Source organism: Lagenorhynchus albirostris, chromosome 6, assembly GCF_949774975.1.
Source record: "Lagenorhynchus albirostris chromosome 6, mLagAlb1.1, whole genome shotgun sequence".
Lineage (NCBI taxonomy): Eukaryota > Metazoa > Chordata > Mammalia > Artiodactyla > Delphinidae > Lagenorhynchus > Lagenorhynchus albirostris.
The window spans coordinates 65,869,637-66,013,815 of NC_083100.1; the positions used below are offsets into that span (position 1 = coordinate 65,869,637).

Consider the following 144,179-nt stretch of genomic DNA (forward strand, 5'->3'; position numbering starts at 1 on the left):
TAAAGGCTTCATACACAATGAGATTTGAGATGAACTCTGAAAACAAGAGTAGGTTTCTTTTTTCAGATGGAGAAAGAGCTCAGAGCAATGTAAGGGAAGGCACCCAGAAGAAGGAATGGTTGTCCCATTTGCCTGGAATATAAGGTTCTATGAATGGAGAAGTAGGAGATAAGGCTTCAAAGATGATGAAAGGTCTTAGATGGCAGACTGAAACGTTAGTAGGTAAAAGTGAGCCAGTAGAAATGCTTGAGCTAAAGAACACCTCAGTTTTTCAGGGAAGACAGAGTTTTTCCTGCCCTGAGATCCAAAAGAAACTACTCACGTGAGGCCTTATGCAGGGAACAAGTTTACCAGGAGTGTCAAAGCAAATTCCCAAAGTAGTTTTAATCCAACAAACACTCATGGAGTGCCAGGCATGGGGTTTTGTGCTAAATACTTTAACCTTAGAACAAAATTCAACGAAGGAAATTTTATAAAGGGCTAAATTAATAAGGCCCAAGTGTACAGTCTTCCAGTAGTCTGACAGCCCAAGTTTAGACTTTAAAGATCTCAGAAAGGTAGCTTGATCATCTCTTCCTTTAACTATGATCCTCAGAAACTTTCTTCTGGATGAACTCTTCACTTGAAACCCAAAGCATACAGGTTAAGATTATATACTCAGGTGAGCATCTTAGTTTCTGATATTCTCTGCTGCATACCAAGTGCAGATTAATCCACAGGCTTTGAAAATCAGACCAACAGGTATTACCAGCTGTCCATTATCACAAACATTTAGCTTGACTATGAATGATGGAAACAAACAAAAGCAATCTCATGAAAATAATATGTGCCTCTCTGGGTAGAATGCACTTTTAAGGGAAACCAGAGAGAAATATTGCCTAGCACTGAAGTCTGTAGTCATACTCACCCTTTCCCTCAAGATTGTCATTACCTAACCTACTGGCATGGAGAAAAGGTTAATGTTCGTTGACTGCTTAACAAACTTAAAATCTGATTAAGGCAACTATGAATCACATCAACTAAAGTAAGATACTTAGAACTAGGATTGAAATTTGGGATCCATGTAAAAGATTCCACAAAGATTACTTAAACCTCAAATCTTATTTTAAAAATATCTTTAAGCAGAAATAGGAAATCTCTTTGTTCATTCTATTTCAATTCAATTCACTAAATAACTGAAGAAATCTACGAGCAACTAACAGTTGCCTGATCGGTGCAAACATAAACGTTTGCGTAGGGATTAATTTTATTCTCAGTTTAAAATCAGCAGTGTTATTATTTTTTTTAACTGAAAAAATAGGTTTACTTCATTGGTTCCTCCCATTATCAGGGCTGGTAAAAAGAAAAAAAAGACTAATTTAACGTGCTTTCTAACAAAACACACGGGATTGCAGCACTGCCTGCAAAGATGGGCGCAAGAAGCTCATCCCTTTCTGTTAAGAACTTGTGATTTTTCTGCTCCACCTTGTGGCCGTAATGCAACCACTACATGTGAAAGTTCAAGGCTTTTCTCTGAGCTGGTCAGGCCTTCTAAATAGCCGCATTGCGGGAAGCCGCCTCTACACAAACGTGTAGAAAATGGTGTCTTGCTTTGTAGCCGGAGATGGGAAACAAACTTGCCCTTTTCCTACGTCCTCCCCCATTTCCTTCATTCTTTAATTTCTAATCCTCAGGCCCGCCCATCCACGGTGCCCCTAGGGTCTTTTCGCTGTTTGACCTCTGCCTCACCCAGCATCCGGTTGGTCGCTCCCCCTTCCCCACCCGCCGCCCTCCCTCGGGGTCCCCGCCCGTGCCTCGACCCCCGCAATCCCTGCCGCGAGGGCCCGCCCCCTCCGCCGGCAGCCAATGGCGGCGCGGCCCCGCCCCGTCCCGCCCCTCCCTCCGCGGCCCAAGCTGGTGTGGGCCTGGGCTGCGAGACCCTGAGACCTTTTGCTCTTCTGCTGGGGTTCGGCAGGCGCGCGCTCGGGAGGCACGCGGCTCGGCCTCGGAAGCCATGGACTCGCAGGGGCTGAAGGTGAGCGGGCAGGAGCTGGCCGTGTGTTGCCGTGGGGGGGGCCGGGGTGGCAAGGGGCCGGGGGGCGTGGTGAGCTTGCGGGCCGACCTGGCTAGGCCGTTGTTACCCTGCGGTACCTGCCGCCCCGGCTGGCTAGGTGCCCCCGCCTGGGGTGCGGGCCTGTAACCTACATCACCTGCTCTCCCTCCGCGGGCCCTGCTTTGGAATCTTGAGGTCTGGGCAGCCTTCCCCGCGCGCTGCTTTCCGAATTGCTGTTAGTGTGCTTTTCCCACCCTGTTGGTCGTGTTTACTTTTACTTTTGTACCCTGTTTGCTTGGAAGGTTTGGTCAACATAGGACACCTAGTGCGTCTCCCGGGTGCAATTTTTAAGGACTTACAGCAAACTAGTGCCAGCTGCCCCCGTGAGACGGTAAAAGGAGCACGGAAAGATGATACGAAATCAGTTAAAGACATAGGCTTGAAAATGGAGGAGTATTTTAGGGTGATGGTCTTCTCTGCTTATCACTGATGCATACGTTCAGCAAATATTTAATGACGGTCCACGTAAGAAATGATATGAAAACAAAGACACGAGACTTGAAAGTAAAAGAAGTTACTTTTTAGGATGATTATCTTCTCCATTCATTTGTTCACTGATTCCCTTGTTCAACACACATTGATGGAGGGCTCACTGTCCGCTGGAGCTGGAGATAGTGATGAACAGAACGGAACAGTCCCCGCCTTCACAGGGACTGTGAATTTATAATCTAATGTTGGCGAAAACCTTAATTAAATTAATTCAACAGATGTTTACTGAGTGCCTCCCATGTGTCTGGCACTATTCTAAGCGTGAAGATGATAAGCCCTGCAGTAATAAAGCTAAGAAAAACCCTCCCAAATCTTTCTACATTTGAGGAGGGGGAGTCAGTCGGTAAACAGGTAAATGCAATGCGTACCATGTTAGCTGGTGATGAGTGGTTGGAGGACAGTTTGGCAGTGATGGGGGTGCTGGAGTGTCTTTTGCTTTTTTGCCTGAAGTTTTACATGATCTTCCTGTGAAGCCTTCCCTCATCCCCTTAAGTATTTTCATCCCCTTAAATTTATCCTTTGTACTGCCACCCAAATGAACTTTTTAATAAAAACGCTTTCGTGCTAAAAACTGTGATTTAACTCCTCATCTCTTAGAGGATCAACTCAATAGGAGGCCCTTCTTGACCCTAGCTTTCTTCTAACCTTGTTATCCAATAATCCCTGTTCTACTTAACGTTCTAGAACAGAAGCCTTAAGTAGAACAGCAAACTTTAAAGGGCCAGGTGGTACATATTCAAGCTTTATGGGCCATAGGGTCTCTGTGGCATCGAATCTGCCATCGTATCATGAAAGCAGCTGTAGACAATACTTAAGCATGGCTTTGTTCCAATAAAACTTTACTTACGGACACTGAAATTTGAATATTTTGAATATAGCTCGCTGTGCTATACAGTAGGAACTTGTTTATCCATTATCTATATAATAGTTTGCATCTGTTAACCCCAATATCCCAATCCCTCCCTCCCGCACCCCCCTCCCCCTTGGCAACCATCAGTCTCTTCTCTGTGTCTTAGTCTGTTTTTGTGTCATAGATAAGTTCATTTGTGTCATATTTTAGATTCCACGTATAAGTGATATCCTACGGTATTTCTCTTTCTTACTTCACTTAGTATGATAATTTCTAGTTGCATCCATGTTGATGCAAATGGCATTATTTCATTCGTTTTTATGGCCAAATAGTATTCCAGTGTGTGTGTGTGTGTGTGTGTGTGTGTACACACACACCACACATCTTCTTTATCCATTCACCTGTCAGTAGACATTTAGGTTGTTTACATGTCTTGGCTATTGTAAATAGTGCTGCTGTGAACATTGGGATGCGTGTATCTTTTTTAATTTTCTCCGGATATATGCCCAGGAGTGGGATTGCGGGATCATACGGCAACTCTATTTTTAGTTTTTTGAGGAACCTCCATATGGTTTTCCATAATGGCTGCACCAATTTTATTCCCACCGACAGTGTAGGAGGGTTCCCTTTTCTCCACACCCTCTCCAGCATTTGTTATTTGTAGATTTTTTAACGATGGCCATTCTGACCGGTGTGAGGTGATACCTCATTGTAGTTTTGATTTGCATTGCTCTAAAAATTAACGATGTTGAGCATCTTTTCATGTGCATGTTGGCCATCTGTATGTCTACTTTCGAAAAGTGTCTATTTAGGTCTTCTGCCCATTTTTTTTTTTTTTTTTTTTTTTTTTTTTTTTTTTTGTGATACACGGGCCTCTCACTGCTGTGGCCTCTCCCGCCGTGGAGCACAGGCTCCGGACACGCAGGCCCAATGGCCATGGCTCACGGGCCCAGCCGCTCCACGGCATGTGGGATTCTCCCGGATCGGGGCACGAACCTGCGTCCCCTGCATCGGCAGGCGGACTCTCAACCACTGCACCACCAGGGAAGCCCCTTCTGCCCATTTTTTGATTGGGTTGTTGGGCTTTTTTTTTTCTTTTCCTGAGTTGTTTGAGCTGTTTGTATATTTTGAAAATTAAGCCCTTGTCAGTTACATCATTTGCAGATATTTTCTCTCACTCCATAGGTTTTTTCATTTTGTTTGTGGTTTCCTTTGCTGTACATAAGCTTTTAAGTTTGATTAGTCCCATTTGTTTATTTTTGCTTTTAATTCTATTACCTTGGGAAACTGACGTAATAAAACATTGGTACATTTCTGTAAGAGAATGTTTTGCCTTATGCTCTCTTCTAGGAGTTTTATGGTGTCATGTCTTAATATTTAAGTCTTTAAGCCATTTTGAGTTTATTTTTGTGTATGGTGTGAGGATGTGTTCTAACTTCATTGATTTACATGCGGCTGTCCAGCTTTCCCAGCATCACTTGCTGAAGAGACTGTCTTTTCTCTATTGTATATTCTTATCTCCTTTGTGGAAGATTAATTGACCGTAGGTACGTGGGTTCAAATAGTCTTTAGATTCTAGTCTCAGTTGAAAATTTTAAGCTTTTCTGGGACAGGAATCATATCTTATTCATCTTCATGTTCACCGTACCTAGCCCAGTGCTTGGCACTCGTAGCAGTCAGTAAATGTTTGTTGGATTCAACAACCTAACCTGAACCAAGGCAGTGGAAATAGGTGCAGGGAGTGGAAAGCAGACTAGAACAACAGAAGAACCTACTGACTGGTTAGACTTATGGGGACTGTGCAAACAGGAAGAGAGGATTCCTGACCCGATGTCTGGCTTGGGTTTTGGGGAAATTGAAATAGGAATCGGGAGCTGCGATGAGAAGTCTTGGCTGGACACGTGTTTTTTTTTTTTTTTTTTTTTTTATATCATCAACATTTGGGGTTTGGAGGAACTTTTTTTTTTGGAATAGGAGTTTTACAGTATGGTATCTCAATTAATCCTTACAATGACCTATAAATGACTACCAGCATTTTACAAATGAGCAAAACTGAGCGGATGTAAGATGGACAGGAAATTTGAAAACAGGTCTTAAAATCCATGTCCTTTTTATGATACCATGCCACTGCCTTTTAGGAGAGTTATAGGTGCTTACGCTGTGATACTAAACGCTGGACAGAAGTCAAGTAAGATCATATTAAAAGTGTCCTTAGTTGTGGCAAACTAAGAAGTCATTTGCAACCCTAGGGAAAGGGCTCTGGAGGAAAACTGCACTTTCCTGAGGTGTGCTGCGGGGGTCTTGGAATTGGTGTCCAGATCACACTTTGAAGAAACAGTGGCTGAGAAGGGACTGGAGAACAGTAACCACAGGAGGGAAGCAGAGTAAAAGTCGGAGGATGTTTGCCAGACTGTTCTAGAGAAGCACATGGACTGTAGCCCTCCAGAAACAATGGACTGTAAAAAAAAAAAAAAAAAAAAAAGCTGTTCAGACACTCATTTTAATCCTGTCAATCAGTGCTTCATCTATATTTCTTGCTCCTGCTGAACCAGCTGAAGAGTCAGACTAGGGAGGTATGGGATGGCCCGAATTGGTTTGTGGGAGTGAATCAGGTATATCACGGTGATGGTGAATATGGCTTCCCTCTTTGATTAGGTTAGCAACTAAGCCTTAGACGTGATCCTGAGAAAAATGGTGAAAAGCGGAGATCCAATTAATCAGAACTTTGTATCTCCTGATACTAGTTTTCTGCTTCATGTATAAATAATATAATTTTGAAAAAAGCCTAATGATAGTGATTTCCATTAAAAAATAGATCCTTTGTTTTACTGACAGTTATTTGTTGTGGAACTCAGAAAACAAGATAACCTTTGACAGTCAATTGCTGAGTTTAATTGGTCATTACTTTGTGATGCTATAAAAACAAAATAGAAGGGTTTTTGTTTTTAAAATAGATCTGGTCTGGCAGTGGGAGCCTCTTGTCTTTTTTTTTTTTTAATTCCTGCTTTTTGTCTGCTTTCCCATTTTCTAAAACCTTAAGAAAATGTGAGGAAAGGAAAGAGGTGAAAATACCCTGACTTCAGTATTGTTAAGAAATAGTTTAGAAAAAAAGATTGAAATTATTAGACAACATTGAGTTATTTCAATAATTTTGTGTTCACTGTGTTCTACATTCCTTAAGTGCTAGCCTTTAACAGTATTTAAGGAAGTTGGAAGAAAAAAATACGTTATCGAAGTTTTAGATTACTCGAGATCTTAGGTTAATATCTGCTTAGAGTATTTCAGAACATCAGAATCTCTTTTAACATTTAGTCTTTATTTCCTCTTAGACTTTGATTAATTACTATTGTCAAGAGAGATATTTCCATCATGTGTTACTTGCTGCCAGTGAGGGAACTAAGAGGTATGGCAGTGATCCCGTCTTCAGGTTTTATTATGCCTATGGTACATTAATGGAAGGTATGTGCTAATTATTAAACATTTCCATAAGTTTTAAATTCTTGTTTTGCACAAAGAACAATTTTCACTTCGTAATTTTGATTTTCAGGTAAAACTCAAGAAGCTCTTCGAGAATTTGAGGCTATTAAAAATAAACAAGATGTATCACTTTGTTCTCTAATTGCACTGATATACACTCATAAAATGAGTCCCAATCCAGGTATAGTATTTAAGTACAATGCTTAGACAGTTTTTTCTACTCAATTCATTTTGATTTTTCTCAGTTACCTTAACATTCAGTCTAATCATACTGTATTATGTATTACCTGTAGACACTATTTGTCATAGTTGTTTTATCTTCCTGACAAGACTAAGTTTATCAAGCATGAGAAATATGGGTCTTCTGCTTTCATATTGCTTTCATATGATACTATTGCTTTCATATGATACATATTGCTTTCATATGATACAAATAGATACTATTTGTCATAGTTGTTTTATCTTCCTGACAAGACTAAGTTTATCAAGCAAGAGAAATATGGGTCTTCTGTTGCTTTCATATTCCTTATATCCTATGGCAGAAGTTTCATTAGTATGTAGGGATTGTTTGAATTAATGTAAAGGTGAATAAATATTAGCAATGGTTAAACCAAGAAAGGACAGCTCAAAACAGGTATATACATAAATTACTCTGTAGCAGCCAACTTTACAACTTGTTTTGTGCATATACAGCTACATGCAGTTTCTCTCTTCTACTATATCTTGAGCTTCTTAAAAACCTTTACATCCCCCAGGGGGGCTAGCTCTTTGGAAGACATTCAGTAAATTTTTATCCAGTAGTAGGTTGGGAAATATGATTGAGTTAAAGAAGGAACTTTATACATAAACCAGCAATTAAAATTGTGTGAACTGTCTTAATACATAGCATATCTTAATGGCTGAGGCAGAACAGTATTGGAATTCTAGGTAATAAAAAAGAAATTGTATTGTATTCATCCATATATATCCAGTAACAGCTAATAGCATTGTAAAAATAGATCTTATTTCAAATAATTAAACAATTACCAAATGTCATAAAGTTTTTTAAATATTAAGAAACAGTTTTTTCTTAAGCAAAGTATCACTTACATCCTTCACCCACATATACTTGTACAAATAAATAAAAAGTTACTTAAAACACTAATAGGTTTAGTTCATAAACAAATCTACGACTAAATGCTTTCTAAAACTTTTAAGAAAGTGCGGGGAAATGGCATGTACTGTTTATCCATAGGAGTAGGCTGGGAAGACTGTGGAAATGGGGACTTGATCTTCTCAGACAGGAGAACTCGATGGGCAAATATGTGGAAGTGGTTCAGGATTAGGTTCATCTCTGGATCCCCTTCCTTTATGTTCCAGCAGGGGTGTGTGTAGCTGGAGCAGAGAATTGGTGTAGGAGAGCTGTAGTCAGTAAGCCTTAAAAAAAAAAAAGAGAGAAATTAACAAACTGTTTTCTTCCTAGAATCAAGTTTTTATTTAATTGGTTACTCCCAAGAGTACTGGTTCTGTTAGAGAATGTGATTTCCGGGATTGTTTAGAGACACCTGAGTAGTCAGTCACTTGACTTTCCTCCATAATAATGCTGAGTGCGCTTGAGTTCAGGAGAGGCCCAGATGTCTGTCTGTCTCGCCTAGGAAGAGCCTACATTGTTCTCGTACATTCTTCCTGAATGCTAATGTAAGCCCTGTTTATTAAAGGGCTGTGATGCATTAAGAACTTGAGCTGATATCTGGAAAGAACTAGTTTTATGCAGACTGTCACAGCTAGCTGATGCCCCACTAGGGGACTTGACGGAAATCTGGGCAGGAAGGTACAATGCCTGCTCCTGCCTCATAAGTTCTGTTTCTGTATCATGCCTATTTAGTGAGAACTTCTGAAGGTGTTGCAGTGGGTGTGCTGTAGGCAGGGCAGAAGGGGTCCCTTGCCAAGCAATCTCTAGCCCTCCAGAGTACAATTTTGTTTCCTAAACTCGTAAAGTTGTACCTTGGTAATTCCACATTTAAATTTAAATTTGTATCCTTAGAGTTAAAAGGAGGAGTCACGTACCTTTTCTTGGTAGCCATTACCAGAAAGGTAGTCTGTTAGAATCTCAGTCCTCAACTTTGACATTTCTTCTTTCTATTGGCTAGCTGATCCACATTTTGATTCGACCTGGGATTTGGATCTAACTGACATTTGTGTCCCAAGCATTTACATAACAGATTAAATAGAAGTGATTAGAGTTCTAGGCGTAGACCATCTCTTTAAGGGAGCAGTCAGTATTAACTATATAAGTAGTAATTATACTACCTTTCATTAACCTGTGACAGCAGCCTGGCTTGGATATATATTGTAGAATTGGATTAGGAAGTAGGGTAATTTGACTCCTAGTTCTGAATTTGCCCCTAATAATTGTCTCATTTTAGAATCATTGCCAACTTTTTCATCTTAGTATTTAAAAAAATATTTGCATATATAGCCTTTATGTCTTGAGAATGACATGAACTATAGAACTGTAGTGTGGTCACAGTGGTCATTAGCCACAGGTGGCTGTAGAGCACATGAAATGTGTCTCGTTTGAGGACATGAGTTTTAAATTTTAATTCTAATTAATTTACTTTAAAATTTAAAACTGATGCTTGATTCAGTTAGAAAAATTATGTTTAGAACAAGTATATGATTCTGCTTTTTCCAAAATAAATTTTATGAAATCTCACTATAAAGATTTGCTGAAGGAAATTTCACATCTTAATTGAGATGTGCTTTGTGTAAAGTGCATACCAGATTTTAAAGATTTAGTAAGACGAAAAAAAAGAAAAGTATCTTCTTAATAATTTTCAAATCAATTATGTGTTGAAATGATAATTTGGATATATTGGGTTAAATAAAAATATATTATTAAAGTGAATTTTACTTGTTTCTACTTCTTTGATGTGGCTACTAGGAAATTTTAAATTACATATGTGGCTTGCATTTTATTTTTATTAGTGCTGCTGTAGAGAGAAGAACTGTATTCTCTGCTGTTAGTTATCTGACCTATTATAAACTAAATCTAGAATTTAATTTTCACTTAATGTCTTTTTTTCCTTCTCCCAGATAGAGAAGCTATTCAGGAATCAGATGCCAGAGTGAAGGAGCAGCGTAAAGGAGCTGGACCAAAAGCTTTGTACCATGCAGGCTTATTTTTGTGGCACATTGGTCGTCACGATAAGGCGAGAGAATATGTTGACCGAATGATCAAAATGTCAAATGGTAGTAAAGAGGTAGCTGGTTTTCTTATTTTGAAATACTAACATTAAAGGAAGCTTATGTTATTTATATAAAAGCTTTGTTATTGCCCACTCTATTCTCATTTTATAAATAACAGCCTTATTTTAATATTTTATTATTTTATAAAATTGGTTCTCTAAGCTTGTTTTTTTTTAATGTTATTTATTAACTCTTGACAAGAGCCCTCCCTGGTTCCTTCCCTCCCTTCCCTCCTTTTCTTTCTCCTTCCTTCCCTCCCACTCTGCTTATTGAACCGCTCTAGGTACAAGGCACCATTATTTGCACTGTTAATAATAGAAAGATAAAAAATACATAAACTTTACTTTCATGAATGGATCATCTAGCAGTGTTATAGAGCACACACCCAATTAACATTGTGAGAAAATTGACAAATGGAATGAGAGAAGTGTGATTAAAATGTGCAGGAAAATAATAGTTAACATTTATTGATCATTTACTTCGTGCTAGGCACTATTTTATGTACTCAAGGAGAGATCACATCGATAACTGTTAGGCAAATGAAGAAGAGTTTCTTGAAGGAAGTAGCATTTGAGCTAAAACCTGAAAGATGGATACAGTTTCCACAGGCAAAGATTATGGAAGAGGGAAGTAGGTACTCCAAGGTGGGAGATAATAGATAGAAAGGAGAAGAACAAGGAGACATGTAGGTCTGGGTACAGTGAGAACCTCACACCTGATGGGAATACAGGGTACAGAGAAGAAGAGGGTGGAAGAAAAGGTTGGAAAAGTGGGTTGGGACAAATTGAAGGATCTTGATGGCTAGGTACAAATACTTGTATCTAATTTGATATGCACTGAGGGTCATTGAAGAGTTTTAATCATGTCAGTGATGTAATTAAAGTGCAAATTCAGAAGGTGAATTTAGCAAAGGTTTATAGGATGAACTGACCTGGGAAGAAACCAGAATGCAGGCCCCCAAAGATAGTACTTTCTGGCAGAAGGCTTTAAGGGCCTACACTAAAATACTATTCAGTGTATCAAATTCAGGTAAGAATTTGAGAATTATCAAATACCCACAGGACTTTTCAACTTATTATAAATATTGGGGGGAAAGATATTGAGGTGTCAGATATCAAGGATGTCTCTGAGGTTTTAAGCCTGGACAATTCAGAGACCAGTTAATGTGACTAGAAAATACTTTGGGATGAGAAGGTAATCTTGGAGGGAGGTGATGTGTTTGGTTTTAGACATTCTATATTTCAAGCTCTGACAGAACAGTGAGATGGAGACAGTAGATGAACTTCTAGAAAAAGAAGAGAAAAAATTAGAAAAGGTATTGGACTAGAAATAAAGGTTGGGAATCATCCACACAGTTGAAATGATTCAAGAAAGTACAGTGATCTAATGAGTAGAAATAACATTGTTTAGGTATTCTTTTTTTTTTTTTTTTTTTTTTTTGCGGTACGCGGGCCTCTCACTGTTGTGGCCTCTTCCGTTGCGGAGCACAGGCTCCGGATGCGCAGGCTCAGCGGCCATGGCTCACGGGCCCAGCCGCTCCGTGGCATGTGGGATCTTCCCGGACCGGGGCACGAACCCACATCCCCCGCATCGGCAGGCAGACTCCCAACCACTGCGCCACCAGGGAAGCCCTGTTTAGGTATTCTTACCTGTCCTTTCAGGTGAAATATAGGGAAGTAAATATGATCTTAGTTAAAGATTTATAAAGTTTGTTAATTAACCTAGAAATTTTTTGACAGACGAGCAGATTTCATAATTTTTTATTTGGCATTAAAAAGAAAAATAATCGTGTATTCATCTTCTTTCTAATCCTATAAACCTTACAGTCCGTTGGCTCACTAACATTTCTGAAGGTAAACATTCATGGTTTCTTCATTTTTTAATTTCTGAGGCCATTTTATCCTTTCATTTGAAGCTCACTGGACTAGTCAAAGAGATTGAGATAGTTGCCAAATTATCTTAATTTTTAATAAATGTGAAGCAAAGCACTTCTTTTTTCCCATCTTAGTTCATTTGGTCTATTTCCCCCAAAAGAGGTAACAAATTCTTATTTATGTATTGAATTACATGTTTAGTAGTTATTAGTAATTTATTAGCAAAGGCCCATGTAAGAATATTGGTTATTTAGTACTAAGGGAATATTTTACAAGCTTCTTAATATTAACCACAGTAGTAATCTTAAAGGCTGAAATTCATAATAGTTCCAAGACTGTAGGCTAGCAAGGGTTTAAAAGTGATTTTATGGCAGTCTTATTTTTCATAACATTATTTGATAGACTGATTTTTGTTACTAATTACAAATAAGAATGATGCTTAGTTTAACTTCTTCATCAACATTTATTTCTTTCATTTCCGAAAAAATGAAAATATTAGAATTATTCATTTTACAGGGACAGGTTTTGAGAGCATGGCTTGATATTACAAGAGGAAAAGAACCTTACACTAAAAAAGCACTGAGGTATTTTGAAGAGGGATTACAAGATGGAAATGATATTTTTGCTCTGCTGGGTAAGGTGAGTTGGTGTCAGATTAATAAAATGATGTTTTAAAATTTATTTGTAATATATATGAAACCCAACAAAACCAAGTAGCTCAAAAAGATAGGTTTTATGTTACTTTTATCAACTCTCAACTGCAGGAGGGACTTGCATTTGTATGGGACGATGAACGTAAGCTAGAGAAAAGTACTCCCTGCCAAATTCCTGAATCCTGGATCAGTTTTAATTGTTTTTGTTGTTGCTATTGGCAGTTGTGGTGGTTCCTATATTATTTACTCACCAAATGTCTATGATGTATCTAATATGTGTGAGGCATCACTCTACATACTAGGGATACCCTAAGCAAAATAAAACCTCTTGCTTTTATGGAGCTTATGTTCTACTGGTGGAGACAGACAATAAAAGTAAGTGAATGGTATGGTATATTAGAAGGTGCTAAATATAATGGAAAAATAAAGCAAGGAAAGAAGGAGAAGTACAACTGGGGTATGAACTTGCAGTTTTAAATGGTCAGAGAAAGTGACATTTGAGCGAAGACATGTAGGAGGTGAGGGTTAAAGCCCTGTGGGCACCTGGGGAGAGCATGCATTACAAAGAGGGGAGTAGAGAGTTCGTATACATTAAGCATGTTGAAGGCATTGCTAGGAGGCCTGGAGACTAAAGCAGAATGAGTGAAGGGGAGAAAAGTGAAGGCTAGAGGGAGAGAAGGTGAGTGTCAGGGCAGGTGGGCATGGGGGGGTGGAATGAGGAGAGACTGGCTGATTCTGTAAAGCCTTTGGCTTTTGCTTTGAACCAGATAGATGGGCAGCCAATGAAAAGAGAAATAACATGATACTTAGATTGAGAGGGATGACCAAGTGGCAGTGTCATTAGAAATCATTGGTGGGTAGAAATGTTTAATTTGGACTTTTTCTTCAATTCCATGGATGCCATCTGAATGCCTTAAATTAAAAAAAGATCATTTTTTATTTCAGCAAAAAGAATTAAATTTATATTAGGAAAACAGTCTATTAAATTAGCAGTAATCTGGTGTGGGGGGATAAAAAGGAAAGAGAGGATTATTGGTGTCTTGGCTATTGCCAGTGTCCCCATATTGCTCTTGTCAATTACCCTGGCTAGTGAGCTTGTTCAGATGTTTGCCACCAGTACAACTAGTATTCGTGCTGCTTGGACTCAGGTTTTGCCTAATGGCACTGCTAGAGGTTATGGGAATTTAGCAAATTTTTTAAGAAGTTTTTCTTGATTATTTCTGCTCCCCTCTATGCCTTAAAGAAAAGCTAGTAGGTAATCTAAGGTAGGGCTATTTCAAGTGTCAATATAAGCAGCTTAGGAAGGATTTACCTTTTTCCTCTAATACTTTAGACTGGTTTAAATTCTTTTTCTGATATAACCCATTCCAATTATGTATTTATTTTTCAGTTCATTCAGCAAGAGGCTTGCATTAGTTGAATTCCAACTAGGAATGATATGAACCAATTATATAGCAAATTTAGTTTCATTTAATACAGTATGTTGCATTTATATGGGAGGTGATGGTCTAAGGAAGTATTAGATGTGGTCTATTTGCATGATTTTGTTACTTTACGTTACTAGCTATTTAGGCAGATTGCAAAGGCATATATATTTTTAAAAATTATCTGCATTAATCTTTTTTGCTATTGTCCACTATTGAGAAATTTAAATAATAATTTATTTTGACATAGTGGCATCTTTGGATGGTTCTCATACTTTCCTTTAATTATATGGGAACATAATCTCAAACTGATTTCAGGAATATATTGCAGTTTCACTGTACATCTGTTGAGGCTGGATGTTCATTTTGAACTGAGATATTCTAGGACTAAATTTATTCCTAAAGGATATTCAGAAACACATTTTTAAAAATCTGACATATGATAAATATGCCTCATCATCTGTTCTTAAAGCACTTACTATATTTATAGATTTATATTTTCTGACTATGAAAGTAATACATGTACATTGTAGAAAAATTTTAGAATACAGTAATATCTGAATTAAAAATAAATATCACCATTGGAGATAACCAGCTAAACTATTATATTGTAAATGACATCTCTTCGTGTCAGTAAATATCGATCTACAAATTAACATAATGAGTTTTAATGGCCACCTAAAATTTTATTAAGTAAATATGCTATCATTTAATCCTAGGTGGCCATTTCCGGTTATTTTAATTTTTTCTATTATAAATAGTTCTGCCATAAATATGCTTCTTTTGGTCTTATCCATTTATGTCCTTAAGATAATTCATAGGAGTGAAAATATTGAGGTAGTTTTGTACTTTATTTTGCTGATTCTTTAAAATCTTATCTTCTTTAGGCTGAAAGTAATTTTTAAAAAAAGATACAATATCAATAAAAAAAGATACAATATCTATTAGTTTTAAATGCTACTTGCAAATATCCTGGAAATATTTTATTAAAAGGTAATTTTTCTGTTATAAATAGAAGCATTCCTTATGATGTTTCTAAAAATATTTCAGAATTTTCATCCTGTAGTTATATTTCTCAGTTATTTAAAAGTGAATTTTTTTTTTTCTTTTTTTTGCGGCACGCTGGCCCCTCACTGCTGCGGCCTCTCCCGCCGTGGAGCTCAGGCCAAGCGGCCACGGTCCACGGGCCCAGCCGCTCCGCGGCACGTGGGATCCCCCCCCCCCGACCGCAGCATGAACCCGCGTCCCCTGCATCGGCAGGCGGACTCCCAACCACTGCGCCACCAGGGAAGCCCCAAAAGTGGATTTTAAAACAGTCACTTATAATGTAAAATATTTTTATTCTGTGATGTTTTAAAATTTTGTTTGATTAAAACTTATTTTGTTTTTCTGATTATAAAACTATTTCTTACAGAAAGGTCAGAAAATAAAAATATAAAAAATGTTAAACACTAGAATTCTACCTCTTCCAGGGTAACTGCTGTGAGAACCTTAGTATATATGATCACAGTTTTGATGTCACTTTTTTCTCTTTTCTCCCATTAGGCACAGTGCCTTGAGATGCGCCAGAATTATTCAGGTGCTCTGGAGACTGTGAACCAGATAATCATGAACTTTCCAAGTTTCCTTCCTGCTTTTGTAAAGAAAATGAAACTACAACTAGCCTTGCAGGATTGGGACCAGACGGTTGAGACAGCACAGAGGTTAAGTATAAAAAAAGATGTCACAAATATCTTTGGATCTGGTTGTAATTTTGAGAAAAACGAAAATCTATGTGCATTTTTTTCTTATAAGGTTTTTTTAATTTGAGTTTTTCAAACAATATAGAATTGAGGAAAACCTTAACTTTGCATTGTTTTTAAAGGCTGAATTTATAGATTTACATAAATATCTGGGTAGCTATTCTAAAACACTCTTATATGCAGAAAGACAAATGTCCCTGACCTCATGAAGCTTATATAATAAACAGAACAAGTAAGAAATTATGTAGTATATTAAAAAGTTATAAGTGCAATGGAGAAAAAATAAAGCCAGAAAGTGAACTAGGGACCAGGGGGAGGGGCTTCAATTTTATGGGTTGGCAGGGAAGGCCTGTGAGAAGATGGCATTTGACAGAGGGAGCCAGCTTGCAGACATCTTGGGGAAGACTGCAGTAAGAAGCAAATGCAAGTGCAGAGACCTTGAGGCAAGAGTACGTGTCATATGGTTAAGGATGGGAAGGAGCAAGATGACTAGGCGGTGACGTCAGAGCACAGGGTCTTGTTGGTCACGGTAAAGATTTTGGGTTTTCTTAAGTGTGAAGGCATTGGAGGGTTCCCTCTCTCCCTTCTTCCCTTCCTGCTTTGTTCCTCTTTCTCCCCAACAACACCCTCCTCTTTTTGTTCTTGCTAATAAATAAGTTAAAGAAACCAGTATTTTTATCCTGCAGGTTTTGAATGATATGAATTGTATTGATTGTATGCCATAACTGTGTAGCTTATTGCGTATCCTCAGTATTTCTAATAAACTGGTGATGGATCTAGAGTCTTGGTTAGATTCACATTCACTGTTTCTTTGTTTGGCAGTTAATTCATAAGTGCTGATGTGTTCTTCCATCAAAGAGACATAATCTAGGCTTGTCTCTCTTTTTTGTGGTATTAGCAGCAATTCGAGCTCAATACCTGGGTACTTGGTTTAGGATTACAGTATGGTTATGTCATTCTTTCTGCATTTCTTAGCTAGAATCCTCCTATAAAGAAAAACTTCCAGCCTGCTGATTGGTTATCTAGTGTTACAGTTTCATGTAAGAAAAGTTGGATAAATGCTTGAGTCTTTTCCCTTATTTCCAGGTTTCAGAAACAAAAAAGGCCTCTAGCATCCCTAGCATTCTCCATTGATGATTGATAGTGGTTTGGGTTTGTTTGTTTATATGACATGGATTAAACTTGAGTGTTTCTAACCATTTTGGTTATTATAATTGCTCAGATTGAGTTATCTTTGGCCATTAGTAGCTTCTTCAAGTTAGTTCTTGAGTCTTTTTTGACATGACCCTAGTAGTCTTTGATAGTTTCCTTACTATTTGGTATGACAAGATATACCAGGGTTATTTTGTGTATTTACTGCCCTGTTCAGGTATCAGCCATGGTCCAGGGCAATCTAATTCCTTTTACTGAGAAATGGTATTTGGAGACCACAATTTGGGTCTAAGTAACTTTCTGATGTTTATATTTTTCCAGATTTCCTCTCTAGGCACTGTGGGGGTGGGTGGGAGTGGGAGGTATCCACATAATGTATAAATATATGCATATATCTTGGGGGGCGTTTAAAAAATGAAAAATAGACTTGTTATATAGCTTTTAAACTCGATTTTTCTTTAACTTAGTATTTCATGGATACCCTTTTATGTTTATTAACAATGAATAGCATCTATAAAGTGAACATATAGTTTATTTTATCTTTCTCCATTGGTAGGCATGTTTCTAATTTTTTGCTGTTCTAAATATTGCAGTGAACACACACACACACACACACACACACACACACACACACACACACACACACACACACACACACACACACACGCACACCTTTATACACATATAGGAGTATTTCTGAAGGATGGTTTCCCAAATGAGGGATTTTGCATATTTCTTAACTAAGTTTTGTTTTTGTTCCTATTATTAAAAGGATTTTTTAATAACATTTTCTAATTTATTTTTACCACATTGGATCTATTTTAATGTTGTGAATTCCATTAATAGAGTTTTTGATATTCAGCCCATCTTTACATTCCTGGAATTCTTGTAATAAATCTGTGTGGTCAGGGTGAATTATTCTTTTAATACACTGTTGAGTATGGTAGAATGTATTCATATCTTTTGTAAACATATCAAAATTAAGATCCAGAGATTCTTTGGGGTTTAAATAATGAGATTGATAATTTTCATAAAGGAGATGTCACTTTACTAATTAAAATTACTTATTTAAGCAGTGGAATAATAAGCAAACCAAGTTTTCAAGGCATCAAATAAAAATACATGACATTAACTGAAATTTTTTTTGCAGGTTAATGCTGCAAGATAATCAAAATGTGGAAGCACTAAGAATGATGGCCCTTTACTATTTGTGTAGGGAGGGGGATATAGAGAAGGTAAGTTGTATTGTACTATTATATTTATGTTTTCTATACTAAATATGTATTTAGTTACATACACACATGCACATACAAAAGTGCCTTGAAGTGCTGTTTTAGAATGTATGACATGGTAGTTTTTAGTTGATTCCTAGAAATATACCTTAACAAAGAGGTGGGTTTGTTAAATCACCTAGTAAAGCAAAAATATCATATAGTTAAAATTACCTATGAAAACTTTTAAAATTATTAACTACAGCACGTGCTGTTTCTATGTAAAACTCATGTGCAGTAATATATATGATTAATGTAACAAGTGATGCTGGGTATGGAAGAGAACATACACAAAATATAATTCACAGTACTTTTACCATTTTATTGAGTTTGCATAAGTTAAATGGGCTTAGGATGAAATCCCATTGGACCTTATAAGGCACATGTTTTCTCTGCTAGTGAACACATTGACTGTATACTAGATTATGGAATGCCAAAATCCAGTCTGAAGTAAATAGTATTATAACAAGTGATAGATTTAGACTGGTATTTAGTCTGGTTAAATTGGATAATATGATAGTACCTAGTAAATACTTCAGTAAATACTAGAAGAATCTTAGAGGAGCAACTCTTCAGTAAATTTTTCAGGCATTGAAATTATTTATGTCAAGTATCTGATTTTTCTGTTCTAGAAAATATTTTAAATATAAACCAGGATATATAGGTAATCCAAGGACTGATCTCATATTATAGTAATGTTTGTAAATATGTTATCATTCATATCTCGTGTGTTATGAATTAATTATTGGAGAGGGAGCTTGGCATGCATAGTTAATTGAATATTATGGGTATCTTTACCCACCCTTAGGAAACCCAAAGGTTTCCATTCAATAGCAATTATTAAGGAAACACATTTTAAAATGCAGTTATTTATTTATAATTATTCAACTTTTTAGAAAAGGGCCTTTTATCCTCTTGCAACGTATAAGATTTCATTGGAAGAAGGGGACTTTATAAAAGCAAAGATCTTTTTAAATATTAATAATAATATTTATTAGTGTACATGTCATGTATTATGTTCTTTTATTCTTAGTTTATTTTTAAATAATACTGAATACTTTTTGTTTTAGGCTGCCACCAAGCTGGAAAACTTAGGAAATGCACTAGATGCCATGGAACCACAGAATGCTCAACTTTTTTATAATATCACAATAGCCTTCAGCAGAACTGTAAGAGTGCCAACAGAGCTCTGTTATTTGTAGCTGGAAATATAAAATTAGTCACAAATGTTGAGGCACCAAAAAGCACATGACCTAGAGTGAAAATGTGATGTGTCTATAAATATGTGATACATTCTTAAGGTAGTTCAGAAGAGATACAGTTTCCAGCTATCAGAAGCCATCATGGAGGTATCATGGAGGAAGTGGTACCCGTGAATCCTTTAAGGATAGGGAAGTGCCTTCCAGACAAAGGAAATGGAATCAGAGTGTAGGATTTACGGCTAGGGTTGTTCTTTGTTTTATGTTTTTAAAACTATTTTTTGAACGTTGTAAAGTGGGTAATAGGCTATTTGGGTGGGGGAAGTGGTTGCTATCTTATTTTTTTTATAATAATAAAGAAATGATTTTATTACAAGCACCCAGTAAAAAGGTAGTTGGGAATGGAATGGAAAAATACAGCAGAATTTTAAAATCACTACAAGAAATGAGAGGATTAAAAAGTTAACTAAACTAGAAAAATATAAATAAGGAAAGGAGACACAGTAAATAAAATAATTATTAAAATAAATTTGAAAGAAAATAATCAAGGATATTAATTGTTAAATGACATGAATAAACTGAATTCTCTTATTTAAAAACAAAGATTGTCAGATCACGTGAAATTTAGAGGAACTGTCCCTGCCCCGCCGCCCCATTATTATGGAAGTTTGAGTTAAGGGGGGGTATTTACCTTTTTTATTTACCTACTGCCAGACACGTGGTTTTTATTACTTTACAACAAATCAAACAATTTAGTAAGTAACAACTCTTCAAACTTGTTATGTTCAAAAAGTATATACTTATTCTGACAGCATTGCCATTTCTTGAAATATTTTTGAAGGCTTTTTTTCAAAAAGATTCTAAGGTGTGGTTCTCACTGGTGGTATACTTGTCTTTAGGGGTAAAGCAGATCCTTGTCCTAGCTTTTAATTCAATAAAAATATATATATTCAATAAAATATATATATATATGTTTCTCTATATTACTCTAGATATACACACACGTATATATACACACACATAAATATATATAAAACCTTAAAGTAATGATTTTCTTTTCTGATTATAGGACAATCATGAGACAGTTTGAAAAAAGAGCTCTGAAAATTTTGCTTGTGCAGCATCATTGGAAGCAGTAAACTTTTCAAGATAGCTGTTTTTTAAAAGCATTACTCATAAGGTTGTTTAAGTTCTGATAGGATATGAACTCTTGCTGCACTGTCTAGATAGTAAATGGAGTAGTTTTATTTTTCTTTATGAAATTATATTCTTCCTACATTCTGAATCTGTGAAATAAAAATTATTTATATGTACATTTAGAAAAAATGAATTCTTCCGAGTAGAAGTGTTTTAATCTAACTTAAATTTTTTTTTCTTCTTAGTGTGGACGTAGTCAACTGATTCTTCAAAAAATCCAAGCATTACTAGAGAGAGCTTTTAGTTTAACTCCTCAGCAATCAGAATTTGCTACAGAACTTGGATACCAAATGATTTTACAGGGGAAAGTTAAAGAGGCATTGAAGTGGTATAAGACTGCCATGACACTAGATGAAACCAGTGTCTCTGCACTAATTGGTATGACAACCATATCTATGAGTGATTCTCATACAGATGCAAGTAATGATTGCTTTTCATACCTGCCATTAAAGAAGAAAAGACATATTTTATGGTTTTCTAAAATTAAACTGTTCTCCACTGTCTACAACAGAAAAAAAATCATGTACCTTTAAGAATAAAATTTTTACTTCTTAAATACTATCTTAAGAGAATAGATTTTTATGAGATAATTCACATAAATTATGAATACCGTAGTAACTGATTTTCTGTGGGTACAAAGCTACCCATTTTCTTTTCTTTCACTCTTTTTCTTCTTTCTGTCTTTGTTTTTAAATCTAAAACTTAGATGTATTATGGCAAAAAAAATCTTGTTTAATTAATGTTGTTTGTGTTAGCTTGAAGTGTACGTGCGTGAAATGATGTGGATTTTTACCATTTCTGTCTTTTTTTTTTTAGGATTTATCCAATGTCAATTAATAGAAGGGCAACTACAGGAGGCAGATCAGCAGTTAGAATTCCTTAGTGAAATTCAGCAGTCTATTGGAAAATCGGCGGTATAGTATTTTATTTTATTTTATCAGATGGTAGATCCTAGCTACTATTTATAAAATATGAAATTTTTAATGTCTTAATATTTAGTAATGGTTTTAGAGGACTATTGTACACTAATTTTAATATGTAATTACATTTATTAATTTACCTCCATGCATAATTAGACTTAAGATTCTAAAAATCCATCCAAGCTAATATTTAAGTTTGAACAAATGCTGTACATAAACAGCACTTCATATTCTTTTGAAATCTAAGTAGAAATAAATGGCTTTATAACTGCATGGAGTAATTTATGAAAACTACCTATTTTCCAGGAATTAACCTATTTACATGCAGTTCTCGCTATGAAGAAAAATAAACGACAAGAAGAAGTTATTAATTTGTTAAATGATGTCCTAGACACTCATTTTTCACACTTAGAAGATTTACCTCTTGGCATACAGTATTTTGAGAAGTTAAATCCTGATTTCTTGCTAGAAATTATTACAGAATATCTGAATTTCTGTCCATTGCAGGTAAGTAATTCTGGGACTTATTTTCAAGGATGCATTTACATGGTGTTTTATAAAAGATGCTAATAAATGATGTTCTACATGTTAGACTATAATCGGCATCTTAAAATGGAAGCATTTGTATCTATATTAGGTGAAATAATTTTTAATGAAACTATTTACAGTAATGACTACTATCAACTAATAAATGTGTTGGTTTACAAACATTCATTTGTAATTCATAAAATCTTAAAATCTTAAATTTAAACAAAGTATTAGAAGTCATTTAATTCAGACACCCACCTTGTATTTGAATCTACTCCACAACATCCTCATTAAGTGCCCACCCCATCTCTGGATGCACTCAGAGATGCAGTTCGTATTGTATAACTGTGATTATTAGACTGTATTTCCTATGTTAAGTCAGACTTCACTTTATATTACAAAATTCACCCGTTTATCGGTCCTTCTTCTGCTCTGGAGTGACATGGAGCAAGTCTAGCTACTTAGTCTAGGCAAGGACCATTCCTCATTCATAAAACACACCTTCAGATTTTGGAAATTAGTTTTCATGTTCCTCTAAACAATTCCAGGTTTCCAGCCATTTCTTTTTTCATGACATAGTTTGAGCACGCTGGTTGTAAGCCTGAGGATGTTTTTCATTTGATCAGTGCCTCATTAAGCTCACTCTTCCAAATATGGATTTGGACTGCAAGACTTAGAAGAGATTCTCTGCTCCCTAATTCTGGATGTCCATCTAGCTTCCTTTTTGTGAATCACGTTACATTATCGACCCCTATTGAATTAACTGTTAACTGAAGTCCTTAGATTGGTTATTCACTATAACTTTGGACCCAAGTGTAGGACTCTACATTTATCCCTGTGAAATTTTCTCTCTCCAGATTTATCCCATAATTCCAGATTACCTTGTCCTTTTGGATCCTGATTGTCATCTGCCTGTCTAGCTCTGAGTAGAACAAAGAGTGGAGCCCTCTGTTGTGTTGCCAGGGAGTTCATTCCCAGTTAATGTGGATCCATTAGTCAACACTCTTACTACAGACAGTAAGCAGATGACTTGACTTTATTATACTCAACTCACAACTCAACACAGGGATATCGTGACGGGCACTAGCAAATATTTCATTCCTAAAAGCATAGTTTTTAGCATTCTCTCTGATTTACAGCTTCAGTAACTGTAAATGAACTTCAGTAACTGTTCATGACCTTCCCTTAGGGAACTCAGGCTGCCTTTCATTGACCATCATGTCCTTTTCCAGACTTTGATGACCTATTTTTTTTCAACTAATCCGTCTGGAATCACACCTGGGATTGATCTCAGTCTCAGTCATGATCTGTTTTCAGTTGCTAAAGAGTTGGAAAGCATTTTTCAGTACTCATGCAGTATTTAGATTTCATTCAACAAATGCTTGCACCAGTGTGTTGCTCAGAGCTGGGGAAATAGCTTGTAAAAACAAACTACAACCCTTGCCTTCTTGAAACATGAGTACTAGCAAGAGGAGACATAATATAATTAAGTCAATCATGTAGTGTGTTACAATATCACAGAAGAAAATAACAGAACAGGGCAGAATGGGTAGTAATTTTAGGTAAGGTGTTCTGGGTAGGCCTCATTAAGATGGGAAAATTTGAACAAAAACTTGAAGGTTGTGGGAATATGGTATAGAGTGTTTCAGGCAAAGGGAGCCATTGTGCAGGTGGCCCAAAGGGACACAGAGATGAGTGTGCCCAGGACAGTGTGAGGAGTTGGGGAGTAGTCACCGTGAGGTCTCAGCACAGAGACCAGTGTGGTAACTTCTCTGGCTTCAGTTCTGAGTACAGAGGGGAGCCACCAGAAGGCTTCCAGCATGATCCAGTTCAGCATTTTAAAAGGAGTCTTCTGGCAGCTCTGCCGAGAGTAAACTGTACAAGGAGCAAGAAATAACGTGTTAAATGGTAGTTGGGTCCCTAGTCCACAGACATCCTATTTTTCCATAATATAACCTTCATCAGCATGATAAGAATCTAATTAGCATTTAAAATGCTGTTTTCCTGGGGAAATATCAGAAAGGCAGACTTGACTCTCCAGCTCCGTTTCTACTTTGGCCCTTTTATATATATACTTTCTAAAATCAAACATATTATCTTAGAGATTGTCCATATAAGTCCTGTTTTTTTTCTATGATTCACTGTGAAATTACAGTAAAAAAACAATGAGTAATTCTTAGCAATTGGCAGAGAACATTATCAGAACTTCACCCTTTTACCTATGCTTTCATTATTTTCAGTTACACTGAAGAAATAAATGTTTTAAGAATATACTCTGTACCCATTACTGTGTGAGTCTGTCATACAGAGTGAAGTAAGTCAGAAAGAGAAAAACAAATACCGTATGCTAACACATATATATGGAATCTAAGAAAAAAAAAAAGGTCATAAAGAACCTAGGGGTAAGACGGGATTAAAGACACAGACCTACTAGAGAATGGACTTGAGGATATGGGGAGGGGGAAGGGTAAGCTGTGACAAAGTGAGAGAGTGGCATGGACATATATACACTACCAAACGTAAAATAGATAACTAGTGGGAAGCAGCCGCATAGCACAGGGAGATCAGCTCGGTGCTTTGTGACCACCTAGAGGGGTGGGATAGGGAGGGTGGGAGGGAGACGCAAGAGGGAAGAGATGTATAACTGATTCACTTTGTTATAAAGCAGAAACTAATACAACACTGTAAAGAAATTATACTCCAATAAAGACGTTAAAAAATAAATAAGTAAATAAAATGGATCAAATGTCAAAAAAAAAAGTCTGATCTTTGAGACACATAAGACCCTTAGCCCTATAAGAGAGGCAAAACTAAATATGAAACTACTATAAAACTGTATAAGACAAAGAATGCTGAATTATTATATAGATTATAAGCACTATAGAAATTTCAAGAAGTTGAAGTATTCTAGGCATCAGTAGTTTTATACTCTGAAAATCCTTTTCAGCACACATTTTTTTGATGCCTCAACATAGAACATACCACACTTTCTTGTTAGTAAAGTGGCTCTTCGTAGGAGTGACTGTCAGTAAGAGGCGGTGCTCCAGTTAAGAATCTGTGTATGTGGAGTGTAAGATTGGGGGGATGGGAGGATCATCCTTCAGATAAAGGAAGGAGCATTAGTAAGGCAAAGCAGGGAGAATGAACATTTGATATTTAAACTCTAATATCACATTTCTAAATTGTGAGTGAATAACCACTGGATAAAGGTGGGTTGAATAGACAGCCATTAAAAGAATAAAAAAGTGGTCTAGTACTGCTTTAGTTATCGTATTCACTATTAATAAAAAGAGAAAAAAAATTTGAGGGCCTACAACATGCCAGGCGGAAAAGTGGGGAATATGAAGGTATGAGACATTTGGTGTAGTATACGTGAGTGTTCAACCTTCGGATTTTTACTAGAATGATGAAATCTGAATTCTCTAGAAACTGACCTTACAGTATTTTAGGGGGTGGTGCAAGTTACTCAACTGAGTAAATCACAAGGCAGGTTTAGAGTTAGAACTCACATTGCCTTGACTCTCAATTCCAGCAAGAAACTCTACCTCTCGTTACCATTCCTTTGAACAGATATGTTTTCTTGACAGTTTAAACAGATACGCTCATTTCATATGTTATCAAATTAGTAACTATAATAATTTCACAGTTATTTTGCTGAGCAAAAGCCATCATTTATAGTCTGTTCATAGATCCCAGGGAGATAAATTAGTATTAGTCCAGTCATAGTAAAAATATTGGGCAATAAATAGAATAAGACAAATTTTAGAAAAATACGATTTTTGCTCTTCACATTACAATTAATATGTGTTTATTTTTAGCTAAATACTATTATAAACCTATAAAAAATGATCTGATTTGTTTAGCCTGCAAGTCCTGGGCAACCTCTTTCTCCACTTCTCAGACGTTGTACCTCAATCCTGGAGACTATAGTAAGAACTGTTCCCGGTCTTCTGCAAGCTGTCTTCCTAATAGCAAAAGTGAAATATTTGTCAGGTAAGATATACATTAAAATCTTAAAATAACCTTTATATTCTGATGTTGATAAGAACTAGTATAAACAAACTAAGAACTCCTCGTATGAATAGTCACATAAAATAGTCACATAGAATAGTCTTCATAGAATAGTCACATAAAATGTACCTTTTACGTGTGCACAGATAAGTAATTTTTATCCAAAATAAAACTGCATAACTTTCTTTACTATTTAATTCTTTAAAAAATTACTATAAACTTCTGTGGTTCAAGTGAATTTCTGGGAAAATACAGTTCTACCACTTAAAAAATGTCCATCCGGTGGTACTAGGTCCTGGCAGTATAATTTATAGTCTTTAATCTCTCCTTTGAACAGATTATAATGGTTGACTCATTGGCATGACCAAATGTGATGTTCACCAGGTTTCAGGCCCGTAAGAAATTCATTGATTAATTTCTATTTAGTTTCTGTGATTGGTTATACATAGCTTTAAAAAAATATCCTCAGTTACAACCTTAGATTTTTAGGACACAAACATATGTATGACAATATATATAAAAGTAGACCATCATATGGTACTTATGTATGTATCTTTGCTGGCTGAATGCTATGCAAAGTAAGTTAAGTTTGTAAAGTCCTATAGGACAGAAACCAACTTCAAGGTGTTCATTATCGTTAACAGTTACTTCTTGTACATAATGGAACGAGTTAAGAGTTTGACCTTACTAATTTTTTGGATTTGTTTTAACTGTTTTGGGGGTTTTTTAAAAATAAATTTATTTATTTATTTATTTTTGGCTGCATTGGGTCTTCGCTGCTGTGCGCGGGTTTTCTCTAGTTGCAGCGAGCGGGGCCTACTCTTCGTTGTGGTGCGCGGGCTTCTCATTGTGGTGGCTTCTCTTGTTGCGGAGCATGGGCTCTAGGCCCGCGGGCTTCAGTAGTTGTGGCGCACGGGCTTGGTTGCTCCACGGCATGTGGGATCTTCCCGCACCAGGACTCGAACCCGTGACCCCTGCATTGGCAGGCAGATTCTTAACCACTGTGCCACAAGGGAAGTCCCTTTAACTGTTTTAAAAAGAGAACCAAATGATCACAAAAGCTTGTTTCACTTCTAAAATACTCTAGTTTTAAGAAGTGACTCTCTATTACCTTCTCTGATTGAGTTCTGTTGAGCCACATCATATTTCTACTTTCTTCCCAGTTAGAACCGGTATCACCTACTAGGTGATCAAACTGGGACTTTGAGTTCTGTGATTAATTTGTAAACACTCATTATTTATTTTGAATTTTGATACAAATCAGTTTCAATATAGAAATAGTTAATTGCCAAAGTCTTAGGAAGGAAACTCTTGTATATTAACCCCATTTTTAAAAAGAGCAGCCTGAAATAATGTGAAACAGTGGTGGCACGTGTCTGAATAGCAGTATTCTTGCTAAATTGCCAACTGCAGTGACTTCCGGCACCAACTACCTGGAGTTGGGCTAAACTTCACAGGTTAAGGGCACAATTCTCCATCATACTGCCCTCATTTTAGATAGCAGCCACAAGTTCAGGGGTTCCCAGGGCCTCCTGCACTTCTGACTAGCTTGCTACTAATTTAAGGGTTCTTATGATTCCCTTCAGGTTCGATAATTCACTAGAAAGACTCACAGAACTCAGGAAAGCACTGTGTCTAGGATTAGAGTGTTATGATAGCAAACTGAAATTTGAAAGTCATCCAAACCAGCAAAAGGAAGAGATGCAGAGGATGAGGTCTGGGAGGGTCCCAGATGTGAAGCTTCAGTTGTCCTCTCCCTGTGGAGTCAGGACACATCAACTTTCCGACAAATCAATGACAACACCTGTGGAACATTAGCAACCAAGAGAACTCACCCAAGGTTCGGTATCCAGAGTTTTATTAGGGTTTTATTACATAGACATGGACTGAATCTTTGGCCATGTGATTGAAGTCAGTCTCCAGCTCCCCTCTCCCTAGGTTAGGCTGATTATAGGTGGCTCAAAGCCCTACCCTTCTATTCACAGGGTTGGTCTTTCTGGCATGGCCAGCCACCATCCTGAGTCACATCATTAGCATAAGCTCTCAGGGCCCACCATGAATAACAAAGATTCTCCTATTGCTTGGGAAATTCCAAGATTTAGAGACTGTGTCCTGGGAACTGTCTCCCTGTCTCCCTGGGATAAAGGCCAGCCAGATTCTTTATTACATAGGACCTGACAAAGGCAGAACTGCAGGACAGAAATTTCTTCCATTTTTCTTTCAAGAGAAATTGGGCCGCTCTTAGATAAGAATGTGATATTGATGTGATCTTTGTTTTTATGGCCTGTTTTTTCCCAACAGTGATAACCCGTTTCTCCATTGAAATACTTAGTGGCCTCCTGAAGCTAACCGGACATATTCTTCCTCCTTATCTTTAGAAGAAACAAAAAGGATTATGATTTCAGTTATTCATACAGTCCTCATTGTTTTTTCCAGTCTCTTATTTGCAAACCCTAATTCTTTTCTATGTACTCTCTCCACTTAGTAATAACCTCTTTTTTCAAGTTATCTCCTTAATCCTCCTCCTTCCTAAAAGAATATGGGGGTGGTAATTTGCATGCAAATTTATTATGCTTAATCTTCCCTTCTTTTTTTGTCTGCACAGTTCTGAGTGTTGGATTGTATCACAGTGAAAAAGAATCTAATGTTTATTATGCTTGATGGTTAACTGACAAATTTAGACAGTGTATTTAATAAGTTATTGTGCTACCCCAGCTAAATTATCGTTCATTAATCCTCTGTCTCTAAGAAAGTGTTTTCTGTTTAAATGGATTTCTGTTAGAAGAAAGTTGAGCGTTTGGGAACTGAAGGCCTGACTGTTAGCCTTACTTTGTCTGTTAAGGTGTTAGGTAAGGTTACAGAGAGTAATTGAACGGATATCTTAGCAGAGTTACATGGGGAGCTGGCCTAGCTTCACCTACTTAAGGCCAGTTTATGAGACGGCTAAATGCAAATCAGTGTGGGTGACATCACGAAACTTCTAGCACCTAGAGTCTGTGCTGTTGTTTCTCTGAAGAGCCTCTTCTACCTTATCTGTCAGCCCAAGGTAGATTCCAATATTCTGTTCACTTTCATCTTGATCATATCCTTCTATTTTAAGATTCCCAGATGTACTTACTAACCTATAATGGAATATAATCTGCAAAAATGCTGAATCATTATGCTGTATACCTGAAACTAACACAGTATTGCAAACCAACTACAATAAAAGAAAAAGTCTTCCAGATGTACAATACCTGTGGTTCCAAAACATTTGATATTTCAGCTAGTATTTAAAGGCATTTTAAATCTGTAACTCACATTTCTAACCCCCTGGAATATATCCTTATGCCTTTTTTGGTTATTTTTTGTACAGTAGTAAAATTTCTAGCCTAGATGTGGCACTATAACATTCTGTTTAAATTTCTATGTCTTACATAACTTATTTTAATGAAATTGTAAATTAAAAATATTCTTTTGACAAGGAGAATACAGGTACATTTAAAGGGCTTCAGATTTTTTCACATGCTTTTCCTTATTTGCTCCTTATGACCAAGGGATGGCCTGGCTTTAGATATATTCTTTCATGCATATTAAAAAGAAACTGACTAGTGCAGGTAGAGGTTAAGCTAAGGCCTTAGGAACAGAGAACTTTTAAGTTCAAACACCAGAACTATCCATAGACTAAATACTTTTCTCCCTGGTCTCTCAGGTTTCCTCTTGATCATTTTGTATTATAATAGTGCTTTGTTTCCTCATTAGGTGATATTGAAGCAGCTTATAATAATCTGCAGCATTGCCTAGAACACAGTCCTTCCTATGCAGATGCTCATCTCCTGATGGCTCAGGTTTATTTGTCTCAGGAAAAATTCAAATTGTGTTCTCAGTCTCTTGAACTTTGTCTGAGCTATAATTTTAAGGTAAGTGTTCCAGACTCAAATGGATAAGACATATCGCCCTCCTTGAACCTTTAGCAAATGTTTACATATTCATCTATTTTGTTTCTTAGCCTGTAATATTTTGCTAATAAATGCATTATTAATGGAAATTTTTTTTTTTTTTTTTTTTTTTTTTTTGCGGTACGCGGGCCTCTCACTGTTGTGGCCGCTCCCGTTGCGGAGCACAGGCTCCGGACGCGCAGGCTCAGCGGCCATGGCTCACGGGCCCAGCTGCTCCGCGGCATGTGGGATCTTCCCGGACCGGGGCACGAACCCGTGTCCCCTGCATCGGCAGGCGGACTCTCAACCACTACGCCACCAGGGAAGCCGATAATGGAAAATATTTTGAACTCATTAGCAGTAGGAGAAAAAAATGGAGGCAACTGTGGTGTAGTTAAACAACTATATGGACTTGGCAACAAAAGACCTGGAGATAGTGTCTGGTCTTTTCACCTGTCTGTCTCTGAACCTCAGTTTTCTTTTCTAGAACACTTATATAATAATACCCTACAATTATAGTGAACATTAAATGCAATATGAATATGTAGAGATAATTGTACACTGTAGAGCATTGTGCCAAATATTTTTATGTATAAGGATTTTATTTTATTGCCTGTTTCTTTCTTGGACCTTGGTGTTTAATAACTTCTTTTTAGATACATCATCAGAGAACAGCTAGTCATTTTGAAAGTTGGTATGTGGTTTGAGGATATAAACACACTAGATTTCTGTCCAAGGTATTCTGTGTGAACATCTCATATCCCTGAGCATTACGGAAAGTCCTAGGTTCAGGGGCTTCCTGAGCAACCTGGAATCAAGGAGGAGCTCCTCAGACTTTTGCTTTGGTTGGCAGTGTCTTGAGCCCTTCGATGTGAGAACACTTTAGTACACTGGAGAATTCAAGTTCCAGGCCAGGTTTGCAGAAGATAATGCCTGCTTCTTAGGACAGTAGTTCTCAAGACTGGTGGTGCATTGTGACCCCAGTGCCAGTGCCCTACCCAGTGAATCAGAATCTCTGAGAGAAGAGCGTAAGCATGATTGCTTACACAAGGCCCACAGGTAAGCACAATGCCCAGCTACGGCTCAGAACCCAGCATTAGGAGGACTGGAGGTTAGATGGCTGCCACATCATCTCATTCTGGACCATCTTCTTCCCTTTGACTCCTTCCTCATCTTTTGTCATTCTCTTTATTTTTTCTGTATATGCTGTTGATACCCAAAATAAAGACAGGAGATTCATTACTACGTGTTTCAGAGTAGTGTCAAAGGGTAAAACCAATGTTTGATTAACGTGTCCTGAAATTTTTAATCTTAAATTATTTATTTATTTGTTTGTTTATTTAATTTATTTACTTCTGGCTGCGTTGGGTCTTTGTTGCTGCGCGCGGGCTTTCTCTAGTTGCAGCAAGGGGGCTACTCTTCGTTGCGGTGCAGTGGCTTCTCGTTGCAGAGCACGGCCTTCAGTAGTTGTGGCTCGCGGGCTCTAGACCGCAGGCTCAGTAGTTGTGGCACACGGGCTTAGTTGCTCTGCGGCATGTGGGGTCTTCCCGGACCAGGGCTCAAACTCGTGTCCCCTGCATTGACAGGTGGATTCTTAACCACTGTGCCACCAGGGAAGCCCTGAAATTTTTAATCTTAAAATTAGAAAATAAAGAAAAGACAAGAAACTGTGTAGAAATCTGATAACTTTATCTCAGTACGAGAAGTCTGAGGTAAAGGAATTCATTTCCTGAAAACTAAAATAATTTCTTAGAATATATTTGCTAGCCTTATAAACTTTGTGTGCAATTTCTTTCCTCTCATAGTAGAAGTACTTAACTTGTTTGTTAACCAACGGAACACTAGGTAGTGTCAGGTTACCTGAATTCTGATTTAATATAATAAATGATCAAAACATGAGTAAGAGGACAGAAATAGACCTCATGCATACAATCACAGGGTAGACTGTCCTCAAAGATCCTATTATTATAACATTTGATGGATTGTAAACTATGTATTGATGTTGTAAACACTCCAAGGAAGTATTTCTGAATATTATTTTTTCAGGTGAGAGAATATCCTTTATATCATTTGATAAAAGCTCAGTCACAAAAGAAAATGGGAGAAATAGCAGAAGCAATTAAAACCCTGCATATAGCAATGAGTTTACCAGGAATGAGGAGAACTGGAACTTCCTCAAAGTCAAAATACAGAAAAACTGAAGTGGATGCAAGCCATCGTTTATCAGTCTTTCTTGAGTTGGTAGAGGTTCACCGCTTAAATGGAGAACAGGTAGGTCAAGTGTAATTCAGTGGCTCAGATCTGAACTTTGTTATTCAAGTATATAGAGTCACAGGAAATGAAAAAGCTAAAATTATTTGCTTGACCAAGTGGTAAAGTTTAGAAAATTTATTTCTCATCACTTAGCACCAGATCATGTTACTTTCTATAGCCCCTGAATTTAGACATAGTTTGTACTGGGATGACTTTATGTATCAGTGTACTTACATTGGCTACCATGAGATGTAATACTAGATATACACTGTATGTGTAATATGAGTAATAATATAATGTAATGTGATGTACTGTAGTATGTATTAATGTGTATAATAATATGTATGATTACTTTGGCTATCATGAAATGTAATAATATAATATAGTTATAATTCTGTGAATTCCTAAAAGGGCTCACACACATATACACAGAAACACACACACACACACACACACACACATACACACACACATACACACAGATGTACTATTGGAATAAAATTAAAGTACCAATTTGAAATTCTAATAGCTGAGAAAATAAAAGAACCACTGAAATAATACAGCTTTGTTAAACTAACAGGACAATCATAAAATCAAATACTTTAAAAAATACAGATAGATAGATCATAGAATCAAATACTTAAAGAATAATATAGATAGGTAGATGGATAGATAGGTAGAAAGAAGGCAAACAAAAATGTAATTCTGAGAAAAGAATTAGAACGTTGTAGAAAATGAGGAACTTAACATCATTTATATTTGGTTTTTAAGTTGCAGCTGTTGCTAATCAGTTATTTCATTATTTCATATTTTAGTGGAAATTAAGAAGACTGTGTCCAGATACTTGCCGAATCTCAAAGAATTTCCAGTTCACTAATAAATTAATGTAAAATGCACTTAATAAGAAGAACCAATTCTACTATAGATAGTTGATTCTGAAATGCACTGTTTTTTTCACATTTTAACGTTTCTTAAATCAGAATGTTTTAAAATCTCTAAAGCTGAGATGAATTAAAATCAATGACATTTTAGATTCATTGAGGTACAGATTTGGAAATTAGGAAATATATTCACCTGGGGTATAACAAAAATGACATACTAGTGTAGGGAATAACGTAATCTGCTAGGTAATGTAGAGCCATCGGGTACAGAGGGTGACTGTGGACTGGATCCCATCCAAGATGCAGTAATGAACATGGCTAAGAATTTAGGCTTTGGAGTCAGGCTGGTTCTATCATTTGTTAACTTAACTGTCTGAATCTCATTTTACTTACTGCAAAGTGGGGGGTAATTATAGTAACTACCTTAGAGGATTTTTGTGAGAATTAAATGGGTTAATATTTACAATGCTGGGTGCAAAGTAAATGTTTATTAAATTATAGTAGCAACAAGTCTTAGGTAGCAACTGCTGTTGTCCTAGTTATGAGAACACTTTTCAGCTAACAAATATTTATAATGTCATCTTAATTTGGTCTGAGTTTGGTTTTAAATTTTTGTACTTTTCAAAAAAAATCTATCATTATTTCACAAATATCATAACTGTACTAGCATTTATTGTTCATTCTGTATTAGTAGAAAACCTTAGTTTGTAGTGTAATTTGTTGAAATTTTGAATGTTACTTTAATTTCACCTTTACAGCATGAGGCGGCCAAAGTTTTACAAGATGCCATCCATGAATTTTCCGGGACATCTGAAGAGTTGCGTGTCACTATTGCTAACGCAGACCTAGCTCTGGCCCAGGGAGATGTGGAACGGGCTATAAGCATGCTTCAGAATGTTACATCTGAGCAGCCTTATTTCATAGAGACCAAAGAAAAAATGGCAGATATATATCTGAAGCACAGAAAAGAGAAGATGTTATATATCACTTGTTACAGGTAAATGGTTCTTTCAACCCATTATATTTTGACATTTATCTCCTAAAATTAATCCCCAAATTTCTTTCTTTTAACTGCTTTTCAGATACTTTATAGATCCCTTCCTTAATGTGTTCTTGCTTCCTTCTACTACCACCAAACACAGTAACTCTAACCAAGTTACTCTCCCTAAAATGTAAATCGTGGTAATTATGATTTATTTCAACCTGTGGCTCACTTTAGTTTCTCAGCTCTCCTCTCTCATCAGATGTTATTTTTGGACTTTGAAAGAGCTACAATTACATGTATTCTAATAGCTTAAAACCATTATGTAATATAACAATTCAGGGGCTATATAGTCAAATTTAACACTCAGTATCATAGCTATAGCAGAAGAAAATTATGGCTTAGTATATACCACACTAAGGTATGGATTACAGAAGTGGCAGGGGTTTAAAAAGTGTCATACACTGATGCCCTTGGGAGTTACTGGGATACACAAAACATGCACACACACACACTCTCACACGAGACATGGGTGCACACATGCACACACAGGTTGCTCTTACACTTCTCCCCAAACAAAAAGATAAAGGTACAAGCACACACTCCATGTGAGAGAAAATTAATGTTTTATCCTTGAGAATAGTAAAATGTTGATGAATTAAGTCATATTGGTTCATCTATATTTTGTAAATATCAAAGCCCAAGAAAGCTGCTCAGATTCGTTGTAGGTACTGAGTGATTCAAAGAAACTGAGCAGCACCCCCTGTATGGATGGACTGGAGTTTCCTAGATTATATTTTCTATGATGTTTCTAAAATATCGGCACTATCATCTCTAATGATATGACAATTTTCTTTTCACTCTTCACACCTTTTATTCTATTACTGTTTTTTTAACATCTTTATTGGAGTATAATTGCTTTACATTGTTGTGTTAGTTTCTGCTGTATAACAAAGTGAATCAGCTATACATACACATATATCCCCATATCCCCTCCCTCTTGCGTCTCCCTCCCACCCTCCCTATCCCACCCCTTTAGGTGGTCACAAAGCACCGAGGTGATCTCCCTGTGCTATGCGGCTGCTTCCCACTAGCTATCTATTTTACATTTGGTAGTGCATATATGTATGTATATATAAAATAGGGTTGATGTGTTTGGATGCACTATAGTATAGTAGCTAAAATCATAGGGTTCTTTTTTCAAGTAGATCTGACACATTAGCTGTAGTAAACTCAGCATTATCTATATAATTGTAACAATTTTCTTTTCTCAGAGTTTTTGGACCAATTAAGTGAGATATTGTACATTAAAGACTTAGCATCACATTATGTGAGCAACCTTGGTATTTTGACCTTTAGTAGTTTACCTTTTGCAGGTAAAAAATAAGCAGCAAATGTTGAAATAGAATATTTTATATTTTTTAAGGTAATTCGTTGTATATGACCTATGCCATGAATATCAGAGCTCAAGATGCATAGGAGGATGATAAGTGTTTGTCATATTTTGCAACTTCATTCCCACATCATGTATTTCTGGATAATGAGAGCTTATATGTTTACTATCTGTATACTTTTACCTGCATTTCAGGAAATAGAAAAATTTAATGAAAAAAATTGTTGACTTAGCATAAACAATCTGAGTGTGGGTATGTCTGGGGTTTTTAAACAATATTACACTGTTGGATATAAAGAAGGCACTCTGAAGGCTATTAGTTCATTGAAAAAATAAGCCTATCTTTTATTTAATTGGTTTAGAAGAAGAAATTTATATTCAATACACTAAGCAGAGTTCGTCTGATTTCCAGAGAAATTGCTGAAAGGATGCCTAGCCCTCGTTCTTTTATTCTCCTTGGTGATGCATACATGAATATTCAAGAGGTAAAGTTTCTGATACTACTGAACTTAGATTTAAAAACAAAACAAAAACCAAAAATTCTTCTTTGTGATTAGTATAACATTCTACTGAAAGGAATTTGGGTTTTTTTCTTCCAGTTTTATTGAGATACAGTTGACATGCAGCACTGTGTAAGTTTAAGGTATAGCATAATGATTTAACTTAAATACATCATGCAATGATTATCACAGTAAGTTCAGTGAATATCCATCATCTTATATAGCTCAAAATTAAAGAAATAGAAAAAAATATTTTTCCCTTATAATGAGAACTCTCAGGATTTACTTTCAACAGCTTTCACGTATAACGTACAGCAGTGTTAATTTTCATGTTGTACATTACATCCCTAATACTTATCTTGTAACTGGAAGCTTGTACCTTTTAACCACCTTCATCCAAATCCCCTCCCCTCATTTTAATAACGTTTACTTTATAGTCAAAGATCCAGTCATCACAATAAAAAGGGAGACAACCATTACAATTAAAAAGTTATAGTTATTTTTCAGGGCTTTCCTGGTGGCGCAGTGGTTGAGAGTCTACCTGCCAATGCCAGGGACACGGATTCGTGCCCCGGTCCGGGAAGATCCCACATGCTGCAGAGTGGCTGGGCCCGTGAGCCATGGCCGCTGAGCCTGTGCGTCTGGAGCCTGCGCTCCGCAACGGGAGGCACTGCAACAGTGGGATGCCCGCATAAAAAAAAGTTATAGTTATTTTTCAAATTGAGATCCAGTTATTCAGTACTATCATTTGAAATAGAGATGATACCAGAAGTAAGGTGAGTCACCTTTAAACAAAAGGATGAAAAGAGCTACTGGCTAAGGTGGTGTTTTCTTCAAAGGGAAGCAATCCTCTGACCTCTGGTTCTGGCTTTTATAATGATGCCAGATGAAAAGCTGTCAAGAAGCTGTCTCTTAGTTCTCATATGACTATTTATGAGGACATGGACCTAAGTAACCTGGGTGGGATTATACTAGTGAGTTACACCTGCACTAGTGATTATCAGCTCTCTGAAATTATTAAGGTTTCTGGACTTAGTATGTGCTTTATTAGTCTTAGTAAGTATTCCAAATGTAGACCTTAATTATAGAAGTGTTGCCATTTAATGGGAGCCACCTAAGCTGTTATTTTATTGCTTCATTTTTTATCTGCCAACATTAGCCTGAAGAAGCCATAGTAGCATATGAGCAAGCATTAAATCAGAACCCAAAGGATGGAACATTGGCAAGCAAAATTGGGAAAGCTCTTGTCAAAACTCACAACTACTCAAAGGTAAATACTTTATATTTTGAAATGTATCTGTTTTAACAAATCTGCAAACCCTGCTCTGTGAAAGATCTTCAGCAAGCACTGTTTGTATCTTAATGGTTGGAAACTCCAAATTTGTCTTTACAAACTGGAATTTGTGTTAAAGACTTTCTCAGTGTCTCAGATTCTTCTCTGCTGCATTTTGCAAAGACTTTTTGGGCCCTAAAGTATACTTCAGGTTTCACCTTACAGCAAAATTCTGCCATGAAATAAATTATGATAAACTTACTGTTGTTACATCTCTTTTATCATGTGACAAAGCATAATAGATGTCCTTTCCATTGAACCAGTTTTGGTAAGCCATGTGCTTTGAGGGGTTTTTTTGGGTTTTTTGTTTGTTTTGTAGTAAGGATAATAGATTTTCCTTTAGTTATATTCTTGCCCTATTCTGGTAACTGTTGAACATATATACAACAGCTAGCAAAGTATTTGCATTCACTAACGTTTGGAATAAAACTGGAAAAAATTTTAACAAAGTACTTTGCTTTAGTTACTTGTTGTAAGAAATGCTAGTTGTCTTGTGTAATACTGCATTCTGTAAGAAAAATGTCACACTTAATCACTCGTGCAAGTCCATGCATAACCTGCTTTTAGGTTACTTCCAATTGCTTTAAGTCATAATGTGTGTAGGATCTTTGCTTGAATGCCATTCTCATTGCCTTTTTTTTCCCTAACTGAAATGGACTTTGTTTAGGCAATCACTTATTATGAAGCTGCTCTGAAAAATGGACAACAAAATTATCTTTTCTATGACTTGGCTGAGCTCTTATTAAGACTGAAATGGTATGACAAAGCAGAAAAAGTTCTTCAACATGCACTAGCTCATGAACCTGGTATGAAAATCTTTCTTATTTGAAAAAGTATACCTAATATATCTGATTCTTTTATTTTTATATTAGTATGTATTTGTATTGCTAGTGTATGTGAGGTTGGTTCTTTCATTTGTCAGAATGTCACTCTACTAAAGTAAGATATTTTAAAAATCTTAAAACAGATTTGTGAAACAGTTTGTGTTATAGAAAACTACTTTCCAAAGTGACATAAAGGAAGTTTTCTTTAGTTTTTTTAATTTAATTTTTATTTTGTGTTATAGTTGATTTACAATGTTATATTAGTTTCAGGTGTACAGCAAAGTGATTCAGTTATACATAGATATATATGTATACATTCTTTTCCCATATAGGTTATTACAGATTACTGAGTGGTGTTCCCTGTGCTGTACAATAGGTCCTTGTTGATTATCTATTTTATATGTAGTAGTGTGTATTTGTCAGTCCCAAACTCCTAATTTATCCCGCCCTCACACCTCTCCCCTTTCGTAACCATAAGTTTGTTTTCAAACTCTGTGAGTCTGTTTCTGTTTTGTAAATAAGTTCATTTGTATCATTTTTTTAGATTCCATATATAAGTAATATCATGATATTTGTCTGTCTCTGATTTACTTCACTTTATATGATAATCTCTAGGTCCATTCATGTTGCTGCAAATGGCATTATTTCATTCTTTTTAATGGCTGAGTAATATCCCATTGTATATACGTACCACATCTTCTTTATCCACTCCTCTGTCGATGAACACTTAGGCTGCTTCCATGTCCTGGCTATTGTAAATAGTGCTGCAGTGAACATTGGGGTAGATGTATCTTTTTTGTTTTGTTTTTGTTTTGTTTTGTTTTGTTTTGTTTTTTTGCGGTACATGGGCCTCTCACTGCTGTGGCCTCTCCCGTTGCGGAGCACAGGCTCTGGACGCGCAGGCCCAGCGGCCATGGCTCATGGGCCCAGCCGCTCCGCGGAATGTGGGATCTTCCCGGACTGGGGCATGAACCCGTGTCCCCTGCATCGGCCGGCGGACTCTCAACCACTGCACCACCAGGGAAGCCCCATGTATCTTTTTGAATTACAGTTTCCTCTGGATATATGCTCAGGAGTGGGATTGCTGGATCATATGGTAGCTCTATTTTTAGTTTTTTAAGGGACCTCCATACTGTTCTCCATAGTGACTGTACCAATTCACATTACCACCAACAATGTAGGAAGGTTCCCGTTTCTCCATGCCCTCTCCAGCATTTATTGTTTGTAGATTTTTTAATGATGGCCATTCTGACCTGTGTGAGGTGATACCTCACTGTAGTTTTGATTTGCATTTCTCTGATTATTAGCGATGCTGGGCATCTTTTCATGTGCTTTTTTTTGCCATCTGTATGTCTTCTTTGGAGAAATGTCTGTTTAGATCTTCTGCCCATTTTTTGATTGGGTTGTTTATATTTTTGATATTGAGATTCATGAGCTGTTTGTATATTTTGGTGATGAATCCCTTTTCAGTCACTTCATTTGCAAATATTTTCTCCCATTCTGAAGTGGGTTGTCTTTTCATTTTGTTTATGGTTTCCTTTGCTGTGCAAAAGCTTTTAAGTTTAATTAGGTCCCATTTGTTTATTTTTGTTTTTATTTTCATTACTCTAGGAGGTGGATTGAAAAAATCCAGCAATGGATGTTGCTGCAATTTATGTCATAGAGTGTTCTCCCTATGTTTTCCTCTAAGAGTTTTATAGTATCCGGTCTTAGGTTTAGGTCTTTAATCCATTTTGAGTTTGTTTTTGTGTATGGTGTTAGAGAATGTTCTAATTTCATTCTTTTTTATGTAACTCTCTAGTTTTCCCAGCACCACTTATTGAAGAGACTGTCTTTTCTCCATTGTATATCCTTGCCTCCTTTGTCATAGATTAATTGACCAGAGGTCCGTGGGTTTGTTTCTGGGCTTTCTATCCTGTTCCATTGATTTATATTTCTTTTTTTGTGCCAGTACCATTGTGTTTTGATTACTGTAGCTTTGTTGGAAGTTTCCTATAAATTGTAACTACAACCGGTGTTTAAACAAGTAAACATTTTTATAATCCTTTTTAAAAGTTGTTTTTTTTAAAAAAAATTCAGCATTATTAAAGAGTATAATGTACAAGTCTCCAGTTTCTCCTGTGAATTCTACTTGCCCTGTTCTCAGACCTCCCTAGAGGTAACCATTTTTGTGTTTTAGTGTATATTTTATATATATTTATGTAAATATCTAAGTGTAATATGCATATTGTTCTTTTCAAAATGCACCATTCTTCCTATTCAGCAATTTTTTTCACATACAATATGTTGCAGATATAGTTTGATGTCAGTACATCCATATTATTTTATCTAATAGACTCACAATATTTTATAACTCCGTAAGCTATTTAACTTTTCCCCAGTTAGTCTTCCAGTCTTTTGATGTTATAAACCATGTTAAAATGAATATCCTTGTATCTCATTCTTTGGCATACACTTGCTTATATTTCTTAAGAGCAAGATGCTATGTTAAAGGGTATGTGTACTTAAAATTTAATTGGATACTATCAAATTGCCTTCTTAAAAGTTCATACAAATTTACTTTTTAAAGACCTGTACTTTTTTAATAAAATCTAGTGCTTGTTCATTGGAAAAATTTGAGGATTATAGAAGTGAATGAAAGTTGTGTTGCTCTCCCACTCTCCAGAGAGAACCACGTCCTGATCAATCTCCCTGCCCCTATCTCTCACACACTAATACATAACACTTTTTTCTACCAAAAAGGAGTCATATTATACCTATAGGTCTGCAGTATGCATTTTTCATTTAATAGCCTCTCTTCATTTTGGCAGATATAGCACTTTTAAATTTTTTAACATAGGTAGCGTATTTTACTGTTTGTCTATATCATAATTTATTTGATGACTCCCCTATCGATAGACATTTAGATAGAAGAAAACATTACTGAGATAGAATCCTTGTTTATATAGCACTGTGTACTTCCTAGAATTGAATCTTGCTCCATTGTTTTTTCTTAAAGGTAAAAATGTCCCAACATTATGTAGTATTAATTATAGAGAAAACAAACTTCTAATTTACATTTCTTTCATGATTGATAAGGTTAAGTATTATATCTATAGATTGTATTTTCACTATTTCATTCATATCCTTTTTCTTAATCCTTTACCTATTATTCATTAATCTTTTACCTATTATTCATGTTACAGATATTTTCTCCCAGGCTGTCCTTTCTTTATCAAATTACTTTATCATTTCATTGGTCAAATAGAATATTTAACTATCATATATAATACCTACCAGTCTTTTCTCTTTTTGACTTTTGAATTTCTTGTCATGCTCAGAAAAAGCTTCCCTAATCCTAACATTGAAAAAAGTTTTCTTATATTTTTCTGGGGCTTTTGTAATTTTAATTTGTATAATGGAGAATTTTAATTTTTATAATGAAGAACTTTAATTCACATACAATTTTTACTATATAGTTTCCCAAAGGGATAGCCAATTATATCTCAGTGTCATTTATTGAAATGCCACCTTTATCATATTATAAGCTTTTTTATACATTTCACTCTGATTCTGGGAATTTTTGTTTTGAGTTCCTTCCTTCTCCCCTCCCATTTTTATTTTTGCCAATACCATGTTTTCGGTGATTTTAAAATATGTTTGGATACATAGATAAGGCAAGCCAACTCTAAATTTTCTAATATGTCTAAAATGGTCTTTTAATTTAGCTTTGAAGTTGATGCTTAAATTCTAATTTGAATGCATTTATTTATTCCGTAAAAATACTTGCATGAGTCTTGTCAGACCTTGCTTGAAACACTACAGATGGCCTAAATGTGGATATGCATTTTTTAAAAGGTTGTAGAGGAGGAGAGATTCAAGTAGTATGTTTTACTTATATGGGCATAAGTATATTACATTTATGCAGTATAAATACTTTAATAATTTGCTGAGCACATCCAATGGTGTACTTAGATGCCTTCATGTGCATTTCATTATATGTTATTAATGCTCACATTAGTTTTTGAGGCAAATAAAATTATCTACATTTTTAAATTAGCATCTAATACTCAATTTTCTTGAGTTATCCAGGTTCACCTAGCTGATATAGTAGCACCAGGGTTCTAAGAAACATCTTAAACTTAGCATGTTTGAAAGTGAATTCCTTATCTGCCTCCCCCATCTGTTCTATGTGCAGCCTTCTCTATCTCAGTAACTTCAGCCTTCTTTGTAGTTTTGAAGAACCAAAATCCTTGCCTTCACCCTTGCCCATAGGAAATCCTCTTGGTTCTGCCTTCTAGATACATTCAGAATTCTCCTGTGTCTCATTATTTCCACTACTGTCACCCTGTCCTAGCTACATCGTCTCTTAGGTGGATTAAAGCAGTAGCCTACACCTGGTCTCCCTGTTACCCAATCCTCAGCCCCACAGCTGGACACAGCCTTTCCCAACCCAGCAGCACTATTGGACCTTTTAAACAACCAAAGTTTGATCACACCTGCTCAAGCTCCCCCTTGTCTCCCATTTCTCTGAGTTAACCACAGTCTTACAGTGGCTTACATGGCCTTCACACGTGCATGCTGTTGCTCCTCTGACCTCTCCTTCCAGCCTGCTCTCACCATCGTCACGGCTCCCTTGTTCCTTGTACCACCTTAGAGCTTTTCTTACCTGTAAAATAGCAATAACAAAACCTGCTTCTCAGGTTGAGATTTTAAATAAATAATGATGTATTCAAACAGAATATGGCTCAGGCCATGCTGTCGATAAATGGTAGAAGAAACATCTTTTTGTTAATTATCTAGGGTTCTTTTATTACTCTTAGATTACAAAATAATAATACCAAATACTTAAATAGCACTTGACATGTACAAGACTTTAATTGCTTTGCATATATTAGCTTATTTAATAATTTACTAACTTTTTAAATTTTACAGTAATCTTATGAGATAGGTACTATTATTTCCCCTATTTTACAGATGAAAGGGAGGCACAGAATAGATAACTACCTTGTTCGACTAGGACCTTGTTAACTAGAAAGTGATAAAGCCTAGATTTGAAACCAGACAGGTTGGCATTAAAGTCAGTGTTTATTATGTATATATGTATGTGTATATATATGTATACTTTATTAAGTTCTGTTATTTAAAAGTAAATAGCAGTTATCTTCTTAATTGCATGTACTAACTACCCCATCTTGTTTTTAAATGACTTCAATAAACAGAGGTGCTTATACACTTAAGAATGGAAATTGAGGGCTTTCCTAGTGGTGCAGTGGTTAAGAATCCACCTGCCAATGCCAGGTACACAGGTTCGATCTCTGATCTGGGAAGATCCCACATGCTGAGGAGCAACTAAGCTCATGCGCCACAACTACTGAGCCCGTGTACCCTAGAGCCCATGCACCGCAACTACTGAGCCCCACACGCCACAACTACTGAGGCCTGTGCACTCTAGAGCCCACACGCCTAGAGCCCATGCTCCTCAGCAAGAGAAGCCACCTCAATGAGGAACCCATGCACCGCAACAAAGAGCAGCCCCTGCTCACCACAACTAGAGAAAGCCCATGCGCAGCAACAAAGACAGATAAACAAACAAATTAATTAATTAAATCTTTAAAAAAAAAAAAAAAGAATGGAAATTGAAACTCTTCTCTGTGTTGTTGTATTGTTATCTCTTGTATGTCTAAGAAATGCCTCCAGTTCTTTAACTTTTCTTCCAGCCAGTTTTTATCCTAAATCTTTATTTTTTCCAATTTGGCCATTCTTCAGTTAATTTATTGAACCTTTTTAAACTTTATTCACTATTTTTCAAAGTCAAGTATAAAAACTTATAGAAAAATGTAAAGATTTATTTAAAATGAATTATTATTTTTTCCCATTATATTTTATTCTTTCATAGTAAATGAACTGTCAGCTCTCACAGAGGATGGACGTTCTCAAGTTCTTCTAGCAAAAGTTTATAGTAAAGTGGACAGACCTGGTGATGCAGTTGCTTCATTACAACAGGTAAACAAATGCCTTTGTTTGTAAGGGGTTAAGGGTGGGTGATGGTCTCAGAAGGAAATATGCCACACGTAAAAGGAAGACAATCTTTTGGCCCAACTGTCATAGAAAATAAGTCAAATAGAAATAATGATTGAATGCCAGTGGATTGTACTGTTTAAATGTATTGTTGCTAATTATTAATAACAATTAGGGAAGGTTGATATATTTAATCCTGTTTTATAGCTGAGGGAGCTTGGTTTAATAACTTGTGTGAAGTCACATGACTAGTGTCATAGGCAGGAGTTGAACTCATTTTTTTCTTCCACTTATTTATATCTTCTTTAATTTCCTTTAATGTTTTGTGGTTTTCAATGTAGAGGTTTTGTACTCATTTCCTTAGATGTATTCCTAAGTGGCTGATGTGTTTTGATGATTTTTCAATTTCTAGTTTGCTAACAGTTTTGTCTAATACACTCTCTGCATCTATCAAAATGGTCATGTGACTTCTCTCCAATTTTTTTTCCTGTTTATTAAATTGATTGATTTTTGAATGTTAAACCATCCTTACAGTACTGAAATAAATGTCACTGTTGTGATTTTTCAAAAGACATTGCTGGAATTTAAAGATAGTTCCTAATATTTTGTTCAAGGTTTGTGCTTATATGTTCATTAGAAAGGTTGGTCTCTAAGACATGCTATTTCTTTAATGTTTGGAACAATTCAGTATTAGCACCTTTGAGACCTTGAGGTTTCTCTGACAGAAGATTTTTATTAATAGATTCAATATCTCTAGATTTCAACACACAAAATATGTGTGTGTGTTTCAGGCAATGTCCAGTAATATTTTTTTGTCCAAATTGTGAATGAATGGAGCTCACACTGTTAGATTTCTGTGACCTCCATGTAAGCTTATGATTTCATTAAGATATGTAATCTTCAACAATGTAATATCTTACTCTTAATTGTTGGTATGTTTTATCCCTGCTTTCTGAATTATATGATAAAGGAATGGCACTTAACCTGAGGTTAGCTACCATTAGCTAAAAGGAAAGTGTAATTTTCATAAATGACTTTCAAAACATTTTAGAAGTGAATTTGGCATATTTCATTCCGTTATGAATAGCATTAGTCTCAGTGACTGGTTGCATGAGCTTCTGTGTTCTATGAGCAGACACATTAAATAACACTAAAAGACAAACTGTGGTTAGACAATGCCAGCAAACCAAAATCAAATTCATTTTAAGTTTATATGTTATAGCACAGGGATTTTTCACCTTTCATAAAATTTGAAGAGCTATAACGTTCTTTCCAACTATAATATTCTTTGCATTCTGATCTCTGAAAAAGTAAATCTTTTTGAGGTACAATACAGACAATTTGAATTTGAATATAGAATTACAATACAGTTCAAATAGTGTAATCAAAGTGTTTGATATTTTAAATTCATTTATTCAGCAACCATTTATTGAGCTTAATTCTCCACATTATGGAACTTGGGAGTTGCATCATAGTATTTTTGCATAGTTGCTAAACATGAAATATGTTTCGGACTTCCGAAATAACTCCACATTTCTTCATCCCTCTCTGTCATCTTTTAGCCTTATCTATTATTATCTTAGCCCAGACTCCTCCTAACTGATCCCCATCCTCTTATTGAACAATAGAGGTGAAAATCATGGGATCCATCTTCAAATATGTTCACCATGATAGGAGCTTGAAATTTTTGTTGAATGGCTGAAAGGAAATCATAGATTATTTTAATTGTTTAATTGCAGGAACAGTTAAAGGAAAAATCACTTTAGTATAGGCATTATCTTTTCTGTGAAAATAAAATCTAAACTAGAAATAAAAAACCTATGTGCCATAAAACACTAACAATTTTGGGACATTATAACTTGATATAGTTTTAGTTAATATGTACAGATTGTACTTGTGTTTGGTTCCTTCACTTAACATTCATTTGTATGATTTTTCCAGTATAGCTCCATCTTCATCATATAAAAAGTAATGTGATATTCTGATTTTATTGGCATATTTTGCTTTGATGTGGTCTTCGGTAAGATACAATAAGGCTATTGAAATAAAAAGGGAAAATTAAGAATTCTTTGAAATAAGATGTTTATATATATTTTTTCTTCTACCCAAGGGTTTGATGGAATTTAGAAGAATATTATAATAAAGGAAGGGGGAGGGAAGAGTAATGGTGTTGACAGATCAGGGTTAATATGCTTATTGTAAAAGACCATGAAATTTATTTCTGATAAAAGCAAGGAAAAGTATAGGGAATGGTATCAATTCTTCAAAAAAATTTTATTCTATGTGAAAATGTTTTTTAATGATTATTATATATACTTAGAGAAATTGAGCATTGTTTTATGATATCTTTAATAAAAAATGAAAAAAACTTTTGCTCAAGATCCACCCCCTCCCAACCCCCCAATTATTTACCTTTAAGAAAATTGCAAGGTATCACAAAGCCTAACTTATAAAGGTTTTTCTCTAGGAAGTTAAGCTCATGAGGTCCACCTATTTGACATTTAGAGATTTAGTTGATGCAGAGATAAAACTCACACTGTCTAGAGAAAGAAGTGCATATCTTTTAACCTAGCGCAACCATGTAATTTATCATTCAAGCCAGAATACTTTTGAGAAAGAAAGAATTAATAATTAAGCTGGCACAACAGGTATAAAAGGGTACTGCCCCTATTTAGACCAGTTGTTTCAGAGTTCTTTGTGAGTGTGTGTGTGCGTGCACATGTGCAAAACCATGCACACTGGTACATGCATAATATAAAACATCAAATACACAAACGTGCACATACCTCTATACTTATAAACACACATTAATATAACCAAAATTAAAATTTCATGAAACAGTGTTAACCTTTACCACATGCTATATATACAGTATTTTTTAATCCTTTCTCTTTCATTTCCAAAAGAATGCTTATCATGATACCCTAAAATATTATGACCTGTGGTTCCCCAAAATAATCAGCTTTAGACCATCTTCATCAAATACCAGTTGTCAACCAACGTTTTGACAGGAGTCCCCAGAAGGGCTTGTTGTGTGTAGCATAATGTATGGCAGATGGTGGGCATTTATTGTTCATTAAATGAATGCATGAATGCATGAGTGAATGATTAGCTCAAAGTTAAAGTTTATTGTAAAGGCCTAACGCCTAGGAGTTCTCTGTCACTTGTTAAAGGAAGGTCTCGATGTTTCAGAAACGAGACTTGTGGGTGGGAAGGCTGATACTCCTCCAATTTAGCAAATTACTCTACGTTCTTAGTCTGAGGAAGGCCCCTACCTCCTTAGGAGTGTCTCTGCATAGTGTGGGACCAGGTATATACACCATCAATTGGTTAGGCATTTCCTTATCATCAGACATTTGGGTTGCTTCCAGATTTGTTTTTGTTTTGTTGTTGTTTTGTTTTTACAACAGGCCATTTTTTTTAATAACAAATAACATGTTTCCTGTTTTCCTTCTAAGTGATGTCCTTAATACCTTCCCAAGAATGAAACAGCTAAGTTCAATAGTGTGTTAATTTTAGGGAGTTAGTATGTTTTACGAGGGTGCTCCCCAGAAAGACGGGACTGATTTATATGCCATTGACAATATGTGGATGTACTTACTCCCTGAAACATGCCAGTATTTGATTCAGTAACTTTTAGATACTATTTTATTAATTTAATAAACATTTACAGTTTTCATTTTTTTAATTACAACATGTAGACATCTTTTCTAAATATTTGTTTCACGGTTGCATTTCCTCTTAGTGAGTTTCCTGTGCATATTCTTATAACAGTGGGAAAAGATTCAGTACTTTTATAGCATTTTAGTTGCAAAGATAAGTGCATACTGGCTTATTTGCAAACAAGTACCTTTTTAAAACCTCAGTTAAGACATTTTCTTTGGATCAGGCTTTGTTAGATTGAGGGCCATTAATGCTTAAATAAATCTGTAAAATTATGCTACATGTGAGTTACTGAGAATTGTTTAATTTCTTTTTAAAATTCCTTTTTATCCTTATATTTTTCTAGGCTCGAGAATTACAAGCTCGGGTACTAAAACGTGTTCAGATGGAACAGCCAGATGCAGTTCCTGCACAGAAACATTTAGCAGCTGAAATTTGTGCAGAGATTGCAAAACATTCTGTTGCTCAGCGAGACTATGAAAAAGCAATTAAATTTTATAGAGAGGCTCTTGTTCATTGTGAAACAGATAATAAGGTCAGTACTTTTATCAAATTTTAAGCACCTTATATTCCAGATGTCATCTAATTTCCCCAAATGTAAACTTCTTAACAGCTTATTTATAAAGATTTGAAAAGAAATGTAATAAAAATGCAAGTTAAAATATTAATATTGGTTTCAGAAATACTTCAAAATACATGATGCCGTAATAATGTTAGTCTAAAATTATTATGAGGTGATATAAAGTAAATCTGTAAGCTCTTTTTATATTCATCTGTGTTTTAATAATTACTTGAAAACAATTCTCGAATTCAAATAAATATCTGAATCTAGAGGATTCGATTCAGTTTACCAAACAGCTATTGTATTTTCATTGCTGTTTGGTGCTGGATATACAAAAGCAACTAGATTGAATCTCTTAACTTCAAATGGCACAGCGTGAGAATAAATGTAAAGATAATATTAGTGTAGAAAACTTATATACATGGCCAGTTTAATTTTTCTGAAAATTTTATTTTATTTTAATTATATTGGAGTGTATAGTTGATTTACAATGTTGTATTAGTTTCAGGTATACAGCAAAGTGATTCAGTTATACATATACATATATTCATTCTTTATCAGATTCTTTTCTCATATAGGTTATCACAGAATGTTGAGTAGAGTTCCCTGTGCTATGCTATGTAGGTCCTTGTTGGTTACCTGTCTTGTGTATAGTAGTGTGTGTATGTTAATCCCAAACTCCTGATTTATCCCTCCCCCACCACGTTTCCCCTTTGGTAACCATAAGTTTGTTTTCAATATCTGTGAGTCTATTTCTGTTTTGTAAATAAGTTCATTTGTTTCATTTTTAAAAAATTAGAGTCCACATGTGAGTGATATCATATGATATTTGTTTTTCTCTTTCTGACTTACTTCACTTAGTATGATAATCTCTAGGTCCATCCATGCTGCTGCAAATGGGATTATTTCATTATTTTAATAGCTGAGTAGTACTCCATTGTGTATATGTACCACATCTTCTTTATCCATTCCTCTGTCGATGGACATTTAGGTTGCTTCCATGTCTTGGCTATTGTAAACAGTGCTGCAGTGAACAGTGAGATGCATGTATCATTTCGAATTATGGTTTTCTCTGGATATACACCCAGGAATGTGATTGCTGGATCATACAATAGTTCTATTTTTAGTTTTTTTCTAAGGAAACTCCATACTGTTCTCCATAGTGGTTGTACCAATTTACATTCCCACAAACAGTGTAGGAGGGTTCCCTTTTCTCCACACCCTTTCCAGCATCTGTTTCTGTTTGTAGACTTTTTGATGATGGCCATTCTGACCAGTTTGAGGTGATAACTCATTGTGGTTTTGATTTGCGTTTCTCTAATGATTAGTGACGTTGAGCATCTTCTCACGTGCTTTTTGGCCATCTGTATGTCTTTGGAGAAATGTCTAGATCTTTTGCCCATTTTTTGGTTCGGTTGTTTGCTTTTTTAACGTTGAGCTGCATGAGCTGTTTGTAAATTTTGGAGGTTAATCCCTTGTCATTTGCATTGTTTGCAAATATTTTCTCCCATTCTGTGGGTTGTCTTTTTGTTTATGGTTTCCTTTGCTGTGCAGACGCTTTTAAGTTTAATTCGGTCCCATTTGTTTTGGGGTTTTTTTTTCCATTACTCTAGGAGGTGGATCCAAAAAGATAGTGCTGCAATCTATGTCAGAGAATGTTCTGCCTATGTTTTCCTCTAAGAGTTTTATAGTGTCTGGACTTACATGTAGGTCTTTGATCCATTTTGAGTTTATTTTTGTGTATGGTGTTAGAGAATGTTGTAATTTCATTCATTTACATGTAGCTGTCCAGTTTTCCCAGCACAATTTATTGAAGAGACTGTCTTTTCTCCATTGCATAGTCTTGACTCCTTTGTTGTAGATTAATTGACCATAGGGGCGTGGGTTTATTTCTGGGCATTCTCTCCTGTTCCATGGATCTATATTTCTGTTTTTGGGCCAGTAACATACTGTTTTGATGACTGTAGATTTATAGAATAGTCTGAAGTCAGGGAACCTGATTCCTCCAGCTCCGTTTTTCTTTCTGAAGATTGCTTTGGCTATTTGGGGTCTTTTGTGTCTCTGTACAAATAAAAAATTTTTTGTTCTAGGTCTGTGAAAAACGCCATTGGTAATCTGCTAGGGATTGCAGTGAATCTGTCGATTGCCTTGGGGCGTATAGTCATTGTGACAGTATTGATTCTTCCAATCCAAGAACATGTTATATCTTTCCATCTGTTTGTGTCATCACTGATTTCTTTCACTGGTGTCTTTTGCCTCCTTAGGTAGGTTTATTTCTAGGTATTTTATTCTTTTTGATCTGATGGTAAATGGGATTGTTTCTTTAATTTCTCTTTCTGATCTTTTGTTGTTAGTGTGTAGGAATGCAAGAGATTTCTGTGTATTAAGTTTTGTATCCTGCAACTTTACTGATTCCATTGACGGGCTCTAGTAGTTTTCTGGTAGCATCATAAGGATTTTCTATGTATAGTATCATCATGTCATCTGGAACCAGTGACAGTTTTACTCCTTCTTTGCCAATTTGGATTCCTTTTATTTTTTCTTCTCTGATTGCCATGGCTAGGACTTCCAAAACTATGTTGAATAAGAGTGGCAAGAGGGGACATCCTTGTCTTGTTCCTGATCTTAGAGGAAATGCTTTCAGCTTTTCACCATTGAGTATGATGTTAGCTGTAGGTTTGTCATATATGGTCTATATTATGTTGAGGTATGTTCCCTCTATTCCTACTTTCTATAGAGTTTTTATCATAAATCGGTGTTGAATTTTGTCAAAAGCATTTTCTGCATCTATTGAGATGATGATATGGTTTTTATTCAGTTTGTTGATATGGTATATCACACTGATTGATCTGCAGATACTGAAGAATCCTTACATCCCTGGGATAAATCCCACTTGATCATGGTGTATGATCCTTTTAATGTATTGTTGGATTTGGTTTGCCAGTATTTTGTTGAGTGTTTTTGAGTCTGTGTTCATCAGTAATATTGGCCTGTAGTTTTCTTTTCTTCTGGTATCTCTGTCTGGTTTTGGTATCAGGATGATGGTGGCCTCATAAAATGAGTTTGGGAGTGTTCCTTCCTCTGCAGTATTTTGGAATACTTTCAGAAGGATAGGTATTAACTCTTCTCTAAATGTTTGGTAGAATTTACCTGTGAAGTCATCTGGTGTTGCAGTTTTGTTTGTTGGAAGTTTTTTTATCACAATTTCAGTACTTGTGATTGGTCTGTTCATATTTGCAATTTCTTCCTGATTCAGTATTGGGAGATTGTATCTTTCTAAGAATTTGTCATTTCTTCCAGATTGTCCATTTTGTTGGCATATAGTTGCTTGTAGTGTCTCTTATGATCCTTTGTATTTCTGTGGTGTCCGTTGTAACTTCTCCATTTTCATTTCTAATTTTATTGATTTTTGCCCTCTACCTTTTTTTCTTGAAGAGTCTGGCTAAAGGTTTATCAATTTTGTTTGTGTTTTCAGAGAACTAGCTTTTAGTTTCATTGATCTTTTCTATTTTTTTTAGTCTCTATTTCATTTATTTCTGCTCTGATCTTTATGACTTCTTTCCATCTACTAACTTTGGGTTTTCTTTGTTTTTCTGTCTCTAGTTGCTTTAGGTGTAAGGTTAGGTTGTTGATTTGAGAGTTGTCTTGTTTCCTGAGGTAGGATTGTATTTCTGTAAACTTCTCTTAGAACTGCTTTCTCTGCACCCCATATGTTTTGGATCATGATGTTTTCATTGTCATTTGTCTCTAGGTAATTTTTGATTTCCTCTTTGATTTCTTCAGTGATCCACTGGTTGTTATGGCCAGTTTTATAAACTAAAATGTTATTACTCTCAGATCTTGATAGATGATCAACATTTTAAAACAATACTCTAGTAAATGGCTAAATATTTAAATAAGTGATGTAGAACACGAGACAGCCATGTTCTAGAATTTAAAGTTTAAGGTTAGACGTTTTGAAATAATACAACTCTTTCAGATGTAAGGCAAAGATAATCTTTATTAAGTCATAACCAGATAGGTACCTTGTTCAGTGGTGACTAAAGTAACTGGAATCATAGTTGTACATCTGGAGCATATCTGCTTCAAGCTTTTTATTTTACAAATGAGGAAACAGGTTTAGAGAGGTAAAGGGCCCCATCATAGAGAAGCTTGGACTAGAATCATAGCTCCTAATTTAAGACCAGTGTTCTTTTCACAATGCTTTGTGTCTCTCTACTTTTCAAGTGAGGCACAGCCTGTTTTTCCTTTTTTTTTTTTTCCAGTATAAGAGAAACTAGAGATGAGCAAACCTATAGTTTTCCTGCTTATCATGCTTGGCCTTTTTATTGCAATAACTTTTGGTCAGATAAAGTTTCATCTGTGCCTACACACTTTCCTACTTCACTTTTTATTCCAAACATTTTCTGGCTAATCTTGCCCTTCTTCTCTGCAGATAATGCTGGAGCTGGCACGACTATACCTGGCACAAGATGAGCCTGACGCCTGCCTGCGGCACTGTGCTCTGCTTCTCCAGAGCGACCAGGACAATGAAGCTGCCACCATGGTTAGTCCAGGAGACTTCACTGCTGTAAAGGCAGTTGTGTTTTATATTTATTCCATGGGGCAGTTTCAAATTTTAACTGATAAAACTAATAGGAGATGAGATGCCTGGCTCATGTTGGCTTTTGGAAGAAATAACACTTTTAACATTATTAGTATATTTTACCAATAAACACCAAGACTCTCTTTATTTTATGAGAATGGTGAACTTAGGTCAGGTTTTTGCTTGCCCTTTTTGGGCCTAGTTAATTTTTCTTTATGCTTGGTCAGGAGGAGTTCATGTGGTAAAGCTCTAATTTGCTAAAGACTAACTGTTACCAGTTTCAGTGGCACTTTCTGAGTTACAGAAAAAATTCTTCATGTATCATTTTAAGGTGTGTGTTTATTAAATAGAGTTTTGCTTTTCTTTCTCATTTTTACCTGGGTTGAGGTTTTTGGTAGCTTTTCAAACAGCTACATAGATGACAGTTTGTGAGGTTCATTTAACAATTTTACAAATGAGTCACTGTAACTGAAAAGAAATACCAGACCTCTCCCTTTTAAAGCACTTGCTCATTTTAAATTCCTTTGAAATACTTAAGGTTTCAGAATGTTCTGGGTTTTCTTTTAAAATCTTCTCGTTATTTTAGCCAAGTGAGACACAGAGAGTGTGCAGTTCCCTTCAAGTTTCTGTTTTTAGAATAACTACTTGAAACATATTTTATGCTAAAAATACAGTTTTTGCAAACAGAAATGTTTCACATCCTTGATTATCTTCTGTTATACTGATCTCAGTGCTAATCTGCTTAAGGTGTACTTGACTTTTAAATGGCTCCGTTTTATAAAACTTTGCCCTCCTCATATTTCTCAGATGTGTTTTCATAGCAACCAGTCTTGATAGGAATACTATGCTTTGTAAAATATGTGGCAGTATTTTTAGAACCAACGTTTACCTTTATAGATGATGGCAGATCTCATGTTCAGAAGACAGGACTACGAACAAGCCGTGTTTCATTTACAACAGCTTTTAGAACGAAAACCAGGTAAATATCCACTGATTATACCTTCTAATGCAATCAACTCCCTTTCTCTTCTTTTTGGCTGTTATGCTGCTTATTCCACACCTGCCCTTGAGCAGCTGAAATGGTTATAAGAAAAATGACTGGTCATTAAAGTGACTGGTCTCACTTTAAATCATGACCAGAGACCCCAGATGGGCCCTCAGATTCTGCCTGGCAATCCTACTGTACTTCTCTAATGAATTCACTCACTCCATCCCCCTTTTATACTTTCTCCTCTCCACAAACCTTTGACACCCTTTCCCCTCTTCTTGTCCTTTCCCCTTTCCCCTCTTCTTGTCCTCAGCTAGAAACCTTGCCTCCTACCTCACTGAGAAAACGTGAGCACCTGGAAGAGAAAGTCTCCCTCTTCCTGTCCCCAGGTCCGCCTGCTCCCCAGGTCTGCCACCCCACCTGCAACAGCTGCTCCCTGTGGGCACTGGATGCCTCCCCTCCCCTCCTGAAGGGCTTTACTTCTGCTGTTCTCTCTCTCCTGTACCATCATCTTCTTCCCAGTCAGCACATAAATTTGCTGTGATACCTGCCCGCTTTAAAGACATTAGTACATAAAACCCAGCTCTTAAGTCTCCAGTTACTCTCCCCTACCAATTACAGCTCCATTTTCCACTGTAGCAGATTTCCTCTGAAGGATTTCTGTCTGCTGTCTTCACTGTCTCCTCCACTCCTGCACTCCAGGGAGGCTGCTTCTGCAGGGTGGCCAGTGCCCTCCATGCTGCCAGACCCAGGTCTGATTCTCAGATCTCTGCTTTCTGGGCCTGACAGTGTACTTAGCACAGCTTACCCCCTCCTTCATGAAAGACGTCCTTGACTTGTCTTCCGGGATGCTGGACTTACCTGGTATTTTCCCAGCTGACCGCTCTGTTTCACCCTCCTTTGTTAGATCTGTCTTCTCTTTATGACCTTTAAATGTCAGAGTGTTGTAGACACCATTTCTCAAACGTTTTCCCCTTTAATACCTTCACTGCTCTAGGTGACTTCATCCAGGCCCCCGGCTTTAGGTCCAGTCCCGACTCATCTACACCACTGCCTATTTGCATTCCCACTCAGCTGCCTAGGAGGCTCTCCAGCTTAACCTGTCCAAAACACAATACTGGATCTTTTCCTTCCCTCCAGATCTACTCCTTCTCTTTTTCTCATTTCAGTAAATGGCATTACCATTTATCCATTTACGCCAGTCCCAAACCTTCTAGTTACCTTTGTCTCATCTCTCTTCTCATATACCACGTCCAGTCTGTCAGCAAATCCCTGTTAGCTCTACCTTCAAAATATGTCTAGAATCCCATCACTTTTACCACCTCTACTGCTGCCACCCTGGTCATTTCTCACACGGATTACTGCAGTATTCTCACAACTCACCTCTGTTTCTACGCCTTGCCTCCAAATAGTTTAGAAATGCTTTCAGCTGAAAGTAGTGGTTATCCTCCCCCCCATACTCTAGTGGCCTAAGTAATTATGGCTTTTATTTTTCTCTTACGTTAAAAGTATATTGTGCTGGGAATGGCCCAGAGATTCCACAGTATCATCAGGAAGTCTGAGTCCTTCTGTCTTTTTCTTCTACCATCATTAGCCAAACTTCCATTTTAAGTATCACGTCCAAGATGACCACTGCAGCTCTAGGCATTGATGTTCCTGGATGGGGAAGGTGGAGGTGGGCCAAAGGGCATACCTCCTCAGTGAGTCATCTTTTCTTTCTTTAAAAAAAAAAAAAAAAACCTTTCTAGAAGCACCTCTGTAGCTGCAAAACAGAGTGGGAAATGTCATCTTCTAGCTGAACACAGTGCCACGTAGAATAAAATCAGAACTCTGATAGTGAAAAAGGAAGGGATAGTAGATATTAGGTAAGCAACAGCCCAGGCAGGTTAGTTCTTTGAGACTCTCCAGTTGCTGTTCCCTCTTCCTGGAGTATGTTCTGCTTTATTCCACTCAGAACTTTGCTCTCATGCTGCCTCTTCCTGAGGGTGCCCTTCCCCAGCCATCCTATGTCAATAACACCTCATTGCCCTCCATCCTCTTATCCTGTTCTCAGTCCTTTGTTTTATATTGCATTTGTAAAACAAAGCAAAACAAAAATTGTAAATAATAGATCATAAGCATCTAGTGGCCAGGAACTGGGTCTTCACTGCTATGAAGATGTAGAACAGTATCTGGCTGAGTATAAATATTGGATGAATAGAAGAGTGGGAGGAGAAAAGGAAAGAAGGGAGATGGGGTAAAGGGGGAAGGGAAGGGAATGTATGTTACTTATGTGTCAAAGTACTGGCTGAGAAGAGTTTGCGATCTCAGAGGAAGTCCTCGAGCTGTCGTTCAGTTCTTCCGACCCCTATGCCTTGTCTCAGGATGCTGCCATGGGCAGTCAGAGCTGCCTGGGTGGGGCAGCGTGCACACAGAGGTGGGCATGCCTCAAGGAGGGCAGCTCAGAGAACCAGATACACTCGACTTGTTCCGCTTACTAATGCTGTCACTTGCTGAAGGTTTGAATTTATAGAACAGTCCCTTCTGCTTACAAATAAAACATTCCTAATTCCTAGTTAGGGCAAAGATTAGAAGGAAAAAATCTTGTTCTTATGGTGATGTCAACACTTTTAATTTCTTATTATTTTTATCATCTTTTAAGATTGTCTCCCACCTTTGGACTTCCTCAGGTCATGTCATTTCTCACACTGTCTGCTCCAGCTCATATTCAGATGTTACTTGAAAGAGTGCTCTTAATTCCTTTAACTTCTTACCTTTTCTGCTTACTCCAAGTCTAAAATATGGGCCATCCTCCCACTTCATTTGCCCAAGCCTTACTCATACTTCCTTCAGGCCTAAGTTGTCTTCCTGCTATGGCTTCTCTCTTGGTTTCTATACTCTGTTTTGTCTTTTTTTCCTTCTCTGAACTACTGTTTAAGGTAATGCATGTAATATTTTCATTCTGACTATCTCAAGCTGTTCCCGTATTGCAGCATTTCCCTCTGAGTCAGTGATCCAACCTGGTTTCTTTAAAAAACAGACCTCTTTCCTTGTGAATATGTTTAAGCCATTGGTGGCAACAGTGCCCTCGCATGTAAGATTTGAAGAAGCCCCTCATCTGTCACGTGACTTTTGTATCACCCAGGTTACTTGGCCCCAGCACTTTTTCCAAATACATAATAGTGGTGCTCTGGACTGTCTACTTAAAAACAAATATAAAGTGAATTATTTATTTATAAATTCAGTAGAACGACCCTAGTACTCCAGAAATACCAAACAACATACAACCACCAGCATCCAGGTACATAGATGGTGCAGAGTAATTGTTTACTGGTTGAATGGCTCAATGAATGACTGTGAAATATCAAGTTGTTTAAAAATACAAAGTTTTAAGTAAATTTTTATTGTCTATGTGATATTTTGTTTTTAATCTTGCATTCTATGCTTTATTCCTAATAGGATTTTATAAACTTATCCACTAGTCAATTATTCTAAAATCTGTGCATCTATACTTACTTTGTCATGTGTTATATAGGTCATCCTCAGTAGCACATCTTATACTTTAAGGCTGTGTTTGAGCTTACTTCAGAAATGTACTGTCTAATTTGACTTAACCTAGCTAGTAGAAAATTCTCCATATAGATCTAATTATTGCTCTCTTGACAGATTACAAACCTTTTCTCTCTCAGAATCTCCAAATCATCCTGAGTTCTCCCCTTCCCTCACACTAATTGGTTAACAAGTCCTATCAGTTCTCTCTGCTGAATAGCTATCACATCCTGTCCATCTTCTCCTAGCCCACCACTCTAATGAAGAACTTTATTACCTCTCACCCGGACTAGTGCAGTTTCCCAGCTGATCTTCCAGCCTCTTGTCTCTTGCTGTGTTCCAGGCCATTGTAGGAACTATCGTATTAATTCTAAAAAAATCGAAAACTAGCCCTCTGCTTAAAATTTAGGATGACTTTCCAGGGTAAAGTCTAAACTACAGCATTATTTTGATAATAATACACCCCAGGATTACCCTTCCATCCGTATTTCTTATCCCTCTTCCTCTACTTCAGCATCTAGCACTCTCCATGCTCTTCTCAGCCCTGTCTTTGCACATGCCACCTGCCCTTGGAATGCCTTTGTCTGCCTAACAAGACTCAAAGTCTGATCCTCTGTGAAACCTCTTCTGCCTCCCCCAGGCAAAGTTAGGAATTCTGTGCATTGTAATTCCATAGCACTTCATGCCTAATCACATCACATTATGGTTTTCTCACTGTTCATTAATAAACATGAACTAACTTTTCAGAATATAATACATTTTAGCTTTCGACAGATTTCTTAAGTGCAGAAATTTGCTTCTGTCAGATTTCATGGTTAACCAAAAGACAAGTTAATGTAATCTAACCTATCATCAGTGGTAATTATAACTTCAACTAATAATGAATGCATTTCAGTAATATTGTAAGGTGATAATTATTCAAGAAACTGGCCTCCCAAGGTTGACTTTAGATAATATCAGTGATATTATATATCACACACATTAGCAAAATCATACAAACAATTGGGGGCCAGAAATTTCAACCTTTACTTCCTGTCTAATCCAATTTAGCTTCTAGATTCTGTGGCTTCATTATAGGGTAGTCATCCTAGTTCTTAACAAAATATGTGGCATTATAGGTATTACTATTGACGTTTATAGTTTTAAAGCTCTTTCATGCTTTTATTTGGTTTCCATGGCACTCTGAAGGTCAATATTATAATCCTGTTTTAAGAAAGTAAGTGATTCTAGACTCAGAGAATTTGAGTAATGTGCTGGAATTCGCATAAAAGATAAGACCAGTATTTGAATCCTCTTTCTGAAGCCATACTCTGATCGCACTCCTCTTTTTAGTGATACCAGAAGGCAGACAGAACTACATTTTGAAACCCAAGATTATGGGTCAAGAAAGGCAAATGGTGGGGGGGGAGCGATCAAGATGGTGGAGTAGTAGAATGTGAAGCTCATCTCCTCCCACGAATGCATCAAAAAGACCTCTACATGTGGAATGATTCTCACTGAATATCTACTGCATGCTAGCAGAAGACCTCAGACCTCTGAAAGGGCAAGAAAATCTCCACATAACCGGGTAGGACAAAATTAAAAAGGAAGAAAAAAGAAAGTGAGAAGGGAATTGGGGATGGGACCTGCTCCCCTGGGAGGGAGCTATGAAAGAGGAAAGGTTCCTGCACCCAGGGAAGTCCCCTGATGGGGAGATCATTCTGAGCCTCAGAGGAGAATGCAGCAGCCGGTTTGCAGCAGCTAGAATGGAGAGAGACCTGCACAGATGGTCAGTGCCACCACTCTGCACTCCCCAGCCTGAAATACACATCTGCTGGTGCTGGTGGGGGCTGGGTGCGGAACCTCAGGCTTCGGAGATCAGACCCAGGGAGAGGACTGGGGTGGGCTGCATGGAAGCTCCCTGGACAGGCTGGAGTCTGGTGCAGCTGCACCCGCGGGTGTACGCACAGGAAGCCTGGGCTGCCTTAGAGGCCAGGCGCTGTTGTGTGGGTGGTGCGCAAGGGGAGGGGTGGGGCCCGCCATTACAGCTTTTTTTCCTGTGTGAGCTCTCAGGTGGCAAGACACAGCCTGCATGAGCTCCAAAAGCAATTGTGAGCCACCACTGTCCCCTAGGCTTCAGGACCAACTGTGAGCCACCACTGCCCCTGTACTTTAGGTGTGGTCTCAAGCCACCAACTCCACCCTGCTGGACTCCAGGGGCAGTCGTGAGCCACCTCTGCTCCGTTGTGTGCTCCAGGGATGCACCTGAGCTGCCACCACGGCTGAAAACCCCACAGCCCAGGCACCAGCTGCTGCATCTGTGCACCCCCTTCAAGGGGATAATGACCAGCACATACTGAGGAAAGCGGCGACAGGCATCCATACTAAAAACAGCCCTTGCACCAAAAATATTAAACCCACACGAGCTACACAGGGATGCTCCCACATATAAATAGCCCTCCAAGACCACAATAGACAACTGCTTCTCCTAAACTCACAGAATAAGAGAAATATAAATAAAATGAAGAAGCAGAGGAACCACTCCCAGTTAAAATACCAAGAGAATTCCCCTGAAAGAACAAACAATGAAGCAGATCTCTTCAGTCTAATAGACACCAGTTTCAAAAAGGAGATAATGAAAATACTGAAGGAATTAAGAAAGGCTGTCGAAAGAAATGCAGAGTACTGTAAAAAGGAACTAGAAGCTATAAAGAGGAACCAAGAAAAATTAGAAAACTCATTTGTCAAGACAAAGACTGAACTAAAGGCAGTGAATAGCAGAAGAAATAATGCAGAAGAATGAATAAGTGACCTGGAAGACAGAGTAATGGAAATCACCCAATCAGGACAGAAGACAGAAAGCCAAATGAAAAAAAATGAAAACAATATAAGAGATCTATGGGATAATATAAACCATGCAAATTTATGCATAATAGGGATTCCAGGAGGGGAAGGAAGAGAACAGGGGATGGAAAATGCATTTGAAGAAATTATGGCAGAAAACTTCCCAAACCTAAAGAAGGAAACAGATAACCCAGTACAGGAAGCACAGAGGTAGAAAATCATCCACACATAAATATGACATCAAAACCAGCAATCATGAGAAGAGGAGAGTACAAATACAGGATACTGAAAATGCATTTAAAATTAAAAGACCAGCAACTTAAAGCAATCTTATTTATACATAGACTGCTATATCAAAACCTCATGATAGGGACTTCCCTGTGCAGGGGAAGTTGCCTTCCAATGCAGGGGGTGCAGGTTTGATCCCTGGTCGGGGAGCTGAGATCCCAGATGCCTTGGGGCCAAAAGATCAAAATATAAAACAGAAGCAATGTAACAAAATTCAATAAAGACTTTAAAATTGGTCCACATCAAAAAATCTTTAAAGAAAAATAAAAACACTTCATGGTAACCACATACTGAAAATCTACAATAGATACACACAAAAGAAAAAGGAATCCAAACACAGCACTAAAGTTAGTCATCAAATCACAAGAGAAGAGAACAAAAGAGGAAGGGAAGAAAAAAAGACCTACAAAAACAAATCCAAACCAGTTAACAAAATGGTAACAGGACATATATATCGATAATTACCTTAAATGTAAATGAAAGACATAGACTGGCTGAATGTGTACAAAAACAAGACCTGTATATATATGCTGTCTACAAGAGACCCACTTCAGATCTAGAGACACATACAGACTGAAAGTGAGGGGATGGAAGAAGGTATTCCATGCAAATGGAAATTTAAAGAAAGCTGGAGTAGCAATACTCATATCAGACAAAATAGACTTTAAAATAAAGACTGTTACAAGAGACAGAGAAGGACATTACATAATGATCAAGGGATCAATCCAAGAAAAAGATGCAACAATTTTAAATATATATGCACCCACCATAGAAGCACCGCAATATATAAGGCAAATAGTAACAGCCATAAAAGGAGAAATCGACAGTAACACAATAATAGTGGGGGACTTTAACACCCAACTTTCATCAGTGGACAGATCATCCAGACCAAAAAATCAACAAGGAAACACAGGCCTTAAATGACACATTAGACCAGGTGAACTTATATTTATAGAGCATTACATCCAAAAGCAGCAGAATACATATTCTTCTCAAGTGCACATGGAACATTCTCCAGGACTGATCACATGCTGGGCCTCAAAGCAAGCCGCGGTTAATTTAAGAAAATGGAAATCATATCAAGCATCTTTTCAACCACAATGCTATGAGATTAGAAATCAACTACAAGAAAAAACTGTAAAAAACAAAAACACATGGAGCTTAAACAATATGCTACTAAAGAAGCAGTGGATCACTGAAGAAATCAAAGAGGAAATCAAGAAATACCTAGAGACAAATGTCGACAAAAGCACAATGATCCAAAACTTATGGGACACAGAAAAAGCAGTTCTAAGAGGGAAGTTATAGCAATGCAAGCTTACCTCAGGAAACAAGAAAAAGCTCAAATAAACAACCTAACCTTACATCTAAAGCAACTAGAGAAAGAAGAGCAAACAAAACCTAAAGTTAGTAGAAGGAAAGAAATCATAAAGATCAGAGCAGAAATAAATAAAATAGAGTTGAAGAAAACAATAGAAAAGATCAATGAAACTAAAAGATGGTTCTCTGAAAAGATAAACAAAATTGATAAACCTTTAGCCAGACTCATTAAGAAAAAAAGGGAGAGGGTGCAAATCAATAAAATTAGAAATGAAAAAGGAGAAATTACAACAGACACCATAGAAATACAAAGGATCATTAGAGACACTACAAGCAACTATATGCCAACAAAATGGACAACCTGGAAGAAATGATAAACTCTTAGAAAGATACAATCCCCCAATACTGAATCAGGAAGAAATTGCAAATATGAATAGACCAATCACAAGTACTGAAATTTAAGTTGTGATCAAAAAACTTCCAACAAACAAAAGTGCAGGACCAGATGGCTTCACAGGTGAATTCTATCAAACATTTAGAGAAGACTTAACACCTGTCCTTCTGAAAGTATTCCAAAATACTGCAGAGGAAGGAATGCTCCCAAACTCATTTTATGAGGCTGCCATCATCCTGATACCAAAACCAGACAAAGATACTAGAAAAAAAAGAAAACTGCAGGCCAGTATTAGTGATGAACACAGATGCAAAAACACTTAACAAAATACTAGCAAACCAAATCCAAGAATATATTAAAAGGATCATGCACTATGATCAAGTGGGATTTATCGCAGGGATGCAAGCATTTTTCAGTGTCCGCAAATCAGTCAGCATGATAAACCATGTCAACAAACAAGAATAAAAACCATATCATCATCTCAATAAATGCAGAAAAAGCTTTTGACAAAATTCAACACCAATGTATGATAAAAACTCTCCAGAAAGTGGGAATAGAGGGAACATACCTCAACATAATAAAGGCCATATATGACAGACCTACAGCTAACATCATACTCAACGTTGAAAAGCTGGAAGCATTTCCTCTAAGATCAGGAACAAGATAAGGATGTCCTCTCTTGCCACTTTTATTCAACATAGTTTTGGAAGTCCTAGCCGTGGCAATCAGAGAAGCAAATTGGAAAAGAAGGAAAACTCACTGTTTCCAGATGACATGATACTCTACCTAGAAAATTCTAAAGATGCCACCAGAAAACTACTGGAATCCATCAATGAATTCAGTTGCAGGATACAAAATTAATACACAGAAACCTCTTGCATTCCTATACACTAACAACGAAAGATCAAAGAGAAATTGAAGAAACAATCCCATTTACCTTCACATCAAAAATAATAAAATACTCAGGAATAGACCTACCTAAGAAGACAAAACACCTGTAATTCTGAAAACTATAAGACACCAATGAAAGAAATCAATGATGACACAAACAGATGGAAAGATACAACATATTCTTGGATTGGAAGGATCACAATATTGTCACAATGACTATACTCCCCAAGGCAGTCGACAGATTCACTGCAATCCCTAGCAGATTACCAATGGCATTTTTCACAGACCTAGAACAAAACATTTTAAATTTGTATGGAGACACAAAAGACCCCAAATAGCCAAAGTAATCTTCAGAAAGAAAAATGGAGCTGGAGGAATCAGGCTCCCTGGCTTCAGACTATTCTACAAAGCTACAGTCATCAAGACAGTTTGGTACTGGCACAGAAACAGAGATATAGATCAATGGATCAGGATAGAAAGCCCAGAGATAAAACCATGCACCTATGGTCAATTAATCTTATGACAAAAGAGGCAAGACTGTACAATGGTGAAAAGACATCTCTTTAGTAAATTGTGCTGGGAAAACTGGACAGTTACATGTAAAAGAATGAACTTAGAACATTCTTTAACGCCCTGTTCTTTACATCTTTATTGGAGTATAATTGCTTTACAATGGTGTGTGTGTTTCTGCTTTATAACAAAGTGAATCAGTTATACATATGCATATGTCCCCATATCTCTTCTCTCTTGTGTCTCCCTCCTTCCCACCCTCCCTATCCCACCCCTCTAGGTCGTTACAAAGCACCAAGCTGATCTCCCAGTGCTATGCGGCTGCTTCCCACTAGCTATTTTACATTTGGTAGTGTATATATGTCCATGCCACTCTCTCACTTTGTCCCAGTGTACTCTTCCCCCTCCCCGTATCCTCAAGTCCATTCTCTAGTAGGTCTGTGTTTTTACTGCCATCTTGCCCCTAGGTTCTTCATGACCGTTTTGTTTTTTTTTTTAGATTCCATATATATGTGTTAGCATACGGTATTTGTTTTTCTCTTTCTGACTTACTTCACTCTGTATGACAGACTCTAGGTCCATCCACTTCACTACAAATAACTCAATTTCGTTTCTTTTTATGGCTGAGTAATATTCCATTGTATATATGTGCCACATCTTCTTTATCCATTCATCTGTTGGTGGACACTTAGGTTGCTTCCTTGTCCTGGCTGTTTTAAATAGAGCTTCAATGAACATTTTGGTACATGTAATACCCTTTTGAAAAATAAACTTAAAATGTATTAAAGACCTAAATGTTAAGGCCTGATGCTATAAAACTCTTCAAAGAAAACAAGCAGAACACTCTTCAGCATAAATATGAGCAATATCTTTTTCATTCACCTCCTAGAGTAATGAAAATAAAAATAAGTAAATGGGACCTAATTAAATTCAAAAGCTGTTGCACAGCAAAGGAAACCATAAACAAAACAAAAAGACAACCCACAGAATGAGAGAAGATATTTGCAAATGATGTGACTAACAAGGGATTAATCTCCACACCTCATGCAGCTCAATAGCAAAAAAACAAACAACCCAATCAAAAAATTGGGCAGAAGACCTAAATAGACATTTCTCCGAAGAAGACATACAGATTGCCAACAAACACATAAAAAGATGATCAACATCACTAATTATTAGAGAAATGCAAATCAAAACTACAATGAGGTATCACCTCACACCAGTCAGAATGGCCATCATCAAAAAGTCTGTAAACCATAAATGCTGGAGAGGGTGTGGAGGAAAGGGAACCCTCCTGCACTGTTGGTGGCAATGTAAATTGATACAGTCACTATGGAGAATAGTATGGAGGTTCCTTAAAAAACTAAAAATAGAGCTACCATATACATGATCTGGCAATCCCACTCCTGGGCATATATCCAGAGAAAACCATAATTCAAAAAGATACATGCTTCCCAATGTTCACTGCAGCACTGTTTACAGTAGCCAACACATGGAAGCAACCTAAACATCCATCAACAGATGAATGGATAAAGAAGATGTAGTACATATATCCAATGGAATATTACTCAGCCAATAAAAAGAACAAAGTAATGCCATTTGCAGCAACATGGATGGACCTGGAGATTATCATATTAAGTAAGTCAAACAGACAAATATGATGTCACTGTATGCGGAATCCAAAAAAATGATACAAATGAACTTATTTACAAAGCAGAAACAGACTCACAGACTTAGAAAACAAACTTATGGTTACCAAAGGGGAAAGGTTGGGGGGAAGGGATAAATTGGGAGTTTGGGATTGATACATACACACTACTATATTTAAAATAGATAAGGACCTACTGTATAGCACAGGGAACTCTGCTCAGTATTCTCTAATAACCTAAATGGGAAAAGATACATGTGTATGTGTAACTGAATCACTTTGCTGAACACTTGACTGTACTCCAATATAAAATAAAAAATATATATATAAGAACAGCTTTATTGATATGTAAAAAAAAAAATTTCTCAGACAAGCAAAAACTAAAAGAATACAGCAATACTAAACCTATCCTTAAGGAAATATTGAAAAGTCTTCTCTAAATAGAAAAGAAGTAAGAATATATAGGAAAGAGAAAATCACAGTTGGAAAGCAAATCACCTGAATAAGCCAGTACACAGATTTAAAAAAAAAATCAGAAAATTTCTGTGAAAGTGATAACCACAATGAACAGCAAAAGGAAGAACATGAAGATGTAAAAAGATGGGTGAGAAGAGTAAGAAAAAGTGGATTTTTTTTTTCATTTCCTAGAATGTGTTTGAGCGTATATGACTACCAGTCTAAGGCAAGTAGATATAGGATGGGGTTCACATACTTGAAAAACAAGGTAACCACAAGTCAAAAACATACACTAGATTCACAGAAACCAAAAAGAACATAAGTATAATACAAAAGAAAATAATCAAACCACAAAAGGAAAAACAACAACAAAAAAAAGCGACCAAGCAGAAATATAAAATCAACGGGAAAACAAGGTTAAAATGCAATAAATACATATCTATCAATAACTACTTTAAATGTCAATGGAGTAAATGCTCCAATCGAGAGACACAGTAGCAGATTGGATAAAGAAAACAAGAGCCCACAATATGCTGCCTACAAGAGACCCACTTTAGGGCAAAGGACACACATAGATTGAAAGTGAATGGATGGGAAAAGATATTTCATGCAAATGCAAATAAAAAGAAATCAGGAGTTTCATTGCTCATATCAGACAAAATAGACATTAGAACAAAGACCATAAAGATAGATAAAGAAGGACACTATATAATGATAAAAGGAACAATACAAGAGGAGGATTTTATACTCATCAACATATATGTACTTAATATAGGAGCACCCAAATACATAAAACATACTAAAGGGAGAAATTGACAAGAATACAATAATAGTAGGAGACATTTACACCCCACTCACATCAATGGACAGGTCTTCTGGACAGAAAATCACTAAGGCAACAGATCCTAAGTGATATAGTCAAACAGTCAGACTTACTTGATATGTTCAGGACATTACATCCAAAAAAACAATACACATTCTTCTCAAGTGCACGTGGAACATTCTCTAGGATTGACCACACACTAGGGCACAAGACAGGCCTCAACAAATTTAAGAGTATAGAAATTATCTCAAGCACCTTTTCTGACAACAATGGCATAAAACTAGAAATCAACCACAGAAAAAGAAATGAGAAAAAAATGATTTCATGGAGACTAAACAACATGCTGCTAAAAAACCAATGGGTAAACAATGAAATCAAAGAGGAAATTAAAAAATACCTGGAGACAAATGACAATGAAAACACAACCATACAAAATCTATGGTGTATGGCAAAAGCATTTCTTAGAGGGAAGGTTATAGCAATATAGGCCTTCCTCAAAAGACAAGAAAAATCTTAAACAGCCGAATCTACCACTTAAAAGAATTAGAAAAAGAAGAACAAACAAAACCTGAACTCAGCAGAAGGAAGGAAATAATAAAGATCATAAAGGAAATAAGATAGAGATTAAAGAGATAGAAAATATCAGTAAAACCAAGAGCTGGTTCTTTGAAAGGGTAAAGCTTCTGCACAGGAAAGGAAACCATAAACAAAATAAAAGGACAGCCCACAGAAAGGGGGAAAATATTTGCAAATGATACAACTAACAAGGGCTTAATTTCCAAAATTTACAAACAGCTCATACAACTCAACAATAAAAATACAACCCAATTGAAAAATGGATAGAAGACCTAAATACACATTTTTCCAAAGAATAAATACAAATAGTCAGTAGCCACATGAAAAAATGTTCAACATCGCTAATTATTAGAGAAATGCAAATCAAAACTACAATGAAGTACCACCTCACACTGGTCAGAATGTCCATCATTAAGAAATCTATAAATAACAAATGCTGAAGAGGATGTGGAGAAAAGGGAACCCTCCTGCACTTTTGGTGGGAATGTAAGTTGGTACAGACACTACGGAAAACAGTATGGAGGTTCCTGAGAAAATTAAAAATAGAATTACATTTTATGATCCAGCAATCCCACTCCTGGGTATATATCCAGACAAAACTCTAATCCAAAAAGAAACATGCACCCCTGTGTTCATAGCAGCACTATTCACAGTAGCCAAAACATGGAAACAATTTAAATGTCCATTGATAGAGGAATGGATAAAGAAGATATGGTACATATATACAATGGAATACTACTCAGCCATAAAAAATGAAATAATGCCATTTGCAGCAACAGGGATGCAACTAGAGATTATCAGCGAAGTAAGTCAGAAAGAGAAAGACAAATACCATATAATACCACTTATATGTGGAATCTAAAATATGACTCAAACGAAACTATCTACAAAACAGACTCAAGGACATAGAGAACAGATTTGTGGTTGCCATGGCGGAGGGGGCTGGAGGAGGGATGGAGTGGGAGGTTGGGGTCAGCAGAGGTAAGCTATTATATGTGGACTAAATAAACAGCAGTGTCCTACTGTATAGCACAAAGAACTATATTTAATATCCTGTGATTAATCACAATGGAAAAGAATATTTTAAAAAGTATATATATATATATATATGTGTGTAACTGAATCACTTTTCTGTACAGCAGAAATTCACACAACATTGTAAATCAACTATATACATCAACAAAAACTTTTTAAAAGGCAAATGATGATGTCAACCTGGATTATTTTGACATCATGTAAAAGAATAGATGCAAAGCTTACAGAGGTTCCTTTTTTAATGATATTTTGCTAAAACATATGTAAAATTTGCCATGTTAGCCATTCTTAAGTGTATTGTTCAGTGGCATTAAGTACATTCACATTTTTGTGTAACCATCACCATGATCCATCTCAAGAGCTTTTTCATCATTCCAAACTGAAATTCTGTACACTAACTCACCATTCCCTGTAGGCCCTGGCAACCACCAGCTACTTTCTGCCTCTATGAATTTGATTCCTCTAGATACCTTATACAAGTGGAATCATACAGTATTGTCCTTTTTTGTCTGGCTTATTTCACTTCATATAATGTCTTCAAGGGTTATCCATGTTGTAGCGTGTCAGAATTTCCTTTTCAAGTTGAATAATATGCCATTATATGTATATATCATGTTTTGTTTATCCATGCGTCCATTGGTGGACATTTGGGTTGTTTCCACCTTTGGCTACTGTGAATAATGCTGCTGTGAACACTGGTATACAAATATTTGATTAGGTGCCTGCTTTCAGTTCTTGGGGGTATATACCCAGAAGTGGAAGTGCTTCTCTTTTGGTATATGGTATCTTCTCTTTTCTTGGAAAATAGAAACAGGATAAATTTTGGTATATTGTATACCAAATTTATATTATATGGTATCTTCTTTTTTCTTGGAAAAAAGTATCTTCTCTTTTCTTGGAAAATAGAAACAGGATAAATTTCTTTTAAAAGTTTTTGTTAGTGTGTGTGTTTATGGAATTCACCCTATCAAAGTGAATCAAATAGCTTATATAAATAAGGATTTTTATAAATTCCCTACTGTGAGTCCTGTGCTAATTGAAACTTGTGAGCCCAACTATTAATACATAAAAAACACAACTATAGAGAAATAAAATGTGAGCCATCAATATAATAGAATATTGTGCAGTCACTAAAGAGTTTTTGAAGTCCATTTAATGACAATTGGGAAATGTTTACTATATAATGTTGAATCAAAATCAGAACCCCAAGTGTGACTCCAACTTTGTATACATGTAAGCAACATATTTCACTGTTTACATTTAAATATTTATAGATTGATTTTTACTCATAAATATATGACAGGAAACGTACCAAAATGTGGTAATCTCTAGTTGGTGGGAATATGAGTGATTTTTTTTCCTCCTTTATACTTTTCTGTACTTTTCCAAATTTTCTAAAGTGTCCATACATTATTTTCACTATCTTAAAATGTATTAACATGATTCTCAAAATTTAGTATCTTAGTGATGAGAAAGAACTGAATAGAATTAGAAGAAGCCATTCTAGAAACCTGCCAGGAAATGATACCTGGGACTAAATAACTAGTTCTTTTTCCTTAGAAGATAATATAGGATTAAAATACTGGGACTAGTATGTTAAGGTTATAATATGGTAAGCTGGTATCGAGTGTGTTAGGTACATGTACACCTTAAGGCAAGTCTGCAGTAAAATTATTGCCCACCCTAAACATTATCATCAATGTGTACTGTTCTCACCCGCTTCCTAGCTGCAGTAAGTAGGGAAGCAGGTCTCAGAGGTAGACTTCTGTGCAATCAAATTGATCCTCCTGAATTTTACATTTAAGAGTCTAGATTATACAGAGGCTGTTTCTAGGTTTTGGTCCCAGGAATGACAATTGAAAAGTAAGACACAACAAATGTACATTTTTATAGATTTGCCTATATTGAACATTCTCTCACTGTGACCAGACCAACCCATCCCTTATCATTTGATAAATCATCCATTGTCTGTACAGTCTCTTTAGAGGCTCAAAACCTCTAAGGCACTAAATTTAAATTTATATTTAAATTGCACTTCATTTGAAGCAAAGTATACTTTAATGAAGAAGGATTTTAACCATCAAAGCAAAAGCTATAAAATGTCCATAACTGAAATGTTCTTTGTTTCTAGATAATTATATGACCTTATCTCGTTTAATTGATCTCCTAAGAAGATGTGGAAAACTTGAGGATGTTCCAAGATTTTTCTTAATGGCTGAGAAACGTAACTCCAGAGCAAAACTGGAGCCAGGATTTCAGTACTGTAAAGGATTATATCTTTGGTAAATTTATTGGCAAATAAATTCTACATAATAGGTTGTTTTCCTCATTGTGACTAAAGTAGAATACACTTTGAATTTTTAAAATTCTGTATTTTAAAATATAATAGTTTTATTTACAAAACAAATTATAAACGACTTAAAGTTTGTAGTTAGTGATTGCAATAAGTAATTTTTTTTAAACATCTAACAAGGTATACTGGAGAACCAAATGATGCCCTTCGACATTTTAATAAGGCTCGGAAAGACAGTGACTGGGGCCAAAATGCCCTTTATAATATGATAGAAATCTGTTTGAATCCAGATAATGAAACTATTGGAGGTGAAGTATTTGAAAATCTGGATGGAGACCTGGGGTGAGTAGTATTTGACAAGTTACTCTTTTTTCCAGAAACACTGGTTGGGGATAATCAAGGATATCTTATAAAAGAGAACTAAATTCCAGGATAGCACTAATGGCAGTTTAGCGAATAAATCATAGCTGGGAATAACTGTTCTCTGAAACAAGCATGACATACTTTTAGAAGGTTTTCTAAATCAGAACAGACATGCTATTGAAGACACTCCCCTAATTGCTCTGTGGAAAATAGAATGAATCGTAGTGTGATTACCTTGGCAAAAATTGTCCGCATAATAATAATAGTAACTTCTTAACAGACGGCTCTCTGCCAGATCTTGGCTGTATACTGTATATGCATTGCCTTATTTATTCCCTTTAACAACGTGTGAAAAAGCTCCAAGTTAACCTAACGTGATGGAGTTAGAAAATGGTGGAGGCAAGATTTAGACTGAGTCCTCCCTGGCCTCAGAGCGCCAGCTGTTGGCCACTGTGGTGCACTGCGGGTAAGTGGTTATACTTCTGTCAGGCTACACTTGTTGCTCGCCCTCTCCTCAGGGTCAGGGAAGGCAGGGTGGGGAGTGTATAAGGGTGTAAGGGGAGTAGGAGAGGTCATTTCTGCCCCCAGGAGCATGCATGCAATTTACCTGGTCGGCAAGGCAGCGTCTGAAGCCATTCAGTCTTGCAACAAAACAGAAGTGAGTTAAATTGTTATTAAGTGTTGTAGGAATTCATAGAAAACATAGTGCAGAGCAGTCAGGGGAAGCTGCATAGAGGAGTGGGAGAAATGAAAACCTGACTGCTGAGAGGTTTCAGTGGCAGTCCTGAAGGCTTGGATTACAGAGACCATTGAAAGATTTAGAGCGGGGGAGAGGCATTTTTAATTTTTGTTTGTTTTAGAAAGGGTAAGGAAACATTCTGTTTTGCAACTATAGGCTGTCCCCATGGAAATCTTCAGCAATAGGTTGAAAACACCAAATTTGGAATATAGAACTCAGAAGGGAGGTCACAGCTTGAGATACAGATTTGGAGGATAGGTGCTCAGAGTGGGTAGTTGGAACCCCATGAATGGCCTCTTTTCGAGTAGAATGTAGTGACGGAAGTCTGAGAACTAAATTTGGGGTGTGCTAACATTTAAGGAGATTGGAGGAAGGGAGGTAAGGATAGGGCAATGACTGGTGGAAAGAGAAGGAAAACTGTAATCTTACAGAAGAAACAAAAGGAGGGGAGCTTGAAAGAAGATTACCAACAGTGTAAAATGTTTTAGAGAAGGTAAAAGCCTGAGAAGAAGATCAATAGCTTTAGTGATTAGGCTTTAAGAATTTAATTTCCTTTCATTAATAGACTTATTTATACATTATATCTGGGTGTGGGTATGTATATAAGAAAATTGCTATTACACATTCAAATTATTGCACTTAAAATTTATAATCTCTTGACAAGTAAAGAATTTCTTTTCTGAGAACCTAATAGGCACCTTGGGTGAGGAACATTAGTATACTTTATATGTCTGGCAAACTTAGATTCAAATCTGTTAGCTATGTGATCTTTGGCAAATTACTTTATCTGTTGGAGCCTTGGTTTTCTCATATGTAAAATGGATTCAGCATACACTGAATGAAATAACACAGTGCTTGGCACATAGGAAGTGCTTTAACAAAGTTAGTTACTTTCTGCTCACTCCTTTTTTTTAATTAATTATTTTTTAATTGAAGTATATAGTTGATTTACAGTATTTTATAGTCTCCCTTCTTTCTTTCGTTTTCTGAGTAGGTATGCTATTTGATAATTGTATAATTCTACTTACCCTGAATTCTAGTTTTATATTAGCTAAAACGAACACATTTACCACAGGTGGACGGTATCCAATCTTTGTTTTCAGTCTAAAGTGAATAAATGTTTAATGGTGTTTTATTGAAGCTATGTTAGTTTTGTTTTTAAAACTGTAACTGTGCTTTACTTTGTATTAGAAGAGAATGAGTGACATTCTTCAGTAGGATTACTTTTAAATTGGTGAGAAAAATAGAAACCAATGTACCTTAATCTCAATGAATTTTACTTAATGAGTGATAGACACAGATTTATTTTGTATTGTATACAGTAATTCAACTGAGAAGCAAGAGTCTGTGCAGTTAGCAGTGAGAACAGCAGAAAAGCTCCTTAAGGAACTAAAACCTCAGACTGTTCAGGGTCACGTGCAGCTTCGCATAATGGAAAACTGTTGCCTAATGGCTACCAAACAGAAATCTAATGTCGAGCAGGCGTTGAATACCTTCACTGAAATAGCAACGTCGGAGGTTAGTAGATTTTCTTTTTCAACTTCATGTTAGCTTTCCTTGGTGGTGTTGAAATATGTACTTTAATTAGTTATTTGTTTTCTGAAGATTGACTTCATTATTTACTGTTATTAAAAATTAGATATATAGTTTGGTATGATGTTACATCATGTACCTTTGTTTTCAGGGGAGACATTATTACATGTTGACGTGTTGTTATGTTTATCTCTATTAGAACAGTGAGTTCTAGAGAAGGGAAATTCTGCAAGAGGGCATAAATTAATTCTCAAGGGAATGGCTTTATCCTCTGTGTTGTTAAGTGTAGCCTAGGTTAACTTACTAAGTGAAAACAAACACCTGGCTGCCTTGATATCTCACCTTTTCACTTATGTGAACTTGAAATTTTTCCAGCTCTAGAGCTAAGTGAGATCAGTACTGACAGCTTATAATTCAGTCATGCAGATAATGATGTTGTTCTTTAGTGACACTGAAATCACCCCCTGTGATAATAATAATAAATATTAAATAATAATAAATTATTTTATTACTATTAGATCAAAGGCTTTCTCCTCTTTTCAGCCCATTCAGATCCACTGCCCTTCTCACCCTCTGGGCCTTTCATTTCTCCTTCCCTCACACAGTGCTGTAATTCTCCAATTACTTGTTATTAAGGAAGGAATTCTAGGTACCCATCCCATCAACAGTTGGTAGTAGCTAGTTCTAAGCATGCACTTGGGATTTCATGTTCTTCTACTCACTGGTGTTGTAAGCCGTGGGAGACTCATGTGGGGCCTCTCACAGGATGTACAGAATTTTGCTGTGTTTTCTTGTGGTTCAGAGGTCACAGCAGCAGCAGTAAATGACCAAAACCTCCTACAGTGACCCCTCCCCCCTGCCTCCCAGGACCCTGGAGGGCTTTGGAAAACCTGCAACTGCTGTTGTTGCTTGGGTGCAAGTATCCATGGTGGCACTTGACCGCCACTGTAAGCCGCCCTGGGGACAAAACAGCAAGGCAGCAGCTGCCCAGTTCCATCCTCGAGCAGAGCCCCTCTGCTGACATTGAAGCAGTGCTCAGTTGAATTGACTGCAGCAGCAGATGGATGACAGCAGCTGACAGAACCAGAAATAGGACTGTCCTGTAAGTCTAAGAAAATCTGTAAGACATGATAAAGCACCATTGCAAGTAAGGTGTCATAGCTCCCTAACGTTGGGAAGTAACGTTCTATCATGTAAGGAGAGTTTAAACTGTGAGGTTTGAGAGAGAACACTAACAGCAGTAAGTGACATCACAGCTGTTTCCTAGAGAGACTGTGCTAGTTCTTTGTTTTGCTGAGACTACATTATTTTTCTTACCATTCTTACATATGTGATTAGTAATATACGGTGCTCAAATCTGTTTACTGGCCATACCGTCCAAAGACTGATGTATGAATTGAAGTTTAGTAAGTGAATTTTATCTTGCCTTTTTCTCTTTTAACTCACAGCCTGCATATATTAAATATAATGAATATTCATTAAGTAACCAGTGGGTGCTGAGCATAGTCGGAATCACAAAGATAAACCACATATAGACCCTTTCTTCAAGTTTCTCGTAGTCTAGGGAAGATGAGACACAGATACTGAGTGTAATGCAAAGCAATATCTGTTACGTTCTGTCCTAAAGTTGCAAATAACAGTGCTGTAGGACAGGGGCTCCCAACCCCCAGGACGCGGACCGTCCGGGGCCTGTTAGGAACCGGACCAGCCAGCAGGAGGGGAGCAGCGGGCAAGCGCGGGAAGCTTCATCTGCTGCTCCCCGTGGCTCGCGTTACTGCCTGAACCATCCCCCCGCCTGCCCCCCGCCCGTGGAAGAATTGACTTCCACGAAACTGGTCCCTGGTGCCAAAAAGGTTGGGGACCACTGCTGTAGGAGATAGTATAAGGAGAGCTGAGAGACCCCTTCCATGGAAGAAGGTATGATTTAAGAAGAACCAGGGTAAATTGCATTTTCACAGGCAGCGTTGGAGGAAGTGCATTCTAAGTTAAGGGGAAAATGTGAACAAAGGCAGGGAGGCATCGAAGCACAGGGTAGATTCACAGCACTATGTGGCCTTCAGATTGACTGAAAAATGACAGGAAGACATGGGAGGAACCAGTGGAAGAAGCATTAAACCCAATCTAAAATGTTTCCCCTTCCTTTCTTCCCCTCACCTTGAACCATAAAGGTACACTGTTTATAATAGAGCTGTATTGTCTTTTGTGATGTAAAGGTGCTGCAGTTCAGAGTGACAGAGAGAGAAAAGCTGGCTGAACATCTTAGGATGTCTGCACCAGAAAAGGCATCATGGGCCTAGTGCAGGGGCTAGAATGCAAGTCTGCAGTTTTAGAAACCATTCTTCAGTTCACTCAGGAGTGATTTCAAGCTGTGAGGAATTGATTCATTCTGATCAAACTCAAAGTGTGTGATTTTTAAATCAGAGTTTATTTTTAAAGGTATAGTGTGGGATATTTTTAGTATGTGAATAGGTCTGGACATTTTTCCAGGACCCTTCTCTTCTTGGGCTGTCCTAGGATCTGGCTGACAAATGCATAGTAGGTCTGTATTTTCTTTCCTTTCTAGCCCTCCTGGGATGGGGGATACTGTTCAATAATTAATAATATCCCACACGTCTTCAAAATCTACTACCAAATGGGTTGTATTTGGCATTCAAATAAAAAACTTTCTGCCATTCCTTAATCAGGAGAACAAATTACATATTGGGAGTTTATTGATAGACATAAAATTAGACCCAAGGAAGTTTTATATTCCTACAAACCATGTTCATCAGACTCTAGTGAATTGCCCTTCTCTATTCCAGGGTTATTTCTGACTTCCAACCATGATCAGTGTTGGACATTGAACTTTTTAACACTCTGCTCTCCTTTTGTTCGTTATTAGTTACTGAAAACTTGCTATCTTACAGTGCACCTTTATTATAGTCATGATATAATTTCTACATCACAGTTTCTCATCTTTTATTTATATTTTAAATGGAAGTCTTTCTCTTTATAAAAGCATCACGGTCCCTCTGCTGAAATTTGAGAAGCACTTTATCTTTGTCAGATTCATACACATAACTGCATAGGTATGTTAGTTTTCTGGATAGACCGCTAATGGTCTCCATGTTATACCAATTCTTAATAGCTCCTTGGTTTCGCAGAGTGACATTTTCTGACTCTGAGCTCTAAAAGAATATCATCTTTTATAGTTACTATCAAGGAGCTGCAGACTCCAAATCTAAAAGCATATTTTAAGGCATGAGTTTATTTCATATAGTTTCCAAATGATTAATTACTTGCATGCCTTATTTATAACATTTCATTAACCAAACATTATTGGGAGAAGAGGCTTTTGAATAAAATGGAAAGGGAGGAGGAAAAGAGCAGTAGAAGTCAGTATAGATAAGGAATATCATTTGCAGGTAAATCATTCTGTTAGTCCTGTTTTATAGGTGAAAGAACTAAGGAGCCAGAATGCTGAATCTGAAACATAAATGTTCAATTAGGACTACAGTGAGATAGAATTTTATTTTTTCTGTTTCGGTACAAAACTGAAACAGTCTCATTAAAGAACAAGTTTTCCTAATTGTCTGGAATTGCGTGGTTACTGCACCTGCATTCTTACTGAACTACCTGGACCAGCCTGAGGTTACTGGTAGCCTGAGGTTACTGGATGTGTTACATAATGACCATATCACAGTATTTAAGTGAAGCCAGCAATAGAATCCACAGGCCGGTCCTTATATTATGTAGCACTTGCTACTTTCCATGTGTTTTTCTTTTTCACATTTATGTTTTCTTTTTCACATTTATGTTATGTTTTCTTTTTCACATTTATGTTTGTGTATCTGGGGGTCTCAACTCTTGTTTCCTTATAGAAGGATCATATTCCAGCACTTTTGGGAATGGCAACAGCTTATATGATCTTGAAACAAACTCCACGAGCCCGAAACCAGCTGAAAAGGATTGCAAAAATGAACTGGAATCCTATTGATGCTGAGGACTTTGAGAGGAGTTGGCTGCTGCTTGCTGACATTTATATTCAATCAGCAAAGTACGACATGGCAGAAGAGCTGTTAAAAAGGTGCCTGCGTCATAACAGGGTAGGTGACTGAGGAGTGAAAAATAATTGGTAGCCTTTGTTGTATAAGCTTTCTATATAGGTTTTTTTTTTTTTTTTTTTTTTTTTTGCGCGGTACGCGAGCCTCTCACTGTCGTGGCCTCTCCCGTTGCGGAGCACAGGCTCCGGACGCGCAGGCTCAGCGGCCATGGCTCACGGGCCCAGCCGCTCCGCGGCATGTGGGATCTTCCCGGACCGGGGCACGAACCCGTGTCCCCTGCATCGGCAGGCGGACTCTCAACCACTGCGCCACCAGGGAAGCCCTCTATATAGGTTTTTATAGAGTGTTGGTCCATTTCTAGGGATTTCTGTGTGTTTTTAGAGAATTAAATGTTTGTTTTTACCACAATCAGGAAATAAACATTAGTAATAAAAAAGAAGCCATTTGCCCTTGAAAATAAAGAAAGAGAGATTGCAGTTTCAAGTTTCAGCTGTGGTTTGCCCTACTTACAGAAAGTGTTTTGGAATGTCAAGCGTTTGCCTGTGATTATCCATCTCATCCCAGAGCTAATGAAAGTTGCAGAAGAGCATTAATTGCAGACGTCTGTCCCTCCTGTTAAATACTCCTGATGAACTGACTGCAGCTGCGTGTTGTTTTCTCATTATTAGAATCCACTCTGCATAATATATTTTGTAGGGAAAAGTGTTTTAAGCATTTAATTTGATTTATTTAATGAAAAGTCCGTATCTTAGGTAGAAAAGTGCATATCTTAGGTATAAAACTGAAAATCTTCAAGTCCTTAGAATTTAAGGCTCTTTACTAACAGTGCATTTTGGTATTTAATTGCCCAGAAAAGGATGTCTTTTTATAACATGTTTTAAGTTAAGAATTTGTTACTATTTATTGAGAAATAATTGTGCTCAACTTAGAAACTTGAGGATATTTATCTTTATAGAGTCTTATCAATTACTTCAAAATCTTAATCACAGCAAATCTATGTTTTATTCCCTTTGAGCCAGTTAGATTACAAAATAGATCATTTGTTTTCCAAAGAGGAGTCATGATCGTCTAATACTATTAAGTTATTTTCTTGGGGACTTTAAAAACCTAAAATATCAAGCCATTTATCAATTTATGTAATTATACATGTAATTTAAGTTAAAAAACAGAATACTTATTAAAAACAGAATACTTATTAATAGGCTCTGAAAAATCTAAACTGCCAAATAACTAACCCTTACATGCCTAATCGAGGCTTAAGCAAGATTTCATGGGAATTAAGGTTTCAGCGCAGATAGAATTTCAATTTGCCAGAATGCAGACAGCAATACATTGCATGATTGAACATGACGGCTGCTTTAGAGGCGTCAGCCCTACTGCTGAGGCATGACAATATTGGAAGCATGAAATTCAGGAACCAGAGCTTAGAAACTTTGAATTATATAATTAAAAAATGGAGATCATCCAGATCTGGGGCAGGAAATGTGCAAGATGACAGTAGACCATCTTGTCATACCAGATGGCAAGGAAGCTATCAGTGATAATTGGAGTCATGTCAGGGACTCAAGAGCCAACTTGAGGACACTCCCACTAGCCAAAGTTGAGACACTTTAGATATCAGTAATAACTGCACTGAGTTGGAACACACCAAATATGTCTAAGTCCATGAGTTTACAAAGATACAAAAAAAACCAACCCTAATTGGTCACCACTGATATATGCTAATAAACTGACTTATTTCTAAAGCTGGCAAATAAAGGGAAAGAATTAAGCATCTATCCTGCCTTTTCTGTATGAACAATACTGCTGGGAAACAAAATAGTGGAAAAGGAGGTGCTTCTCATTATAGATGTTTTCCAGCTAATAAATGAAGAAAGAATGATGGAATGTCACTATTTTCCAACCATGATGAATTAATGAATGGGTATAACATCACAAGACATTACGTGCCACGTGATGGAAGAACACACCATCTATGAGAGGGTCAGAGTGGGGTGACACAGGTGAAACACTCACTCCAGGTCCGAAATTTAAAGGAGCACTTAAAATCTCAGTAATTATCGGGACTTCCCTGGTGGTCCAATGGCTAAGGCTCCGTGCTCCCAGTGCAGGGGGCCTGGGTTCGATCCCTGGTCAGGGAACTAGATCCCACATGCTGCTACTCAGAGTTCGCATGCTGCAACTAAAAAAAACAGGATCCCGCATGCCACAACTAAAAAGATCCCACATGCCGCAACGAATATCCCGCACCAGCCGCAACGAATATCCCGCACCAGCAACGAAGATCCCACGTGCTGCAACTAAGACCCGGCGCAGCCAAATAAATAAATAAATATATTTTTTAAAAATCTCAGTGATTATCTTAGTTAACTGATGCTGCTATAACAAAGTACCATAGACTGGGTGGCTTATAAACACCAGAAATTTATCAATATTTCTCACAGTTCTAGATGCTGGAAGTCTAAGATGAGGGTGCCAGCATGGGTGGGTTGTAGTGATAACCCTCTTCCTGGTTGCAGACTAATGAGTTCTCACTGTGTCCTCACATGGCAGAAAAAGAGGGCAAGGGGGCTCTCTGCGGTCCCTTTTATAAGGTCACTAATCCCATTCAGGAGGGCTCAACCCAAATGACCTGTTCACCTCCCCAAAGCCTCACCTCCTAATACCATCACACTGGATGCTAGGATTTCAACATATGAATTTGGGGGAACATAAACACTCAGTCCAATGTAGTGATCAGGATGAATGACATTTAATGCAATATTTTTTTAACAAAGTATCAAAAGGTAAAACAGGTAGGATCTTACAGTGCTGTGCTGAGCTATATTGAAGCCTGAAGCAAAAAGGGAAAATGTGTGCCCTGATCCATGTTTGTGGGTATTTTTTAATGGTTAATAGTTTTCATGAAAATATTAGTGATGTATCTTCTTGCATTAAAATAAGGAAAGTAAAATTATGATAAAGAGAAAAAATATTCAAACTTAAAATAACACAGTGAATTTTAATATACCCACTTTTCCATTTTTTAAAATCAACACTCTGGGAAAAAATAGCAATTAAAAAATACCTAAAAACATGTATACAGCATTGTGCATTTTTGCTTTTTCATAAGGAGCAGTGTGACTCGGTTGAGCACTGACCTATGAAGTAAGTAGTTTCACCTCTTTCCCCTTAAGTCAAAATCGGATACAAACCTCTAGATCTAATACAATTTCCAGGAAATATCAATGACACAGGAATATATTATATAACCACTATAAGGATGCACTCACCTAAATCTGGGCTGTGAGAAACTCTAGGATGAACATTCTTGTACATTTAATTGCAAGGAAAGAGGCAGAGAGGAGACTTCTAGATCCAAAGGGAGTTTAGGGACATTTCATCCAGTCACAGTGTGTGACCCTTATTTGAATCCTCATCCTAACATGCAAACAAAAAAGTATGTTAAGACTATTTGAAATTTGAATAGTGACTGGATATTTGGTGATATCAAGGAGTTGTTACATTTTAGGTGTGATAATTTGTGGTTATGTTGAAAGAAAGTCCTTATTTTTAAAGAGGCATACTAAAATATTTATGGATGAAATGATGTAGTTTCTGAGGGTTTTTTATCTGATAATACAGAAGGACAAGTGTATGGAGTAGTGAAACAGTATCAGTCAGGAGTTCATTGTTGAAGACATGGGTTCAGGGGGTCCATCATACTGTCATTTCTATATGTGTTAGAATTACTTATAATAAAAAGTGTAAATGTATATGTATATGTATAAAACATCTCCTTCCCTCTCACCCAAAAATCCTGATTCTGTAGGTTTGAGATAGGGGCTCAGCATCAGAATCTTTTTTTAAGTCCCATAGATGATTGGATTGCATAGCCAAGGTTGAAAACCACTGTTTTATGTGCCATTTAAATGAGTTGATACGGTTGACCCCTATAGTCATAAGCGCTCCATAAAATCTTAGTGATATCAAGTGTAATCTGTTGATACATCTTGCACTTTTCTTCAGTCTTGCTGCAAAGCTTATGAATATATGGGATACATTATGGAAAAAGAGCAGGCATATACAGACGCTGCCTTAAACTATGAGATGGCGTGGAAACACGGCAATCAGACAAATCCAGCAGTAGGTGAGTTTAAAATTTAGCCACTAGGTTTTCACAGGAAACGTGGGTTTTATATGTAAATCTTCATTTAAATGCATTTGTTTTTTCTCTTTAAGGACAAAATACACATTAAGAGCCAACATCCTTTGTTGGACCGTCTGAAAAATAAATTTTATATTTATAATAGATTATTAGCTACTCAGTTATTAGGTGTAGTTTCCTGAGATTCAAACTCCACCTCAGTCGCCTTAAAGGACATCCGATCTAATTCTGCCCTTTCTTTCCCTTCACCCTCTAATTCCAGAATGGTGATGCTGTGGGGGGAAGGTGTTTCATTGTGAAGGAAGTGGGAAGACATTGCATCAAATCAAGTCCTCCTGGGTTCTTTACTGCAGAACTTCTCAAAGCCTCTAAACCCTAATATATACTGTGATGGATATCACAGAGGGGACATGTTTCCCACAGTAATTTGACTATGGAACTTTTTTTTTTCTCTTGAGCATCTATAAACGTCATTTGGTTCCAGTGGTAGCCCATTGGTTTGAGGAAGGCTAGTCTCCAGTATCTGTAACAGATGGGCAGCATCTGGAATATACTTAGTGACTCCTGGGGAGCTCATCCCCAGGCCTCTCTTTCTTTGTGTTGCACTGAAATAGGCTTCATTGACACTGCCCTGTCTGTTCTCTGGAGCAACCCACATAGTCCTTCCGCCCTTATGCATAATGGCCCTCTAATTGCAAACTCTGTCATTGTCTCTCCTCAGTTTCTCTCCAAACCATCCTCAGGTGCTTGTCCATTCTTGCTTTCAAGTCTTTCACCCTCCTTGCTGTCTCCTGGAAACTCTCAAATAGTATTTCCCAAACTTTGCTTTGGAATACTGGGTGAGATATTAATAGTTATTTCTTAAAAAACAGAGAGTTGAGCGTGAGGAGATGAGGTTCCACGGCCAAATAGGTTTCGAAAATGCAGTTTTATTTGTCCATGTCCCTCTTGACCTGTTGTGCCAGAAATGAACAAGTTCTTAAGTATGATTTAAGAACGAATTGTATGTATAATGAAGCTATGTTTTTAAATTAGGCCTTTAGTAGTTGATAGTTCAACCTAAGATGGCATCTGTCTTTTTAGCAGACGCAGCACAGTGATGACTCAGATTTAATCTGCAGTCAGATTGGTCATCTTTAGACTTGCTGCTGTCAGTCAGGACTTCCCCTACCTTGTATTTTTCTGAGGTCTGTTATTTTACTAGACTTGTATAGAGCCCAGGAACTAACGCTTCCTTCTCAGGTATTGTGCGTCTTACAGAATAAAATCAGCTTGTAAAATGAGCATTCCTTAAAATCCTTAAAATATATTTAATTTTGGTGCTTTATTCCCCAGAAGGAATACAGTTAGAAGCTCACTTATTTAAATACTCTGTTCCTTGGAAGACCAGCAAATAAAGAGATTTCAAGTCAGTAGTTCCTTCACTGTGTTATCTTTGTGTTTTATAGGTGATTTTTTCAGTTCCTCTGACTTCTCCTTAGTTGGCATTTCTCTGAGGCTCTAAATTAATTCTCACAGTTTCTTCCTTAAGATTATCATTGCATCCAGTACCCCCAGCCTGCCTGGCCAAGTTAATGGTGCATTTATTTCACTTTTTCACTTGTCAGGAAATCCTTCAAATCATGGTTGTGTTCTTTTCATAGGATTCAGGCGTGAGTACTGTAACTGTGAAAGGCACCAAGAACTGAGATCCACTGAGAGGAGAACACAGTCATGTTTCTCCCTTCAGTCATTCCCAGGTTACGTGACAGTCACTAGGCTGTTCACATTGTTCGTGTTCACGAGCGCACTCTCTCTCTCCCCCGTTTTTTTTCCTGATTACAAAGAGTTGAATTCTTAGAAGCCTGACAGGTGTCATGCAGCTGCGGTACACGTGTTCTTTGCCATTTCTAGCTCTTCATTTCCTCTCTAAAGTTTTTTGAAGGAAATGATCTATCAAGTTTCTTTCAATATGAAAACTTTGTGCTTCTAATTTAGTGTTTACACAGAAAAAAAATGCTAATATTTGCGTGGTACTCAAATTTTTAAAAGCATTTCACAACAAGTATTTCATTTGATCTTTAAACTTACACTAAGAGCTGAGTTATCCTTCCATTTTTGGATGAGGAAACTTGAGATTGACAGCTCAGGTGACTTGTCTAAGGTCTCAGAGCTAGTCAGGAAGCCAGAAACCAAAAGTTAAGTCTAGGTTTTTTTGGTTCTAGTTTCCATGTTTGGCATGACATCTTATGTTGTTTTCCTTTTTAAATGTCCTTTTAAATGTTCCTTTTTTTTTCAGTGCTTAACAGTGGCTTTATTAGGTGAATGCTTGAAAGTATTCAACATTAAATTCAATTTACTTCACATGTTTGCAAACACATTAGCAATTCTTAACTATTTCAAATCAACTAATTTGAAGTACAGAAGGCTTGTTTTCAAATAACTCTTCTGAGGTGACACTAAGACTGAAAGAAACCTATGACTTGAGTCCAGGTCTCTAATAAACTCTATTTATTAATCTGTTTTATAATTATTTTCTAATGATACCAAGTTTACCTCTCTGACACTTATTGTTTTCATCTTGGACATTTCTCATTTGTGTGTGTGTGTGTGTGTATCGAATACAATGAATTTTAGATAATTCTTTTTCCTTACTTTTTGCTACCGTATGATTGCATTAGCCAGCAATTCTTTTAAAACATTGTTCTGAAATTCTAAAAACTTGCTTTGGTACTTTGATTAAGGCCTAAGAGCAACATTCAGATATCCCTTTTTCATATTTCTAAATGGTAAAGCAAGATATTTATTAGTTACGTATTATTTTACATTGTGTTATATCTTATTTATTGAGTCCACTTTTTTTGTCTTTTCCTTAGTTTGCTTACTATTATGGCATTGTTACAGAACAACAGTCAGTTAAGAATGTCTTAAAACTTTCCTCTAAATTGTCAGAATCTGAAATGTGACATTTCACTGTCAGTAACTGTGGTGCTTGTTACTCATCGCTGATGTGGCTATCTAATGACTAACCCAGTGTCTTCTGAGCCTCTCTCCCCCCTGCTCTGCGCTCCACTCGTGCACTCCAGGTCCATTTGGTTGCTGTGTCTCCCTCTACCATTGGCCTTTCCGTGTGCAGTTTTTGCCTAACAGTGTTCTTACTTCCCACCCCCTTGGTCTACCTTATGCCTCTTCCTTCAGATTTCAGACCTTGCCTGACTCCCACCCCCTCCCCAACCAGGTTTCTTATTACAGTGCTCTTGGCCTGTACCTTTATATCACAGCATTTATCTCAGTTTTGAAATTATTCATGTACTTACATAATTACTTAAATAAGGTACTTTCTTTCCTAATGGAGTGTAAACCTCATGACTGAAGGAACCAGTTTGCCTGACATGTTAAGTAAATCTGTACTGTATAAATGAATCGCTGTGTTATCATTTACTGCCCTACGATGAGTTTTTACCATAATCTGAAACAAATGGGACTTTTCTAGTAAGTTGCAAAACCGCATTTGTGGGATGGCCGGCCATCTTCTAACCCAGCTGTGGTCCTTTGTTACAACTCCATTTTCTTTCCTACCTGTTCTCCTTTTATGTCACTCCACCTTCTATTATCTTATCATTTCTATCATAGTATAGTCACCAGCCTCCACTAAGAGTTCTCTAATATTAGAGTAAGCAAACAAAGGAGGAGGGCAAAAAAGGTAATATTAACAGTATGCTCTATAAATAGTACTATATCATTGTTGGTTTTTTTGTCTTTCCAGGATACAAACTGGCATTTAATTACTTAAAAGCAAAAAGATTTGTGGATGCAATTGACGTATGTCACCAGGTAAAACTTAAATTTAGATTTCTCAAAATTTTTCAGATGGACTCTTTCCTACTTTTAATTAATATCAAGATGTACATGAATAGAGATAGAAGACGTCATATTTTGGTTAAATGACTCATCACATATATCTGGGAGATACTACCAGTTTTCAAAGTTTAGAAAATAAAGTTTACTTAAATTGAAAAAACATATGTTTTTAATTGGGCTCAAATAATAAAATGTTTACGTCAATTTAAAGAAAGAGGCTAGAGAAGCATGTTAAATAAAACGTAATCCTTAAGTCAGAAGATATCTCAGGATTATTATAGATTCTCCACATCACTGTTCTGAATAGAAGTTCTTATGTATGTGTCTAAGTCTCTGGTTATTAGAGGATTCAGATTTATAAATTAAAGAGGTATTTTTGTCATTTAGAAGTCATTCAATTACACTTCTGGAATTGATTCCTGACTAAATGATCCCTTGTTAAAATGACAAATATTTAAGTTGCAGTTTTAGAATTTGCAGCTGCTTTATGTACATTGTCACATTGATATTCCATATAAGGCATTTTACTAAACATTGTTGGGAGCTCCAAGAAAAGCTCCTTAGCAGAGAATTATGTAATGTGTCTTATCCCGGATAGCTGTGTGAGCATCATCATAGTAAATACTTGGCCCCAGCGATTGCTATTGATTACTGAGTCTCTGCGTAAGGCAGCATTTCACATTAAGGTTAAGGTTGTACATTAATGTAAGGTTATACATTAGAATCATTTGTGGAGGGTTTTTTTTTGTTTGTTTGTTTGTTTTAATGAATTTCCCCTACTCCTAGACTCAGTAGACCTGGAAATTTGTATGTTTCAAAATCATTCCAGGTAAATCTGATGTGTGCTCCTGGGTAAAAATAACTAAGAGTTTATTAAATATCATGCATTAATAGCTAAATTATTTAAAGTATCTTAAATCATCGATACATAATTGTTTTCTGTAACTGATCTATTAAGGAAATAATTATATTTGTTGTATTTTCCACGTGTAGTATTATATTCTACCTTTTTCATTTAATTGCTGTTAATAGAAATGAGTCATCATGTCACACGCATCTCAGATATCACCTTTAAAAAGTGTTGTTAAATTTGTAGTATTAATATAATGAAATCTCAACTGTAATGCTGTTTCTAGTAAGTTTTGTGACTCCGCAGTTCTTGATAATGAATTACAAGTTCTTATGCTTTTGTTTTTTTTTTGTTTGTGTGTGTGTTTTTGCAGGTTCTCGAAGCACATCCAGCTTACCCCAAAATCAGAAAAGATATACTTGATAAGGCTCGTACATCTTTAAGACCTTGAAAATTATTTTAGCTTTTTTAAGCAAGAAATGAAAAGAATCTGAGTTCTTCCAGTTCAAAATAGGTTTAAGCTAATACTTTGTAATAGAAAGCATACTTCTCTTTCTCCAGCAGAGGCTGCTGTTGTATATAAAGAGAAACACTGTGTTAAATGGATGTCTTCTGATGGAGAAGGTGAATGAAAGCTGGTTTATTTAATTGACTCTCTTGATTAGGTGCAGATTTGGTGACTCTGTGGTAAAGATTATAACCCACTTCTATAAAAAATATTTTGTTAAAATCTTGGTAGTTAAGTATCCTATATCTTTTCTAAGGAATATTAGTTTCTTTCAGGAAATACATTTACAATATTGTTGTTCTCTGTTAAACATTTTTGTGATAGTCTCTGTTATTTCAAAGGTTTGAGTAAATTTCCCTGGAAATATTTATGAAAAAGAAAATATATTTTTTAATAAAGATTTTATAAATTTATGATTTGTATTCCTCTTGGAACTCAAAAGACATGGTGAGTTTTGCAGAATCAGGGTAGACTCCCCATGTTAATGCGTAGTATTACAGAAAATGTGGCTTTCCTAGAAAAGTCTTTGTGGGAAAGTATAAAGAGTGTGTGTGTTTCCCTTCTCTGTTGAACTGATTCTTCCTGCTCCCAATGCCTATGTGATCCCTTTTAAGAAATAACCAGTACCTGAAATTAGTTTAAATAGGTAAACCTTTATAGCAATATTTAACCTTAGCCCAAAGACGAGGCCTTTTGGTGTAACTTTAGACACTGTAACATCTGGTGGAGAATATTTCTGGTCAGTAGGGACTCCCAAAGCACACCGTGTGAACACAGCTGCAGACCCCGCTCTCCCTAGAATTCCTGCCACCACCCTGGGAGAGCACTCACTCTTTACACTGAATTTAACCTAATCTTCATAAACTCAATTCTTAACATCATTTTTAGTATGTTATCTATACCTTTTTCAGTTGCCTTTAAAAATACAATAAACACAGTCTTCAATTTTAATTGCATTTTCAATAAACAGTATTTTTCCAAGTCTCTTGCTTTTCCTCAAGTACCTCATGTTTATTTCTTTTGAGCTACATTCTAGTTTCTGATCACTTCTCCAATTTTCCAAAGTCCTTTTAATTCCAATTACATGTTATAAAATTCTAGTCATTCTTTTATGTATGGCGTTCCATGAAAATGTTTAATAAGTAGAGCATTCATGAAACATGTCATGCCTGTTAAAATGCTTTCACATGTCTTATTACATTTATCCCCCGGTCCTATAATATAGACATCATTATCCCTGTTTTACAGTTCTGGCACTGTGACAGATTATCTCTTTAGCTATAACCTTTCAGCCTGAATGGACATTGTTAAAGACGTGATATAACAGAATACCCTTAGTAGTTCCAGTGAGCCTGCATCATGGAATGCTAGAATCATGGAAATTGGATAGAGAAAGTAGAACATCTCTTCTCCCAGCAAGACATTTCCAAATCAGTTTTCCTATCTGTAAAATGAGGAGTTTGTTTTTGTTTCTTTTTTCTGCGCAGGCTCAGCGGCCATGGCTCACAAGCCCAGCCGCTCCGTGGCATGTGGGATCCTCCCGGACCGGGGCACGAACCCGTGTCCCCTGCATCGGCAGGCGGACTCTCAACCACTGCACCACCAGGGAAACCCTGTTTTTGTTTCTTAAGCAGCCACTTATTCTGCCATTTGTTAGATACTATTCTAGAAACTTTCTTTAAATTAGGTCTTTTATTTCTCAGTCAGCTCTCCAGAGAAATAGTATTTTTTCAGATGACGAGATGAGGCTCCAACTAAGTGATTTGCCCAAGGTCAGAGAAAAATTTTCAGAACCTGGATTCCACCAGCCTTTCCTATATTAAGATGCCTTCCATAACTAAGAGAGGCAGTGTCTATAAGAAAAACTCTTTTATCTGCATGTGGCTAGCAGATGAAACTGAGCGTCCTGTCACAGAGGTGGCTAGGTAATGAGGAACAAGAACTGAGTGGAATGAACGTTCTTACACACGTGGCAGCTGCCACCGAGAAGCGTAAGGGAGGAGCAGTGTAGTGTAGCAGGGGAGAGCACGGCTCTGAAGTCAGACCGGCTTAGGTTTAAAGTCTGGCTTTACTACTTTCTCAAGTTACATAGGCTCTCTGAGCCTCATTTTGCTTTTCTTATCCATAAAGTAATGTATCAGGATAATGACCTTCCTCGGGTTGTTGTAAGAATTAAGTGAAAGAACGTACATAAAACCTAATGAATCTAACTCACTTGGGCTCTTAATAAATAGTAGCTCTACTTACTTATTATAAACTGAACAGGGTCAAGTAGTAGTTGCAGTTGAGAAGAACCTTCACAGAAGAAAAAAGACAATGCAGGCAAAGCAGAGATGGAGAGGACTAGTCAGTTCCCCTAGAAGCACAGCCGTACAGGAGTCAAGATTCTCATTCATTGTCTCCCTCCCTCCTTCCCTCTCTCTCTTGCTCCCCTCCCCCACCAGAAATTATGTTGCACGCTTTGCATGCATAAATCTCACTTCATCCATCTCGAACAGACTTTTGACCTTCTCTCCTCTGCTGGAATTCTCCCCCTAATCCCCACTTACTGTCTCCAAGCTTCCCTCTCTAGGCTTATTCTTTCTTTCATTCAGGTACCAGTTTATTATCACCTTCTCAGAGGCCCTGTCCAGGTTCAGGCCAACACGCTAAAGTAGCCATCACGTCAGTCTGTACCCTGTCACCCTTGTTAAACTCTCTATTTAGCACTAACTAATCTCTGACGTTTTTCTTGTGCACACGCCCAAGGCTGTACATCCAGGAAAGCTGGAACTCAAACTGAACTGCTGCTTGAAGGAATCAGTGCCCATGGCATGTTCAATGATAGTTTGGGGCCCACACGGAGGACGGGGAGGGAGGGACACAACATGAATGAATTGTCTGTGCATTTGGGGTTTGAATACCACCACCCTCATAGTAAGGAAGCATTTTTAAGTTCAATGCCCTTTGACCTTAGGCCAGCTAGTACGGTGAACTGGGTCCCAAAAGGAAACAGCTCTCTTTCCCATTAGTCAAGAAGCTAGAGCAATTCTGGAAGGGTTTTATATATGGACAGCTGAGGAAGCTAGGTTAACTTTGCACTAGAATAGATAATAGAATCACTATGGAAACCAAAAGACCAGTTAAGACTGACAGGAACTCTCCTAGTTTGGGTCTGGAGATAAGTGAAGAGCCTTATAACAGGATCATATTAACAGTGCTAGCGCTGATAAAGTAGCAAATGCTTGTATGTTTTATTTTGCTTTTTGTTTTTAATGAAAGATTGGCAACAGTGCAAGAAAACCACCACAGTCATCCTTTCGGAAGGGAATTTGGAAGTATGGATTTAAGATTCTGTTCTTTGACCAGGTAATCCCACTTAGAGAAATTTATCATAGGGGACATTCAGAAATTTCCTCAAAGTTTTTTGGTTTAAAACACTGTAGAAGCAAAAAGCTTGGGTTTTTTGGTTATTGCCAAAACATTCAGCATAAATGAAGTGGTCAAATATATTAGTTTACCCAATAATGGAGTACTATGTAGTCATCAAAAACTGTTTTCAAAGATTTTTTCTTTTTTTACTATTTTTTAAAGAATTTTTAAAGATTTTTAACTGCTAAGATTCTCACAAAATAAGTGAAAATACAAGAAACATAACTTCATATAACATTAATTTGCAAAAGAATATAAATAGATGTATATGTAAGATACACACACAACTAAACGAAACTAACCCAATTTTTAACAGTAGTTATATCTGAGTGATGAAAAATTTGCCATTTTTCAAGTTAACTGCAAGGAACACACACTAAAAATAAGGGTTTTTCCCTTTTTTTTTTTTTTTAAAAAAGAATAGCTTTCTTAAAGAGGAATAGAAAAACTCTTAACACCCACACTTTAATGGTTTGTACAAAATGTAATCTGGTTTATTTCAATTGTCAGAGAAAAAGATTCAGGAAGTAGAAGATTGAAAAAGACTGCCAGAAAATGGCAATAGGAGAGTGGCAATAGCAACAGTAATAGGAGTTCACTGTTACTAGTAACCGAGTTTTAATGATGATCCTACCAAATGTAACTAATAAGAAGCCGGAGGAAATACCCGAAATCACACAGGGCCACAACGTGTAGTTGTGTCGTGTGAGCCCTGGACAGATTGACCCACCCGAGGGGGTAGCAGAGGAGCAGAAGCTAGCACTCTGGGTCTCACAAATGCAACTGCACCCCCTTGGAGGAAGAGGATCCCTTACTAATTGGAACAAAGTTTGAATGAAAGGTGAGGAATTAGAGACAGGAGAGAAAAATGTTTGGCTATAGGGCTGGGGGTAAGGGAGCAATAGAGTGATGGCTACAGAGGTTTATGAAAGGGATTTTGTTTTCTGTTTTTCAAGACAGGAGCTACTTGAGCATCTTGGAATATTTATGGGGAAAAGTCAGTAGATATTGAAGGTATAAGAAAGAGAAAAGGGGGAAACCTGAGGAGGAAAAGGGGTCCAGGGGATGCTTTAGAAGAATTAGAGTTGAGAGGGATGTGTGATTTTTGTAAAGGGAGTAAAGGAACAAAATAACTGTAGAAAGAGGTGTTAGATATATAAAGGTGGGCTTAGGAGCCCTTATGCTAATTTGCTCCATCAGTTTTATAATGAAGTGGACTTTGACCTAAAGGCAGTACCACTCCTTCATACGCATGGAATTTTGGGGGCCTCTGTTTTCCTTGAGCTCTGAAGTATTTTCACTTACTTCCAGGTTCCTGATTGTGGTTGCTGGAAGTCTGCCTGCCAGATTAGAGGGGGGTTACTGTAACATCATAAATCATAGTTACGAGCAAAAAAGTGTTACGCACCTTTTAATACTCTTCTTAAGAACCAGATGTTTTCTAGAGAAATGCCTGACTCTACAATTTGTCTTACAGCGCACGTAAATGAATCTGGCACGCTGCCCATAAAACAATTTGATCCCATAAATGAGGAAAGCTGAGTAATGAGCAGGTTCTAAATGTCTTCCTTCTAGTGGTATAACCTTAGAATCTATGGCAACCTTTAAACGAGGCTGTTTTCAAATAGTGTGTATGTTATTTTTATCTTTCTTCAAACAAATTCTTTTGGCAATGTAACAGAAACTCTGTTTTAAAAAAACAAGTGTATTTTAAGAAAGTAATTACTATTTCAGTTTCCGCCAGAGGCAGGCTAGTTTTATTTTTAATGGATAAATGATGTAAGAACCTTAAAAAAAAAAAAACTTGAAACACTAAGAAGAGGGCTGTGAAGTATTCAGTAGTATCCTCACTTTTAATGAGTAATAGGTCCTGTTTCACAGGTAGAGATTAAACTTTTTTTGGAAAACACCCTAAGCTTAAAGAACACTGGAGGAAAAAGTGTGCTAAAATGCTAAGCAGTTACAAAAATGCTCTTTTCAAACAATTTAAGTTAAATACTTGAAGTTGCTCTAGCCAATGAATGAAAACTCCCTGACATATACTTTCTTGACAAGTTTCCAGCCAATTTTTCACATTGTCACAAATTGCAGAGGATAATTTGAGGGGGACACGGGGATTGGGGAAAGTCCAGGATATTGAGAACACCCAAGAGCAAAGTTAAAATGATGGAGCACAGACCACACAGATTTCAGGGGAAGAAATGTGACCAATGAGATGTGTCTGGGTCCTGATGTCAGTTCTCTGTGCGGAACAAGTAACTCTACTGTCTCTTATGAAGTGTAGTATCTTTTTTGTGTGAGTTAGCTTACTGCTGTTTCCACAGATTTCTTAAAATGTAAATATTCATTGCTTTAGTTCCAATAAAAATTGGGTTTTTTCCACACAAAATTTTTGATTTTTTCATTTGGAAATCATTTCAAACTTAAAGAAGTTTCGTGAATAAGAAAAGTACAAAGAGCACCCACATGCCATTTACCCAGATACATACTAAAATATTGTTAGTATTTTACCTCATTTGCATCTTCTCTTTGTATATACAAATTTTGTATATACATTTATACACACACACATATACACACCTATATGTAAAATGTTTTTTCTGAACATTCTGAGAGTAAGTTGCATACATCATACATGCCTCTGTACTCCAAAGTACTTCATTGTGTATTTCATGAGAATAGGGATATTCTCCAGTTTAATGACAGTACAGTTATGACCATCAGTTAATTTAACATAGATACAAAACTTTTAACCTGCCACTATTTACCGCCAACTGATTCAATAATATCCTCTACAGCATCTTTTCCCTCCAGTTGGGTTCCATTCTAGGATTGGGTATTGCATTTACTTGTCATGTCTTTAGTCTTGTTTAACCCGGAGCATTTCCACAGCCTTCCTCTGTCTTTTATAAAATAGCTATTTTTGAAAATACAGTCCTCTGCCCCCCCCCCGCTTTTTTTTTTTAATTTGAGTGTTCCTTTGTTTTGGGTTTGCCTGATATTTCCTTAAGATTCAATCTGAGTTGAGTGTTTCTGGCCATAATACTATATAAGTGATGTGGTGTCCTCATGGTATCACATCTGGAAACACACAGTGTCCACCTGCCCTCACTGGAGACATTAATTTTGATTACACATGTCAAACTTTTCTACCATATAATTGTTGTTTTTTCCCTTGCAACTAATAACCAATCTATGAGGAGACACTTTAAGATCTTACAAATATTCTGCTCCTTCAGAAATTTCCCCTAGGGCTTCCCTGGTGGCACAGTGGTTGAGAGTCTGCCTGCCGATGCAGGGGACACGGGTTCGTGCCCCGGTCCGGGAAGATCCCACATGCCACGGAGTGGCTGGGCCCGTGAGCCATGGCCGCTGAGCCTAAGCGTCCAGAGCCTGTGCTCAGCAACAGGAGAGGCCACAACAGTGAGAGGCCCGTGTACCGCAAGAAAAAAAAAAAATTTCCCCTAGATTAGCCTGATTCCTGCCTGATCTAATATTCACCATGATGATTATAAATGATGATATTCTAACGTCACCACTTTCTCCACATGTTCCAACCAGTCAGCCCTTAGCATTTTACTATAAACAAGAGCCCCTCCTTTGCTTATTTATTATTCTTTTTACTTTTTTAACATATTTATTATTTAATATCATATGTGTTCATGAATTCCTATTTTTTCATTGGTTCATAATTCATTAATGCCTTTAATTATTTTGGTGCTCAAATGGCTTCAGATTTGGCCAGCAGGACCACTTCAAGTTGGCTCCTTTGGTGTCCTTGTGACTACCCCTATCTTTTTCTTTCTCTCTTTTCCTTTTTTTTTTTTTTTTTTAGCATGTTCCTACATTCTAGCATAACAAAATATCCCAGGTTCAACTTCTAATTACCCTGTCCCAGCCCTGGAATCAGCCATTTCTCTGAGGAGCCCTGGTTCCCTTTAGTGGGGCAATGGTATTAGAGATCAAGAACTTAGTGTAAAGTGTGCTCACTGCCACTAGGGTGAATTGTTTCTAAACCCTTTCAGCAAACAGAAAACATATGCATGTATATATGCACTCACATGCATATATACACGTATATATGTGCACACATATACATGCATACACAGGTGTAAATACACACATACTGAAACATGTTTCAGAAATCACAAAATTACATCAATTCCTCCAAATCCAGTTTATCACCACAGGGTTCATTCTTGTGTTCCCATGTCCCTTCTTCCACAATGAGACCCTGAGCCCCAACAACTTCATCATATTTGTTCATTTCTTCAGTCTTATAATCCATCTAAAATAGTTTCAAAATTGCTTCACCCAGATGCTCACAACAAAAAAAATCCTACCAAAAAGAACTCAGGATTTGTCTCCCACTTTTCCCAGTACCACCAATTTTGACTGATTTTGATATTTACAAATTTAACAGCATATTTTAAAATGTTACCATAAGCCTTTCCCAGTGGTATGAGATATTTTAAAAATCAAAGTAAATAATTTATTGATGACAGGAGGGTGTGTCTGCTCCATAGACCAGCTTTGCAGTTTCCTTCCAAATATTCATCTACTTGCAAAATAAATACCATCCCTTCCCACACCAACCAGTATCATATTAATGATGCAGTAGCAAGAAAAAGAGTAGGAAACTCTGGAGCTTAAGCGAAACATCATGTGCTGAGGATTGAGAGTTAAGATTTTTAAAAAAATATGTAGCAGATATACATGATCATAAATGGATTTATTTTTGTTTGCCCTTAGGTATTTTCAGACCCCTTGCTGTGATAGTTTACATGGCAGTTATAAACGTCTCTAAAAACATAGGGAAATTTTATTCTTACATTATTCAAAATACTAGTTTCTGGTTTATAGCAACTAACACCATTTTACCCTCAACCTGCTTTTTCAAACTGCTGCCTTTTTTCATTGAGTGAATCCTGGTCGTTGAAAAATTCAGATTTATTTCCCCTATTCTTTATTTTTGTATTTACATCTTATATCTATTTTCTTGAGTCCTATGGCCTCACAAAATGCTTTTGAATAGCAGAGCTGCAGAGATGATGGGGAGGTCAGCTATGTTAATTTCAAAGGGCCCCAGTCTTCAGTGTGAGGTTGCCTAGCAACCCATCACTCAGGCCTCCTTTGTGGATGCGAGAAGAGGAAGCAATTCTCCCATACACTCTCAAGCCGAGATGGTTTTATAAAGTGAAAAACCTTTTGCAAAGGCTTCAGCACAACCCCTATCTCTCCGTTTCTGCCCACTTTGTGCACTTCACACATGATGAGAGAAATGGTCCACCTTTTGATGCCTTAGATCTGATACAGATATAAAATGGAGCTATACACGCTACGGTCAAACAGTGGAAGTGACCTGTATCCCTACGTTAAGCTGAAACACATTAATTAAATCTCTCGTCATCCCTTTTCTTACATGAAAGCATACTTTCCCCTCAAGTTCTAAAAGCCAGTTATGTTAAATGAAACTGCAACTGCCTGCTGAGCATCAGTTACCATAGCGACGTGAGGCAGGAGTATTTTTCTCCTTAGGCACAGGATGGCTGAAGTGTGTTCAATCAGGGACTCAAGCAGCATGCTGACTAGAAATCAGGCATCTGGGAAGAATCTGCTCTATTCCTTTTTCTCCACACTAACTTGAAAAAATAAATAACCCCTCTGCTATTCCCCCAAAGCTATTAGCTTTTTAGAAGTGAACTTCAGTGGGTGGCAGAAGTGCCCTACCTTAGGGCATATAGGAAAAGGGAGAACAATGACACATGCTAGTAAAGTCCATGTGAACAGCTGAGCCACGTAGAGATGAGTGCTATAGAAGATAAGCTGCCCTTTCAGACATTCTGAAAATACACAGCAAAAATAACAGCTAGAAATCCATGTATTTCCACATTGTAAAAACACTGATGTTCAATTTTTGAACGGTTTATGACCCCCTGAACTTATTTGCTAGGCAGCCAATGCTATTCAGGAGCACATTAGGATTCAGATCCATATTGGTCTGTGAAGAGTCTATAATTGATAGTTAAATCAGGTATAAGGCAAAACGCTTTGTGCCATTCTCACTTGCCTCCAAATATGGTTGAGAAGAGAGAGGCAGTATAGCATAGTGAGCTTTAGAGTCGGACAAGCTGGCTTAGCATTCTCTGCCACTTATCAGCAGTATGATTTGGGGAAAGTTCCTTTCATTCTCTAAGTCCCGATTTCCTAACATTTAAAATGGGAATAAAAAGAGGATTGTTGACAGTGTGAAATAAGAAAATACTTGTAAAAAATATGTAAAATAGTTGGCATTAATAAGGATTCAAACACTGATGACAGCTGGTGTTATGAACTTGACTTATCAATCACAGTGTTCAGTCATCATCGAACACCTGGGCCACACCCAGCATTGTGCTTTACGTGTGAGGGATATTGAGGTCCCATCAAAAAGAAGGCAGCCAAGTTTGGGGATGCCAACTGCTGGTTATTCACCCTGTGGACACTTCAATTTGGTACATGATTCCCACCAATATTCTGTCCATACGGACGTGGCACTCCTCAAGGTTTACCTCCAGGGCCAATTCACGGGGAAAAGTCTCACTGCTACTTCACAGTTAAATTTTGCTATTTTACCCAAACTGGTGTTACCAACACCCTTAGTCACCATAGACTGGAGATCACCTTCCAAGGGCAGAGTTAAAATAACAGGCAACCACCAGAGAATGCACTTCCAAAAGAGCTGCCCAACTGTTTTCAGCAATGAAACAACGTGGAAAGTATGTGAACTCCCAAAGTGCCTATCTTGGACTCTCTTTTCTGGCAACGGTATATCTTCTGGTGATTTACTAAAAAATCATTGACATAATTCCTAAAAGTATAACCTTGTAATTCAGATCATTAGTCTAACCCCTTTATTTTAGACATAAGGAATGGAGCTCAGGGACATTGATTGATTTATCCAGTTCATATGGATATATGTGTATATATGCATAATACATACACACATGACACTACACAGACGTGCATACACACTCATAAATATACACTCATATATATAAAGAGAGAACAAGTTCTATAGATTTTTTTTCATGTTTATCTCAAAGTCAATTCCAAGCTCCTCATTATTAATAGTGACTATAATTTGCAAGTAACAGAAACCAACATAAGATGGCCTGAGTTATGTGTAAAAACCCAAGGATCATGGAGGCTTACTAAGGTCTGTACGGAAGCTAAGAGGCAGGAAGCAACTGGAACCAGGGACTGGAATGTCTGCTGCTTTGGGCATTTCTGTATTCATCTGTTCACCCATTTACTAAGTCAGGTCATTCAACAAATACTCACTGAAGACCGATTCTGTGCCCGACGTTGAACCCTCACTGAGCAGACGTGTTCTTCAGCTCTCACAGATGTTTCACTGCTCCCATTCATGTTACAAATTTAGCCATATGCAGTAACTCAAGTATACAGTCCCTTAGCCCGGACCCCCCCTCACTCTGGGGAGGAGGTTGGGCACCCAGTGAAACAAGTCGCTCAGATCTACCTCTATGGATCAGAAAGTTGCTGGGCAGACAATCCCACAGGCTACTCTACAAGCATGTCATCTGATCCCTTTGCACCTCTCCCTCCAAAGTACTTAAGCCAGTATTTTTTTTAAAAAAAGTACCCAGGCACTAGCATAGCTGATCAACTACACAAAAAAAGCACAAATTTCAGTCAAAAAATGGAGAAAATAAATTTCATTAATAAAATAATTTTCAATGTGGTAAATTATTCGTTCAAAATCATTCTTCCACCTGTTTTCTTTCTACCAGATTTCTAAAAAACCCAAACCCGGACATATAAAGGGCTGTACTACTTCAGTTTAACCAGGAGATTAGTGGAGTCTGTATAGTCGAGAGTCTCAACAACTTGGTAACTGCCTAGGCCAGTACTTTTCCAAATCAGGGAGAAAGCCTCCATAAAGACCCGTGTTTCTCCAAATTGATTAGTAAGCTATTTAAAAAAGTATGTTGATAATATAACAAGACTTTTGACCTTTATATTCCTTCCTCTGTGCAAGTTGACTCTTAAATTTACACATTATTATCAGGTAAAAGGAAGCCATTAACCATTATCCCAGCTCATTGAAAGAGAGGGAGATGCTGGGAGGGGAATAAATCAGGCTGGATCCATAAAGTGCTGAAGGATTCCTTGTTATGCCATCCCATTAAGTGTCTAGGACTCCCCCTTCTCTCCCCCTACCTGCCTTCTGTTTCTTTTTTTTTTTTTAAGAATGTCCAACTTGGGTAGTACTAACTGTATGCTATTCTAAGAGATTTACATGTATTAACCACTTTAATCCTCAAAACAACCCTGTGAGGTAGGTGCTATGATCTCTATTTTGAAGTTGAGGAAACTGAGTCAGGAGAGGGCAAGTAACTCAGCCAAGGCCACAGAGGTAGGAATGGATGGAACTGGGGTTAAGACCAAGGTAGCCTGGCTCCAGAGCCTGTGCTCTTAACCCCAACTCCAAATCACCTCCCTTGCATACAGTTTATCCAAAACAAACATATAGCTGCAGCCAACTCAAAATGTGCCGTGCCACTGGTAGACAGGGAAAGCCCAGACACATTTCTAACACGAACAATCCAAAGACTGCATCATTACCTGCCTCCTTTTTCTTGAGCTTACATGTGTCCTGGGGCATTGTGAGGTGAGGGTAAGTTAGAAACCAAGCAAAATTTAAGGAAATGTATAGGAATCATTTTTTCAGGAAGGACCCAAACAAGATGTTAGCTGATGGAGTGAAAACTTCAGGAGAAGCAGAAGGCAAGTACAGCTCACTGAGCCCCAGGAGCAGGGGATGCTCTTTTGGATAAAACTTAAGGCTGGTCTGCTCAGTGAGCAGAGACAGTGATATCTCTGCTCCTATGAGTAGGACCATATCTTGTCAGCACACACTTGGGCAAGAATATTGCAAGGTTGCCCAAGGTCCCATCTGCATAGTTATAGCCACCACCCATTGCCCCTCCTCCCTCACCCCCCTACTCATTTATACATGGTGTTTTCCTCTCTCTTCTTCTTGTCTGTCCCCATCCTAGAACCTCTTCCTTGCCTGGAGTGAAGCCCTGTGCTTTTTTCTGTTTCTGTTTAAGATATTTTCTTGATGCCCCAAATTCTCTTGTTCTGGCTTCTAGCCGAAGTATTTTGTCCTCTTTCATATAACTAATCTAAAAAAGAAAATCTCTTCAATATTCAGATTTTTTTAAATAATAAACCTTGATGGCACATCAGACCCCAAATCTAATCAATGATGTGAACAACAAAAAAATGTCTACTTTTGCTCAAGTAGCAGGAGGAGCTTAAAATCCCAACTCGTTGAGTGAAGTTAGGAAAGAAGAACAGAACAGTTGGTTCTGAATTAAAATTGTAACAGGAATGGAATATCTACAATTCAAAAGATATTACTAAAGAGTCAGAAAAGTAAAAAGTGTGCTTTGAAGAGTTCCTGTGTCATGCTGGCCTTCCTACATCAATCATTTCCCTCCTTCTTTCATGTAGATAGATGTGCGCTGCCTGACCTGGACTTCTATCTGTCATCAGCAGAACAGGACCATCTGGAGTCAGAACAGATCATCAATCCTTCCACACATCCAAGTTACTTTATTTTAATTTAACAAATATAATGCAACTGAGAAGACATTGTCAAATTCCTCTGGTGGTTCTGTCTGATTTCTGTTAGGGATCCATTACAACTCAGAGTGATGTGAGTGATGCCATGATGTCAGGGAAAAAGCCCTGCCTTAGGAGTCTGTATTAGTTTCCTATTGCTGTAGTAACAAATCATCACAAACTGAGTGGCTTGAAACAACACAAATTTATTTTCTTAGACTTCTGGCTTCCAGAAGTCTAAAATGGGTCTCATATAAGGGGAGAAAATCAAGGTGGCAGTAGAGCCGTGTTTCTTCTGGAGGCTCTAGGGGAGAATTTGTTCCTCGATGCTCCCAGCTTCTAGAGGCTGTATGCATTCTTTGGCCCATGGTCACATGACTGACCTCTGCTTCCATCATCACATCTCCTCTGACTTTCCTGTCTCCTTCTTTCCCTAATAAGGACCCTTGTGATTATATTGGGTCCACCTGGAAATGCAATATAATCTCTGCATCTCAAGGTCCTTAACTTGATCATGTCTGCAAAGTCCCTTCTGCCATGTAACTTAACACATTCATAGGTTCTGAGGATTAGGATATTGATATCTTGGCAGGGTGGGGGTTGGATTTCTCTGTCAGCCACATGGTCTGACATAATTGGAGGCTTTACTTCCTGGAAATCAGAAAGACTAATTTCTAGTCCATGATTAGGAATTTCAGTCAGAGGAGTGCATAGGGATTGTTGGTGTCTGGGTTTGACCTTGGCTTACTTGACTATAGTTCCAAATCCTGGCCCTGGACTATAGGGTTTTACAATGAGGAGCACTGGCTTTCAGTTAGACTAACCTGGGTTTTCATCTCCGCCACCTAGGAACTCTGAGAACTTGGGCAAGCCCCTTGGCCTCTCTGAGCTTCATCTTTTATGGGATGTTCTAGGAGAAACAGACTCAGACAGAGACTTGCCCACATGAGTGCTCTTGGGAGTAACACTGGTAAGGGAGTGAGGGAAGCAGGATTGGACTGGGATGAAGTCATAAGACAGGCTCCAGCTGGTCCCACAGGAACTCTGTTGCTGGGATGACCCTTCAGCATTGTCTCCCTGTAGGGCAAACGAGCCAGGCATTGTTACCACCTGCCATGGCTGGGACAAGAGTGAGGAGAGGGAGGCACTCGCCTCAAGGACAAAATTTAGGGGTGCCAAAAACTCAGTAACCAAGATAAATGATATTTTATTGCACTATTTTTAAAAATCTAAGTTAATGCAAAATTCCACAATGAACAAAATACTGAACATATTGAGTAAAAACAGTATAAGTAAGAGTGCTGTGCAGGGTCACAAATGATCCTCAAGCAAAAGGATGAATCGGTCATTACCGATATTGTTTTTATTTTAAATTGTGATATTTTGAGCATTATGGACTGTTTGCATTTTTGATTTTTAAAAATAGTGCATTAAAATATTATTTATCTTGATTTGAGTTTTTTGACACTCCCTTAAATCTAGCACTGAGGCCTATTCCTCACTTGCTTCACTCTCCTACTGGCCATGTGTTGTGTACAGGCTGTCCCTCCCCTCCCTCCAGGAGGGGGGACGATCTTAGGCCAAGGATCATTCCTGGGGCTTAGCTGTAAGCTGTAAGCCATCTGCAGCCAACACTACTGGCACCTGGGGAAAGTAATACCTTGATCCTGAATAGGGAGATGGGACCTACCACAGCATCCACTGGCAGGATGATGATGCCTACCTATAAGGAGGTTGCTTTGTCATATAGTTTTTCCCTCATTGGGATAGAAAGATAGCCATGCAGCACTTGTGTGGCTACTAAAGCTAATTGTTTCAGATGCTAGTGAATGTGGTCACAGCCAAACCTTGGCCTGACCTCTTCCTTCCACCTTCCTGACAGCCAAACATGTGAGTGAAAGGTCTAGATTATTTACTTGGACCTGAGTCTGCCATTAATACTACTGTCAACATATGGCTTTGATTAATGGTTTATTAGCTTTGGTTAGAATTGCTGAGCAAATATGCTAAAGTGAAACTTTTCTATCCCATGGCCTGACTAGACCCTTATTCCCAGACAGCCTCCTTATGCTAGTGATCACAACCAAGTGGTGGATAGGCATAACTACTTCATTACTACAAGAAAAAAATATATAGATATCAATGATATAGATATAGGTATCAAAGTGCAAGCCCTACCAAATGTGGGATCATGAATACCCTTGGTGAATCTAGCCTATACACACCATGCTCTAGAAGCTTGTTAACCTGGCATGAAGTAAAAATATAAATTCTTTTTTTTGTTCAAAGATTACTGATTTTCAAAATGGGAAGGGGTTTATAATGCCTGGGGGTTGTGTCAGAATCCCCTGAAGAATGTGTTAAACTCCACCATCCCTTCTCAAATTCCCAATGAACTAACAGCCATAAAAGGAGAAATCGACAGCAACACAACAATAGTGGGGGGCTTTAAGACCCCACTTTCATCAATGGACAGATCATCCAGGCAGAAAATCAATAAGGAAACACAGGCCTTAAATGACACATTAGACCAGATGGACTTAATTGATATTTATAGAGCAGTCCACCCAAAAGCAGCAGAATACACATTCTTCTCAAGTGCAAATGGAACATTCTCAAGGATTGATCACATGCTAGGCCACAAAGGGAGCTTTGGTAAATTTAAGAAAATGGAAATCATATCAAGGATCTTTTCCAACCACAGCACTATGAGATTAGAAATTAACTACAAGAAAAAAACTGTAAAAAACACAAATATGGGGAGGCTAAACAATATGCTACTAAACAACCAATGGATCACTAAAGAAATCACAGAGGAAGTCAAAAATACCTAGAGACAAATGAAAACTAATGCACAATGATCCAAAACCTATGGGACATAGCAAAAGCAGTTCTAAGAGGGAAGTGTATAGCAATATATTCTTACCACAGGAAACAAGAAAAAGCTCAAATAAACAACCTAGCTTACACCTAAAGCAACTAGAGAAGGAAGAACAAACAAAACCTAAAGTTAGTAGAAGGAAAGAAATCATAAAGGTCAGAGCAGAAATAAATGAAATAGAGTTGAAGAAAACAATACAAAAGATCAATGAAACTAAAAGATGGTTCTCTGAAAAGATAAACAAAATTGAAAAACCTTTAGCCAGACTCATCAAGAAAAAAAAAGAGAGGGCTCAAATCAACAAAATTAGAAATAAAAAAGGAGAAGTTACAACAAACACCACAGAAATAAAGGGATCATATGGAACTACTACAAGCAACTACATGCCAATAAGATGGACAATGTAGAAGAAATGAACAAATTCTTAGAAAGATACAATCTCCCAATACTGAAATAGGAAGAAATAGAAAATATGAACAGACCAATCACAAGTATTGAAATGCAAACTGTGATTTTAAAACTCCCAACAAAGTCCAGGACCAGATGGCTTCACAGGTAAATTCTATCAAACATTTAGAGAAGACTTAACACCTATCCTTCTGAAACTATTCCCAAAAATTGCAGAGGAAGGAACATTCCTAAACTCATTCTAAAGGCCACCATCACCATGACACCAAAACCAGACAAAGATACCACCAAAAAAAGAAAATTACAGACTAGTATCACTGATGAACATCAGTGCAAAAATACTCAACAAAACACTGCAAAGCTATATCCAATAATACATTAAAAGGATCATACACCATATTCAAGTGGGAATGATCCCAGGGAGGCAAGGATTCTTCAATATCTGCAAATCAATCAGCATGGTGCACAAAAAATTGAAGAATAAAAACCACATGATCATCTCAATAGATGCAGAAAAAGCTTTTAACAAAATTCAACACCCATTTACGATAAAAACTCTCCAGAAAGTGGGCATAGAGGGAACGTACCTCAACATAATATAGGCCATATATGACAAACCTACATCTAACATCATACTCGATGGTGAAAAGCTGAAAGCATTTCCTCTAAGATCAGGAACAAGACAAGGATGTCCACTCTCACCACTTTTATTCAACATAGTTTTGGAATCCTAGACACAGCAATTAGAGAAGAAAAAGAAATAGAAGGAATCCAAATTGGAAAAGAAGAAGTAAACCCATTACTCTTTGCAGATGACATGATAGTATACATAGAAAATCCTTAAGATGCTACCAGAAAACTACTAGAGCTCATCAATGAAGTTGGTAAAGTTGCAGGAGACAAAATTAATGCACAGAAATCTCTTGCATTTCTATACAGTAACAATGAAAGATCAGAAAAAGAAATTAAAGAAACAATCCCGTTTACCATCACATCAAAAAGAATAAAATACCTAGGAATAAACCTACCTAAGGAGGCAAAAGTTGTGTAACTCTGAAAATTATAAGATGCTGATGAAAGAAATTGAAGATGGAAAGATGGAAAGCTATACCATGTTATTGGATTGGTATAATCAATATTGTCACAATGACTATACTACCCAAGGCAATCTACAGGTTCAATGCAATCCCTATTGAATTACCAAAGACATTTTTCACAGAACTAGAACAAAATATTTAAAAATTTGTACGGACACACAAAAGACCCCGAATAGCCAAAGCAATATTCAGAAAGAAAAATGGAGCTGGAGGGATCAGGCTCCCTGACTTCAGACAATACAACAAAGCTACAGTCATCAAAACAGTATGGTACTGGCACAAAAACAGAAATATAGATCAATGGAACAGGATAGAAAGTCCAGAAATACAACCATGCCCCTATGGTCAATTAATCTATGACAAAGGAGACAAGACTATACAGTGGAGAAAAGACAGTCTCTTCAGTAAATGGTGCTGGAAAAACTGTACAGCTATCTGTAAAAGAATGAAATTAGAACATTCTCTAACACCATATACAAAAATAAACTCAAATGGATTAAATATCTAAGTGTAAGACTGGACACTGTAAAACTCTTAGAGGAAAACATAAGCAGAACACTCTTTGACATAATTCACAGTAATATCTTTTTGGATCCATGTCCTAGAGTAATGGAAATAAAAACAAAAATAAACAAATGGGACCTATTAAACTCAAAAGCTTTTGCACAGCAAAGGAAACCATAAACAAAACAAAAAGACAGCCCACAAAATGGGAGAAAATATTTGCAAACGATGCTATTGACAAGGGGTTATTCTCCAAAATCTACAAACAGCTCATGCAGCTCAATATCAGAAAAACAAATAACTCAGTCAAAAAACGGGCAGAAGACCTAAATAGACATTTCTCCAAAGAAGACATACAGATGGCCAAGAGGCACATGAAAAGATAATCAACATTGCTAATTATTGGAGAAATGCAAATCAAAACTACAATGAGATATCATCTCACACCAGTCAGAATGGCTGTCATCAAAAAGTCTACGAACAGTAAATGCTGGAGAGGGTGTGAAGAAAAGGGAACCCTCTTGCACTGTTGGTAGGAATGTAACTTGATTCAGCCACTATAGAACAGTATGGAGGTTCCTTAAAAAACTAAAAATAGAGCTACCATATGATCCAGCAATACCATTCCTGGGCCTATATCTACAGAAAACCATGATTCACAAGGATACATGCATTCCAATGTTCATTGCAATACTGTTTACAATAGCCAAGACATGGAAGCACCTAAAGGTCTGTCAACAGAAGAATGGATAAAGAAGATGTGGTACATATATTATATACAATGGAATATTACTCAGCCATTAAAAAGAACAAAACAATGCCATTTGCAGCAACATGAATGGACCTAGAAATTATCATACTAAGTGAAGTCAGACAGAGAAAGTCAAATATCATTCATCTGTGGAATTTAATTTTAAAAAGTGATACAAATGAACTTATTTACAAAACAGAAACAGACCTACAGATATTGAAAACAAACTTATGGTTACCAAACGGGAAACGTGGTGGGGAGGGATAAATCAGGTGTTTGGGATTAACATACACACACTACTATATATAAGATAGGTAACCAACAAGGACCTACTGTATAGCACAGGGAACTCTACTCAATATTCTGTGATAACCTATATGAGAAAAGACTCTGAAAAAGAATGAATATATGTATATGTATAACTGAATCACTTTGCTGTATAGCTGAAACTAACACAACATTGTTAATCAACTATACTGAAATATAAAATAAAAATTTTTTTAAAACAACTTCCCACTGGAGAGAGGTTCTAACACTTAACATTGTCTCCTACAAAAGATTTCATGATTACTTAACGAGTCACTGTCACTGTTGGGAAAATAATATTTACATCAGGTGTACTGAAGCATAAAAGTAAAGAACCAGTGTTACAAACTGTTGACGCAAGTGCACATGAAACAAAACAGTGGCAAAACATTGCATAATTAACTTACATACATAGAGGTATATGAAAAATATAACTGCAGCTTTTCCACGAGCCAAATTTCAACAACAGCTATTGAATGGTATTGAGAAAGCACATCATTTGTAGAAACGGCCTTTTTTCAAGCATACTGAGGTTTTAAATTTTTATATATTAGCTGAAGGATAAAATGGTACTTTATTATATTTTAATAATTCCCCATCACATTGGGAAATGAACATTGTTGACACTGCCTTTTGCTTCTTGACTTGATACTAGTTCTGTAGCTTTTTTTTTTGCCTTCTTCTTTAAATAACTTCGCATCCTTACTAATGCAAACCTCACATTGATTGTGATGAAAGCAGCAACAGAATTTCTGGACACTGTGTCCTCTTCAGATAATGCACCTCTACAGTGAATCCGTTTTTCTAATTTTGTGGATCATTTAGCAAAGTGTACATCCTAAAATGTATCCTGTAAATGATTTTTCATCTGTGAGCTTATTTTATTTCCCTTAGACAGTTTTCTCTGTGGTTTTAACATCTTCTGGGGTAAGGTGGTGATTCTTTATATTTAGTTTAAAAAATTCTCCCTGATTGCCTTTTAAATCCAGCAGCCACTTCTCTTTCCTCATGATAATAATTTCTTTTATGAGCTGAAAGCACTTTTTTTTTTGGTGGTGGTGTTTTGCTGTACTCCTAGTTGATTATACAGTATCGTCACTGTTGCTCAGTGCATAAGTCTTTGAGGTTTCAACTACAGTGTCCAAATCATGAGCTTCCGTCACCGTCACTGATGAAAACTTCAGCTTTTCAGCTGGTCTTTGGAACAACATTATTTACTGCCTTTATTATAATGTTGTCAGACAGTTGTATATCTAGATGATCTGATGGGAGGTTACACCTCAGAATCATCCTTGGAATTCCAAAGATTTATTTTCCTTTTGTTCATTAGAAAGGAAAAAGGAAAATACACCATGAACTAAGGAGTCTGCATGATAGTTATCTTTTTGTATTTTTCCCTCCGTACCCTTCTAATTTAAACTAAGATAGTGTATAACTAAATGCCCACTCACATTTCACATGTATTTTTTTTTTAAAACAACTCCTTCTATACATCAAGGGGGAGAAAATATCAATATTTTCAGAAACCTGGGAATAAGTTTGAGACCTAAAATATTAAAGGGAAGTTTTAGACAAGTTAATCTTGAAAGTATTAAATTGAAATAAATTACAAAATAAATTATGGTAACATAGATGAGTTGTTGACCTTTAATGTGGAAAATGTAAGGACGATGTTTTGAATTTAATGGACTGTAGATATTTTCATTACTGTCATATTATGCTTTAATAGTGGCTTTCTACTGGACATTCTGAAATCAAGTTTTTAAAGTTACATTACATTTTTAATTGCCATTATAGTCCTTCTAATTTCTATGTATACCAGAAGAAAAAAATTAGATATACATTTATTTTCGCATGTACCATTATTGAAAAGTTTTTATGGTACTACGAAATGCATCAAGTATGGATTACTTAATTTCTGTCACAAATAGTAAACTGATTCGATTATGTTTGATAATTTTCTTCCTTGAAAATTATCACCTATCACTTGTTGGTAATCTTATCTGAATGTAGCTCAGAAATATGCCTAAATGCTTTGTCACTTTTAAAGGAATGGGGTTCTTTTGGGGTTGGGGGGGGAACTATGTATTACATGTAAATTTGTGATACAATATTTGTGGCTTGTGAGTGTAATGAATATGTTAGATTTACACAAAAATATTGTCTTAGTATGACATCAGAGTTGACTGTACATTATTATTTAATAACATTAAAGAAATGAAGGTAGGAATTAGAAGATAACCTTGCAGCATTTTTCATTCGTTTCAGAAAAATAACCTGTGAACCCTTGAAAAAGGTTCTTCCATTAAACTGGTTTAGGACATTACTGGATTAGAAGAGAGTGATTGTAGCAGCCCAGCATATTGCAGTTTATGTTTTTTAGACTTTGTGTCACTCTCCTGTTTCCCCTCTGACTGTGCTTACACAGTGAGAACCACTCGCAGAGGCATTCAGTGGTCCTCGTGCTGTTCAGATGGTCATTTGAACGGGCAGTGCATGATGTGGTGCAGAGCCCAGACCACTCAACCTTTCCTCAACTCTAATAGTTGCACTTCTGCAAAGAGGGATGGTGTCTGATGCTTAAGGGAGACTAAGTTGGGGGCATTCAGACCAATGCAGAAATGGTTTCCCCACTGAGCTTCTGTGACCAGCCTGGGTAGTCAGTTCTATCTTCTTTCATAGTGACTAACTGGGGCCAAATGGTAATCACTATTATTTTTCTTTCATTCTTAAAAATGAGATTAAAATGTTTACTAGTTAAGGCTTTTGGGGAGAGATTAAGGGAAGGGATATTGTGCTCTACAATTTATAGAATATCTACCAGGAAGAGGGCATTGTATTTGGTATATGAAAAGCTTCTGTTTGCAGGTTGACTTTGAGATGCTGTCAGCCATGCTAATAGTGCCACTTCAGAGGACCTCCAAAGAAAAGTCGGTCACTGTAATTTTGATACAATTCTGCTGGGTCTGTGGACATAGTCTCATTCATGACACTCTATATCTGGAGAGTAGCATTCTAATGAGAAAAATGCCTGGGAAGTTCTACTGCTATCTCTTCAGATTAAGTAATGTTTGTAATTTCCAATGCTAAACTTGGCTGTTGTTGTAACTAGGAGCAAATAAAATTCAGATTTTGTTAGTCTCTGAAAATTTTGGCAGTAGCAGAAGAGAGAAAAGAAAATATTTACTTTGAACTCATTAGTAAAATACAGGAACTGCACAATAAAATAGGTACTACTAAAATTCTATCCAGTGCTTTTGGTTGATCACCTTGTAGAATGAAATGAACTATGAACTCCAAATAGGATATATATATATATATATATATATATATATATATAGTAGATAGAAAAATCCTAATAAAAATCATGACAGTTTGATTTAAATAATTTTGAACAGAAGGGATACCACTAAGCTTTTAGAGTTTCCCTTGGGTATGTGGGTATGCGCACACAAACACACAGACACACCCCCCTACCTGCAAGTAAGGAGAAAATAATTTCTCTCCATGGTTGTCATGAAACCCATGGATTTTTTTCCCATAGGAGAGGATGTGTCTGCAGCAGGCATGGGGATGGCCAAGGAAGGGTGGAACAGCTAAAAAAAAATCATAGCAGAAAGAAGTAACAGAAGGCAGAGAGAGAAGATACCAATAAAAGGCGCATTGGGTTTATAAACACGTAGAAGTTTAGGGCTATCATCATTTCCTAAAGGAACAGATAAATGAAGTAATTTCTTATTCACTTCATTTTTTCTTTTTCCTCCATCTGTCTGCTACTTATCAAAATAGGCAAAATATATTTTGAGGCAAATGATCACATTTATTGTGGGGCATACCTCCTCAAATTGTAGCCCAGTGTGATAATTATATTTAAGGCAAGGACACGTACCCTATTTTTTTCTGTTTTGTTTGTCTGGTTTGCTTTCATTTGTTTATTCATTCATTTATCATTTTCAATTCATGTAGAAATTCATTTATAATTTCAGTCTAGTGTTTCTAAAACACTAGACTGAAATTATATTCTGAGCCTGATGTCTAAATAATGTCAAATGTGTATGATTGTTTGGAAAGGAATATATCAACAATTCCTAGTAATTTATTCCTTGGGGAATCAGACTGACCAGTATAAAACAAAACAAAACAAAACAATTCCATTGGTTTGCCCTGCCTTGTTGAGCTGGATATCCACACAGACCTGAGTACGCAGTCCCATAGCCTTTGGTTGGAGAATATGAGTGGGATGCACCATAAAATCCAGGCTGAAGGGCTCTTTGGGCTGTTTATACAGAGTAATGATCTACCACAAGATTGCTCTGCTCAAATGGAAAATTTTTGTCAAACAGATTCCCTTCCATTAAGACAAGACTAATGCACAAGTTCTAATACCTTGCCAAAACATTAGTCATTGTGTCTTCTCTAAATACAAACCTAAGGAATTATCCATTTTATTTTTAGAAACAATTTCCCTCCAGTCCCCTCAGCTTTTGAGAGTGCATTATCCTGATGTGTCTCCTCTCCCAATAAAAAGTTGGGTACCCTTATTTAGTATCTCAGGTCGGCATAAGGTCTTTAGCCAATAATAATAGAGCTTCATTCCACAGCAATTTTAGTTATCTTTTGGGGGACCTCAAGGGCTGAGAGATGAGTTAAACATACCCTTTAGTTCATAATGTACAATCATCAGTCTGGTCGAGGCCCATTGCTTGTTTTCCTTTACGTGTTTTTTCAGTTCATTCCACCCCCTATCCCCCTCATCCCTTTTTCCCCTCCCTACAGATGGCCATTTTAATGAGTTTGATATATATTATTAAATATGTAAATATCTTTGAAAAATAAATTCGTTATGTGTATGCATGTTTTAATCTACATAAGTGGTACTGTAACAACAGACCTCATTCTCTGCCAATTTATTCACTCAATGCTATGTTTTTTTATTCACTCAATGCTATGTATTTTAAGATGGTGCTATATGTACCAATTCATTGCTTCTAATCACTGCGTATTATTCCACAGTATGTATCCAACACATTTTACTTACCCATTCCCCTAACAATAGATCTAGATTGACACCTAGCTCCCAGCTCCTACAGACTATGTAGTAGAATCTAGTGCTGGGTCTTGGGTATACAAGGGCTAAATTTCTCCAAATATTGCAGACTGATCTCATCAATTCTAAACAATTACTAACCTTGTACAAAGTTTCCCACGTCTACCTAGCACTTGGTATTTTTGAAGGTTCTAATTTTTACAAATCTGATGAGTATAAAGGGACATCTCATTCTGATTTGTGCTTCTCTGAATACTAGTGAGGATGACCATTCTACTGCATACTTATTAACCATTTGGAGTTCTCATCTGTGAATTGCCTTTTCACATCTTTTCCCAATATTTAAAGTTGTTTTACAACATAGCATATTCAGTGTTTTTTTCTAATACAAAATGATAGGAGTGAATTGGGATAGTTGCCTGTATATCCTTGGGCTTAAAATATTGCATGAAAGTTGGAAATCAGACTGTTTGGGAGAATTTCCAGATAGTGCGAACTGTTAAATATGGGTCTCGATCACAATTTCACAACTTAATTGCTAGCTGACTTGGAGAACGTTACTCTATCTCTGTACGTCTCTGGTTGCAATGATGGGTGTGTGTGTGTGTCTGTGCATGTGTGTGTGTGTAAAACAGGAGAAATAATACTTGTGGCCTATTATGAAAGGCCTATTGTTCTTAATTTAAGATTATTTATATAAAGTTTGTGGTACTGTACATGGACTATTGTAGGGGCTCCATAAAGTCAGTTTCTTCCTATTCTGTCTGACATATATGAGGAACTCAATAAATGGAAGCTCACTTATTGAGTTTATTATTGAGAATATTATTTATTTCATTCATATTTTTATTTATTGAGAAAATTTCTCATATATATTCATTACAAATTCTCATTTATTGAGAATTTTATTGACATAGTATTCATGTCATCATCATCATCATTGTATATTGGGAGAGTTTAGGAAAAGCCTTATCTAAAGATAAATATAGATCACCTGTCTTTTTTTAAACATCTTTATTAGAGTAAAATTGCTTTACAATGTTGTGTTAGTTTCTGCTGTATAACCAAGTGAATCAGCTATATGTATACATATATCCCCATATCCCCTCCCTCTTGCATCTCCCTCCCACCCTCCTTATCCCACCCCTCTAGGTGGTCACAAAGCACCGAGCTGATCTCCCTGTGCTATGCAGCTGCTTCCCACTAGCTATCTATTTTACATTTGGTAGTGTATATATGTCCATGCCACTCTCTCACTTTGTCCAAGTTTACCCTTCCCCCTCCCTGTGTCCTCAAGTCCATTTTCTACTTCTGCATCTTTATTCCTGCTCATAGGTTCTTCAGAACCAATTTTTTTTTTTTTAGATTCCATATATATGTGTTAGCATACAGTATTTGTTTTTCTCTTTCTGACTAGATCACCTGTCTTCTTAAGCTCTTTTCCAGTCCTATGTGTTCATAGAATTCACACATATAAATTTGCTTAAACCTTAGCGGCAATGAGTTGTCAGATTTCTTACATTCCCTCTCAGGTCAGACAAATATTTGATGTTTGCTATTTAAAAAAAATCTTACAAGATAATTTCTTTGGATGTTTCTACACAGATTTTAAAATCACCAAATTAAGTCAAAAAATAAAATCCAGAAGCTTTAACTAAGGCTATATTCCTTCCCTCCCTCCTCCCTCCCTCCCTCCCAGTGGGGGATTAATTATTTTTATAGCTTCTTTATAACCTAACAAACATCTTATATTAGTTATTTCTTGCTGTGTCCTGAATCATCATAAACTTAATGTCTTAATAAAACAGCACACATTTATTATCTCACAGCTTCTGTGAGTCTGGAGTCTGGGCATGGCTTAGTTGGGTCTTTTGCTTAGGGTCTCACAAGGCTGCGAGCAAGATGTCAGCTGGGCTGAATTCTCAGCTGGAGGCTAAACTAGGAAAGAACTGCTAAGTTCATTCAAGTTGTTGGCAGAATCCATTTCCTTGCAGTTGTAGGACTGAGGGCCCTGGCTCCTTGTTGAGCGTCGGCTGGGGGTTGCCCTCAACTCCTAGCAGCCACCCCTATTCCTAGAGGCCACCTGCAACTCCTTGCCATATGGGCTTGCCCTTGGCTTATTTCAACAAGCCAGCAAATTAGGAAACTATTGTTTTCTTTACATTTATTTTTACCTCTAACTCTTATTCCTAAACATACTTTTTATAAATTCCATTTTTTCATCCCAATTTCTACGTGAGTTCCTCTGTCTGTTTCTGCTTCCTTTCCTCTTTCATTCTGCAGATGTTTACTTAGCCCTCTTTATAGTTCCAAACACTATTTTAAATACTGGGGATACAATGGTGTAAAGAAATACCCAATAAGTCATCTTCACAGAGCTTACAGATTACAGGGAACCAAAATTATAAATGACAACTATAATATAGTGTCACATATATTATCAGCCAGAAAGCCCAAGGTGATGGGCAGGCATGTAGGAGGAATACCCAAACTGTTCTGGAGGGGAAAGGAAAAACTTCTTAGAGGAAGTGACCACATTTTAGTTAAAAACCTAAAATAGTAGTAAAAGAGCAGAATGTAAAACTGTATACTAAGGACCAAACATTTTTTGTGACCTAAACAGCAAGCAGAATTGCCTGTATTTTCACCTGTCTGTTTGAAATTATAGCTTAAACCTCAATCAATTAAGTACATAAGAAAAAACTAAAAATAGAACTACCATATGATTCAGCAATCCCATTCCTGGGCATATATCAGGAGAAAACCATAATTCAAAAAGATACATGCACCCCAATGTTCATCGCAGCCAAGACATGGAAGCAACCTAAATATTCCTCAACAGAGGAATGATAAAGAAGATGTGGTACATGTATACAATGGAATATTACTCAGTCCTAAAAAAGAACAAAATAATGCCATTTGCAACAACATGGATGGGACTAGAGATTATCATACTAAGTAAGGCAGAAAGAGAAAGACAAATATCATACGATATCACTCCTATGTGGAATCTACTTTTTAAAAAAAATGATACAAATGAACTTATTTACAAAACAGAAACAGACTCACAGATATCAAAAACAAACTCATGGGGCTTCCCTGGTGGCGCAGTGGTTGAGAGTCCGCCTGCCGATGCAGGGGACGCGGGTTCGTGCCCTGGTCCGGGAAGATCCCACATGCCGCGGAGCGGCTGGGCCCGTGAGCCATGGCCACTGAGCCTGCGCGTCCGGAGCCTGTGCTCCGCAACGGGAGAGGCCACAGCAGTGAGAGGCCCGCGTACCGCAAAAAAAAAAAAAAAAACCAAAAAAAAAACCAAACTCATGGTTACCAAAAAGGAAATGTGGGGCGGGGAGGGATTAAATCAGGAGCTTGGGATTAACATACACACACTACAATATATAAGATAGATAACCAACAAGGACCTTCTGTATAATACAGGGAAATCTACTTAATATTCTGTGATAACCTATATGAGCAAAGAAGCTGAAAAAGAATGAATATATATATATATATATAACTGAATCACTTTGCTGTACACATGAAACTAACACATTGTAAATCAACTATACTCCAATAAAATTTTTTAAAAATTAAGTACCTAAGTTTTAGCAATGCATCAGTAAAAATGAGTTTATGAACAAACTCATAAAAGATTATAATGTTGTTGAATAAAAATTACTATTAGCTATCTAAACTTAGAACTCTTTACTTCTCTGTGGCTCATTCCTCTCATTTATAAAATGAGTTGGAGATGATCATTTCTAAGATGTTTAACTGTTTCTAAATTCCATGATTCTATGATTGAGAATGGCATTACATAAACAGAAATGATGGTGCCGGAGGACACTTTAGCTGAGATCCAAGCCCAGGTCAGCCAGCCAATCCAGGTAAGACCTCCACTAGCAAAATCTTTGTGTGAATTATGAAAAGGCTTCCCCTTCTGGTGGATGCTTTATAGAAAGGTGTCTTTTCTTCAAGGCACAAGTGCTTTTCAAGAGCAGTGAGGGTTGGATTCAGGGCCTCAGTTGCCCTTGGACAGAGAGGAAAAAGTATACGATGGTACTGAGTCTGGTGTTATTTCTGATCCAGCTAGGACCATTCAAACCTCCAGCTTCACAAGATATCAGAAATGTGGTGGAAGAGGATTAGCGGTGATCTGTTTGCTGTCACAACCCACCTCAGATCCATGCAAATTCCTGAGCTCTCCAGTATAGGAAGTAAGGTGCTCTTGGATTTATTTTATTTTAATTTACCTGAGCACCTAACATTTTTGAAAGTAGGATTATACATTTGTATATTTTCAAATATTTCTATTTCATTTTTTCCCTTACCTAGTCTTTTTTCAGGCTCTGGTGTAATTACACTTAAAACATTTGGGGACTGGCAAAATTATCAGATTTACAAGGAGAAGCCTACCATCTATTGAGGTAAATTTATCATTTTCCTCTTCTGATTGATAGCTCCTGTCACAGCCCTTCCTCTGCCCCAGAGCCCTCCATCAGCAGTCAATCCCCTTCTTGAAAGCCCAGATACCCCTGTGATTTATCTCCCCAGGTCAGGCTGTGTCACTGGTTGCCTGGTAGCTATTCAGGAGTAATTTGACTTATTTAAATCCCCACTGGTCTCAAAGGCCCAGTGAGCTCCACCCAGCAGGCGTCTCTCCTTCCTACAAGCATTCAAGTTCCCAAATGCCCTAGAAGCTAAATGCCTTCTTCGCTGCCTCACCAGCTGGCAGATGGATGGACTGTGTTTTTTGTTCACTTTTGGCACTGAACTGGCTAGTCACGGCTGGGCTGATCCTGGAGAGTCTGAGAATCCTTCCAGAACATGACGCCCACTTCCTCCATACAACGGAGCCCAGATGGGGTCTTTAAAATGAAAGTATAAGATGAAGAATATTATATATAGTGAGTAATGTTTTATAGTAATATTATATATAGTAATATATATATATATAAAACATATATATATAAAACCACTTTTCTGACAATAGCAATTTATTGAGACTGAGGTCCAAAAAATGGTCAACTTTAATTATATTATTCTCAATTCTTAACAGCTAATATTTATATTTATTGACCACTCACTGTGTGCCAGACTTATTGCTAAGCACTTTCCTGAATTATCTAATGGAATCCTCACAATGCCAAGAAGTTACTTCTACTATTATTTTAAGGACAATCTCCTTTGTTTTACAAATAATTTTACAATAATTAATTAGTAAAAATGTTTAAATGACTTCCTAGAAGGTGTTTAAAAATGAGATAGATGGATATGTATTGCCATGGAAAGATGTTCAAGAGATATGTTAAATTGGGGCTTCCCTGGTGGCGCAGTGCTTGAGAGTCCGCCTGCCAATGCAGGGGACGCGGGTTCGTGCCCCGGTCCGGGAGAACAGTATGGCTGTTCCTTAAAAAACTAAAAGTAGAGCTACCATATGACCCAGCAATCCCACTACTGGGCATATACCCTGAGAAAACCATAATTCCAAAAGAGTCATGGACCACAATGTTCACTGCAGCACTAGTTACAATAGCCAGTACATGAAAGCACCTAAGTGTCTATCGACAGATGAATGGATAAAGAAGATGTGGCACATATATACAATGGAATATTACTCAGCCATAAAAAGAAACGAAATTGAATTATTTGTAGTGAGATGGATGGACTTAGAGTCAGTCATACAGAGTGAAGTAAGTCAGAAAGAGTAAAACAAATACCATATGCTAATGCATATATATGGAATCTAAAAAAAAAAAAAGGTTCTGATGAACCTAGGGGCAGGACAGGAATAAAGACATAGAGAATGGACTTGAGGACACAGGGAAGGGGAAGGGTAAGCTGGGACGAAGTGAGAGAGTAGCACTGACATATATACACTACCAAATGTTAAATAGCTAGCTAGTGGGAAGCACCTGCATGGCATGGGGAGATCAGCTTGGTGTTTTGTGACCACCTAGAGGGGTGGGATAGGGAGTGTGGGAGGGAGATGCAAGAGGGAGGGGATATGGGGATATATAATATAGCTGATTCACTTTGTTATACAGTAGAAACCAGCACAACACTGTAAAGCAATTATACTCCAATAAAGATGTTAAAAAAAATTCCCCAAATATAATCACATTAATCTTGTCTCAGGTTTTTGCTGGCATTTACTTATTTATTCACTTACTGAGCACCTGTGATGCACCAGGCACAACACAGTTCTTGCTATCATGGAGTTTGCTGTCTCTCTTCCCATTAGATACAATAGACAAACGCATACAAATCATTTCCTCAATTTTGTCAAAACGGTGGGGCTGTTCAATATGCTTAAAGCTAAACATGACCTAAGCACACCCCTGAAAATTTACGTCTTTGAGAACCAGCAGCCAGATTAGGTGGAAGAGCCAGACTGGTCAGTCCAAGTCAGGAAACTTGTATCAACAGGTTTTCCCATTTTTCAGTGATTTAGATTCCCTCAATGACTAACGCTTGTGGAACTGTATGGTGATTTTTGCCAAATGTCTTTATCAAAAGAGGAGAGTAAGGCTTTAATTCTCCATGAACTTGTTTTTCTTTCTCACCAGCAAAAACACTAAGGGGCATCTCTAGGGCTTGACTCTAAGAGGAAGGCTAAGCTGAGCCACCTGATTTTACTGTCGTAACATCATTTCTCAAAACACCTCCAACAGGCCCTGAGTGGTGGGGAGCTCCAGGGAGAAACAAATCATCTCACCCTATGAATTGGTGAAGCATTTTGCTAGACACTACCATATGACACTTTTGATTCCTTATAAATTGAACTAGACAGTACTTGGTTCAAGTTTCTGACCTAGTGATTTTGGATGTATTATCTCACATGTGACAAACAGGTTCTTGGTGGAAGGTATCTACAACTCTTTGTGAAATGAAGTCGGTTTTGTTTTGCTCTGATGCCCATTTGAAACCTGAGGAACTTGAAGCTCAGGAAGTAAATGGTTCCCTAACCTCCCCACTCAAAGCTTTTTACTACAAGCATGTGGGAACCACGGTGACCCATGGCCCTGATCATTTCTTCTAAAGGTCTAAGGACCCAGGAATTCCCTAGTCATCGCACAATGAAACTTCTATAACTTCATCAGGAAATTCAGCTGGGAGGAGGGACAGGGACTTCTAAAAACATTGGGAGGAAACAAAAACCAAATCCCATCTCTGTTTCGATTTTCCAATTTCTTGGTGTCAGGCATTGCATTGTCAGAGTTAGTCTCCCACTCACTTTCTGAGCTAACATGCAACAAAAGGACATGGAAGTGCTGCGCTACCTCCAAGTTCATCGGTAAATATTTGTTGAAATAATTAATGAATTATGTTGAATAAAGAAATGAATGAGCCCAGATTTTTCTCATCCTGGAGACCAAGTGAAGTTCTGTCTTCAAAGATTAATTGAATTTCAGGCCAATCCCAGAAAGAATAACCAGCTGGTGCTAAGAAGTTTTCACATATTTGGTTTCATTCTAAAGCCCTTAATAGGTTTCATTCCTTTTACCATTCCTCCATAGCAGATCATTTTATCCCAAGACTAGGAGAAAACAAAATGTCTTTAGCGCTCCTAGATTTTCCAACTTCTTTTGATTAGCAAGTAAGAGAGAAAACCAAGCGTAGGGAGAATGACTGGCCTACTCTTAGCTAGTTCTTTTCAGGTTGGAAAGGAAGATGTTTCTTTTCATTTAGAGCAGCTCCTTGGGCTCTGTGCAGGTAAGCGAGATATAGAGGCATTTGTCTTGGCATTCTAAGTGGAATTGGCCCTTGAAGCGGCTGAATCTCAGGCGGCATACTCGAGGGCTTCAACCACTCAACTGAATGTGGTTGTGCTATGGGAAGTGACTCAGCTGAAGACCTTCATCAATCGTGGGAGTTCTCCTGCTATGCCATGAAGCCACCCCACTCCATTTCCCAGCACTCCAGGCCCTTTGCCTTGACAGATAGTAATATCTTACCTAGTGAGACAGATAACTGTCCCCACGGATGCTTGATATTTTTAGTGGCAAATTTATAACACACACATACATATGTGTAGGTAGATACATAGATAAAGGTTAAGATTCATAAATTTCTATTTTCTCACTTACAACAATCCACACTCATTAACAATTTTTCCACAGAACTCTTGAACCACAGGTAGAGTCATTAACTACAAATAAAGTGGGAGGCCTTTGGCAAGAGAGGATTGATTTCCTTTTCTTCAAACTACTCTCTACCTCAACAACCTGCCATCCTATCCCTATCTCCTTTCTCTGCTTTAAAAGGGAGAAAAACACAAAAGCTCTCCTAAGGATGTTTGTCAATGATTAAAATTCCAATACTGGAAGCATATATTCCTTTGATATAATGTGTTACCACTTAATGATACATAGATTACTCTGGAGAGAAGGTGCAGGTTTGGGGCTTCCCGTGTGGCGCAGTGGTTGAGAGTCCGCCTGCCGATGCAGGGGACACGGGTTCGTGCCCCGGTCCGGGAAGATCCCACATGCCGCGGAGCAGCTGGGCCCGTGAGCCATGGCCGCTGAGCCTGCGCGTCCGGAGCCTGTGCTCCGCAACGGGAGAGGCCACAGCAGTGAGAGGCCCGCGTACCGCAAAAAAAAAAAAAAAGAAGTTGCAGGTTTGACATCATCATCTTTACCTTCTAATATTGATAGTGGAAAGATTTGGCTCCAAAAACCAGCCCTGAGATTCGCCAAGGTAACAGAGTAGGGAAACCCTGAGCTCACTTCCTCGCACGAGCACACCAAAATCACAACTATTTGCAGAAGAACCATTGATGAAAAAGACCGGAACCTACCAGAAGAGATCCTCTACGACTAACGACATAAAGAAGAAACTACAACGAGATGGGCAGGAGGGGCAGACAGGCAATATAGTGAAGCCCCATAGCCCTAGGTGGGCGATTCACAAACTGGAGAACAATTATATTGCAGAGGCTCTCTCCAAAGAGTGAGAGTTCTGAGCCCCACGTTGGGCTCCCCAGCCCAAGGGTCTTGCACAGCGAAGATGAGCCCCCAGAGTATTTGACTCTGAAGGCCAGTGGGGTTTAATTTCAGGAATCCCACGGGACTGGGGGAAATCGAGATTTCACTCTTAAAAGGCCCCCACAAAATCCCACATGCTTCTGGACGCAGGGCAAAAGCAATAATTTGACATGAAACTTGGGCCAGACCTGCTTGCTGGTCTTGGAGAGTCTCCTGGAGAGGTGGGGTCGGCTGTGGCTCACACTGGGGACGTAGACACTGGCAGCAGCCGTTCTCAGGAGCTCATCCTAGCGTGGACGCCGGAGCTGTGGACGCAGGGGCTGGTGGACGCCATGCTGAAATCTTGCCTCTAGTGTTAACACCTGGCCCCACCCAACAGCCTGTAGGCACTAGTGCTGGGACAAATGAGGCCAAGCAATTAACAGGGCAGGGATACAGCTCCTCCCATCAGCAGACAGGCTGCCTAAACACCTCCTGAACCCACAGCCATTTCTGGACATGGCCCTGCCCCCAGAGCGCTCAGGACCCCAGCTCTACTCACCAGTGGGCCGGCACCAGCCACAGAATCCCCTGGGCCCTAGCCCGGTCCTCAAGAAGCCTGTTCTAGCCACTGGATCAGCCTCACCCACCAAAGGACAGACACAAGATACAAGAAAACCACAAGCCAGACCCTGCCCACTAGCAGGACAACACGAGCTTCAGGACACTTCAGACCCTGATCCACTGTGTCAGGAGCTGCCCCTCCCCATCCCCAACCAGCCATCTGACACCAGCTCTGGGATCCATGGACTCTGCAACCAGACTCCAGAACCCAGCTCTCCCTGCCACTAGTCTGGCACTAACACCAGAATGTGGCTTCACCCACCAGTGAGTGGGCAACAACCCTGGATCCTTCTGGACTCTGAGTCTGCCCACCAGTGAGTCAGCACTAGCCCCAGGGAGCCACTGGGGTCCTGCAGCAAGCCGCCTCTCGACGCAGTCCCACCAACCAGTAGCTGGAAGCCTCCGCACAAGGCAGGACTTGGCAACCAACCAGACTGGGGGCTTGCCAACCAAGCCTACTAGACCCCCCCCACACACATAGTCAGCCTGCCACAACAGAAGGACCCACACAGCTTTCATAGAGAGAATCTAAGAGAGCTCTCACAGGGGGAAGCTATATGCGTATATAGTTCAGCTGACAAGGGGGAGTGCACTGCTGGGATGCGTAGGATGTCTCCCACAGGAGGCCACGTCTCCAAAGTTGGGAAATGTAACCTACCTGGTACATAAAAATACAAACAGCAACTTAGGCAAAATGAGGTGGCAGAGGCATATGTTCCAGATGAAGGAACAAGATAAAACCCCATAAGAAGAACTAAGTGGAGAAGCGTAACCTCCCCGAGAAAGGGTTCAGAGTAGTGATCTTAAAGATGATCAAAGCACTACGGAGAAGAATGGATACACAGAGCGAGAAGTTAGAAGTTTTTAACAAAGAGTTATATTGATAGAGAGGAATGCAAAGACCATGAAGATTCTAAATAAATTTTCACAGTGGTATTGGTGGTAGATAAGTCTATAATAGGCAATTTGGAGTATCAGAGAAAACCTGTGGCTACCGAACATTGTGGGCGGGGTTGGCACTAAGATGATTTTTTACCTCTTACATGTGGCTAGTGAGGAAAGTAAAAGTGTCATATGATAATGAAAAGCACTTGCAATAACATCTGTAACTATCAAACGTTGTCGAATTTTTTATTGATTTATGTGAACTAAACTCTAATTGCTAAAACATTCATTGCCAGAATGTATTTCACAGTAAGGTTTTGGAGTCAGAAACACTAGGGCTCTTATACCAGGTTAGCCATTTGTTAGCTGTATAAATTTCACTCTCTCAGCCTTATTTTCAGTTAAGATGAATTTAAGTATACCCATCTTACAGTGTTTCCTAATAGGTAATATAATACATGTTAATTATTTACTGCAATGCAGATTCATTTAAATAATATAGTGATGATGACAACTAGAACAATGGTGATAATATTTGCTATTTGAGAAGCACTAGTCAGGATTTTGCCCTTTCCAGTTACTCTATTTGTATTAAAAGAAAACTCCTTAGAACCTTCAGTAAAGACATCTATGATAACATATTCATAACACTTTTGAACATTAATTTCTTCTGATAAGTTCAAATCTACATATATTCCCAAGGCCCAACCTGGATCTAGTATTACTGATGGCGTTCATATATGCTTTGAGCTCTTTTCAATATAAGCAAGTCAAAGGTTATATATTGTCTTATCTATTTCCTCAGCAGTCTGGGAGCCCCTTGAGTTCCACCCTGGGTACTTGCCTAGTCTGTGCTTTCCTCTTGACATTGATTATTTCCATAGAATCAACTAAAACTGGGTCTATATACTCAACCAACTACTGATTGTCTCTGTCTGAATGCCCCTCTCCACTGCACTTCCTCTGAGCCTTTATAATTCAGTTCAGGTATCAGCCCTTATAGGACCTCTCCCTTTCACATCTGGTTTAAGAGCTACTCTTCTGAGCGCTTAACCCTGGTAAATCATATACTTTGTGTAATGTGACTATTTGGTGCCTCATACAACTCAGATATATTTAGTGTATGATGTATAGCTAATGTCACTTGGTCCTTCCATTCCTTTCTATCTATATTCAATGCACATGCTCTACTTACCCTATTTGTATTTAACATATCTCACAGGTTACTATTTACTTAATCTATGCTTAATCATCTTCTGAGTTTTATCCATCCCATTTGTCTTCTCGTCTTCTATAGCTTCATTAAGTATTCTGAAACAAGGTAGTAAGCACACATTATAGATTATGTATTTCTTCATTCAGTACCACCGATTTGAAATATTCTCTCTTTCTTCTCGAAAGAGACCTATGATCTTATATTCTTGACAGTTCACCCTTTGAACCTAGACCAGGTATTAAGAATATTTAATTTAGAGGATAAACAATCTATTCCTATTCCTTTTACTTCCAAGGTAATTTATAGAAGTCTAGTTAAATGACACCTCCGTCAAGCAATTTGCCCTCTCCAGGTTTGTTTCCTCTATAATACAATTAAGGTATTATATGAGATAAATGTGAATTCTGCCCTTTAAACCTCACGGGGGCATAGAAGCATGTTCAAATTTTGCTGGTTTCACAGATCATACAAGGAATGAGATCTGTCTGGTCTAAGGATCGGTGGCAATCTAAGTTGAAACTCAAAAAACTACCCTAGTAACAAAGCAATGCTTGCTGCCATGGAGTGTTCTCAAATTTTCAGTGTGGTAGGCGTAGCCATGTCTTTTCCTAACCACTTAGTTACTCGTAGTTCACCTGATGTGTAGCGCAGCCAATCATCCTAGTTTGCTGGGGATTCTCCTGGTATTAGCAGTGAAAGTCCCAACCCGGGAAACCTCTCAGTCCTAGGCACACCAGGATGCTTGTTTATCCTATCTCTTAGCCTCTTTAAGCACCAGTATCCTCATATGTAGGGGTTGGTGGGGCAGGATAGACACATGCATCAGAATAGTGCTATAAGGTCTAAAGAAGGTAACATAAGTAGAGTGCGTAACAATGGTGCCTTCACTATGAAGGTGATTATAGCGTGTTTCTAGGCCACCAATCTTGTTTTGGGTTTTATTATCTCCACTGAGCTTGTATTCACTTTCATTTTATTTTACTTTAGCTTATTTTTTGCGGGAACACATGTAAACTATCAGAGATTGTAAGTGGTTCCTCCTGAAATAGCAGGTTTTGCTCTTTGTGTGTGTATTTGATAACACACAAACACAAAATTTAAATGATGATGATTTTGATTGCTCTGTTTCAGTAGTTCTCAAAGTGCGGTCCCTGGACTGGCAGCGTCAACATCACATGGGAACTTGTTGGAAATGTAAATTCTCAAGCTCCGCTCCAGACTCACTGAATTGAAAGCTGTGGAAATGAGGCTCAGAAATCTGTGGCTCATCCAGCCATCCAGGTAATTCTAATGCATGTTCTAGTTTGAAACCATAGTTTACAACGGCTAGACCACAACCCATGGCCCAGGTCCACTTCACAAGAAGGTGATTTATTAAAACAGTGGCTGAATTATTTTGGGGGCAGTGTAAGATTTTGAAAGGTATAAATCTTTTCTTTGAATATAAATCACTTAAAGAATAGATGTTCATCCTCTGCGTGTTCTTACACACAGTACTTAACTGCTGAGGGTTAAGGTTTATCCAGTGAATGGTGATGACAGTATTCAGTAAATATCTTCCGGGCAATTTACAGTAAATCCCCATAATCCACTGTAATTGAATAAGATTAGAATAGATAAAAATTTCCCTGCTACCCTAATATGATATTTATCTTAAACTCAGAGTTTTGAAACATTTCAAATAAACACAGAGTAAAATTTTCAATAAGTGTAGCTGAATTTGACAGTTACATTCTGAATGGCTGATTTCATGGTTTACAGCTGTTTAAATTTAAGCGTTTCAATTTGGATACTTAGTTCCCTTCCCTGTGAGATCTCCTTGACTACTCTGCTTTTACTCATCCTTGTAGCAATGGCTTCTTTAGGGGAAGCCTAATCTCATTCTCAGTGTGGGAATAAAATGAGCAGTGAAATGTAAACAATGTCTATTGACTTGAAAGAAATATGTTTTAGACACAAGGTCTCTGTCAAGATGTTCGAAGTCCAAAATCCCTCTTCGTAGTATGATAGTTGCACCATGGTTTAAACAAATACACTCTTAGCAATTATGTTGCACATCGTTTAATGCTGAATTATCTGAATCTAATAGTCAAGCCTTATTTTTGTGGGCATCTCTTTTCAAAGGATTGTTTTACCTTCTGAGAGGATTTCTCTGGCATTCTCATTTCACTTTCCTTTCCCTTAATTGTAAGTACTGTTTTGAGTTTGCAAAGAAATCTCTTTCCTGAAATCCTGTTTCTGGCACAAGAATGAATTTAGATGAGTGAGAGAACCGATGAGATGAAAAGAGAAAAAGCGTGCTGTTAATCTATGTAAAAATTACACCGTTTGCTGTAGGTGGTTTGTTATTATGCATTATCTCAATACTTAGAAAACAAGTAATTACTATGCCTTAGAGGTGCATCTCCTCTTATACCCCCCAGTCATGATTCTATGACTATTTTGAACTGAATAGAGAGATAAACAGTTTTAACGTCTAGAGGTCAAACAAGGATGTTGTCTACTAGACTTTCAAAGAATAGAGATTAGGAAGCTGTTTCTGAACAACTAATTGAAATTTACAAGTCACAGGATCTGATACAAGGTGGGGCCTTTACTTATTCCGGAGCCTATTCTATATATTATTTCTAGATTGTATAACTTAAGTTATGCATAGGTAAGGTTATTGCATAACTTAAGCTATGCATAGGTTATTGCATAACTTAAGTTATGCATAGGTTATTGCATAACTTAAGCTATGCATAGGTTATTGCATAACTTAAGTTATGCATAGGTTATTGCATAACTTAGTGGCATAAGTCAACAGCAATCATTTATTATTTTTATGACTTCTCATTGTTTTGGAGGGTGACTGGACCCAGCAAGGTGCTTGTCACTTGGGGTGTCTCATGTGGCTGCATGTGGTGATCCTGACGGTTGGCACTCCTAGGGCATCTCTCTCTATCATTACGTGGTCTCTCTAGCACAACAGCTTAGGGCATCTCTCTCTATCATTACGTGGTCTCTCTAGCACAACAGCTTCAGGGAATCAGATTTCCAACATGGCAATTCAGGGGCCCAAAGGCACACACAAAGAGTTTCCAATCAGCTTTTAAGTTCCTCCTTCTTAAATAGGAACACACAGCCAAGGATCACCAGGTATTAGAGGAAAGTGTGTAACACAAAAGATAAAGACTAAAACAAAACAGAAAAAAAAAAAAAAAGATGGGGGACTCAGAAGTGGATATAATAATATAGTATATAGGCTTACTGTTTTCTAGGTACTATTCTAAGTGCTTAGTACATATTAATTTCATTTGTACCTCCCCAAAACTCTATGCAATGAGTACTCTTATTACTTTTATTTTTACTGAGAAAACTGATAAACAGGGGTCAGGTAACTTGCCTAAGGTCACTGGTCATACATAGTCAGTGGCAGTACTGGCATTTGAATTGGTTGCAGACTCTAAGCTCATAACCATTACATCATATACTAGAAACCATTCACGGAGCAGCAGGAAAAGTCTCTATACATAGTATCTTCAGAGACAAAAGTAGGTTTTGCACTTATGAAACAAGAAATGAATGCTATGTACCAGGAACATTAAGAGTTTTTTTAAATTAAAAAGAATGTAATGGTACAAATAAAAACAGAGGGCTTATAACACAAATTTTGAGGAAATCTTTCAGAAACTCGAATAAAAAGCAAAGAGATGGAAAAATAAGATAGAAGAGAAGAAAATGAGAGGCTGCATGGCCAATTAATAGGAGTTCTACAAACAGAGAAGAGATAAAACACAGGTGACAACATTATCAAAGAAGTAAAAGAATAAAAATGTTCGGAGTTGAAGGACACATGTTCAGATTAAAGCGACCTATCGAGGGTCTAGCCCAATGAGTGAAAAAAGATCTATATCAAGACTCACCATCAAAAAGCCAGAGATAAAGAAAAGACCTTAATAGTTTTCCAGAGAGAAAAATAAGCTCCCATGACAAGGATTTAGAATGAGGATCAGATTCCACTGAACTTCTCAACAGCAACATGGGCCATGTTCCAGTTGGAGCACTGCCTTCAACATTTTGAGAGAAAATGACTTCCAACCTTGAATGCTATGCCAAACCACAACCAGACCTGAGGACACAATAAAGGTATTTTCTGACATGCAATCCCTCGACACATTTAGCTCTCAAGTCCCCATTCTCAACACACCTCTTTGCTTCTTCAAAATGAGGGAGTAAATAAAAAAGAGGAAGACATGAAATCCAAACTCTGAGGGGTAGACTGCAAATGAGAATGGATGGGAATGCTCAGGGTAAGAACAGAGGAAATTTCCAGGACTGCAGCAGTGCCGCAGGCCTGGAGCACAGAAGGACAGACAGCGCCAGAAAGACTGTTTCCATGAAAAAAGTAGTACTGATAGATCACATAATGGGTCTGATTTTACTAGGAGTTTAACAGCAATGTCAGAAAATTTGAGGATGTGTGGATAATAGGCTCATAGGAGACTAGGGAAATAAAATAGTGCAGGGCTCTGTTAAAGTCCAGGGAAAACAAAAATTAATATAAGAAAAGAAATGTAAGCTGCAAAACATGATGTAGTTCAGCTATTAGTGATATGTGCAATTAGCAATGTAAATAGTAAACACTGAATTTCCCTGAAAGTGTGCTATAAATACAGTGGGAAGATGGAAAGAGGGACCTGTGTTTGTGGTGTGTGGTAGGAGAGATGAGTCAGACCCCTTGATCATCATTCTAAATGCAGGGAAATCAATCAGTAATGGTATCTCAAATTGAAAAGTCAATACTGTGAACAGTAGTTGAAAAATTGGGGGATACATATTATTGTGGACAAAGAATGTCACCTGCCATTTCACTAAACAGAGAATGTTGCCTGCCATCAAGCCTTCTGCCATTGCAGTCAATGCCTGCGCTCTGAGGGGGAGCTCAGGATTGAGAAAAAAAGGATACTGGCCCTAGATATGTAAGATGCGCATAATAATTTCAATGAGCCGCAGACTCTTGCATCTTCCCATACCTCTCTACCAGCGGCTATAATTGTGAATAGAAACCAGGAGCTGTTGTCTCACTTGGCAACACTTTGATGTTTACTTGAAAACATCCTGTTGCAGTAAGCCTGAATTCCCTTTATGTAACAGATTTTCTTTCCATCCAGGCATGAAGGGTCACTTTTAAATTGCTCTTGTTATCTGGGGTAGTAACAGGGCTGAACTATAATCAGTCGTTAATTGTGAAAGGGGTTCATCAGATAAGTGAGCACCATTTACGAGTGCCCCGAGGAAACAAAGTCAAAAACTAAAGTGTTCAGCAGGTGTAAAGACTGAGGTAAATATGATCCCCACCTGAACGTCCTGTCTTGAAGGGACCAAGCTGGACTGGAGGAGGAGAGGTCTGCAGGGGCACAGTGGTGTCATTTAGTGAGTTTGGACATCTGAAAAAGAGTAGGAAGATTGAAAAACTGTATCCAGGAGGATACATTTTTCTCTTTCATGGATTTGCTGAGAGCTTGTTTTGCAAAACTAGTAACCTCTGTAGTTTTATCCATTTAATAAACACATCTGGATTTAAATATTTGTAGAAGTGTAAGAAGTATCTTAATTCACTTTGGAAAATTTTCAAAATAAGAAATTCTATTTCTAGATGTATCTTCTCCTGGAGGACATTTGTTAATTAGATCTGGTCCAAACTGAAGATGTGTGAGGGAAAAAGAAGACAATGCGTTTTTTAAGTGTAATCGGAAAAGGAGGGCTTGTTTTTATGGCTCACTGAAAAATTGGGAATGTTGTATTTGAAAATAGATTTAGGCAAGATCTCTTGTTATCTTGTCCAATCACAGAGCAAAACAGTAACATTCCAGCTCATTCAAGCTAAACTATTTGGGTTTCTTGCCTTTGAGTAGCTTGTTGGCACATAAGAGCGTTCTGTCTGCAACTTCTTTGAATTTGGTGCCTGACTTCATGTAACACATACCTTTTTCATTACTTAAAAAAAAAATCTCCAAACTATATTCGTTTTTCTATCTTCTCACAGACAATTTTTCTTCTTTAAGAAATAGATCTAGTATTGTCTTCATCTCTTAGTGCTGTTTCCCTCCTCACCACCTGTCACCCAAAGGCTCTTTCCAGATAACTTTCCTATGAAGTAGAAACTTCCCTTTAAGGATATTAAAGCCACACTATGGGTTTTAACATATTTGGAGGGTAAGCTGAGAATACATTTCAAACATTTAAAATTTTCATAGTCAAAAATCTTCTGGAATAAAGTCTAAAGAGATATCAGACAAACACACATGGATATTTGAGTATTAAAAATTGAACTGAAATTACTTAAATATTCGTTAATACTGGATTGGTGAAATAAGTACAATAGTGCTATGAAGAATTATAAATAGTGAGGTGGAGATGGTCTATCTATCCATATACCTATCTAATTATCTATCTTTATATATTTTAAATAGCTCAGGTATATTGTTAATCGAAAGAGTATGGTATGACCTCATCTTTGTCTTTAAAAATGTGTGTGTCTGTGTGTGTGTATCTAATGTCTATCCATATAAATGTCTGGATGGATGTACATGAAAACGTTCATAGTGGTTTTCTTTGGGTGCTTAGGAATATTTCTTTCTTCTTTTTACATTTTAATGAATTGTCTGTTTTGTTTTACAACAAATAGGTATTACTTTTTAATCACAGAAAGAATAAATCATTTTCATTTAAAAATACCTACTGTGGGAAATCATGATTTACAAATCATGATTTACAAATCATGATTTGTAAAGTTCTTTGTAAAGAACTTTGTAAAGTTCTTTGTAAAGAACTTTGTAAAGTTCTTTACAAATCCTTTTGGTAAGAGTTTATTCCATTCTTAATATATCCAAATTAACTATTGAGGAAAATAGATAAACAACTTTCAAATCATAAAACAATAGTCCTGGAAGCAGGACTAAGAAATTGTCACTATCTTTGAACAAGATAACACTTTTGTCTATTTTAATGGGAAGATATTTAGGGGCAATGTTGGGAGTATAATTAAAAGGCCAGCCATGAATCTTGCCTGGGGACAGCTATACCTTTTGGACAGAAGCAGTAACTGCTTTCATAAACTGAAGGTCACTGATAAAATTATTTATTATATGTGCATAATGGAAGTCAGAATCTCACTGCTCCATTAATGAATTGGGAAATAAACCATACCGACTTGTCAGGAACCCTGGAAATGCAATTGTGAGTTTTACAAGTTTCCAGAGTAAAACAGAGGTCTGTACAAAAGTTCTGAGGATACCACACAAATATTCTCTGCTCATCAGCATAAGGCAGAATAACCTAATTAGGATAATTGACCACAAGGAAACTGGAGCCTCTAGAACAGAAAGAAAGTTTCTGTTGACCTGCAAGCCTCAAACCCATTAAAATGAAAATGAATACATCTTCTCAGAACTTTCAGAGCCCCCAGTGTCAGTTCGTAGTTTTAGCCAAATATCCTTTCCTGGTAGTTAATATGTATTACCTTTGTAAATTTTTTTTTTTACTTTTATACTGGGGTTCACCGCTATTGCTCTTATTACTAATGAAGACAAGGAGCTTGATTTAGGTCCAATTTAAGGTCTGTGGAAATTAGTTTGGTTTCCTTCCAGACCAAGCCAATGAAAATAACTGGTTCCATTCATTTATTAGTCCAGATAAACAAAGCCAGTCTTATTCTGGGCATAATGCTTATCTGTGTGAGTGACCTGCGCTGAAGCCCAGGGGAGGACAGAAACCATGAAAAGCAGAAACTGAAAAGTTGGCCTCTTTCCCCAGGAGCTAACTGTGTTCCAGAGCAAGGAGAAATGTACTCAAATGAGCTGAAGTGAAGAGCAATAGCCTCTCTGGTGTTTTTGACCTTCGAATATAGGAAAATTAAAGCAATTTTACTGTGTGGTCTGGAAGAACAATTTTTCTTAGTTTGTACTCTGTTTAACAATACACAGAAAGGCAAATGGATTGTTCTTTAGGGCACTGCTTTTTTTTGGAAAACAATACCTCCCTGTTTCCCAAAGTAAAATTTGTTTTCTTTTAAAACAAAAGTAAAGTACTATTTATTTTTATTTTGATATCTTTAAAATAATACTACATATACTTGAGCTATTTGGAAATGTCCTTGTAATAAAACCAGGGCTGGGAAATATTAGTATATAAATATGGACATTCATACCAAGATTGTATGTTACTTAGTCTCCAGCAAGCTGCCATAGAATTGACCAAAAATGGCTCTTTCCATTAGTTTTCTTTCTTCAATTAATTAGTTTTTAATGAAAAATACATTGGAATTGCAAAAATGCAGAATACAAAGGATATGCAATGAGAAGTATACCTGCTGCGTAGTCCAGATTCCCATCCAGAAGTAATCACTATTTGTACTTTCTTGCTTATCTTTTTAGAAATTTTCTGTGCACACACAGCACGTGCATGTAATAAATTAATATATAAAACATACACAGAGATATTTGTATGTCTCACAAATGGGAATTTTCTTCCTTTTACCTAGTTTTATTTCTTCTTTCTTTATTCCTTTTATATTTTTAAAAAAATTTAAACATATATCCTAGAGATCATCCAAATAAGCTTACATAATTCTACATTATTCTTTCTAATGACTGCAAAATGTAATACAATATTTAATTATATGGCTATGCCATAATTTATTTAATCAGTTATCTGTTGCAGGACAGAAAGCTGTTACTTGCTTCTTTCTTTTTTCCTACAGACAACGCTTCAATAAACTTTCAGATGTATACGTCTTTGCATGTATGTGTAAGTATGCGTAGGTAAGTTCTAGAAGTAGAGTTGCTAGGTCAAAGTCTGTAGTTCATTTTAAATTCTCCCTGTTTAGTAGATTTGACAAAATTTTGTCTTTTCACTTGAATCATTTCACAATGAAAATGTGAAAAACCAAGGAATTTACTATCTAAAATAGAAACAGTGATGGTTGTTGATTTAAGGTCAGTGAAACACTCAGTTTTGAATGTTCAATGCCCCCAAAAATCAGCATGTAGATGCTACTAAACCAGAGAGAAAGAATCTCTACAAGCTTACACTTCCTTAAAAAAAAAAGCCAACTTTCAGCTCCTGAAAGAATTTGCCACCAAGTTGTGAAGAGGATAACTTCTAGAGCATTTAAGTTCTCAAAGCAATTTAATTCAATGTTGCAAGTATTTATTGCCTGCCTACTCCTTATAAAGCCCAATGGACTATAAAAAGAATTGTATACTGTCCCTGCTGGCCAGGGCCAGGGACCTGAGAGTGAGAGAAGATAACTGCACAAGCAAGGTATTTAGTGAAAGCGACTCATCTGGGGGGAAGGAGGGCTCACTGTAATGTGGAAAAATCTTTATCATGTCACTTCTCACATGCCAAAGCTATGTCAAGTAAGCAGTGATATAAGGGAAGACACATTTCTCTAGCATATTACAGGTATTAGTAAGTATTATTTCAAAGGAAGAAAGAATGAAGGAAGGATAGGAGGAAGGCAAGGAAGAAGGAACATGAAAAACAATTTCCAGCCTGCATCATCCTAAAAGACTTCTTACACGTCTTATTCATCTTTGTATCTCCATCAGTCAAGTGATGGCCCCAAGTTAACACCTTATAACCCATCTTCCAAGAATGATTCGTTTTTCTCTGTAACACACACAGCCCTCTCCTGTTTCAATGCCTTTGAATGTCTTCCTTATATTAGTCCACCCAGCAATAGCCTATTTATCCTTGCATTGCTGACTCAACAGATCATTATTTTTTCTTTCCACCCAGGAAAATACATCCTTTCCTTCCCCTATGCTCCCATGCTTCTAGGGAATATCTCCATCATAGTTTATATATATAATACATACACACACATATATAAGTATATATATATGTATAAAATTTTAAAATATATATTTTTTTATTTTAATTTTTTTGGCCACACCACGCACCTTGTGGGATCTTAGTTCCCCAACCAGGGATCAAACCCAGGTCCACGGCAGTGAAAGCGCCAGGTCTTAACCACAAGACTGCCAGGGAATTCCTTCATTTGTATTGTTTTCTTCCTGACCTCCTGTATTTCTGAACTATGTGTTCTTTCTTGCAATATTATCACATGCTGTTTTTGTCATGGTTACTTATGAATATTATTTACAACTAGGCTATCATTTCCTTCTTTGTCTTCTCTAAAAATACAAGTTTATATCTCTCACAACGTTTAGCACAGTGCTCTATATTTCATTTTTAAAAAGCTTACTGGGTGTCTGCTATCCGGGCAGGATGCTAATTTAATGGCTCATATTGGATCATTAAACACTTGGTAATAATAGCAAATGATCACAGGGCTTACCGTGTGTAGGCACTCTTTCAAGCACTTTACATAATTAACTTATTTAATTCTCACAGCAACCATGGGAGGTAGGTTTGCTAGTATTAGCATTCCCATTGTCCGATGTGGAAACTGAGGCACTGACAGGTTCAGTGTCTTGCCCAAGTTCATTGCTAAGTGTTGGCACCAAACACTCTGGGTCATTATTTGAGACTGACTAGAGGCTTGAGCAGATGTTTACATTAACACTTAGAGCTAGGCATCACAATTCCTGTTTTGGAGATGAGACTCAAGAGGCAAAATAGCATGTTCAAGGTCACACAGCTTGTTGGCAAAAACAAGATCAAAATTATGTTTAATTCCCAAGTCCATATATTTTCTACTGCCTGTGCCTCAATGTGAATAAAAGTCCTACCTTTCCCTAGGGTAACGTCTCAGATTGTATCTTTCAGCAGTAGTTTTCGCCTGCCCAGCATCCATTTTCCTTTTTTCTAGTAGCACCATGTTCTTCCTTCAAGGATCTACCCCCTCTCACCCTCAGCACATGGAGGCAACACATGAATTGCATCCCTGTTATGGTCACATGTCTTCTTCTCAGGAAGGTTTGAAGTTCCTTGAAAGAAGGAATGGTTTCTTCTTCTTCCTCTTCCTCCTCCCTCTTCTTCTTTATCTCTTTCTCCTCTCTTTCTTGTAAGTACATCTCACATGCACGATACCTAGTAGAGGCTGAAAATATTTGCTGAATGAATACCTTGCACGTGGTACTTGCTTACTCACTATTTGTGAAATTGGACTGTTCGACAAGATAGCAAATAAAATGGGCCTCACCAAAGTGTTAGAACCCCAGTAGGCAGAGAAAGGTCAAGGATATGCCCCAGGTATATTCTACTTCCTGGTACCATTCAAAGACAGAGCATTTGAGTCACTGGAGGTTTCCAAGGTGGTTTTCATGGGAGAGCCCATGTAGAATTCTTGTGCATAATCTAACCTGTTAGACATGAAGGAGCAATGAAACGGACAAATTCCATGTCTTAGAAGAAAAACGTCAGTATTCTCCAGATAGAGGAGTAAGGGGCTCATGATACCTCTATCTCAATGGCAAAAGGCAAGTAATCTCTATGCAGCATTAATCTAAATTTGATTAAGACCTTTAGAGTTTCTAAACAAACAAACAAAGATTATGATATCCACCTATCCTCTACCTTTCTAGAACTATAGTTCAAAACAAAACTATAAGCCAAAAATAAACATAACAAAGTCTTATAAAATGCTAATTTTTCTCACTGATGATCACTTTTAGGCTTTCCAAAAAGGATCAGATATCAAATTCTTTCAAAAAAGTATTTGGAGGAGTCTGCTCTGCTGTGCCTCAAGCATGTTGTTTGTTTTTCTTTGGGATAGTTGTGTGCTGCCTCTAAAGATGAAGGCAACAGTAATACAAGTGCTCATCCAGTCATGAAAAGAGAACTTCTTTGCTTTGTACGGTGACCCTTTCTTGAGACCTGCTGGTCTAGGTAGCCTCTCTTTTCCTTGTTCAATAGTTTGATGTGCATTATTCTTGTACAAAACCCACCTTTTTTTTTTTTTTTTTTTTTTTGTGGTACGTGGGCCTCTCCCTGTTGTGGCCTCTCCCATTGCGGAGCACAGGCTCCGGACGCACAGGCTCAGTGGCCATGGCTCACGGGCCTAGCCGCCCCGCGGCATGTGGGATCTTCCCGGACTGGGGCACGAACCCATGTCCCCTGCATCGGCAGGCAGACTCTCAACCACTGCGCCACCAGGGAAGCCCCAAAACCCACCATTTATTTCCCATTACTCACAGCAGCATTGCCTGAGTGTTTTCTGAAGAAAATAGTTTTAATAGAGGCAATGCAAAAAACTACTTTGAGGTCACCCGTGTATGGGGCATTCTATTTCATCCATTGGGGATATCAAGATATCATATTGCTTATTAACATAAAAAGATCCTAATGGGAAAAAAAGATGAACATAGTAACAATATTGTGTCTCCAAATAGCTGGCCCTGGATACTGTAATTACTGTGGAGCAAAAGAAAAGTGAACGAGGCTAGTATAAATGCAAAAGTTAGACAAGATGCAAATAATTAAAATTAATCTTCTTGGTACTACCCTCTAGTTCCTGCTCTTGACTAAAGACCCTAATATTTCAACCAGTTATTCTCTGAATTGTCAAGTCTAGTTTCTAAAGGCTATATTTTTAACTGTACATAAACATAAAATTGTTGGAGTTCAGGGAGGGGGTTAGTATGAAAGAGGAAGTATTTGCTAAGAGAAAAAGTGGCATAGGTCATCATTACCTCCTTGTACAGCTATTGATACTTCTCTTTGTGCCAATTTTAGTCTAAATTTCCCATTTTCTGTCTCTATTTACTAAACACAACACTGAGAAGAGCTGAGTCTGGAAAGGAAGTAGCCCAAAGTATAGTTTTAATAATGGCTAATATTTCCTAAGTGTTGACGACATGTAGTCACCGTGCTAAGACTTGGATCATCCCATTAAATCAAGTTCCTCCGATGTAGGTACTATTGTTAACCTAGGTTTACAAATGAGGAAATGGAGGCTTAGAGAAGTTAAAATAAACAAACTTGTCCAAGGCCCCACAGCTATGCTTTAACCACTGTCCTAAAATGACCAATGAATGAAAAGGGTCTTGTTCTAGGAACTAAAAGCCCCAGACTGTTGTCCTAGCTTTTCTTAAACTTTCTGAGCCTCAGTGCTTCATCTCCTTAGGTTATGGGGTTATTGTGAAAATCAACTAAGATAATGTTTACCTTAAGGACTTTGTAAATACAAACCATACAAACACAATGCATTACTATATGGCACATAAAAGAGAATGGATTGTGAGTTAGGAAGTTCTCATCAGAGGACTGAAATTGAGAGAGACTGTACTGAAGTATTAGGAGAAAATTGGCTATGTGGTGAAGTATTCTGATATTTGGGAAGTTGGGGCAGACAGAGGAAGATGCACCCTAGATGCCTTCTGGGAGAGTGAATGAGGAAGTGCCCAATGGAAGATGAGTACGGGGATCTTAGAGCAAAAAAAGCCAAAAAAAAAAAAAAAACCCTGAAAAAACAACCAAAACAAAAAAACAAAAGAGAGAGAGAGAGGAGATAGTTAAAGCCCAGCCCAAAGCTACATACAGAATAGTATGAGAGAAATAAAGATGTGGCGTCTTCTCTGGCTGCTGGGTTGTCTACTTTTGCTTATTGTAGCTGCTGGAACAGAAGGCAACATATTCTGAAAAAGAAAAAACTGTACCCTTGCTCTTCTGCATATTTGTTTTGGGGACTTGTGAGATACCTAGATTATTTCTGCGGGCTTGTTTTTTTCTTATTTTTTTTTCCCTTAAGGGGGAACTTACAAGGTTGAATTTGACATTTTTGCCAAATCTCTTAAACCGGTGGTCCTCAAATTTAGTAAACATCAGAATCCCTGGGATAGGTCTGCCAGATTCAGCAATTAAAAATTGCAATGCAATTCATTTTAAATTTCAGTTAAATAACGAATAATTTTGCTATAAACGTGTCCAAAATATTGCATGGGACATGCTTATACTAAGAAAATTTACTCATTGTTTATCTGAACTTCAAAGTTAATTGAGGGGCTTCCCTGGTGGCGCAGTGGTTGAGAATCTGCCTGCTAATGCAGGGGACACGGTTCGAGCCCTGGTCTGGGAGGATCCCATATGCCGTGGAGCAACTAGGCCCGTGAGCCACAACTACTGAGCCTGCGCGTCTGGAGCCTGTGCTCCGCAACAGGAGAGGCCGCGATAGTCAGAGGCCCGTGCACCGCGATGAAGAGTGGCCCCCGCTTGCCACAACTAGAGAAAGCCCTCGCACAGAAACGAAGACCTAACACAGCAAAAATAAATAAATAAATTACTAAACTCCTACCCCCAACATAAAAAAAAAAAAAGTTAATTGAAAATTCTGTATTTTATCTGGTAGCACTACCTGGAGCTTGTTAAAATGTAGACTACCAATTCCATATTCTAATTTTGTCAGTAAAATCTGAAATAGGGCCAAGTGATCCTCCAGATGATTCCAGTGCAGCTTATTCCTAGCCAACACTTTGAGAGATACAGGTTAAGCTTGGATAATGCCAACTCGGGAATGAGAGGTTGCAAGAGGCCAGGAGGACATCTTGGGGAGAGGAGAAAGGTATGTGTAGTGTGCTTAGGGGATGCTGGAGGACCTGGTCCTTGAGTGACAGCAGAGATAAGTCTGAGTGCTGGGACCACAGTGTGGTAATAAGAGAAGATATTTACTGAGCTCCGCTGTTGTGTCATGAAGTCCTCTCAACAACCACCAGAAGAATATAACTATTATTATCTCTATCTCTTTAGATGAGGAAATAAAAGCTCAGGGTTAAGTAACTTGCCCAAGGTCACATAGGTAGTATATAGTGGCATCAGGTTTGATCTAAGATCAATTGTTTCCACAGCCCACATTTTGAACCAGTCCTATGCAATGATAGGAAGTTTGGACAACTTTGCCAGTGCAACTATTTTCTTCCTCCCATTTGCAGCTTTCTTCAAATTGCTAAGTTAACTAAAATATAGTCAGGAATGTGTGACATCTGCTCTCTAGAAGTACACAAAGATCTCCACCTTCTGATGTATAGTAGCAAAAAGGCTTGGAAGTTTGTGAAAAGCTTAAGGGTCTGAGCCGATGAAAAAACTGGAGAGCCATTAGATAAGGTATTGTTTAAGACAATTTTTTTTTTTTTAGTCTAGAACGCTCGGCACTAGGCAGAACCCATCATCCTAAAGGGCAGTGTGTCAGGGGATGCTCTCCTTTGGAGCATAAACCAGTAATTTTCTCACCAGGGACGTAAGATGGTTGAATAGGCTCTGAAGATGATGTTAGGGGAGGCCACTAAATACAGGGAGTAGGTTGATGAAGGAATTGGAGCTGATTAGACTAGAAAGGAGACAACTCAAAGGAACCCTGGCTGCAGTTTTCTAACATTTGTAGAACTGGTAGGAGGGAACGGCAATAAGCATGGACCATAGGTTAGATGTTAGTAGGAAAAGGATTTTGACTCAATCTATGTGGTAGAGTGCATTATTATTCAAAATATTTGCTGCTTTCCTCTGGGGTGTCTCTCTTCCCGTCTTGTCCCTCTCTAGGGGAGGATTCCATATGAGTTGTGTTGGCTAACAAAATGTGAAAACTTTAAGGTCCAGCGTGGATTCCCCACTATCTCTTTTCCTCTGCCATGAGATCTGCAATGTCCCAGAGAGGGGCTTCTCCATCAGCCCAGATCCCAGATGGAAACTGATGAGTGGTAGAGCCATCTGACCTGTGTTAGGCACACAGTGTAAGCAAGAAGTAAGCCTCTGTTGTTAAAAAAAAAAAAAAAAAGTCACTGACATTTTGGGCCTTTTATTACTGTGGAATACCTCACTTATGCTGACAGGCAAAATAAGAAAGCACTCTCTAGAAGTCAGAGTCGTCCAAAGATGGAAAGGACTACCTGGAAAAGTGGTGAGGTTCCTGGACTAGAAGTATTCAAATATAGCTAAAGACAACTTTGAAGGATGTTTAAAAAAGGGTGGGTTGGTGGAGGCAGGGAGAGGTGGATTGAAGGATTGGCTGAGTGGTAAAGACCTTAAGCTCCTTATCATATCTGAGAGTCTGTGCTACAAGAATAGTAAGGTAAAAGTAGCCACGAAATGGGCACGGCCTTTTGCATAGCCATGTTTTAAATACACTTGAAGAGGAGGAACACATTGACATTAGGGCAGATTAATATCAGTTCGTGGTTACTGAAATTTAGAGTATTAACTTGTGCTTGTTTGAGAACAGGCTTCTGGAATGTAACTAAAAGAAGAGTTAACTATTTATGTGGTTTGAAATTAACCATAAAAGACCTTCAGGGGAGGCTTAGAACACAAGAATAGCTCCGGAAAGTGTAATTCAGTCACTAACATGGGCCTCTCCCAGAACCCTGCTAACTGTTAGATGCACAATGCCAAGCCACACGCTTGGCCAGTGATCAGAGAAAACAGGGACATGGCGTGGGATACTGCCGTTCCATCAGTCTGCAGCCCAGAGAAATACCAGTTGGTATTAACTCCCTTCCCTCTCCCCTTTCCTGTTTGGTCCCTTCATAATCCCAAGTTTTTCTCTTGGCTTTTCTTCTACCTTTTGATTCCCCTCACTCTTAACATTGTCTCTCTTAATAATCTGACCTGTCATTATTTTATCATCTCTCTATAATCTGCTCTTGTTTCCACCTATCATTTATTTACCTAAGTCCCCAGTGAGAAAGGTAGAAATGAAAAAGGGTAAAACAAAGCAACATTATAAAATGAGGAAAGCTTTCATTCATTCAATGAATTAAGCAGCATGTGGAGGTGTGTGTACTATATGCAAGCATGGCTTTGGGGAAAAAAGACGTCTATTCCAAATTTCAGATCCATTGCTTATGACATGGGGGACCTTGAGCAAGTTACTTAAACTCTCAATGTTCTCAGTTCCTAATCCTTAAAATGAGGTCAATAACCACCTAGCAGGGTTGTTGGGAAGACTAAATAAAATATGTTACGTAATACGTATGTTGCAAATACATAATAGACACCAGGTAAAAGGCTGATATAAATTACATAACGTTTTAGTTCAGCTTGGATCTGAGTTTATAGTTACACATCTATATATAACCCTCTAGTTTTGTATAGTACCTCTCCTATTTGTACAACTGAGTGAGATTTGGAGACATTGCCTTAGTATATAGAATATAGTATATATATCATATCTACATCTATATCTAATACAGGATTTAGGTTCAGCTATTTTTGTTATGATCTAAGTCCTATACAGAAGGAAGAGAATAGACACAATCCCAGTCTTTAAGAATTTTACATTATTCCAAATGACCTAGGGCATTTAGACAGACCCTTTTTACTCCCTACCAAATATCCATTCACCCGTCTTCTTTGCTGACAGAAGTAATGATTTTCTTTAAAGTGTCAGTGTATCCATCCCTGCAATGGTCTAAATCAATCATGAGAATCTTGTTTCCTGCTTTCCCAGCCCCCTTTGAAACTTGTAGTGGCCTTGAGATGTAAGGAGAAGTCACTAAGGGGGCTTCTGGGGAAGCTTTTGCCTTTTTGACAGAAAGAGACAAGTAGGTGGGAGCCCCTCTCTTCATCCTGTCCTGGCTTAAGCATGTATATATTGCTGGCCGGCAGTGACCATTTTGTGACCCTGATATGACAACCAGGGGAAGAAAAATCAACATGCCAAAGACAGTGGTGCAGAAAAATAGAATGAAGTTACTGATTATATTGCTGAGTAGCTAATCCAAAGGCCGGAACCATCTACTTCTAGACTTGTTACGTGAGAAAATAAACCTCTATTTGTTAAGTCACTATTAGTCAGATATTTTTGGTAAATTGCAATCAAAGATATTCTTAATCGATACCAGATAAAAGTATAATGTATAGTAGAATTTCTGCTGCTATGAAGTTTCAGGACAAGTAAACAGTGGAATGAAATACATTGGCATGGAAACAATGAAAAAAGGAAGGTTTTTCTGAGGAGCTCTTTCTCTCATGAGGATATGATTTATTTGCATAAACAAAATTTTTAATACTTATACTATTCTTAAAGAAGGTATAGTAGGGAACATAAAACTTTATATTTTGATCCTGAAGGGAGAAAGAAAAGATATACATTTCAAAACATAAAGAATGCTAGATGTGTATGGCTATCTGATGATGAAAGAAAATTATTTGGGGGAACTTTTTTATAGTAAATATTAGTTATATAATGTTGGCAATTAACACATACAGTTTTGCCAGCTGTCTCCACATTTGTCAGTATCATGTGTTGAGATGTTTAAAGGAAACTAAGCATCAGTATACCCCATTTACATTTTTTCAAAGTTCGCCTGCAATCTGATTTCTTCCTCTTAACGAACCCTTCCTCACCACTGCCACCACATGTCAGTCTGTATCCCCAAGCACCTTACTGCAATTTTCTCCTGAGACATTATTATGTCAGGATAAATTCAGTAATCTTCTTTACTTTCTCAGTTTCAAGAACAACTGAGTTTTACATTTCTAAGCCTATAAAAACTTCTAATACAAGTAGGTCTTACCATAAAATTCTTTTCATGAAGGTGTTTGATCATAGTTGGGCAGTTAGTTTATATACCTTTCCTGTGGACCTCTTTTTAAACTGACTTTCCTATATTTGTAATACTTTTTTGGTCATTACAAAATTTTCCAACTCAAATGGAACCTTGTGATTTGCTGTATTCAGAGGGATCAGAGTCAAATTTAAAAGTTCCAAAGACATCCCTTCAACATGTATATCTGTTTAGTAATAGTAGCAGTTTGTATTGTGCAACGAACCTATCTGTAAAAAGTGGCTTTAGTCTTTCTGAAATTTATCCCACAGAGTTCTGACATGGAATGATATCCTTTAAATGATTAAAGAGCAATGTTAATAGTGAAAAATAGAGATGGATTTTGAAAATCCTTTACGAGCAAAAAAAAACCTTTATTAGAAATCATTATCAAGAAAATATTTTGCATATCTGTGAATATACTCAGTGAAGTTCAGAGGAATTATATAAGCACATTTCAAAAACAGAAAAAGATCATTACATAATACTATTTTAAAATAAATTTTAATAGAATAGAAAATTATTCTAAAACAAAACTTTTTTTAAAAAAGGTAATAGTGAAAATACAAACCAAAGCATTAAAACTCGTTTCTACTCAGTCTTTGCTCCTGTTTTGTACACAGTCATCACTTTCTCAGTGAGAGTGAAAGTTAGCCTCTTTCTCCCCCATTGGCCTGTAGGAGCTATGGGGCAAGGAATGGGCTGGTCTTGTTCACCATAGCATCTAGCACGGTGCCTGGCGCATACTGACATTCCTAAGATATTTGTTGAATGAATGATATCCTTCCTGCTTCAAACCTTCAGTGGCTCTCCCTGTCTAATAAGTTAGCACAAATTCCTCACCCCAACATCTAGGTCTTCTTTATACATAACCTGTCCTAGCCCAACCAGGTTAAAATAGAACAGGGCTGGCCTACAACATGCCTTAAGCTTTTAGCTGCAGGGCCTGCTTTGTCCAAAATCCCGACTTTCTACTTTCCTGCTCCTCAAAAGATTCATATCACCTGCTTTACAAAGACACTTCTTGGCCCTCTAGCCAACAGGATTTCTTTCCTTTGTGCATCACCGCAGTATGTCTCTTACGGCACTTGCCATATTTTGCTTTTGATTATATGTATTGTGTTTACATTTTATCCCCCCATCAACACTGTAAGCTCCCTGGGGAGAGGGATAGTAAGTCCTTATATCACTCCCCACAGCATAGTGTACAAAGTAGGCATTTCATTCAAACATAAGTATATACACCTAGTGTTTGGACCATCAGAGTTCTTAGCTGTGAGAAGGAAGCTACTAATGGAAAACTCATAATATTAGAGTATTCCGAATTATACAGTGATTAAGGACACAAGCTTCTATAACAGCCTGCATGGGCTGAATCCTCACTCTGCTGCTCAACGGCTTTGTAGCCTTGGGTAGCTTACATAATCTTCTAAATATCAGTTTCCTCACCTGAAACATGGTAATACTACTACCTACCTCGTAGGGCTTTTGTGCAAATTAAATGAAATAAGGTGCATAAAATGCTTAGTACACATAATACACACTCATTACTATTCACTCTTAGTATCATTATTATTTGAGCTTAAGAAGTTTGATTTTTTAATGGCTGATATGCTTGCTTTGCAATATTTGATAGTAGGTTAGAAAGTGTCTCTGCACTGAGTAGCCCTTGATCATCCAAGGAATAACGGTGACCAAATAATTTAGGGCCCATATATATTTCGCTTGGAAATCTCAAAAAACTTTCTGCAATTCTCCATTTAATTTTTGTAGAGACCTGTGATATACTTCTTATCATGACATTTAATGTCCAATTATTCTTTTTTTTTTTTTCCCCGGTACGCGGGCCTCTCACTGTTGTGGCCTCTCCCGTTGTGGAGCACAGGCTCCGGAGGCGCAGGCTCAGCGGCCATGGCTCACGGGCCCAGCTGCTCCGCGGCATGTGGGATCTTCCCGGACCGGGACACGAACCCGTGTCCCCTGCATCGGCAGGCGGACTCTCAACCACTGCGCCACCAGGGGAGCCCCAATTATTCTTCATTAGGTTAATAGCAATGATTTCTTATAAATAACTCTGGTTACTTGATTAGTATTTATAAAGCATATTATAAATGCTTCTTAGTGAGTACCTTAGTGAGTAATGTATATTAGTGAGTACATTGCCCCATTGGAATGAACACATCATGAAATAGCTAGGCCACTGTACCTTAATTTCAAAATAGGGTTCTGCAGCTTTCTTGTCCTAGTGCAAGAGACCATCAGGGGTACACACATTAACCAACTGAGCACAAGATCTGGGAGAGTCCCACTCAAGGAACTTTCAAGATAATATTACCATTTGCTTGATTCTAATTTAAATAATTTGGAGTTCTCATAAGATTAGGAAGCTTTGAAGAGTAGAATGTTGACCAAAGAGAGTAAAAAAGAAAACTTTTTTTGGCATTTACAAAATGTTCCTTCTAAAGAACAACATGTTTTTATAGGCCTGCACTGATTAAAGAAACCTTATTAGATGTAGATGAGAAGCATGTGCTTCTGGTGGTATTGTACCCAGAGGATTTTTAGTTAAGTAAAGTCCAAACTTTTAGAGTATTTGAAATATACCCAGTTGGGCAGTTAATGAACACTCTTCAACGTAAAGTAGAGAACTGTTATAAAACAAACAACTGATGGGAACTTACTGTATAGCACAGGGAACTCTACCTAATACACTGTGGTAACCTAAATGGGAAGGAAGTCCAAAAGGGAGGGGATATCTGTATGAGGATGGCTGATTCATTTTGTTGTGCAGTGGAGGCTAACACAACATGGTAAAGCAAGCATACGCCAATAAAAATTGATGAAAAAAAACACCATAAATTACTGAGCTCTTTCCCAATAAATAAATAAATAAAAAGTAGAGAAGTCTTACAAGAGAAAAAAAATGTACCAAAAAAGTTATGGAGGAGACCAAAAGATATTGAAATCTTTTCCAGTGTTCCCATTTCGATGATTCTTAGAAGTTATAGCTAAAGAAGTACAGCTCTCCTTCCATCCCTGAAATTGGTTTCTTGTATAACACATTATTTTGAATGTCAGCAATAAGCCCTTGCACTTATTTAGACCAAAGACCAAGATTGAGAATAGAGTGAATGCCTATTTCAGTCCTAGAAACGAAGACATCCGTAGTGTAATAGAAGGCAAGTGAAAGATAAATACATTTGTTTTTCCATCTGTTAAGACATAACTGAAACATTCTTCTCATTTTTTCCGTAATATTTTGTTTCCTGGCAACAAATAACAAAAATTCCCAATCAACCACATCTTTCACAATTCCTGGTTCTTTGAAAAAGCAGCGCTAATAGTGTTTAGATTTCTAGTATATAA

The 144,179-nt window shown here is 37.4% G+C and overlaps 1 protein-coding gene across 1 annotated transcript; it reads left to right on the forward strand.

Annotated features, from left to right (window-relative positions):
* The first annotated feature begins 1,896 nt into the window (after positions 1-1,896).
* On the forward strand, positions 1,897-87,009 carry TTC21B (tetratricopeptide repeat domain 21B). The gene is made up of 29 exons (XM_060152734.1): positions 1,897-2,014; positions 6,761-6,890; positions 6,979-7,089; positions 9,984-10,150; positions 12,527-12,649; positions 15,633-15,790; positions 18,132-18,216; positions 19,323-19,421; positions 20,834-21,026; positions 21,465-21,562; positions 21,875-22,075; positions 25,960-26,089; positions 29,849-30,006; positions 32,071-32,295; positions 33,917-34,155; positions 35,946-36,018; positions 37,193-37,303; positions 38,034-38,172; positions 44,069-44,175; positions 48,200-48,388; positions 52,851-52,961; positions 53,898-53,979; positions 70,412-70,562; positions 70,754-70,915; positions 72,998-73,193; positions 77,069-77,293; positions 81,260-81,380; positions 85,144-85,211; positions 86,462-87,009. Exons 1-29 carry the CDS (start codon positions 1,994-1,996, stop codon positions 86,537-86,539), a joined length of 3,951 nt encoding a protein of 1,316 aa, XP_060008717.1. The 5' UTR covers positions 1,897-1,993; the 3' UTR covers positions 86,540-87,009.
* Positions 87,010-144,179: the final 57,170 nt, after the last annotated feature.

Coding starts and splice junctions, on each gene's coding strand:
- TTC21B (XM_060152734.1), top strand. CDS start 1,994: ATGGACTCGCAGGGGCTGAAG. Junction 38,173..44,068: donor TGCACTAGCTCATGAACCTG/GTATGAAAATCT, acceptor ATTCTTTCATAG/TAAATGAACTGTCAGCTCTC. Junction 81,381..85,143: donor TCAGACAAATCCAGCAGTAG/GTGAGTTTAAAA, acceptor TTGTCTTTCCAG/GATACAAACTGGCATTTAAT.